The sequence below is a fragment of the Solanum dulcamara genome, chromosome 12 (assembly GCF_947179165.1).
Source record: "Solanum dulcamara chromosome 12, daSolDulc1.2, whole genome shotgun sequence".
NCBI classification, from domain to species: Eukaryota; Viridiplantae; Streptophyta; class Magnoliopsida; order Solanales; family Solanaceae; genus Solanum; species Solanum dulcamara.
The window spans coordinates 1,259,185-1,374,260 of NC_077248.1; the positions used below are offsets into that span (position 1 = coordinate 1,259,185).

General features: G+C 33.4%; 11 protein-coding genes, 1 long non-coding RNA gene and 2 pseudogenes across 20 annotated transcripts; 6 read left to right on the forward strand and 8 right to left on the reverse strand.

Annotated features, from left to right (window-relative positions):
• Positions 1–15,974: 15,974 nt before the first annotated feature.
• LOC129877683 (uncharacterized) lies at positions 15,975–16,850 on the reverse strand. The gene has a single exon (XM_055953209.1). It carries the CDS (start codon positions 16,748–16,750, stop codon positions 16,166–16,168), a length of 585 nt encoding a protein of 194 aa, XP_055809184.1. The 5' UTR covers positions 16,751–16,850; the 3' UTR covers positions 15,975–16,165.
• A 4,070-nt stretch (positions 16,851–20,920) lies between these two features.
• On the forward strand, positions 20,921–30,315 carry LOC129875543 (uncharacterized). Its single transcript, XM_055950853.1, has 8 exons — positions 20,921–21,525; positions 22,747–23,115; positions 23,190–23,449; positions 25,412–25,553; positions 26,063–26,434; positions 26,572–26,703; positions 27,545–27,673; positions 27,778–30,315. The coding sequence occupies exons 1-8, from the start codon at positions 21,388–21,390 to the stop codon at positions 30,007–30,009; spliced, it is 3,774 nt and encodes a 1,257-aa protein (XP_055806828.1). The 5' UTR covers positions 20,921–21,387; the 3' UTR covers positions 30,010–30,315.
• A 1,428-nt stretch (positions 30,316–31,743) lies between these two features.
• LOC129875500 (probable disease resistance protein At1g61300) lies at positions 31,744–36,716 on the forward strand (annotated as a pseudogene).
• Positions 36,717–36,993: 277 nt separating this feature from the next.
• Positions 36,994–38,702, reverse strand: LOC129877007 (ras-related protein RABA4d-like). Its single transcript, XM_055952483.1, has 2 exons — positions 38,470–38,702; positions 36,994–37,441 (listed from the first exon to the last, which is right to left on the reverse strand). Exons 1-2 carry the CDS (start codon positions 38,700–38,702, stop codon positions 36,994–36,996), a joined length of 681 nt encoding a protein of 226 aa, XP_055808458.1.
• A 3,680-nt stretch (positions 38,703–42,382) lies between these two features.
• Positions 42,383–46,793, forward strand: LOC129876578 (squalene synthase-like). Of its 4 annotated transcripts, XM_055952047.1 has the most exons (14): positions 42,383–42,666; positions 42,976–43,018; positions 43,243–43,332; positions 43,883–43,958; positions 44,097–44,166; positions 44,374–44,517; positions 44,609–44,713; positions 44,806–44,952; positions 45,128–45,203; positions 45,405–45,493; positions 45,780–45,874; positions 45,948–45,996; positions 46,197–46,260; positions 46,659–46,793. In XM_055952047.1, exons 1-13 carry the CDS (start codon positions 42,472–42,474, stop codon positions 46,248–46,250), a joined length of 1,233 nt encoding a protein of 410 aa, XP_055808022.1. In that variant the 5' UTR covers positions 42,383–42,471; the 3' UTR covers positions 46,251–46,260; positions 46,659–46,793. The 4 variants fall into 4 exon arrangements, with proteins under 4 accessions (XP_055808022.1, XP_055808021.1, XP_055808023.1 ...); XM_055952046.1 differs by having other exon boundaries at positions 46,197–46,793; XM_055952048.1 differs by lacking the exon at positions 45,948–45,996 and having other exon boundaries at positions 46,052–46,793.
• Positions 46,794–48,826: 2,033 nt separating this feature from the next.
• LOC129877590 (transcription factor bHLH130-like) lies at positions 48,827–52,206 on the reverse strand. The gene is made up of 6 exons (XM_055953114.1): positions 51,339–52,206; positions 49,879–50,225; positions 49,617–49,787; positions 49,364–49,429; positions 49,216–49,284; positions 48,827–49,125 (listed from the first exon to the last, which is right to left on the reverse strand). Exons 1-6 carry the CDS (start codon positions 51,775–51,777, stop codon positions 49,069–49,071), a joined length of 1,149 nt encoding a protein of 382 aa, XP_055809089.1. The 5' UTR covers positions 51,778–52,206; the 3' UTR covers positions 48,827–49,068.
• Positions 52,207–56,225: 4,019 nt separating this feature from the next.
• Positions 56,226–60,608, reverse strand: LOC129876883 (squalene synthase-like). Of its 3 annotated transcripts, XM_055952362.1 has the most exons (14): positions 60,326–60,605; positions 59,881–59,923; positions 59,684–59,773; positions 59,470–59,545; positions 59,259–59,328; positions 58,927–59,070; positions 58,732–58,836; positions 58,493–58,639; positions 58,243–58,318; positions 57,930–58,018; positions 57,363–57,454; positions 57,201–57,249; positions 56,940–57,003; positions 56,226–56,342 (listed from the first exon to the last, which is right to left on the reverse strand). In XM_055952362.1, exons 1-13 carry the CDS (start codon positions 60,527–60,529, stop codon positions 56,950–56,952), a joined length of 1,239 nt encoding a protein of 412 aa, XP_055808337.1. In that variant the 5' UTR covers positions 60,530–60,605; the 3' UTR covers positions 56,226–56,342; positions 56,940–56,949. The 3 variants fall into 3 exon arrangements, 1 of the variants encoding a protein (XP_055808337.1); XR_008763433.1 differs by having other exon boundaries at positions 57,201–57,454; positions 60,326–60,606; XR_008763434.1 differs by lacking the exons at positions 56,226–56,342; positions 56,940–57,003; positions 57,201–57,249 and having other exon boundaries at positions 57,362–57,454; positions 58,191–58,318; positions 60,326–60,608.
• Positions 60,609–72,894: 12,286 nt separating this feature from the next.
• Positions 72,895–74,029, reverse strand: LOC129876910 (uncharacterized). The gene is made up of 2 exons (XR_008763436.1): positions 73,868–74,029; positions 72,895–73,625 (listed from the first exon to the last, which is right to left on the reverse strand). It is a non-coding gene; the product is annotated as an uncharacterized LOC129876910 (long non-coding RNA).
• Positions 73,251–79,131, forward strand: LOC129876907 (transcription factor bHLH48-like). The gene is made up of 7 exons (XM_055952385.1): positions 73,251–73,739; positions 73,824–73,955; positions 74,036–74,101; positions 75,923–75,991; positions 77,432–77,503; positions 78,309–78,519; positions 78,706–79,131. The coding sequence occupies exons 1-7, from the start codon at positions 73,251–73,253 to the stop codon at positions 78,741–78,743; spliced, it is 1,077 nt and encodes a 358-aa protein (XP_055808360.1). The 3' UTR covers positions 78,744–79,131.
• Positions 79,132–79,768: 637 nt separating this feature from the next.
• Positions 79,769–82,188, reverse strand: LOC129876909 (zinc finger A20 and AN1 domain-containing stress-associated protein 8-like). 2 transcript variants are annotated; one of them, XM_055952386.1, is made up of 2 exons: positions 82,060–82,188; positions 79,769–80,531 (listed from the first exon to the last, which is right to left on the reverse strand). In XM_055952386.1, exon 2 carries the CDS (start codon positions 80,512–80,514, stop codon positions 79,996–79,998), a length of 519 nt encoding a protein of 172 aa, XP_055808361.1. In that variant the 5' UTR covers positions 80,515–80,531; positions 82,060–82,188; the 3' UTR covers positions 79,769–79,995. The 2 variants fall into 2 exon arrangements, with proteins under 2 accessions (XP_055808361.1, XP_055808362.1); XM_055952387.1 differs by lacking the exon at positions 82,060–82,188 and adding an exon at positions 81,873–82,015.
• A 1,312-nt stretch (positions 82,189–83,500) lies between these two features.
• On the forward strand, positions 83,501–87,601 carry LOC129877716 (chaperone protein dnaJ 6). The gene is made up of 8 exons (XM_055953243.1): positions 83,501–83,720; positions 84,983–85,081; positions 85,178–85,279; positions 86,389–86,448; positions 86,533–86,639; positions 86,727–86,809; positions 87,074–87,164; positions 87,251–87,601. Exons 1-8 carry the CDS (start codon positions 83,586–83,588, stop codon positions 87,444–87,446), a joined length of 873 nt encoding a protein of 290 aa, XP_055809218.1. The 5' UTR covers positions 83,501–83,585; the 3' UTR covers positions 87,447–87,601.
• An 816-nt stretch (positions 87,602–88,417) lies between these two features.
• On the forward strand, positions 88,418–91,260 carry LOC129877807 (beta-D-glucosyl crocetin beta-1,6-glucosyltransferase-like; annotated as a pseudogene). The gene has a single exon (XR_008763618.1). The product of XR_008763618.1 is annotated as a beta-D-glucosyl crocetin beta-1,6-glucosyltransferase-like (transcript).
• Positions 91,261–93,642: 2,382 nt separating this feature from the next.
• LOC129877411 (1-acyl-sn-glycerol-3-phosphate acyltransferase 2-like) lies at positions 93,643–98,388 on the reverse strand. The gene is made up of 11 exons (XM_055952910.1): positions 98,209–98,388; positions 97,632–97,754; positions 96,666–96,705; positions 96,483–96,556; positions 96,130–96,189; positions 95,579–95,656; positions 95,215–95,373; positions 94,830–94,955; positions 94,383–94,475; positions 94,122–94,208; positions 93,643–94,041 (listed from the first exon to the last, which is right to left on the reverse strand). Exons 1-11 carry the CDS (start codon positions 98,287–98,289, stop codon positions 93,841–93,843), a joined length of 1,122 nt encoding a protein of 373 aa, XP_055808885.1. The 5' UTR covers positions 98,290–98,388; the 3' UTR covers positions 93,643–93,840.
• A 5,949-nt stretch (positions 98,389–104,337) lies between these two features.
• On the reverse strand, positions 104,338–108,232 carry LOC129876214 (zinc finger CCCH domain-containing protein 30-like). 2 transcript variants are annotated; one of them, XM_055951578.1, is made up of 2 exons: positions 107,928–108,232; positions 104,338–106,803 (listed from the first exon to the last, which is right to left on the reverse strand). In XM_055951578.1, the coding sequence occupies exon 2, from the start codon at positions 106,783–106,785 to the stop codon at positions 104,674–104,676; it is 2,112 nt and encodes a 703-aa protein (XP_055807553.1). In that variant the 5' UTR covers positions 106,786–106,803; positions 107,928–108,232; the 3' UTR covers positions 104,338–104,673. The 2 variants fall into 2 exon arrangements, with proteins under 2 accessions (XP_055807553.1, XP_055807554.1); XM_055951579.1 differs by lacking the exon at positions 107,928–108,232 and adding an exon at positions 106,898–106,998.
• Between the last annotated feature and the right edge of the window lie 6,844 nt (positions 108,233–115,076).

Consider the following 115,076-nt stretch of genomic DNA (forward strand, 5'->3'; position numbering starts at 1 on the left):
GAAAAAACTTTAATATTATTAGTGCATAAAATTTTAACTCTTTCACCTATTTGTTCATGTTTGAGAATATAAAGAAATGTTTCTGTTAAAACCAAATATAGGATTCGAACAAAAATTATGCAACTATTAAAGTGAGATGACAACATTAATCACATATTAGCTGAAACACATGGCAAATATTAATTTCTTTAAACTGTTTTTTTTACCAAGTCATCTTATTTAAGACTTCATCAAATAATTCATTGAAAATCTTTAAAGCTTATAATTACAAATAATTTTTAATAATAAAATAAAAAATAAAGTCGTTAAAGATTAAGTAAAGCAGTCGAAATATCACTGTCATTAGATACAGAGAGGATTTGGTGCTCGTAAGCATTAAAATTTTATTAGATTTAAATCCGTAAATTAAATTGGACTATATTAAATTTAAGAAAATAATTCAAACAATGTGACAATTCAAATCAAATTAAATGAGCCACTAAAAGCACACCACGTGTCAAAGTTATGTGTCAATCCAAGTCAAATTATGAGCCACTAAAATTACACCAAGTGTCAAAGTTATATGGCAATCCAAGTCAAATTAAATGAATCATTAGAATCATGTCACGTGCCAAAATTATGTGGCAATTCAAGTCAAATTAAATAAGCCACTAAAATCATGTCACGTGTAGAAGTTATGTGGCAATCTAAGTCAAATTAAATAAGCCACTAAAATCATGTCACGTGTCGAAGTTGTGGCAATCTAAGTCAAATTAAATAAGCCACTAAACTAATGTTACGTGTATGTGTGACATGTTCTGACCAATCAAATTAAAGTTCTTCAACAAACGAATCTGATTGGTCAGTTCAAATCGACCAATCAAATCACACCAGCATACTACTCCCTACAACTATAAATAGAGGTCCTCATTATTCTCAGACGAGAAGGTTTTCAAGATCAAGAAGCAAGAAGAGAGCTTGTGGATCAGAAATCGCAAATTCTCTACAAAGCTACAAAGTTCAAGTAATCAAATTCAAGTTCAAGATCAAGAACGAAGGCAAATATCAAAAAATTTGAAATTAAGTTACTTGCATTTGTCATAATCGTACAAGTGTTCGTGACGAGTAATTCAAATCCAAATCTGAAAACGAAGATTCAAGATTAAGTTATCCAAGCCCTTGACTCTAAATCAAATTTAAGTTCAACATGCTTCAATGCTTTTGTTTCTTCATGTGGTAGGAAAAATTATGAGATTTCTTGCACTATTTAAACTACTTATTAAACATATTTACCCTCTTTAATTTAATTATTTTTTGAACGGAAGCCTTGGAGCTATGGTAAAATGGTCACAAGCTCGATCTGTGAAAGCAGCATTCAGTGCTCACTAGTCGGGATTATAAGTTGTCTACATCACATTCCTTGAAGTATAAGCCTTCTCTGAACCTTATGTGAATGCGGACTATTTTCTGCACCGATATATTCGACCTTTTTAATTTCAATCTTTAATTTTCAGTATTGCAGACTTACATGAACATCAACACATAGTGGTCCTAACAAGCAAATGAAGTACCTAGATCTCCTCTTTATGTGTTCATTTTCTCTTCTTTCTTTGACATTTTTGGATTCACTTCCTCCTCTTATAGAGTTCTTGGCTACTCCTTCCGACTCAATTTATATGACATTTTTTTTAATCAATTCCCAAAAAATGACATTTTTTTCATTTGACAAATATTTAATAACACTATCAATATTATACTCATATTGAGTCTCACTTATTTGGTAGTTTTGAAATTTTGCAAAATTTTTTTATATTTCTTAAATTTTATTTTCAATCAAATTACATCACATAAATTGAAATGGATAAAGTATTTTTCTTTTCCAATAAGGATATGCAAGTGACCCTGGATGGATTCATGATAATAAAATCCATTTTGGAGCTTCATTAAGATGGTGGCAAAAGAAAATAGATATTTAAAGCTAAAAATTATAAATGAAAACTACTTTTGTTTTGTTAAAAAACAAATGGATAATTGAATTGTCTTGAAATATTTTTCTATTTTAAGTGGGGCTCACTGCCCACTACTTGTCTTCACCTTTTGACTATAAATAAGCCACTATTTACCATGTAATAAGACGCACAAATACAAATTAATACACGACCTTCAGTTTTCTCTCTTTTCTGTTCTCCTTTCTTTTTTTTCTCTTCTTTATTTTCTTAAGTTAGTATATTTCATAGCACGTTATCAATACGAAATTCTAATTTTCTCCAGATATATTAACTCATATATCAGGTATATCTATGAATTTTTTTTTAATTTTATTTTAGTTGTCTTTATTATTTCTAAATCAACTTTTATCTCAGTTTTATCATATCAAATTTATCAAAACTTGAGTTTGTGGCACTTGACATTTCTATAAAAAATTATTTATCATTGATCTTTGATGCTGAAATTTATTTTGACGTTAAAGGTCTTGGTGACACTATTAAACAAGATAATAATGCATCAACCCAAGATAAAGCAAAAGCCATGATTTTTCTCCGTCATCATATTCATGAAGGATTAAAAACTGAATATTTAACTGTTAAAGAACCTCTTGAATTATGGACTAATTTGAAGGATCGGTATCACCACCTAAAACTTATGGTGTTACCGAAAGCCCGATATGACTGGATACACTTTCGATTTCAAGATTTTAAAACTGTGACAGAGTATAATTCTGCTATCCACAAGGTAAGTTTCATGTTAAAATTATGTGGAGATTCTATCACTGATGATGACTTACTTGAGAAAACTCTTTCCACTTTTCACGCTTCAAATGTGTTGCTACAACAACAATATCGTGAAAAAGGATTCAAGAAATATTCTGAATTAATTACATGCCTACTTGTGGCTGAGCAAAATAATACTTTGCTGATAAAAAACCATGAAGCCCGTCCCACTGAGTCTGTTCCATTCCATAAAGCGAATGTTGTAGCAGAGCATAATCATTTTGAATCGAGACAAAATAATTATCTCGGTCGCAACCATGGCCGTGGTCGTGGACGTGGCCGAGGATATGGTAGAGGACGAAATAATTATCATCATCATGATGGAAATAAAAATGAGAACAAAAAGTTCCTCAAAATAATCCTTCCAGAGGTAAATCCAATATTTGTCATCGATGTGGTATGAAGGGTCATTGGGCACGTGAATGTCGTACGCCGAATTATTTTATGAAACTTTATCAAGCCTCTCTCAAAAGAAGAGATAATAATGTGGAGGCACATTTGAATTTTTGAAATAATGATGAAGCAACCCCCTCAAATAAAGATGAAAATATTGAGGCAAATTTTGCTTATAAAGATGATGATTTTGGAGATCTACCAAATATTACTCATTTGGAAGCTGAAGACTTTATGAATATTGACTGAAGAATTGATCATCTAACTGGGGATAAATATTATAAAAAAATAGTTATTGTTTTCTTATTATGTTTGATATTATGTTGTACTTCGTAAAATGGTTCTTAAGGCAGTGCAATTTCTTAAAATTTTTATGTTGTTAGTTTTTCACGTTCTTACAATATATTCTTTATTTATGAAGAATATGGAAATTCCCCAATCATCAGTTGGATCCAAAATCAATTATAATGATATTTGTCTTATTGATAGTGCCACCACACACACTATTTTAAGAGATAAGAAATATATTCTTATTTGATTATGAAATAAGCTAATATTAATACAATATCTGGTAATACAAGATTAATTGAAGGATACTGAAAAGCTAAAGTTGTACTTACCGGAGGAACAAATTTAACAATTAATGAAGCTTTATATTGTAGTAAGTCTCAAAGAAATTTATTAAGTTTCAAAGACATTCGTCAAAATGGTTATCATATTGAGACTACAAATGATGAAAAAATAAATATCTTTACATTACTACAATGATATCGGGCAAAAAGTTTATGCTTGAAAAGTTACCCGCTCTTTCATCCGACTTATACTTCACAAGTATTAGCATGGTTGAAACACATGTCATAGTAAGCCAAAAGATTACTAACTCAAATGATTTTATTATGTGGCATGACCGGTTGGGCCATTCTGGTTCTAATATGATGCGCAAAATAATTGAGAGTTCACATGGACACTATTTGAAGAACTAAAAGATTCTTCAAATTAAAGAATTTTCTTGTGCTGCATGTTATAAAGGTAAATTGATTACTAGACCATAAGTAATCAAAGTGACATTGAATCCCCAATATTTCTGAAATGTATACAAGGTGATATATATGGGTCCATTCACCCATCATGTGGACCATTCAAATATTATATGGTTTTAATAGATTAATCTGCAAGATGGTCACATGTGTGCTTATTATCAACTCGTAATATGATATTTGTGAGATTACTTGCTCAAATGATCAAGTTAAGATCACAATTTCCAAATTATGCAATAAAGACAATTCGTCTTGATAATGCTAGTGAGTTCACATCTCAGGCATTTAATGATTATTGTTTATCCACTGAAATAACAGTTGAACATCCAATTGCTCATGTTCATACTCAAAATGGTCTAGCGGAATCATTGATTAAACGTCTTCAATTAATTGTTAGACCAATGTTTATGAGAAAAAAACTTTTTATTTCATTATGGGGTCATGCTATTTTACATGCAACAAGTGTTGTGCGGATCAGACCCACAAGTTATAATAAAGTCTCCCCATTACAATTGACTTTTGGTCAGAAGCCGAACATTTCTCATCTTAGAAAATTTGGGTGTGTAGTATATGTTCTGATTGCTCCACCATAATGCACAAAGATAGGACCCCAAAGAAGATTGAGGATATATATTGAGTATAAATCCCCTTCTATCATAAAATATTTGGAACTTATGACAGGAGATTTATTCACCGCAAGATTTTCTGATTGTCATTTTGATGAATCAGATTACCCAACATTAGGGGAGAAGATAAGAAGCTGAAAAGGGAAATAGATTGGAATACATTATCACTATCTCATTTAGATCCTCGTACAAATAAATGTGAACTAGAAGTTCAAAAGATAATTCCTTCGCAAAATATTGCAAATCAATTGCAACATGCATTCACTAACCTATCAAGAGTTACTAAATCTCATGTTCCAGCTGCTAATGCTCCAATTCGAGTTGATGTCCCGGTAGGACAATTAATTAATGCAAATAAGTCTAAACCACATTTAAAATGTGGTAGATCGATCGGTTCCAAAGATAAAAATTTTCAAAAAAGAAAAGAAACAAATAATCAAGATGGTCATGATATGAAAGAATCTGCTCAAGAAGAGCGATGAGACATAACAATTAATAAGACCTTGAAAAGGTTAAGGCGCCTGAAAATGATAAAGAAATTTCAATAAATTATATCTCATAAAGAAAAATATGGAACCAAAATAATGTAATTGTCGACAATAGTTTTGCTTATAATGTTGCTATGGAAATAGTGAACAAAATGAGGATCTTGAATCAAAATCTGTCAATAAATATTGACAGATAAATGATTGGCCAAAATGGAAAGATGCAATTCAAGTTGAATTATCTTCGCTTGAAAAACGCGAAATTTTCGGACCGATAGTCCGAACACCTGAAGGTATAAAATCAGTGGAGTATAAATGGGTCTTTGTACGAAAAAATGATAAAAATGAAGTCGTAAGATATAAAGCATGACTTGTGGCACAAGGATTTTCGCAAAGACCCAACATTGATTATATGAAAACATATTATCTTGTGTTGAATGCAATCACTTTCAGGTATGTTATAAATCTGGCAGTTCATGAAAAACTTGGCATGCATTTGATGAATGTCGTTACAGCCTATTTATATGGTTCTCTAGATAACGATATTTTTATGAAAATTTGTGAAGGATTTAAAATGCCTGAAATATATAAAGATTTCTCGGGAACTTGTTCAATAAAATTTCAAAAATCTTTATATGGGCTGAAACAATCAGAACGAATGTGGTACAATCGTCTTAGTGAATATTTGTTAAAAGAAGGATATAAAAATGATCGAATTTGTCCTTGTGTCTTTATGAAAATGTGTGGATCTGAATTTGTCATAATAGTTGTATATGTTGATGATTTGAATATTATAGGAACTCTTGAAGAAATTTCAAAGGCAATAAATGTCTTAAAAAATAATTTGAAATGAAAGACCTCGAAAAAATAAAATTTTGTCTTGATCTACAAATTGAACATTTTGCAAATGGGATATTTATCCATCAATCAACATATATAGAAAATATTTTAAGGAGATTTTACATGGATAAAGCACACCCACTGAGTACCCCAATATCTGTGAGATCTCTTGATATTAATAAAGATCAAATTTGACCTCATGAAAATGATGAACTTGTTGGTGCTGAAATACCATACCTTAGTACAATTGGTGCATTAATGTATCTTGCCAACAATTCTAGACAAGATATAGCTTTCTCAGTAAATTTGTTAGCAAGATTTAGTTCTTCCCCAACGCGAAGACACTGAAATGGAGTTAAGCATATATTCAGATACCTCTGAGGGACCACAAATATGGGATTGTTTTACTCAAATGAATCCACATCACAATTGATTGGTTATGCAGATGCGGGATATTTGTCTGATCCCCATAAAGGTCGATCGCAGACAGGTTATTTATTTACATGTGGTGGTACAGCTATATCATGACGTTCAACAAAGCAAACTATGGTTGCCATTTCCTCAAATCATGTAGAGATAATAACCATTCATGAAGTAAGTCGAGAATGTATCTGGTTAAGATTAATAATTCAACACATTCAAGAAACATGTGGCCTTTCTTTGACAAAAGAGTATCCAACAATATTGTATGAAGACAATGTTACATGTATAGCTCAATTAAATGAAGGATACATCAAACGAGACAGAACAAAACATATTTCACCAAAAATCTTCTTTACCTATGATTTTCAAAAGAAAGGTGAAATATATGTTCAACAAATCCGTTCAAGTGATAATTTAGCAGATATGTTTACCAAGGCATTGTCAACTTCAACCTTTGAGAAATTGAGATACAAGATTGGAATGCGTCGTTTTCGAGATATTAAATGATGTATTCATCAGGGGGAGTATAATACGCGTTGCACTCTTTTCTCCTTAGTTTAGGTTTTGTCCCATTGAGTTTTTCTAACAAGGTTTTTAATAATGCAGCAATCAAGGCGTATTACCAAATGTGTGTATTTTTTTTCTTCACTAGGCTTTTTTCCACTGAATTTTTCCTAATAAGATTTTAACGATGCATAACATCTATGAATGTTCAGGATAACTATGTATATTGTTTGCTTGTAGTAAAAATTTTTTTCCACGTGGACATTCAAGGGGGAGTGTTTAAAAACAAATGGATAAGTGTATTGTCCACTTGAAATATTTTTCTATTTTAAGTTGGGCCCACTGCCCACTACTTGTCTTCACCTTTTGGCTATAAATAAGTCACTATTTACCATGTAATAAGACGCACAAATATAAATTAATACACGGCTTTCGGCTTTCTCTCTTTTCTGTTCTCCTTTCTTTTCTTTCTCCACCTTATTTTCTTAAGTTAGTATATTTCATAACAAGTTTTGGTTAAAGCATTGTGCATACTTTTCTTCCTAAAAGGCAAGCAAAAGCCATTAAACTATAGCATATTTTTTTGGTGCTGTCTGTTTTAACTTTCTTTAACATGGCCAAAAATTAAATACCAGCCCTTAAGGAGGACACCAATTAAATTTCCTGTTAAAGTATTTAATTGGGCCATTAGTAATCCTATTTCTGGATCTTTTAAGCCTTTTAATGGGCCCATCAGTAGTCCTATTCCAGCCCACTTCTGACTATTACCTTTTCTTGAGAATGGACAAAAACTTATGTGCATCTGGTGTTTACAGTAATTCAATAAATACATAGGGCATACTCTCACATATATTGTTATCGTTAGACCATAGTTAGTTAATATACATTTTTACCTTAATTTATTACGTTTGAATGATTAAATATAAATACCAAGTGTTACGAGGGATCTTTAGAAACCACTTGGGACGTTGGATTCTGGGCTTCAATGAAATCATCCCCTACACTGACCCATAGGTGCTGAGCTCCATTCCATTAGAAGAGGCCTCTTTCTAGCTATTGAACATAAGCAAGAACCCCTAAAAATCAATATTGATTTGACCGAAGTTATTCGTATGATAACCATAACAACCTAATATATGACAACATTCTTGGTGAGTGCAGGTACTTAATGGCGAAGCTGGACATAAGAGAGTTGTCCCATCTGTTTAGGGAACAAAACAAGGTAGAAGATGCATTGGCCAAAGCAAGAATGAAGAAGGCCATTTTTTGTGAACCACCTCTTTTAAAGTGGAAGCAGACATTCTAAGAACTAGTTATGTTGGAAAAACAAATATTAATTTTAATATTTTTCAGGGCCGAAATGTGGCCCAAACTAATACTGTTGTGCTTCCCACATTGCTAGGTGCCCATTTTGTTATGCACTCTTAGTAATATAACACTAATAGCCTGTTTGGATGAATTTATTTTAAGCAATTTATAAGTTGAAAACTGCTTATAAGTTTTTTTAAAAAATATGTGCAACCCAACTTATTGTTTTTGACTTATAAGTTATTTTCAACTTATAAGCTGATTTAAATAAGTCCATCAAAACAAACCTAATTATTTATTGAGGCTTATGTTTAGCACAAAATGACTTTAAGTTAGTCAATCAAACACTCAAAAAAACTGAAAACTGCTTATAAGTAACTTATAAGCCAATCTAAACGGGTTCTAAATCCCTTTTGCACCAAATAAAAAATAAAAAATTATCAGGTCCGGATAAGATTTTACATGAGAATACCTACGACGCCAAGTTCAAGAGAGCATGAATTTTAATTTTTATAAGGTGAGAGCATGTATTATGTATTAACAGTAACAGTCTTTGAAGAAATTAGGCGGAATCATCTGTCACCCCCAAAAGTTGACACCAACTTTTACTTAGACACATCAATTAAACTTTATTCATTTTAAACACCACAAGTAAGGTCTCGATGTGTTGTTTTGACACTTTGTGCTGACTTGGCACATTGTGTGTTCTACACCCATTTTGAGCGCATAAAGAGCGTTTTTTTTAAATATATTTTTTTATTTTTTTCTTGTTCTTCTTCTCCATTTTCTAGCTACCATTTTTCATCCATAATGAAATAGATTTGACGATACAAAATATAAAGTGAATTGTATTAAATAGAATTTTGTTGTACTCCTCGTCATCATCCCCAACATCATTGCTACTACGAGCTCACTTTTGTTTTATAATAATAAATTATATATAATTTTTTTTATAGATCCGAGTGTTAAATAGAAATTATAAACAAAAAATACTTTTTATTTTAATAATAAATTATATTAACAGAAATGATGATGGCAGGGTGGTCCGATGATGGCAAGCAGTCCAATATGGTAGAAAAAGAAAGAAGTTGATTCATGAATCTTTTCTTTTACATTTGTAAACAATAAAAATAAATAAAATAGCAAAGAATCGGAAAAAAAAGAGAGAAGTACATAGAAATGAAGAAGATGACGACCTAGTGGTTGGGTTGCTTTTTCTTTTTCAATTAAGAAATTATTATTTTCAATAATAAATAAAAATTTAATTACATAGTGCCAAGTGTCAATAAAGAAAAAAAAGCTTTTCCCAAAAAAAAGAGTTTTCTACCACGTGTCTTCGTTTAATTCGCTACTTTGACACGTCATTGGCGAGTGCATTACACACATTTTAGATATTTGGGTGATTGTAAAAAAAGTGTCAAAACGACACATCGGGACCTTACTTGAGGGGTCTAAAATGAACAAAACTTAGTTGAGGGATCTAAGTGAAAGTTGATGTCAACTTTAGGAGGCCACCAATGAGTTCCGCCTATTATCTAATATTGTGCACATGTTATGTGACCCGTTGGTCACAAGGAAAAAGCTCAACTTTATGTTAGGGGGCACTAAAATGTAATGTTGATCCGATGCGGATATCAAATCTCGCGGCTGAGACTGAGATGTCCAACGCCGATTCCTGGGCCTTGATGAACACCCAAAGCACCTTTACCTTAGAAAAAGCGAAAGGCCTAAGATATAGTGGAATGGCCAAGCACCTTTTACTTTAGAAAAACAAAAGGCCTAAGATATAGCGGGATGAACCAGTGTGAATGAGTGTAAGCTTCGTAATACATTCAGCCTGGCCAAAGTCTACTCATCTTTCATGCTATCTGCTAATATACTATATGACCTTGGATCAGTTAAAAAGGGGTCCTTCCCTTTCTGCTCTCCTCTTTTTCTTTTCTCATCCGTCCGGCGAGCATGTGTACAAAGAAGCAAAAACAGACTACTCATGGCAACAATACTGACAAGAAGGGTACTTCTGGAGTGTTCTCCATGTGTATGACCCCAAAATCCTACTGTTGAAAAACTAGGGTAATGAATCAAGGTTCCCTATTACTGCATACTAAGTTTGGTTGAAGTAACGAGAGTTCAATGAGCTCCATATTATCTTGCCTTAAGCTTTATTCAAGAAAGGATACACGAGTTTATGGGATGAAGGTTTCCTACTACTGCATATGTAAGTGTGCCCCAAGTAAGAACAGTTCGATATACTAGTCAACTTCATCAAAAAAGCCTATAAAGATTTTCAGGTTTCCCCAGGGGAAAAAAAGAGAGGAGAAACACTACCAGATTCATCTAACAATCAATTTCTTTACACCAAGCTCCCAAAATCTAGCAGCTGATAGTTGAAAAATAAGAGTTCCTTTCAGGAAAAACCAAATTATGTCCAACTTTTGTCTGAATGATCTGCTGCTGAGTAACTGCTTTAACATTTACGTTGTTCGGATGTGCACTGCAGAGAGCTAGGATGAAGACTATTTACAATCTATAAAACCAGTTAGAATGTCAAGGATGTGTACCAAGTAAAAGGCCACTTGAATTTGTATATTCCTAGATACATGAGAATATCTTTAGCATCAAAGCTGCCAACTTTTCAACTGCAATACGCTGAATATCATGATGCAGGTAACTAGTGTGTCCAGAAAATTTCTTGAATGTCTGATCAAGCAAAATGTAAACTAGTGAAAGTCAAAGGGATCCACTATTGAAACAATACCACCACATTGATTCTTATATATGAACAGATAGAGGGGTCCTAGGAAAGGTTTGGGATACTGAAAGGCAGGTTGCCGTCGTTCATGCTTCATTGATATTATATCACAAGAAGCACAATGGACTATTAGTGCAAGTGAGAGAGTTCCCAAGCTATGTGCTCATAGACACATGAACACATTCGAGATCGAAGCGCAAAAGTGGTTGGTTCATTACTTGGGACCCATGAGGAAAGGGCTAAAAAAGCAGTCAATTATGTATGTTACACAAAGATGACAAAGAGGTCATAAGGGAAGAGAGTCAGGTTGAACATAAGAAACTCACCTCAGAGAGACTTGAGACTTGAATACACCACTGGAGATAGACAGTACAACAACAACAACAACAACGAACCCAGTGTGATCCCACCATGTGGGGTCTGGGGAGGGTAGAGTGTACGCAGACCTAACCCCCACCTTAAAAGGTAGGGCGGCTGTTTCCGAAAGACCCTCGGATTAAGAGAGAAGAAACAAGGGAGGAGAAACAAGGAAAAACAAGACATAGGTCAGTAAAGCCAGGCATATAACAGACAATATAAAGATATGAATAATGAGAGCGATAAAGCGATAAAGTCAGGGTAGGAAAGATCGGGGATAAAGGAGCATTAACTACTATAGATAAAATAGGATACCCAAAGTAGACTGGGCCAACTAATATAAGCAGTAATCCCATGCAAAATCATATGTTAAGACAAATGAGCGCGACTACGACAACTATGGAGAATCGATCGGCCACCTAGCCCACTATCTTAGTCTGAGTCCTCCATAACCTCCTATCTAAGGTCATGTCCTCGGAGAGCTGCAACTGTGCCATATCATGTCTAATGACCTCTTCCCAATATTTCTTCGGCCTCCCTTTGCCCCTCCTGAAACCGTCCATAGCCAACCTCTCGCACCTCCGCACTGGAGCATCTGTGTCTCTCCTCTTCACATGCCCAAACCATCTCAGTCTCGCTTCCCGCATCTTGTCCTCCACCGATGCCACTCCCACCTTGTCTCGGATATCTTCATTCCTAATTCTATCCATCCTAGTGTGCCCACACATCCACCGCAGCATTCGCATTTCCGCGACTCTCATCTTCTGGACATGAAGTTTCTTGATTGGCCAACACTCCACCTCGTACAATAGGGTCGGTCTAACCACCACTTTGTAGAACTTGCCTTTGAGTTTTGGTGGCACTTTTTTGTCACACATCACTCCGGAGGCGAGCCTCCATTTCATCCACCCTGCACTGATGCGGTGTGAAACATCGTCGTCGATATCCCCATCTTCCTGTATAATAGACCCAAGGTATTTGAAGCTTCTTTTCTTTTGAATGGCCTGGGTACCAAGCCTCACTTCCCCGTCAGCCTCACGCGGCAGGCCACTGAAACTGCACTCCAAGTATTATGTCTTGGTCCTACTCAATTTAAATCCTTTAGACTCCAACGTCTGTCTCCAGCCCTCCAGTTTGTCGTTAACTCCGCTGTGAGTCTCGTCAATCAGGACTATGTCATCCGCGAACAACATACACCAAGGCACCTCACCTTGTATTTGTCTAGTCAATTGATCCATCACCAGGGCGAATAGAAACGGGCTAAGAGTCGATCCCTGGTGCAACCCCATCGTAACAGGAAAGTGCTCCGAGTCCCCCCCTACCGTCCTTACCCTGGTCTTAGCTCCATCATACATGTCTTTAATCGCTCTAATGTATGCCACAGGTAAACATTTCGCCTCCAAGCATCTCCATAGGACCTCCCTTGGAACTTTGTCATAGGCCTTTTCTAGGTCAATAAATATCATGTGTAAGTCCCTTTTCCGCTCCCTATACTGCTCTACCAATCTCCTTAAGATATGAATGGCTTCTGTAGTCGAGCGCCCCGGCATAAATCCAAACTGGTTCTCTGAAATAGACACACTACTCCTCACTCTCATTTCTATCACCCTTTCCCACACTTTCATAGTGTGACTTAGCAGCTTGATACCTCTATAGTTGTTGCAGCTTTGAATGTCTCCCTTGTTCTTGTACACGGGAATGATTGTACTCCACCTTCATTCTTCCGGCATCTTCGATGTCCTAAAAATGACATTAAACAGCGCAGTCAGCCACTCCAATCCTACCCTACCTGCATTCTTCCAAAATTTCCTAGGGATCTCGTCAGGTCCGATCGTTTTTCCCCTGCTTATCCTACGAACAGCTCCCTTAACCTCCTCAACCTTTATTCTCCTACAATACCCAAAGTCGCGACGCCTATCCAAGTGCTCCAAGTCTCCCAACACAAAGTCTATGTCCCATCCTTCGTTCAAGAGTTCGTGAAAGTATGACTGCCATCTCTGTCTAATGCGGGATTCCTGTACCAGTACTTGACCATTCTCGTCCTTCATGTACTTCACTTGATCCAAGTCGCGTGACTTCCTCTCTCTCGCCTTGGCAAGCTTAAATAGCTTCTTATCCCCGCCTTTTTCCTCTAGTTCTGCATAAAGGCGTTCAAAGGCTGCCGTTTTGGCCGTCGAAACTGCCATCTTCGCCTCCTTATTCGCTAACTTATACTTTTTCCTGTTCGTTCGCTTCTCTTCATCATCCTTGCTATATACCAACTTTGCATATGCCTGCTTCTTTGCTTCTACCTTTTCCTGGACTTCTCCATTCCACCACCAATCCCCTCGGTGCCCGCCATGGCGGCCTCGTGAGACCCCCAGCACCTCTCTAGCTGTTTCCCTAATGCAGCTGGCCGTCCTATCCCACATACTGCTCGCCTCCCCCCTACTATCCCATGCCCCATAGCCATCAGCTTCTCCCCCATCTCTAGGGCACTAGACGGAGTCAAACGACCCCACCTAATCCTCGGTCGGTCATCCACGACCCTCTTCTTCTTCTTCCTTCTTATCTCCAAGTCCATGACCAATAGTTTATGTTGGGTCGTAAGGTACTCACTTGGTATGACCTTGCAGTCCTTACAGAGGCTTTTATCCTCTTTTATAAGGAGCTAGAAGTCTATTTGCGTCGCCGCCCTCGAGCTACGAAAGGTTACCAATTGTTCCTCCTTCTTTGGGAAACTCGAGTTGGCCACCCTTAAACCAAAAGCCTTTGCGAAATCCAAGAGTGAGGTTCCTCCACTATTCCTGCACCCGAAGCCAAATCCTCCATGCACCTCGTCATAGCCCGTCGAAACAGACTCAATGTGTCCATTGAAATCTCCTCCTATGAATAGCTTCTCAATAGGCGGCATACTGACCACCACTTCGTCCAAGTCCTCCCAAAAGCGCCTTTTTGTCTCCTCGTCCAACCCCACTTGCGGCGCATAGGCACTAATAATGTTCAGGGTGATCCCTTCAACGACTAACTTAATCGTCATCATCCTATCATTTGTCCTCTTAACCTCTACCACCTGATCTCTAAGCTCGCTATCTACTAAGATCCCTACTCCATTCTTAAACCTCGACTTGCCCGAGAACCAAAGTCTGAACCCATCCACCTCCTTAGCTTTAGGTCCTACCCATTTAGTCTCTTGGACGCAAGCTATATTAATCTTCCTCTTCTTAAGAATCTTAACTAACTCTATGGACTTTCCCGATAAGGTCCCAATATTCCAAGACCCTACTCTCAATCTAGAAGCTCCCTCCGCCCCCTTAGCCCTCCCAACCCTGGCCCTTGATCCCAACCGAGGACATGACCCTATTCTACCATCGCACACTAAAGCCAGAAAAGCAGAAATACGCTACTGAAAGGTTATTCTCAGATAAACGGACGATCAATAGTATAGCACAAGTTAGCAATTGTTTAAAAACAGTGAGACAGGTACTTAATTTGGCACTGCAATAAATATTTATAGGCTAAAATATCGGAAATGGACTATTGGAGGTACCAACTCCAAGTTAGTAAAACCTGATCACTGTCGAAACACTGTTCACTGCCGGAAAGTATTGTTCACTGCCGTAAAGTACTGTTCACCCGCCGGAGCACTGTTCACTCGCCGGAAAACAGGATACAAATATATGGTCAGCCAAGGAAGGCAAATTGATACTAATTCGTAATTATAACTAGTTGAACGCTTGGCTTTTATTCAATCAGGTAAAGCACCTGAAACTAGATAGATCACAGATTTCCAGATGGTAAATGAGTTCTCGATTCATCTATAGGGAATTTGGTTTTATGAAAATATATTTCAACCTAAAAGGCATAACCTATAAGAAAAATCCTAGGAATTGGAATGGTAAAGCCGTGAAGCAAGCCTAATCAGTCTGCCCATCTCAAACAGGAATCCAAAAGGTAAAATAAAATCCAAATTCCAGAAACCTGCTTAAGACAGAAAGAAAAACAGCCAGAGCTCTCAAATGAAGTACATTTCATACAAGTTATTCTATTCAAACTGAATTAACCAAACTTCGGATACAATTCCAATCAGAAAGACAAAAACGAAAAAGAAAAAAAATAGCTTCTTGTATGTGTATCCAGAAAGAAGCCTCATTAATTAGGAGGTTTGGCTTGTGAGGGGGAGGGGTTCATCAATACTAGATTGAGTTACTACTTACCATTTATCCTTCAAAAGTAAAGCACACAAACGAGTTCCATCATAGCAAAGATTAAGGCGATACTGGTGAGATCTACCCATCATCTATTAAGGATTCGATGAACGAAATCAACAACAACATCTCAATCCCAAACGAGTTGAGTTCAGCTATACGAATTCTCCTTATCCAATCCGTTCTATTCGGTCCGTTTCTCAAAGAGGATTCATCATATTACGACTATTTTCCCATTAACCATCAACCTCAAGTAACCCTTGGCATTAAAACAGCAGCAAAGCTCAATAAGTAGAAAAAGGAGTCAAAATATATAAGCAAAAGATCAAGTAAAATTAATTCTACAGAATTCAGTAACAACTCAAATTAATCAAAGTGGCTATTATCAATTCCAAATCTAGGAGTAGAAAAATCGATCAAGTTTAAAACTTTACGTAGAAAGAGATTATTACTCTAAACAATAACAAGAAAAAAAAAACAAATACCCAGTTCAGATGGATCTATCAATTGGTTTTTGGATCAGGCATTGGGAATAACCCAGCTCCAGCAGATCCACGAGGAGGCGAAAACCCTAAGAACTTCTGAAGATTCGTCCTGATACTAATCGAACAAAGGAAGTACAAAAACGCCATTGAACAATCCGTCATATCATCACCCGGTAACCCTCTATGACTCATCTTCTGAACAAGACGAAAGGGTACAAACGGCAATTTAGCAACAACTTTCCCTTCAAAAAGACTGTTGAGAAACCCGAAAACCATGAACAACACAACGGCGACGACGAATCCGGATTTGAATTTGAAAAGGGAGAGATCTCGGGTTGACTCCTTAAGGGATGTTTCGACCCGATCAATCTTCTTTGTCTTCGACTTCTTTGTGAGTACAGAAGGAACTGGTTCCTGGGTCTTCATAGTTTCTAGCTTTTTTGAAGCTTTATCGATTGTAGATTTGAGGGATTTGTATGAAGTAGTACGGTATATGAGGAGATATGAAATTGCTTCACATACTATAGCTGTGCAGATTGAAATTCCGACAAGTGTGAAGCTGTCGGAGTATTTGACATTGGAGAAAAATCCCGCCGCCGCCATCGTTGATAAACGAGAAGCTGATCTGTGGATAGTGATTTTCAGAGAAGAAAAAGGATCTCTCAAGTCTTAATGAGAAGAGAAAGCATTATGTTTTATTCTTTTATCTATTTCTTTTATTTCTGTCTAGTTTTATTTGTTTTAGTATTCCCTTCTCACTAAGGAACGATAAAAATATTTTATTAATTTAATATATTTGAGAATCAAAAACCAATAAATCAAATCAAAAATAAATAAATAAAACCAAATTAAATCAACCGATGCATACCCCTAATCGTTGTATTTTTCTAAAATTACATTGCATCATATGTTCTTCACATTTCGTCACGATGATAACACTATTTAGTGAAAGTATTTATAAGTCATTGTCCTGTGGAATGACAACATTGTCACCTCACTAAGCTCACCATAGTCCAACTTCGTTGCCTATTGGGATTTACTTACTACTTAGAAAGCATTTCTAATTTGAGTTCATGAATAAATCAACACTCCAAAGTATCAAATGATTTAAGTAATATACATTAACTAATAACCAAATGTTTCTATATTATCAATGATAGTTATTACTAAATAATAATAGGTTATTCATTATTTTATCAGGTTATTAATTAATATTTATTATGAAGCTTTATTTATACTGCATCGCACTATTGTTTTTGAGAAATTAAATGACAAAATAGTTGATAGACTTATCAGATTTGCATTTTCTATTTTTAAAAATAAATAAATAAATACTATCATCGAAACTTAAGTCTCACTATATTAAAAAGATAATAAAAATATTAGACGAATAAATAAACAAAATCCAACAACATTTTACTGGTACTTTCTCTCTTTTTTAAGACTCAAAAAATGTAAAACCAAAGATAATTACAATCGTGTTATTTAACAAATTTGGAAAATAAAATAAAATTAATTACAATTCTCTTCTTTTTAAGATTCCAATAAATTATTTCAAAAAAACATTGTTCGTTGCAATCAAATCGAAAAAAAAGAGAGGCTGAAATAGTCTCTTATCTTTGATTTTAGATTAAAAAACATTTTTTTTTTCTTTTAGATGGAGCATTGTTGATCCTTGATATCTAAAATATTGGTTTCACTTTTAATCCTTTTCCTGAAATTTGTTTAGTAATTAACGTTCATATTTTATAACTTGGAAGATATCATCTGTCATATGACCATATTTATACTCGTTTGGTCATCTCTTTATTAACCTTCCTTGTTTTTTGAAAAAAAAAAATAGTTTTGCTCTTGTTTAATAGATTTCTTTCTTTTTAAATTATTGACTAATGCATAGAAATCAGCCACATTTAAAAGTAATATTTACAAACAAAAAAAAAGAGGCCCATCATTTATCTTATTTGAGCAATTTTCTATTTTCTCAAATCATGATTATACGTTTCGTCTTTAATCCTGAAAGACATATTATTTTTTCTTTATATTTTTATGTTTTGTTTATGCTAAATCATATAAATTAAAGAGTATCTTTATAGAGCGTTGAATTAAGGGAGAAATATAGTCAGTGTTGTGGAAATTAGGTAACATATTTATGAATCTTCTAAAAATGATTTTGGTGAAATAAGGTGCTATTTGAATTACTAAATCTCAATTTAAAAATAATAAATAATGATAAAAGAACATAATAATAGATAAATAACACGAATAATAAGACATTGTGGATTTTAGAGGTGGGGGGGGGTTGCTTTTTATGTGAATTTCGAGACCTAACTGTTAAATAATTAGCAAAGATTAAGCAGGAAAAATGATTTTTTTTCTCTCATAATTATCATATGGTTGCAAGTACATGAAAAAGAATAATTATAAATAGAAATAGTGATTATTTTAACTTTCAAAAGAGTATAAGTATCTTTGTCCTTAGAGTCGAATAAATTTTATTTCAAAAACTTTTAGATATTTTTAATCACAAAATTTGTGATTTATAATTTTTTTTTATATAATTTTAAATACGTGTATTTTAATTTGATAAAATTTAAAATAAATAATCGATATAATAAGTAAATATTCTGACAAGCTTGATTATATTTAGTGGATCACAAAAGAATTGGTTATCGAAGCCTCAATAGATATTAACTTTTTTTTTCTCTCTTAATTTAATGCGAGGTAATTAGTTAAACTAAAAATCTAATAAATTAAAGAGAATTTACCAAATAATTTATTTACCATATCAAGTATTTTAATTTGTCATTTGTATGCTACATGACATTTATACTCTTACCATTAAAAATAATTTTATATTTATCCTTAAAGTAGACATTACTATAAAAGGTCATTCACTTAAGATAAAAACTTTTTTTAATTAAAAGCATAATAGAAGATATATACTCGGATTATTCTTGTTTAAAATTACTTGTTATTATATTTTATATTAGCACACCATTAGATATTAGGACAACCTAAAATTATTATTGAGTTAGCCATACACATAGCCAACCTCTTTTATGATCATTTATCAATTTATAATCGCTAATTAATTTCTTAATCGTTTATCAAATTCATTCTTGATGAAAAACTTATTTGTGTGAAGGGTAGTAGCAAGAACATCAACTTATGGTTGATAATCAATCTCCTTCTTGATCAACAAAGTCATACTTATGGTTGATAATCAATCTCCTTCTTGATCAACAAAGTCATTACCTTAATTTCAAAATTATAGACTCTAAAAGAAAAAAGAAAACGAAGATCTTTGGATTAATTAAAGATTTACAAAAAATGGCCTACATCAAATCTTCTCTTCAAACACAATCTAATATAAATGGACTCTTTAATTTTATTATTTTGAAATATTTAGATGCATATTCGGTATTTACCTAACCCATTATGGAGTTTCGTTAACATGGAAGATACAACAACAACAACAACAACAACTCAGTGAAATCCCACATCGTGGGGTCTGGGGAGGGTAAAGTGTACGCAGACCTGACTCCTACCAATGTAAGACGGCTGTTTCCGAAAGACCCTCGGCTCAATAAGAAGCATAGGAAGAAAGGTCAGGTCTGGAAGATAAATACATTAAATAAAAGTTAGACAAAATATTCATTAGGTCAAATTTCTTATCTAAAATAACTCAATTATCATCTATTACTCAAATAACCACTTGGTCACTTTTCCTTTCTAGCGAAGTGTAATCTTCTTCAATTTTTTTCATTTTTCTTCTTCTTCCGAACATTAAAGGCCCTCTCCTTCTTTTTCTTCTTCTTCGTTAGGTTTTCAGTTAAAAATTTTGTTGAAGCTTCGATTAATAATTTTTGTCAAATTTTTTGCTCGTTTTTATTAGTGTTTGATTCAACTTTGTATCTATTTTTGCAGATTTCCTTTTAAATTGGAAAAGCTTTGAAGATCTATGTCTAATTCTTCTCTTAAATTAATTTTAGACGTGTTCGTTTTTATTGTGCATTTTGGGAGCTCTAATGAACTTGAGCATTCTACTTATTCGAAACAACAGCTAGCGGAAGAGCATATCAACAACCATTGTTGGAGCTTTTAAGTCGAGTTTCATATCCTGAATTACTGCGAATGGGCTTAGGTTTGAGTCAGTGTTATTTCAAAAGATCGAGAATGTTGTGAGGAGATCATATCCCGAATTTGAAGAATTTTGAAGCAGATTTAAGGTGGGTTTTGGTTGATTCACAGCAACAACCATTTTATACATTTATGATACATCGTTATACATAGTTATACACAATATATATGCAATGTTAATACATTATATAACTGTTTTTACAATATCGACACATCACATATACATGCCGTCATTTTTATTGATTTTTTTCCAACACTTGTACACTTACATTAGAAACCCATATATTAACTGTCTTAAAAGCACTTAAAGGTGTGATCTAATGATCAATAAAGTGGGTTGAGCACTCTGAAATCTCAGATACAAAATCCAACCGAGAAACACACTATTTCTCCCCATCCATGGTGGAATCATGGCGGATTCCACCGACAGAAGTTGATCGAACACCATAATTATTAAAAAAATAAATATATATGTACATTAACTTCATTAATTAAAATATAATGGAAGATAAAATTAATTTTTTTTCTTCATATACATGAATAAAAATTTGTATGATGAGACATAATTTAATTTTGGACATTTTCCCATCAAACAATAAAAGCTTGGAAATTTGCAATGTTAACCCTTGCAAAAAAGCCAAGGTGTTGGTTTCTCCCTAAAATCTTCTCTCTGTGTGTAAATTTTGTACGTACATAAATACAGATACACATTGCACCAAATCTCATCAGCGAAAACCTCTATCCTCCATTTCGCCCCCCCCTTTTTCCCCTCTTTTTCTATCTAAATTCTCGATTTTCTTCGATCCTTCGTCTTCGATTGTCACTGTTAGATTCTCAGTAGACCTTTAATCCGATGTTTATACAGTTTTAATCGGATTCATATGATTAAAAATTGTATTTATTGGTAAGAACGTATCGAAATTTCGATCTATGATTATTGGGGAAGAAATCAATTGATTGTTTGGTTGTAATTTGGTGAATTGATTAATCGGATTTCGGTCAAAAATTTTCTGAATCGAATCGGACGGCGGAGATTTGAGGAGAGTGATGGGTAGATAGATAGGTGAAAGTTGAATCGTTTAAGAGATTGAGAAGCAAAAATGCCAGGGTTAGCGCAGAGAAATGATGAGCAAAATGACAATGAAACGACGGCGTTTAACGTTTCTAGAAAATCGATTTCGAGTAATGGGTTTTGGTCAAAGCATCGTGAGGATATATGCTACAATCAGCTTCAGAAGGTAGTAATTGAATTTGAATTGGTTTAATTTACCTTGTGAATATATTTGTTGTTTTTATTGTTTTTTTTTGCTGAGTTATGATTAGTGAATATTTTGAGAAATTAATTGTTTTCTGGAGTTACAAGTGATATGCAGATGTTTTTGTGATTGAGCGATGCAATTGTCAGTAAATGGGGTTGAACTGGTTTGGTATCTGCTTGTTTGTTAGTAGGTTTTACATGTTAATGAATTACTGTTTGTTGCGAATGGAGTTATGATGTTAATTTGATTTATATAGTGTATTGGGCGTAGTTGAAGAAAATATTATAGTAGTAGTAGTAGGTAAAAGGTTATTTTGGTAGATAAGAGATTACATTAGTGTGTAAATTTTGAATTGTTTAATGAAATGTGAAAGTTGTGTAAAAATGAAACAGCTTTGAACAGATTTCAAATGTACCGAAATTGAAAGAATTGTTACCGTTATATAAGTTGGACTCAACAAAAAGATAAGGGATTCTTCGAATTAATTACTTCCTATAGTTTTGGATAACATTAGTATATTACACTGATTCTGTATCAGATAGGCTTTCATGAAACTACTGTTAATTACATACCAATCTGCAATAGGTGTAGTTTTCACTTGAAATATTCTTTAACATTGATTAACTATGAGACGCCCTAATAACTTCTTGCGAACCTTCCTTGTTTCTCTTGTCCTTCTTACTTGATTCGTTCTGGTTGATACGTGCTCAAACATTCGTTATAATTCTAAGTGAGATTAGTCAGGATGCAACACTGACACATTTATAAGATGCCCATCTATGAATCAAGTGCTATGTAGTATTTTGTTGGGATAGGTTGGTTACCTTAAGCCCCTAGGATTTTGGTTTAGTGGTGAGGATGCAGCGTAAGATGTGTGGATTGAGCGCACATCATGAGTTTGAGCCTTTCTGTTGACACGAAGTTGGTATTTAAGTAGAGCAGAGTACAGGGGAGGGTCTATACTTCCCAGAGTTCAGAACATGTGAGAACAATTAGAGTTGGGTCAGTTAATTCATGACTCACAGGGGATTGATCGGTTATTAAAGGAAAACAACTTGGTTACCTTAAACTTCATCCTTTTCTTTTTGGGGCATATCTTGATTTTTATTTTACTTCGGTTTTAGTTGCTTTAATATCAAACGGGAATATTGTTTGGTTATAATAGCTGTAAATTTTAAAGGTCTCTTGGTTGTATTGTAGTTCTGGAGTGAGCTATCACCACAAGCTCGGCAGAAGCTTCTAAAGATTGATAAACAAACTCTCTTTGAGCAAGCTCGTAAGAACATGTACTGTTCTAGATGCAATGGATTACTGCTTGAAGGTTTTTTCCAAATTGTCATGTATGGAAAGTCTTTGCAGCATGAGGATGCAGGTGCTCACCGTCCTTGCAGCAGAGTTGGGACCTTGAAGGATCAATGCGATGGAGAGTTGCGTGCAACAACAGGGTCTGAGTATGATGTTCAAGATCCATCTGTCCATCCTTGGGGAGGTCTAACCACAACACGAGATGGGATGCTTACCTTGTTGGATTGTTATCTATATACCAAATCCCTGAAGGGACTTCAAAATGTAAATTTATTTTAGCTCATAAATATCTTTTCCTTCTTTTCGCCATTCGTTTTCTGACCTTCCCTTTGAATCAGGTATTTGACAGTTCACGTGCAAGGGAACGAGAGAGAGAACTGCTTTATCCTGATGCTTGTGGTGGAGGTGCTAGGGGTTGGATAAGCCAAGGGATGGCAACTTATGGCAGAGGTCATGGAACGAGAGAAACATGTGCTCTTCATACTACCAGACTTTCTGTAGACACATTGGTAGACTTCTGGACTGCCCTGGGGGAAGAGACACGACAGTCTCTTCTGAAAATGAAGGAAGAGGACTTTATCGAAAGGCTCATGTACCGGTGCGTATAAGGCCCTTTCTTCAGCTTGCTGTTCTTTAAAAACTTACTATTATCCTCTCTGTTCATCTTATCCATTAATATAAGTCAAACATTAGATGTGCCTGAATTGACAATTGTTATTAACTCTGGAATTGCAAGTTTGATTGAGTGGTTCAATTATTTTGAAGTCTCATCCTATGAAAAACAATGGTCTGTAGATCAGATGGCTTCCGGATTTGTACTGTTCAAAATCTGACTTTAGCACTTTTGTCTTCTTTAAGTTAAGACACCAGATGGGCTGACTGAAAGACCATATCCAAATTGAAATCAAGATATGGTGGAGTTTCACTTGAGTTGTAAGTTATCATAAAAGGTGAATGACTGGTATTAAACGTAGAGACAACAACATACCCAGTGGAAATCCTACAAATTGGAGGGGGGGGGGGGGTATTAAACGTAGAGAAGTTTATAAAAAAGATCAATTTCACTTGCTTGAAAGGGATAGATCTCGCACTTCAGTCATCAATAGCCCATCTTTTCTCCTGATAATGTGTACCAGATTAGAGAATTTCAGAGCTGAAATAAGGTAGCTCCAACAAAGTTCAGGTGGTGGGATTTTTTCTACAAAGGCTACCTGGGTTAAAGAATGCACCCATTTCGAGTATGTTCAGGGTGATATTTGCAGTTCTGCCGCCTTGAGTGTCTGAAATGTCAGGCTTCACCTTTTCTAATCATTTCTTTATCAAAGTGAATGATGTCTATGAAGATTTTGAATTTTGTACTGCTATTTTTGGAATAATAAATAAGAAAAATCAGTTATAGAGCTGTCTAACTTTAGGCTTATTAAGGACTTTCTTCTAGGCACAGGAAGCTCTTCTGGTGACTAACTTTAGTGATTGTTTGTTCCAATTACATATGGTGAAGGGTTTCTGGCACAATAATTAGCGTTCCATTGAGTTTCTTATATGCACTACATCTTGTCTTACTTGGAGCTTGGTTATTATCTGTCCAGAATTTGGGTACATAACCAGATAAAATAAAAAGATGACACCGGACCCCTCCCTTTTTATTATTGGGGCCTGGGAGTAAATACTAGTCTTTTATTAGCTTCCCAAGTTTGAGGATATATGCATTTGACAGCTAAATATGCTTTCATTTGCTTGATGCCTGTGGGTAAATGTCCCGAATGAGCCCACATATATTAATTTGCCATGGGTTCAATTTTAGTATAAAGTTCAATGGTACCAGATACCTTGCCTTCGCTCTGTCTATGTTATTGTGGTTTGGAGAAGTAATGACATCATACATTAGGTCATGGGAAGGTTCAGGTGTCTGCCAAGTAGTAAGTGTCGTGTCGTTGCCAGTTGATCTTTTTGTTACTGTAGGTGTTTGGTAGCGTGTGTTCTTTGCTATTGGGTTTCAGGAATGGATAAGATTAGTTTACGCGTGATAAAACTACTGACATCTTACTGGTGAGTGGTGACAATGAAGAGTGGTAGAAAAAGTTTGTAGATATAACGTGGTACAATTGATGGGAGAATAAGTTTCTTTGGACTTCATCGTCATGGTTCAAAAAGTTAGATTGGCATGGTCTAGAAGCCCGAAAGAGTAATGGTGTAATGTGCAAGAGCTAAACTGTTTCTGTTTCTGACCTGAAGCATCATCTAATCAATGTTTGCCTTTTTAATGATAGACAACGTATTTTTTAAGGGACTTAATATCAGCAATGCTATGAGCATTTGGTTCTACCTTTTACCATGCTGGAAGTTGAAGTTCAGGTTATGATGCGGTATTATGTTAGGAAAAATCTAGACAAGAAATCTTTATATTTGCCGGCTCTATGTTAGCAAAGTTAATATACAGTTTGCAGTTGTCTTTTGGTTTCCCTGCTTTATGAATGAAATCTGTTCTAATATCTCTAATGTAACCTCAAGGCAATTCCATCAGATGATTAACTTACTGTCAGTTTATTGCTTATCACAGGTTTGATAGCAAGAGGTTTTGTAGAGACTGTAGAAGGAATGTTATCCGTGAATTCAAGGAGCTGAAGGAGTTGAAACGCATGCGCAGAGAACCTCATTGCAGCATTTGGTTTTGTGTTGCTGATGCGGCATTCCAGTATGAGGTGTGATCAATTCTTCATGTTCATCTCTTTCATTGTTCATTTGGTATGCAAAGTATGAAGTGGAGGCAGGCTAAATTTGTGCCCAATTTCATTTTTCCATGGCTATTTTATAGGGGACTGATATTTGGCTTTTTTACCATTTTAATTTTTAGATTTAACTAAATTTAGCCTTTTCTTCTACCCTTCTAATTTTTGGTTTCATGGATTATTAGTAAATTGTTACCATTATGGTCAATAGTCTTTTCTGCATATCATATCACTGATGGTATTTCAGTTGTGAAAAGAGGACTTGAGAGTGAATCACTGGCCCCAACTTCCCCCTTCCACTACATCATCCCAGCTACCCACCAAATGTGGAATTAAAGGAGAGCAAACATGGAGGAACAGGGAGACAAGATATTAATGCTACAGATAAAAAAATGCTACCACTCCTGGAGCTTAGTGCAGATAAAGTGAAAGAGGCTGTTATTTGCACCAAGATTAATGCCATTTTACTCTCTTGTGTTCAGGTTTCTCACGACACAATTGTAGCTGACTGGCATCAGGCCTTCATTGATACCTTTGGGACATATCATCACTTTGAATGGGCAGTTGGAACTGGAGAGGGAAAATGTGATATATTGGACTATGAAAATGTTGGCTTGAGTGGGAGAGTGCAAGTCAGTGGTCTAGACTTGAGCGGTTTCAATGCCTGCTATATCACTCTACGGGCATGGAAACTGGATGGTAGATGTACTGAACTTTCTGTCAAAGCACATGCATTGAAGGGGCAACAGTGTGTACATTGCAGGCTTGTGGTTGGAGATGGTTTTGTTACAATAACAAGAGGGGAAAGCATTAGGAGGTTCTTTGAGCATGCTGAAGAGGCTGAAGAAGAAGAGGTAGTCAAGTTTGTTATGCTCATTAACTATGCCTCTGTCTCCACTATGATTGTCTATAATTGCTACCTTGGATGGTATGGTATTCTTTATGTCAGAAATTCTCACCTTATGGATGTTGCTTGATGTTTTCTTTTCAGGATGAGGATTCCATGGACAAGGATGGAAATGAACTGGATGGTGAATGCTCTCGTCCTCAAAAACATGCCAAGAGTCCTGAACTTGCTCGGGAATTTCTCCTAGATGCTGCAGCTGTAATTTTTAAGGAGCAGGCAAGTCTCTCCTTTGCTTCTGTTGTCAGTAATCAAGTGCCTTAGTCAACTGTCAAGCTGCTCTACTTTGATTTTTTTTACTCTTCAACTTATTTACTTGGTTATAATTATTAATAAAATATTGATTTTGCTTTGTTGAATTCTTCTTAAGCAATAGAGAGGTTTATAGTCTGCTTTGCTTGGAATTCTAGCTACTTCCTGACTGACAATCTTTTTTGCCAGTATGCTGCCTAGTTAAGTAATAGAAATAACTTTAATCATATACCTACATGACTCTTTAAGAAGAGGTTGGCTGGTACCTCTCCTGTGTGGTTTGCGAGCTATTGCACATGAGCGGGGTTTACCCTATGCGCACCCAAAAAGGGTAGCGGCTGCAGGTTCCCTTGTTATGAAAAAAGAGATTAGAGGTTGGCTGTTCTATGAAAACTCATGACTGGGCATTTTTTTAGATCTCTCTCCACAAAATCCACTTGCAGAGGGTTTGAGGACAGTGAGTGAGGGGTGCATTGTGTATAAGTTTATCTGGGATTTTAGATTTTACTCTTCTTAATTCAGTTATAACTTGGGAAAGCCGATCTTTGTTTTTGTGTGGTATTTCTAAAAATTGGGAGACCTAAAACAATGTAATGTAGTAGCTTTATCTTTTTAATGTCCTATGCTTAGTCTTTGCAAGTCTGGTTCTTCATTCCTTCTGTGATGGGGATATGCTCTACGATTAAATGAATCTGCCTTGGAAAGTTGAGATCTCTGTATCTTGGACAGAGACTTTCTTAGACAATTGAATTTCATCTTTTGGTCATTGTGTTGCTTGAAAGTGTTTTGACACTGAAGTTATTTGTAGGTTGAAAAAGCTTTTAGAGAAGGAACTGCACGGCAAAATGCACATAGCATATTTGTATGTCTTGCGTTGAAGTTGCTGGAGGAGCGCATTCATGTTGCCTGCAAGGAGATTATTACTTTAGAAAAGCAGGTATTGGTAGTTATAATTCTGGTGTAGGAAGTTCTACTTGTGAGATTATTTTGCCATTTTAAATTTTCAGAGGTATATTTCAAAATCTTTGATAATCTGTTCAGATGAAACTTCTCGAGGAAGAAGAGAAGGAAAAACGCGAAGAAGAAGAGCGCAGGGAGAGGAGGAGGATAAAAGAAAAGGAAAAGAAGCTGCGGAGGAAGGAGAGATTAAGAGAGAAAGAAAAGGATAGAGAGAAGAAAAGTTGCGACTCAAACCAAAGTAATTTTGCCCCTGATGATGTTTCAAAGGAGGAATTGTCACCTAATGTTGATGAGGAATCTAATCTGATGGGCTATACAGACTCGGTAAGTGAAACTGGTGAAGTTAATTTATCCAGCCCTTTATCACCGAATGGTGAAGATGATCTACTTTTGGATGGATATAATCACCCAAGTATGCAAATCCACTCCGATGATTATTTTGAGGAATTCAATATGAATGAGGGGAATGGCTCATTTGCAACTGACCATGTGAGACATTCTGGGAGGTTGAAATTTCGAAAAGAATTTGAACCAGATTCAAACCTGAAATGGTTCGATGGACGGCGGTTTGCTGTTTCAGGTAGTGGAGGTGCGGCAAGTAAGTATGAGCCAAGACATCGCTGTGATAACTTTGAAGCTTCAAGGAGTACCAACAGGTTAAATAAGCAATTAAGAAATGCTGCAAAATCCAGCATGAAAGATGGTGCCTCCAAGTTTGCTGAGAAGTTAAATTGTTCCAATATCAGGAAGTATGACCGATATGAATCCTCAGATTGCAGCTGTAACCAACACATTGACGACAGAGCTAAGTTGTACCCAAACATGGCCAGAGGAATCGGGAACAACAAACCTGTGAGTAAGTTAGGATGCGAATCAGATATCTCCAAGCCCTACTATGGAACCAAATATAATCAGGTTGAATATGTGCGTGAAAATTGTGCAAGACCCAAAAGCAAAATGGCTATACGTAATAATCTGTCCAGCAGAGATTCATCTGTTACTAAGAAGGTATGGGAACCAATGGAATTGCGAAAGAAATATCCAAGGAGCAGCTCTGACTCTGATGTTACCTTGAGATCTTCAACTTTCCAGATTGAGAGCACCAGAATTGATAAGCATCCTGAGCCTTCTATTTCTAATAATTTGGGAGTGTCCAGTTCTCTTCAGATAAGTGAAGAAAAGGGCATACAAGAATTCAGAAAGTCTAGTTCTGAAACAAAAAGCAATTGTGCAAGTGGTTTTCACTTAGAAGATAAATCACTTCGTTATGTGAAAGAAGTGGCTGAAGATGAAGTTGCTTCATGTCTGATGCCGAGGTCTTCCTCTCAGAGGACTTTGGGTTCATCACAAAGCAGCTCTTCTAATTCTGATAATTGCTCATCCTGCCTTAGTGAGGGAGACAGTGCTACGTCCTTTTCAAATCCACATAATTCAGAATCATCATCGACGTCAGATTCAGAAGATTGCAGCAAAAACTCTGAAGGTAGAGAAACTTCTGAAGTTATGCAGAATGGTTTTGCTGAATGCTACGAAGTTGCACAAGAAAAAAGAAATGCTACTGGTAGAGGTGAGGATGTCAGTTCCCTGACACCAAATTCTGCAGGAACAACTACTATGGGAAGTTTCCCTACCACAGCTGCTTCAACAAATGCGAATGTGAATGGGACTCTTGGCATGCGACCTCAATCCTTGCGTCCACCAGTCCACAATCAAGGCACACACTTCCCAAGGTTTCAAGTTCCTGCGATGGACTATTATTATCAAACTCCACCTTCTTGGGCGGCTGCTCCTGTAAATGGGTTCATGCCATTTCCTCATCCAAACCATTATGTATTTGCTAGTCCATTTTCCTATGGTTTAAACGCGAATACCCATTTCATGCAGCATGGTGCCCTGCAGCATCTGATCCCTCCACCCATTAACCCTGGTCACTTGCCTGTTTTTCAGTCAGTTGCTCCAACCAATGACAGATGCATCAAGGAAAATGCCAAGGTTTCAACAGTTGGTAGGTTAAAAGATCCCCATCAGGAAGCTAATGTGCAAAGGATGGCTCCAGTAGGACAGCACACAATGGAGAAATCAACGAGTGCTGGATCCGGTGAAAATGAGGAGTCTAGAAATTCAGGCTTCTCTCTTTTCTCATTCACGCCCGATCCTTTTTCTCTAAAAGAAGGGATGGTGAGGAACATATCTTCAAATTTGAAAACCAATCACATTGCAGGTGAAAGTGGCTGCAATAAGAAAGAGCCCATTGAAGAGTACAACCCATTTGCTAATCAAATCGAGTTTCCCTTTTCCGATATAGTTAGATAGAGAAGGTGGCTGCCTGCCTGAGATTTCAGTTTCTATCCTCTTCTGAGTGATGGAAGTTTGAGAACTTGTAATTTTGGTGCACAATAATCCACCTCAGGATTTTTTAAAATCATGTCATGACTTCCTTTATATGGTTTGATTTGCTTTGAGTTTTAAAATTGTTTCTTTTCCTGATGCAAGGAGAGTAAAAGTTGAGTTGAGAGGATGTCATTATATTTCAGGTTTTCTTGATGCTATGAGAATTTGTCTTTACAGACTATTGTGGTGCTTGGTTGGCAAGATATCCCTTATATTTAGAATCACAAAGCCATGGATGATGTTATTCAGTACTGATGAAAAGATTGCTTAGATTGGTTATTACTTGTTTGCTTGGAATTTGATCTTTCTTTCATTTGTTAAGGATTCAAGTTTGGTTATTGTCCAACTATCTCAGGGAAGTATCATGTATTCTGCAAATCATTGAGCAGTGGAAGTCTATAAAGAGATGTACTCTTTGAAGCACATCAAGTAGTTAAATAGCTACTACTCAACCCCAAGTTGTATCCCTTCCATTCTATTCAGGTCTATTTCATGCATATTATCAAGTAGTAGGGGTTTAGATATTGAGCGGTTGAAACTTTGAAAAAAAGAGTTTCTGTAGTTGAAAAATGTATGTTATGGACTGTGAACTGAAGACTAAAAGTGAAGTGTCTGTTTAAAATTCCTCTTGGATTTTTGTAGTCACCAGTTAGTTGCCTACAATTATTATTTGATTGTTCTTTATAGACCACCATATCTTCTTGTCCCAGTCAAGCCACATTCTAATTAGACTAGTTATAGATTCGTCTCATTTTCAAGAAACTAATCCATACTCATTGCTAATGGCATTGATTGGTACTTGCCAGTAATATACACTGATAATATAAAAATTGTTTACACTATGCCCAACAGACGTGAGATTCTATCATTTCCTTTAATTAGTGAAGCACGGTCTAAGGAACCTCTTTGTAATATGTCTCTCCTCCCTGTCGACTCTGATTTTATTAACTTTCATTAAGTACTCGATGAAATAGTCCAAGTTAGATCGAACATCATCTGATACTTATGTTCTTGATGGAGGTAACAAGCAAAGGTGGGTCTACATTATAACCCATGGGTTAGTTCACGTGAGTCCAACAACTTTTGCCCAAAGACTTTGCATCTGTATTAGTAGTTTCTAGAAAATCATTGATTGTGAACGCTGTTATTATTGTTGCATCCCTAATGTATTCGACTAAATGCAAGATATTGAGGTTCAGATTTTCATTTGTGTGAAACTGGGATGATTGCAGACTAACCATTAGTTTATCCCTTTTTCTTGTTTCTATGTCAGCCATTACCAGTGTGAGTAGAGAAAATTATGAGACTACTTGCACTACTTTAAGACTTGTTAATTACTTTAACTAGGCCTAGTCTGCAATCATTTTGGCACCACTCTCCTCCTTATACAACGAACGCTCCACCCCCGCTCCCAAAACCCCTTTTTCTTTTCAAATTCTCTTTACTTTTTTTCATCTCTACTGAAGAAAAAGTTATAATCTTTTGATTCAATATCTGAATTGGTAGTTGAGATCAAGTAGCTATAAGGACTTTTTGCCAAAAAAAAAGGTACTGATCATATATTTTCTCTTTATTGTCATCTTTTATGATGATATATTGCCAATCATATAATTATCTAAAGCAAGAGAGGTAGTGGACTAGTAGTTGAGAATATAAAATTTAGGAGTTTGGTAAACAGCAAACTTGTTTATGAGACTTTAAAATGCTATCATTTTGACCCCACACTTGTTATTCTCAAGCCTAAATGCACAGTTTATAAATCTCTGTGATTATATTACTTGGAACAAAACAACCAAATTCTCCCTTCATAAAGGCTTATTACTAAAGTATTCTAGCTACTGAACGAAGGAGATAGCTATGGATTTCGAATCTAAAATTGGGGAAAAATGCGCAGAATGGTTGATCAATAAGGTTGTACAAGAGATTGGGTATCTCATTCACTACAAGAGAAACATCAAATCTCTGGATAAAGAATCTGATAAGCTGGAGAATATCAGAAGTGGAGTGCAGCAAGGAGCGTATGCCGCCCAGAGAAACTTACAAGTCAGTGTTGAGGATTGGTTAACTAGTGTTGATGTCACTACTGCAGATGTGGCTACTATAATGCGACGTAGAGTTGAGGTTGAAAGAGGCTGTTTCTATGGTTGGTGTCCAAACTTGAAGTCGCGTTACTCGCTGAGCAAGACATGTAATGAAATTGTACTGGATGTGATTGGTCTTCAAACTGAAGGCGACAATTATGTGAATTTTTCCTATCCTGCACCACCTGCTCTTGAAAATGAAGTTTTACATAGTGAGGAGTTTGACTCCAGAAAACACAAGGAGGAAGAGGTCATGGAAGCTTTGAGAAATGAGGGGGTCACTATTATTGGGATATGTGGTATGCCTGGTGTTGGTAAGACAACACTGGCTGACAAAATCAGAAAAAAGGCGAAACAAGAAAGGTTGTTTGATGACGTTGTCATGGTAACTGTCAGTCAACAATCAGACTTGATAAAAATTCAGGGTGAGACAGCAGGAGCACTCGATCTGGAATTGCGAGGGGACAATTTCTGGAATCGTGGAGATCTGCTGCGTTCAAGGTTAATGGGCCAGGACAGTGTCCTTATAATCTTGGATGATGTTTGGAAGGCTCTTGAACTAGAGAAACTTGGAATTCCCAGTGGTACCAGCCACAGACATCATCGGTGCGAAGTGACATTCACAACGCGTTTCTGAGATGATTGTGAAGCAATGGAAGCTCATAAGATCATGGAAGTTGGAACCTTATCTGAAAAGGAAGCATGGATTCTTTTCAGGCAGAAAGCCGGTAATTCAGTTGACGATCCTTCTCTTCATGACATAGCAAAACTTGTTGCCAAAGAATGCAAGGAGCTGCCAATTGCAATTGTTACAGTTGCACGAGCGCTAAAGTGTAAAAGCAGGCGTTCATGGGAGGAAGCCCTTGTAGAATTGCAAAGATCAGCACCAATAAATATACCAGAAATGATTGAAAGTGTATATCAACCTCAGAAGGTATGCTATAATCACTTGGGAAGTGATGAAGCCAGGTACCCTTTTTTTTCTTTGTTGTTTGTTTGAGGAAGATAGTGATATCTTGCCTGAACAATTACTTAGATATGGAATGGGGCTTGGCATCTTTTCAGAAATTGAAAATTTAGAACGTGCTTGAAATAGGGTGTGTCTTCTGTTAGAAACATTGAAAGATCGTTTCTTGTTATCCCAAGCTTCAGAAAAAATTGTCAAAATGCATGATGTGGTCCGTGACGTGGCTATATATATTGCTTCTGAGGGAAAGCATATTTTTATGGTAAGTCATGATGTGAACTCAGAAGAGTTCCCAAAGAAGAGATTCTTACAAGCAATACAGTCACATGTCAATTGTTGCAAATAAATTTGATGAGTTTCCTAGACCAATATTTTGCCCAAAACTGAAGTTTCTAATGTTAAAACTCTGTTTTGAAAAGCCATTCAAATTACAGGATGATTTTTTCGATGGAATGAGTAAACTCAATATTTAGCCTTTTCCAGCATCCATTTAGATGTTTTCAAATATGCGGACACTATATCTGAGTAATTTAAGGTTGGATGACATATCCATTATTGGGAAACTTGTCACTTTAGACATTCTCAGCATCAGAGATTGAGATTTAGGTGAGCTGCCAGTGGAGATAGAAAAATTGACCAATCTAATTATGTTTTGAGTTTTGGAATTATTAGGAAGAACTTAAAAGGATTTCACCAGGTGTCTTATCAAGACTAGTTCAATTGGAGGAACTACATATGGTGGGAGTAAAACATTGTACTAACTCCACCTTGAAGGAGCTGGAATCCTTATTGACATTGACTGCACTGACATTAATTGAATGTTTCGGAGATATAATTTACAGTAACCTGGGCCTCCGCCTTTCCTCCAACTTGACACGGTACACTCTAAAAGTGGGTCAACAATCTTATATTAACCTCAATATGGTGTCATCATGGATAATTACAACAGGATTATGGAACTGCAGGTCACTGAGACCACCCCAATGGGTGATTGGATCCGCCACATGTTGAGGAAGAGTGCATCTGTACGTTCAAGAGGAAAGGGCTCCAAGAATGTGTTGACTGAGTTGCAGCGCGATGGATTTCAGAACGTGAAAGCTCTCCACCTGGCTGATTGTTATTCATTGAAACATTCATTAAATAACCACTGTCAGAATAATACTCCGTTCCCCAAACTCGAAAGACTGGAGGTAAGCAAGTGTCATCGTCTACAGTATTTGTTTTGTGTGTTCTTGGTTGCAGGGAGTTCGACAGTAGCTTTGCCTGATGATGATGATGATGAGGATGAGGAAGAGCAGATCTCTTGCCCTGAAGGGAACATGGCACAAGTGATCGAGTTCCCCAATTTAAGTTCCATACACCTTCAATATTTGGATTGCTTCACTCACTTTTGCAGTAACACTGTTGAGAGCATTGAGTTCCCTTGGTTACGGAAAATGCAATTCAGGGGCTTACCTGAGTTCCAAAGTTTCTGGCCTATAGCTAACAACTCCATCACTATCACTGACTCAAATCCTCTTTTTCATGAAAAGGTATGCTTCTACTGCTCTCTATGTGACTATCATGAAGAAGAATTTGACTTATTCTAAATTATAAATTAAGTTTATTTTATGTTAATGGTGAATCAAATTATTGTTGTATAGTAATTTGCTGCTTGTAAACTTCAAATTCTAAATCTGCCTCTATGTTAAAAGGCACGAAACCATGTGATAGAATATATGCGTCCACCACAAGAGTCAGGGGACCAGGTCCCTTGACACAGTCAGTTAACAGAATGCTCAAGGTAAGTGCAGAAGGTAAAATGACACACAATGTTTACGTGGAAAACCTCTTTGCTCAAGGGAGGAAAAAACCACGACCTGACCCTCAGGATTTAGCTGTCAATCTTCACTAAAGTGCAAGAGCAAAGTAAACTATTACAACCTACTCTACCTAGTTACTAACCCTCTTCACCCCTTTGCCCACTACACCACTGCCTCTCAATAATGTAGACTTTTCAAACACACTGCAAAACTAACTCTAGCAATGAAGTCACAGTAAAACGATACATCTGGAAATAATCAAGATTCCTTTATACATCAGGAACTCATTTTACAATATTACACATAAGATTCAAAACTACAACACAGCTACAAAGAAGTGTATCTTGAGCAGCTCTATCAGGTCCCGTGCAACTTTTGTTGAAGTTTTTCTTTTCTTGAGAGAGCACCAACACACGTTTTTGATTGTCAATTCTTAAAGAGAAAAACCAACCAACTTTGTTGTCCAAGGTTTGAGTATATACGTTGGAGATCCACAACCTAGGATTCATTTGATTGGCTTCAGGTCTGCTGTCTCTGCTGGTTCTACCAACCACAACAGAGGATGGCAGCTTTACAGCTGGCTAGTCTGCAACTTGACTTACTCATGGGACCAGGTCGACCAGGTCCGTGTATCAGGTCCTATAGTTTGTTGATCATCAAAACTAAATAACACCATGATATGTTATTGTCAGTAACATATCATGTTACCTTGATACATGTAAGATAAGGTATGATTCATATTTCGATTAATTTGTACTTGAAGCTATATTGAATTTGCATCCGCTATAGACGTACAAGGCTTTCAACATTTGCAGGTTTCTAGTCCCAGCCTGGAAGTGCTAAACATCTGGAGGGCTGACAGCATAACTGCTCTATGGTCTCACCAACTTCCAACTTCCAACTTCAGCAAACTTGAAGAATTGAGAGTATGGAGTTGTGGAAAATTGAGAAACTTGATGTCTCCATCGGTGGCCAGAGGTGCTTTGAATCTCCGAATACTAGAGATAAAACACTGCCTATCAATGGAAGAAGTGATCACAGAAGAGGAACAACAAGGAAAAGGAATCATGACCTTATTTCCCATGTTGGAAGGGCTGGAGATTTGCTATATGCCAAAGCTGGGGCATTTCTTTCTGACGAAGCGTACTCTTGAATTTCCATTTCTCAGATATGTGAAGATTTATCAGTGCCCTGAAATGAAGACGTTTGTCCAACAGGAAATATCTATGAGTACACCGAGTCTCGAAAGTGTGAACCCTGGATATGGTGTGAAAGTAGATGATCTGAATAAATGGACACAACAGAGGTTCAATTACAAGGTTTGTCTTATTCCTCTAGCTGTATAACTAATTGCTACATATTCTAAGGTTCCACTGCTCTCTTTAGGTTTTAGATAGCTATTTAAGTTCGTCAACTTTCTTTTTCTTAATAAGCTAGTCATCTCTCTCTTCTTTTCCATTCTTTGTTTCCTGAAGGAACAAAAAGCTAGTGATGGCAATGAAGCTGAACCTAGTCATGGCAGAAGTTAGGAATGTAGTAAGTACTCAATGAAATAATGCAAGTAAAACCTCGGACATCACCTGATACCTATGCTCGTGATGGGGGTAACAAGCAGAGGCGGATCTACATTATCGTAACCTATCGATGTACTCGAGCTCCCTATACCTTGACTCGAGCTCTCTTACGAGCTCTTTTTATCATTTTCGTTCACCATACTAGTGTGTTTGTAACTTTGACGGAGCTAGGATTTTGAGTTTATCAGTGTTGTATTCTAGAAAAGCAAGCATAGTAGATTTTGGATAAATTGTTTAATACGTATAAAGTGAATTTTTAAACACAAATGCATGACAGAACTCGTAGACAGGGTTGTAGCTCCTCCCCTGATGCCCAGTGGTCAACAACTTAATGAACTGTATACAAATAAAGCTAAACAAACTATCTAAATCAACTTCATCATCAACAACAATTCCCTATTCTACATAAAAACATAAAATCATTCCCAGTTATATTAAGATTTTGGATAAATAAAAAGACCTCCAGAACTCAATAAAAAATATCAGGACGACATGCAGCAGCCACCACTATTCCCACCAGAATCCGAATCCTGGCCAGGAACAATGATCCTGGTTCCCTTTAAAGGTTGTGACTTCCCATAATCAGCTCCCGGAGTTGCAGTAAGCGTATTCTTGCTAATGATTTTATAAATTTCTGTTAAAACTGTCATGAATGCACCCTCGACGTTTGTAGATTGAAGAGCTGATGTTTCCATAAAGAAAAGATTCTCCCTCTCTGCGAATTCTTGAGCATCTTCAACTGGTACAGCTCGAAGACTTCCTAGATCACATTTGTTCGCGATGAGCATTATAACTATGTTCTTGTCCGCGTGACCTCTTAGTTCTTCCAGCCATCTAGCCATGTGATCAAATGATTGGCGTTTTGTTAAGTCATAGACTAGCATCGCGCCAACTGCACCTCGATAATATGCACTTGTTACTGCTCTATACCTGATAGAGAAATGAGAGATTCATTGAGTTACAACAATTATCAAATTGGCTATATTGCTCTGCCCCTTCAAAAGCAGATCCTTTCGAGCATTTTGGAGGATCCAACACGGGTGCAACAATATTTTGACAGACAAAAATGGGATCTGGGGAGGGTAAGATATATGCAGACCTTTACTCCTACCTTTGCAGGATAGAGAGGTTGTTTTCGATGGACCCTCGATTCAAAAGAGATAATTGTAAGACAGGTACCTACCTTGTACAATGATAGAAAAAAAACTCAAAAAGAAACATACATATGGAAGTCTGAATCGCGATATAGACCACTCTTTAGGAATATTTATCACAAAAACAAGAACGTCTCAAATATCCCAAATTTGGTATCAGCTATATGAATCTTCATTGATAACCACGTCGTTCCATTTAGGCTCATCTTGGACCTATACTACACAAAATAAAATGTAAAAAGTACTAGGATTTCTCTATATTTTTGTGTACCTATGACAGAACTAGATTGAAACTTTTAGAGTCGAGTTTACGCTCTTTCCTCCTCTTTCAATAAGCTTTTCATAGCCGTAATCGTACTCAAGTACCCTTGCAGGGGAATCCACTTCTGAGATGGAGAGAATCCCGGGACTCCCAGAAAATATAGGACCTAAACTAAACATTTTAACTCCTAGAACGCCTCAACCCCAAGCAAGTTAGTGTTGTCTATCTGAATTCTCACTGACCATGTTGTTCCATTTAGGCTCATCTCAAACCAATATTACACAAAAATAAAAAGCACTAGGAGTTCTCTCTATTATCTTTTTATACGTCTCTGACAAAACTAACGACTTCTAGAAAACATAGAACCTAAAGTAAACGTACTAACATGCCTAACACATAATCCCAAACTAATCAATATCACCTACTCAATTTTTTTCGCAAAGTTTGCATGATTGCACGAAATAATGAAAAAGACAAACATCTATGCATAAAATTTCGAAAAAAGGAACCAAACATAAAAAAAATTGAAAAATTAAACTGACCTTTCTTGTCCCGCAGTGTCCCAAATTTGTGCCTTAACGGTTTTGTTATCAACAAGCAAAGTTTTTGTTTGAAACTCAACCCCAATTGTAGCCTTTGAATCTAAACTAAATTCATTTCTTGCAAATCTAGCCAATAATTGAGACTTACCAACCGCAGAATCTCCAATTAAAACAATCTTAAAAACATAATCAATCTTTTGATTATAATGATCTACATACAAATTCGACGACATTATAAACCGAAAAATTTCCCCTTCAACCCGAAATTTGTATCAATGTCTCTTCCAAATCTCAGTATTATAGCATATGATTGAGAATTAGAGTTGTGTTAATCGAAATTCGTATCGAAAAAGATACAAATAAATCAAGATCTCAGAAAATATGGAAATGACCTAGATCAATTTCTCATAAATTTGAAATTATGTGTGAAATTGTATGATAATTTGGAAGAAATATTCAGAATTTGCTTCATACATTCATGGGAAAGATGAGAAATTGGAGAGAAAAAATAAAATACCAACGGTTAGTGTGGGTCCCTTCAACTGTTTTCTGGAAAAGGAAAAAAATATAAGGAAAAAAGTTTTTCTTATATATTTTTTCTTTTTTGTTCTGGATTTTATGATACAAATAAATTGTCATGGACACTGTTAACATATTTAGAAAATGTTGAAAAAGTATATAAATTTAGTAAATCCTTTTTTTTTAATAATCAATACTGAAAATGTCCACTCCATTTAATTAACGGATATAAATAAATAAAGAGGAACGTATACTTGTATGTTTGTTTTTAAATAATATTTGTGGATGTGTGAACCCACTTACTCGTAGCACATATATATTGTCCGCTTTAATCTAATAGATTTTATTATACGGACTTATATTTAGGCCATGTCATCATCACATCTAAAAATTTGTGCAACCGTTTGAACTTACGTTATTTTTTTTATCAAATCACCTAAGATATTCGACACAAACTGAATGAGTTGCCTTTTATATTTTCCTCATAATGGCGAAGGAAGATAAATTTAAGTTAATTAGCTTCTTATTATTTATTGCTTTCATAATTAAAATAAAGAAACTATCGATTTTTACCTAAGTGAAAACATTTTTCTAGCACAGTAGATCCTAATTAATATTGCTCAAAAAATATTGTCGGATTAAAATGCCCAAATGATATTATCAAATTAATTAATGCTAATTATAATTGTTGATTAAGAGATGTCTACAATATTCTTGAAGCTGATCACTCGCTATTGAGTGTTATCACAAGCCTACTGAATTATTATTAATTAGATCATAATATATACACAAAATAGCACCTTTTGCCCCGCAAATGGACTGGTCGATCTTTAACTTTTGTCATCCAAATAGGTTGGTTTTTAATTTTTGTCCTTAAATAACAAAACTTATGCCAAGTGAAGCATAAATTCTTTAGAAACTAAACTCATGTTTGAACATAACTTACGGAATATCATATATATGATACAAAAATATAAATAAATTATGAGTATTTGATATCGCCATCATCCGAGGTACTTGCAAGTTGCAACATTTCCTTGAGCATTTGCTTACTCAGGGTGTTCACTCTTCTTTTTGAACCGACAATCTTTCTTGAAGTACCCTTTCTTGCCATAGTTGTAGCACTTGATATTCTTCTTACTTCTTGATTGAGATCTACCATGATTGTGACTCCCACTGGGGCCACGTTCCGTTGGTCTTCCTCTCACCATCATCAAAGCTTCAGCTTGCTGCGAACTTGCTTGTATGGCTTCCTTATTTTTGCGCCGATTTTCTTCTTCTAAGACGACAATTGCAATTTCATCGAAAACTAAAATGTCTGTATTGTTCGTTAGGTTGATGATGAGTTGATCATATAAGTCAGACAGACTTTGAAGTAGAAGCTCCACACGTCAGTCCCCTTTATTTTGCAACTCATTGTTGTAAGTTGCGAAAATAGAGTATTCAAAGTATTGATGTGTTCAGTAACTAACATGGACTCTGCCATTCGAAGAGTATATAATCTTTTTTTTAAGAAGATTTTATTATGCAAAGACTTGGTCTCGTACAATCCCGTAAGAGTATCCCATATCTCCTTTGCATTCCGTTTTTCAGCCACACTAGATAACACTTGATCAGCTAGTGCCAAGTGTAAATCAGCAACTGCATTGCTGTCTATGTCATTCCAATTGCTGATGAAGTCTGTGGACCTGCCTTCAATTGCAGCTAAGCAATTGTCTTTTCTCAATATCGTTTTTATTTTCATTTTCCACAATGAGAAATTAGTCTCATTGAATTTCTCAACGTCAAACTTTGTTGTATTCGACATTGTTCTTTGCTTCACACTTTTTTAGATCATTTTTGAATATTTTTGCAAACAATCGTGACAAAATGTACCGTCAACAAAATTTACTATTCACGTGAATACTACTTTTCACCGAATTTTACTATTCACGTGAATTGTACTTTTCACCGAATTTTACTATTCACAAAAAAATACTATTCACGGATAGTACTTTCGCATAAAATAGACAGAATAATCGAGGGCTCTGATTCCACTGTTGGGGGAGGAAGCACCACAACTAAAGCTTGATATGATAATAAATAATGAAAATAAATTGGACATGAGAATTTTACGTGAAAACCCCTCAAATAGATAGAGGGAAAAAACCACGGGGTAGAAGGATCTTACTATTATAATATGGGAGTACATTGCTCTCAAATACAAGGAGGAAACAATAATTAACACTTCTCTATTGTAAAAGGAACAACTACTAAAGAGGACACTCAAGACTACAATATTTATCTTGGTGTATAACTCGCTTTATATTCTTACTCTCTTTGTTTCTGAATGAAATAAATGAGGGGATGAGACCCTCTATTTATAGAAGGATGAAAATGCGTAGAAAATTTATGATTTTTTACGCGTTTTATCAAAGTTCTACACGTAATTTTTATCAACTTTTTCTTCTTGTCAACTTTTGCTTTTTCAAAAGTTATCTTTTTTTTCTTTTTGCTTTTTACTTTTTACTTTTTGACTTCTTGCGGTGGACACTAGCTTCGTGTAATGAGCCCACTCCATAAGGTGTATTTTGCAAATCTGGACACAATCTCACATATGATTAACTAATATACATTAATTGCATTTTTTATAATATGCCGGCAGCTATATTATTGATGACCATAAATATTAAAATTCAGCTCAATAATATGATGATGATGTAATAATATAACACATGAGTCACGTCTGTTTGAATTCAAAAAAGAGAATAAATCAAAGAGATTAAAAGTACTAAAAATTAGTGACCTTTTGTACTGGGGAATAGCAATATCTACCCATGTTGCATGAAACTACTGGTCATGCAAATTTTTTATGTTAAAAAACGTTAGATTCAGATGAACTTGATATCACAATATTGCATCTCTGACACCAAATACGTATAGAAAGGAATATTACTATATGGGGTCATTTTATTATTACTTTTCGATTATTTTATTCTTCCATTTTAGTACTATTTGTTATTTTCTTAATTTGCTTTGATTATTATATTATTTTATTGTTGTTATTATTCTTTTTTTCATTATTTCCGGCATAATTTCTTCAATTATGTTTGCTTAACATATACTTAATTTTTTTATACGTTTTACTTGATTCGAGAGTCTATCGGAAACAATCATTCTATCTTTACAAGACAAGGGTAAGGTTATACTATCTATATAAAAAATTGTACGAAAATATATAGGTCAAAAATTTATTTTCATACATATATATTAAAACTTGGACATCCTAGATGAAAATTTTGACTTCACCACTGCTGCGTACACCCCATCCTCAACTCCACCTGTAAAAGTACACGTGATATGTTGTTGTTCTAAAACATTTTACTCATCCTTTATATATATATACACTATCAATTGAAACTCTTGTTCTTCTGAAACGGTAATATCCATTGTCTAAGAGAGAAATTAATTAGTAGATAGTAAATAAATTTATAGGAAGAATTAATGGAGGAGATTATGAAGCATCCAGATGAATTATACCCATTGATGAAGCTCATGTTATCAGCTAAACGCGTCCAGAAGAAGACGTCAGGGTGGCTGTTGCGGCCACACTGGGCCTTCTGCTACGTTACTCTCCGCAAGGTGTCTCGTAGCTTTGCTCTTGTCATTCAACAGCTTCCTAGTGATCTTCGTGACGTGGTAAGTTACTCTCTGAGTTTCAATTTGTTTGTCTTAATTTTCTTTTCGGTCAGTTTCAAATAGAATGCCTCTTACTTTTTTTGGCTAACTCTTAATTTAATTTTAGTTTCCCACCTGACATTTTTACAACAAGAAGATTAACGTGCATTTTTGGTACATTCTATAACATTCAAAAGTCTTTATTTTCTTTAATTTTGTGTCAAGTAAAAATCAAACGAACAAATTGAAACGGACGAAGTAAATTTTTATTTTTTTTAACATTTTATATATCTCCTTTTATTGAAAAGTGAATTCCATCAAACTTTGCAGGTTTGTGTTTACTATTTGGTTCTTAGAGCACTTGACACTGTTGGTATGTTATCTCTTCTGTGGAATTTTATTAGGGATTTCCATTAATTAGCTTTTAATTTCTGTAATTAGCATTGGAATGCTTTTATTTTAAAAAAATTGAGGGTCGAAGAAGGGGAGGGGATTACAAGGTGAGGAATCAACCATCACCAATAAGGCGAAAGTTCAAGTAGCCATCCAACTAAGTTATGATCACTAATTTCTTATTTTTTTTCTTCAAATGGACAGAGGATGATACCAGCTTAGCAACTGAGATTAGAGTACCCATCTTAAAAGATTTTTATTGCCACTTACATGATCCTGAATGGCATTTTTCATGTGAGTTTTCTTTCTTCTCCAAGCTATCGAATTAATCTTAGTTTTGTTTTTCAATCCGATCGACTTGTTAATTTTTTCGACTTTGACAATCAAGCATATTTGGTTTGGGTTTAAGTTATATACATCGCTAGTGTTATTACGATAAATTTCTCTAGTCAACCTTGTTTCAAAAGATTCTCGCTTAACATCAAGCCTATTGAGATTTGATAGAAATGATAAGATGCAAAGCGAACACAGTGGGTCTCTGACTAGGACAAGGAACCAATTGATTTTGGATCTTGACATGTCGGTGGTTTTTTACTTCATTTTGTCAGGAGGTTGATGGGCTTATTAGGAATTAGGTTGGGGTGGTTGGTGGTTTCGGGATCCCCTAATTTTTTACACTATTAGGTCACAGAAGGATATAAGCCTCCTTAAAATACCGGATTTACAATCTTAAAAATAAGACAAGTTACCTGCTATAACAGGTAAAAGTTATCTTATGGTGTAAAAATCTCTTATTCATTTTTATTCTGGTCTAGTTGCCTTATACTATAATTTTTGTTATTAGGTGGTACAATGGCCTTCAAGGTTCTTATGGACCAATTCCATCATGTTTCCACTGCTTTCCTAGAACTTGATACAAAGTGAGTTCTTAGGAAAAATTGTTGATTTTTTGGTAGTAACGTATTGTTGCATATCGAAAATTGATTGCAAAAAATAGAATGATACTTAATTGTATATATATGAGTATTTGTGAATGAAACGTTCCGCGTATTTTGCAGTTATCAGGAGGTGATTAAGGATATTATCAAGAGGATGGGTGAAGGAATGGCGAAATTTCTATGCAAGGAGGTGATTCGCGGAATATTAACAAAATTGTGAATATTCATTGGATGTTTATTAGAATGGAAAGGTTTAAATGTATCCATACATAATAAGATCAAACTCATTCTGAAATCGTTGACTCTAAATAATCGTGAATTCACTTATGTTTTTATGATCACTAGCTACTGAATCCTCGAAAATTTCATGACTTAAAAGTCATATGGTTTCATGCAGGTAGAAACAATTGATAATTATAATGAATATTGTCACTATGCAGCTGGACTTTGTGGATTAGGTTTGTCAAAACTTTTTTATGCTTCTGGAAGAGAAGATTTAGCACCAGAATCCCTCTCGATTTCTATGGGTTTATTTCTTCAGGTATTGGCCCCTAACATGTTTACCGCACAGACTTAAAAAAAGCTCTGTATGCTGGCTACTGATTACAAGCATATTTGGCTATACATTTCAGAAAATAAGCATCATTAGAGATTATCTAGAGGACATAAATGAAGTACCAAAATGTCGCATATTTTGGCCCCGTCAAATTTGGAGTAAATATGTTAACAAACTCGAGGTTTGTTTTCATCATAACAAGTGCTATTTCTTGTTTGAAGTTCATACGTTGATTCGTTGCTCTGTAATTGCCATCTTGTTTATGGGCCTCAGGACTTTAAGTACGAGGAAAACTCGGTCAAAGCAGTACAATGTCTGAACGAAATGGTCACTAATGCTTTATTACATGTAGAAGATTGTCTGGTTTACATGTCTAATTTACGAGATCCTGCTATCTTTCAGTTCTGTGCAATTCCGCAGGTATAAATTTCCCTTGAACAGTTCAAAACGTTGTTTTTTCCAGTATGTCCTAATGGTCTGTATAAGAGAATGGAATGTGTTCTGTTCTGGAAAGTGTAAATACTTTAGTAATCACTCAATTTGCACTTATACTACTTGGAGAACTCACTGCCTTATGACTTTCTTGTACTTCTAGGTCATAAATATGGGGAATTTGACGATGTACTACAACAACGTTGAAATTTTCAAAGGTTCTGTAGAAATGAGACGAGGTAAAGATACATGACTTATCAATATGCATGTCTATTATTTCAACTAGACAAGGTAATATACATGATTCTGAGTGTGCTTGTCAATTCTTTCCTATCAACTGAACTGCTCGTGTTCTGGTTGGAAAATTAAGGTGTCTGATAATTTTGTGTGGATAACAACAATTTCTTGCTGTGTCTTGTTCTTTTGTTTCTTCTTTCTAGGCCTCTGTGCTAAGATTATTGATCAGACGAGGACGATGGCTGATGTCTATGGAGCTTTCTTTGACTTTTGTTGTATAATGGAATCTAAGGTATAACATGTAGTATTATCAGAACAACCTTTAACTCTGCAGTAAGTAGTGAAGCCATCCTTGTCCTGGCTTCACCTCTGCTTATGTATATTATATGTTGAATCTCATTGGATTCTTTGTGTGTATTGGTCTTAGTGAAAATCTTGACTCTGTCACTGTCTGATATAGAAGCCTTTGATGTTCAAATTTTAGCTGAAATTCTACTATGGTTCTGATCTTTATGTAAAATTTTGATTCTTTAATTTCATCGTGCTTGATAAAACAACTTATCAATTGATTCTTTCAGGTTGATCGTGATGATCCAAATGCAACAAGTACTTTGAAGAGGCTTGAAGCAATTTCGAAAACTTGCAAAGACTCTGGAACCTTGATCAATCGAAGGTTTGTTATATTTCCTTGTAATTCTTTATAGAAATTTTTGACATTATCAGTTGATGACTTTATTTACCACCAGGAAATCTTACACATTCAGCCATCAGTCTCATTATAATATTCCTGTTTTGGTGAGTTTTTTTGCCCATATTTATTTCGTGATTTACTTATACTTTACATGAGCAGAAGGTCTATCGGAAACAGTCTCTCTACCTACTTTTACAAAATAGGTGGGTAAAGTTGCATGCACACCACCCTCGGGATACACTGAGTATGTTATTGTTGTTTACATATACTTTAGTTTTCCTGCATTCAATCTTTTCTTTTGCAGATTATCTTCTTTTTCATCATGCTGGCTATGCTTTTATCAACAAAAATACCTTAAGAGACCATAGGTGAGCAATCAGATGACTATATGTGTTCTTACTTGAGTAAAATGCAAAGAAAGTTAAAATGACAATTTCAAAAAAAATGATTGGCTTCAGATTTTGTCAAGTCAATCATATTTAGACAATATTTTGTTTTCTAAATTGTGTAAAAGGGGAAAAAAAACTTGGTTGCTATATTCAGCATTTTGAATTATGTTGTTCGGACTCTTCAAAAATATTGTTGCTCCCATGTTGAATCCTTTGAACATGCACTATTTTTGGAGGATCAGACACACACACACATTGACATTATTGAAGAGTTCGAACAACTTAGATTCTTAGCGTCTACTTTTCTGTATTTACTGCTAACTTATCATATTGTGGAAATAGTACCCTATTTATTTTCCTTCATTCGATTTTTGCAGGTTTGATATAGAAGAAAAAGAGAAGCCTAGTCAAACAAGTTAAACCAAGTTTGTAAAAGAATTTAAAATGATTTCTGTATCCATAATATCCTTTAAATATTTTTAAAATATTATATACACTATCTCAATTCCAAATACGCTGGGATCAGTTATTTAAAATTCTCACTATTTATTTATGTCGTTTTATTTAAGCTCATTTCAGCCCATTCATGAGCGTTATTGAAAGTTGTTTCCATCTCATACTCATTTAACATTGTAATCTTGTGATCTTCACAAGAAAGAAAGAGAAATAAAAAGAAGGTGTGGTTTTGTGTTTTTTTTTTTTTTGGGAGGGGGGTGGAGGGGCGTAAAATGTCATCCATGTCCTTCCCCCCACCCCCATATAAGCAAAGTCGTTCTTGTTCAATGGATGGCAATTGATACAAATTTTTTCGTTGGAAATTTATATCGTACAAAGAAGTTATTGAATTATCGTGAGATTCGGAATCTTTAGGTGAAACATGGTAAATTAAGATGACTTAGAAATTATTTTAAGTAGTAAGTTTGACTATTTTTCCTTGGTTAGAATCTATTTTACTCAGACTATTCAAAAATAATGTATTTTTTGAAGAATTTAATATAAATGCAATGTTATTTTTTAAAAATTCGAACAACATAAGTTAAAATTTCACGTGTTAGTCTTTTATTATATTACAGCAGCTTACACAATAGTGAGTGCTGCGGGGCTGTCATGGGCCCAAAGCTGTGATGTATCTTTGCACTTTTGTTGTCACATTTCCACCCCAAATACTGATATGGTATGAGCATTCCCAAGGCAAACCAACTAACCAATTCAATGCAATGAATAATATCACAGCCCCTTTTTCTAATTGGACAACAAAAAAGGCATAGCAGTAAGCAGATATGCCTCTTAAAATTGTGTTCGTTCAAATAATTGAACAGGATCAATGTATCCAATGCGGTGACCTAGTAATTAATAAAGTGAATTGAGAATTATGAAGTTTTGAATTTTTAACTCCCATTTGATCATATATTTTAAAGTTAAAAAGATTAAATTTTAAGTTTTTTAAGTTGTGATTTTGAAACTTGAAGCTGTATTTAGACATGTATTTTACTTGAATTTTTTTTGAAGTTTTGTGAGTGGAAATAAAATTCATCTCAAAAACTAGTTCGAAAATATTTGAAGATTAAATTTTCACATGGCAAAAAGATATTTATATATAAATTTTCAAATTTTGATTTGAAAGCTATGACCAAATGCTAGCTAAATCTAATGGGAGGTGAAAAAATATTAGTGATTTTTTTCTATCTATCCAAGTTTTGATGGAGTCGTGGATATAGTTATCTGATACACAGGCTGATAGAAGATTGTGCTTGTTGAGAAATAGTCTTGATGGAGTCGTGGATATAGTTACCTGATACATAATCTGATAGAAAATTGTATTTGTTGAGAAATAATAGATATTCCGTAAAATTAATTAATTTGGATGCATATTAAACATAACACCACAATTATCAAATAATTTGTTTTAAAAAATAGAATAAGAATCAGATAAGGTTACCCTAAGAGAAGTAAGAGACACAAAAAGTCATATAGGCAGTTAAAGGTTTGAGTCATATAGCCTTTAATTAATTAATATTTAGATATGTTTGACTTCCACCAATAACAAACTCAGCCATCAGCATTACTGGTTGGTCTATAAATGGAAAGAAGGGATATAACAGCTCATATAGAGATCAAGTGGGCAAAAAGAAGCATTGACTTTTATGCTAATATACACTTAGACTTTATTAAGCAAAAGATAAAGAATTTATGTTATGTGAGCTTAGTGGGGGTGGTAAAAAGTTTACTTAAAAAAAATCTAAATATAAAGAAGTAAGAATACGAAGAAGCAAAAGGGTGCTTCCACGTCTACTAATAATTTTGACCTTCTATATACCGTATAAATTTTCAACAAAAGAGATTCAGATAAACTTCTTGCGCTCCCCCAGCTCCACCTCTGTCAGTGTGCTGACAGAGTAACGTAACTTTCAGTATCTAAACTGATTTGGTAAACTGAAAAAAGATTAAACTACCTGCTATAATGGGCTAAATTACGTCGATAGTGTAAAAATTCTTTATGCTATGAGTATATATAAAACTTAAAGAGAAAAGTGAATGCATAATCTTATTCAACTAATGTACAATTTCCAACTAATTATGTTTGTTTGAACTTTGAAACATTGTTAGTCTATAGCATCTACTAAAAGAACAGCCAAAGATCTGTTTTATTCTTCTTTGTAGTTATTCCTCATAACTTTTACTTGAAGTTTCCAGCCTCTACACTTTTGAAAATGAACTCCATTCAAGTACACTTCTTCACTTATACTCTCTCCATTGTACAGAAGAAGCAAATTCTTCTCTTTGGTTTCAATCTGGCTTCTGCATTGCTGAGCATTTGCAGTTCGCTCGACAATCAGTGAGTACCTATGACCATAACATAAATGTGTGAGAAGTTTTAAAGATCACAAAATTGATTAAAACAGAATATTGATTTATGCTCTTCCATAATAATACCTTGTACTGTTTTTGGAGGCCTTTAATGTACTCGACAGCCAAGTCTAGCATGTCCGCGGTGTTTGTTTGCTGTCAACATGAATTATGCACTTAGTAAAACTTAACTAAAAGAAAAAAGGAGAAAGTGCTGAAATTGAAAGTAATCTACCTTGTCCATATTGGGAACAAGCTCTTGTAGCTTTCTCATTCGTTCACTTATACGCGTTCTTCTCACCTGAAATTCCACCATATAGTTTTATCTCGTGAATTCTACTAACATACTTCTTGATTCATAATTGAACTTTAAACTTACACTGCCTTGTCGGGTTTCAGAGATTGTCATGACAAGATTTTGACAACAATGAGCACAAGAATTAGAAGATTGACTACACATATGTATAAATATGTTGTGTATGTCATACCCTTTCTGCAATACTCCTAGGATGTGTAGCACATCCACGTTTGGCGCGGATCTTACAAGGAATAGTGTCTTGAAAATGCAACAACTTCTCCATAGCTGCTATATCAGCTGGTGTCTTGGGTAAACTTAGGTGGTGTGACAAAATTGGAGGCCGATTTCCAAGTTCTTCAATCTGGTTATACACGAACATTTTCGATTCAAAATCCACATAGCCTATCAAAAATTGAAAGCCAAACTATACCCTACGTTCATTCTCATCATACCTGAACATTAGCAAATAGCCTATTCCCCTTGCTCTCTAACTCCCTTTTCTGGCCTGTGAGTGTCTGCTGAAACTGTGAAGAATCACTCCAAGAATTAAAAGGAAGTCCCATATTGTAAAGTTGAGCTTCTGAGTTTCCATTTACACGCTTCTCATCCTCATCGAGGGCAGTTGCTATGCTGCTCTCATTATCGACCTCTGAGATTCGAGACAACATTCCTAATGAAGAAGGTGTTCCTGATGAGAAACCAAAATGATCTTTCAAACTGCTTGAAGATGAACTTGAATCTCCATTGGCACCGTTTGCCATTCTATAACCTCCAGCACTGCCTTTCAACGTGGCATATCCTGTAAATTGTCATTCAACCAACACAATCAGGACCAGAGAACGAAGGTGATGAGAAGCAGAAAAAAACAATAAGGAAATGACTATCTCTCGTGGACATTTCTACCTTAAGACCCCTTGGTTCTGGCAAACGGAACAATTACAAATACCTCGAAGTATACCAATGGAACGAATGAAATAAGAATTTGCTATTCATGCTTTTTCTTTTTTTAATCTTGTACTAAATACATTAAACACTTGCCTATTCTTGAATCTTGAAAGTCTTGAGTTTCTAAGGAAACTAATAGAAGAGCCTCATTTCATACTGGTTTAAACTAATGAGTTTTAACAATTAGAAGGGTTTGGATGAAACCACGTTGAGTACAAGGACCGGGATGACAATCCGAAACAAACATTAGGTCTCCCAAGCCATTCCGCCAAAATAAAAACAAACAAGACTACCATCATCTACTCCAATTGGGAACAGATATATGAACAGGATCTAAATCAGGGCAAAGCCAGAACATCAACATGAATATAGATCTTTTGACATTTATGCATCCGCTAAATCATTTAACAACTACTAGAAACTCTAATGCCTTACCATTGCTATGAATATAGATCTTTTGACATTTATGCATCTGCTAAATCATTTAACAACTACTAGAAACTCTAACGCCACACCATTGCTATGTAAAAAAGAACTGAAAATACATATAACAGTACTTGAACTATTAATGAATGCACCCCTTTACCTACTATTACAACAACATACTTAGTGTATTCCCATCGAGTGGGGTCTGGAAGGATAGAGTGTACACAGACTAATTATCTCTAGCCCAGAGGTGAGGTAGAGATGTTGTTTCCGATAAACTTCGGCTCAAGATAAAAACAGACTAAAAAGGCAGTAAATGGAAGTACAAGAGATAATAGTTAGTAAACAAAACAACAGATAGTAGCAGAACATTACTACAACCAAATAATACTATCATGAACTACAAGCATAGCACTATGCTTATGACTACTAGTAAGGGCGTCAAGACAATGCAATCCTAAAAAAAACAAAAAACAAAAAAGATTGCCTACAAATCTATAGTACTTTCCTAAATAAGAACAAGAAGAATATCAAACAGTACCATTTAGAGAATTGAGTTGAGAGAATAAGCCAGCTGGAGAACTGTTTTGCCTCATAAGATTTGATGCCAATTTGTTTTGCCCTTGATGATGATTATTACTATTTCCCAATAATGAGCCCATCACCCTGTACCCACCACCTCCTTCCATAGACCCCACCATATGAGCAGTAGAATTTTGCCTTGGATATTGAGGTGGCAACTGTGAATTACTCATACTACTCAAATTTACAAACACTTTACTATCAAGAGAATTCTGAGAAACTAATTGGTTATTTAAACCATCAAGATTGAATTTTGAAGACAACCCTTTATTCTCAGTACCCATATTTCCATTATTCCCAACTCCATCAATGAAATTTTCAAGAAAAGAACTTGGGGCTGAACGAAACCTTAATAACCCAGAATTGTTCTGGTTTTTCTCAAACTCTGATGAATCCATTAAAGCCAAAAAAAAAATGACCCTTCTTTAAATTTGGGATTATTATTTTTTTTGTATAGAACAAGAATCAGAGAAAAACTAATACTTGGGAATATTCATACATTCCTTCAATCAACTCTTCTTGTAAAAAAGTTACAGTCTTTGTCTAAATAAACAGCTTGTTTGTTAAGCAGTATGGAGGTACTACAAATCTTCAAGAACAAGCAATAAAGAATAGTTCTTTAAGAATTTTTTGATCTTTGCATAGAAGAGGCTGTTAGTTTTAGATCTTTTTAGCTTCTTTTGGAGTGTTTTTTTTTTTTTTTTCATGAAAGAAGAGTGAGCCAATTATAGAAAAAGGTAATGGGAGAATTTTGGGACTTTTTTTTTTTTCTCTTGAGGCAAAGAAGTGGGGACTGCTGAGACAGAATGACCAAGAAGGGGGAGCCGCTAAGTATTTTTATTTTTTAACGGAGTGGCAAGTTTAACATGAGGTTTTGAGTTTAAATTATAAAATATTTTATTTAATATGAGATTTATTAGTATTTATTTAAATTTAATTAGATTTTAATATGACTATAGGATATCAACAAAAAAATAATCTACTTTTATACAATAATTTGTAAATCACACAAAAATACATAATAATAACAATAACGATCCAGTGAAATTCTATAATGTGGGATCTAGAAAAGGTAAAGTGTATGCAGATCTGACTCCTATACCAAGGTAGGACGGTTGTTTCCAAAAGACTCTCGACTCAGTAAAATAAAAAAAGAAGTCAGAGAAAAATAAGAAGTTCAAAGCGATATGAAATAAATACAAATGCAATAAATTCGATTAAAAAATATTGTCAGAAAGATTTAATTTTGACATACCACGTGATATCAATTCAGTCATTCTTACGGATAACCTCTTCAAAAATTGAGCTAAAAAATTCTCATTGCTCTTTTGAACGAAAGAAATCACTTTTATTAAAAAATACCAATAGGATTATTGAACATCGAGTTAAAAATAAGATGGAAAATAAAAAAGAATAAAAGGGAACAGAATGACCTCAAAATTTGAACCAGCTGATTCCCATTACTCTATTTTATAGTTTTTTTTTAATCTAGTGAATTTAAAACTCTTTTGAAAGGTTGACGTTTCATGACATCAACATAAAGCAAAAGATATTTCGATTTTTATAAAATTTTATAGTTGTAACAAAAATAGTTGCAGCTTTATTCAATTTTTTGGGTTAAACTGTGAAATGGTAAATTAGTTTGGAATATATATGCCAAAGAAATTAACTTTTACAAAGACAGAACCATAAATTTCAGACTAAATATATACCGTATGAAGGAAGTTTTGATTCTATAAAGTTATCTCTATATAATTTACGAATTATAAATTCTGAAATCATCTAATAATATTTATATCACAATAGATCATACACGTGCACCACATTGATTTACGTAGCTTAGTTTCAATTTTGAAAGTTTAATTTTGATTATAAACTCACGCATGAAATCTTTATATTTTTTAAATAAAATTTACATAATTGAAAAATATATAAAGATATTATAAGTTGAAATAATGAATAATTCAAGATATATTAAAAAATTATGACAAAAAAATGAATATGAATCTCAAAATTCGAAAGGTATCAAATAAATTAAAACACGGAAGGAGTAGATATTTTATTTGATTTAAAGGAAGTCATGTGTACTGAATTACCGAAGGAGTAGATATTTTATTTGATTAGGCCACCATTTACCACTAAAGGAAGTCATGTGTACTGAATTTTGGCACAAAAGACAATTTATATTCTTCTTTATTCCCCATTTAGTAAACAGAAGCCACTTTGTTTTTAGTGCTCATGTACAGACAATGACATGAAATTAGTAAAGCTTAATACTAATCTATTAGATCAAATCAATCATTAATTAATCATAAATCAAGATAATTAGTTTTAAGATTCTTAGTTCCATTAAAAAAAACACTAATTGTAGTACTTCAAAATTTTGACAGTTGTGACTTGTAATATTTCCTTTCATGTATGGACTACAAATGTCCACGTTAATTGATGGTTAAATTAGAAGCCAAAATTTCAATAAAAATCTTACATATATGAGTCTAAAATGAGTAAAATAATAAATAGGATCGTGGATGGGTGGATAAGTCAAATTAACCCTTGTTTATGTCTACGTTTTTAAAGAAGGGCACACAATATTTTAAACGAATCTCATATTATAATAAAAGAAGAAAATGAAGAGTTTTTTTAAAGTATAGTACAAGAATTCACATGATATAAAGTATATACATGTTTTTGAATTCAATGATGGAATAATCTATGGGACAAATCTGTGAGTTTAGTTGGGTCAAAGCAAACAATACGTGTCATGGGATTGAATCATGATAAATATGGTATTGGAGCCAAACACTCCCTCAGTACAGTGATGGGACAAACCTCAACAAGGATGCTGAATCACTAAAAGAGGTGTACGTTACACTCATGATGGAGTTTGGGTCACAAATAAAGACTAACAGGCTGACAAACTTCTAAAGAGGAAGAGATACACATATAAACATTAGGCGAATTATATTTGAAATGGGAGAGAAAAATAAAAATCTTTATAAGAGTAAATAATATAAGTTTACTCGATACACATGTTTTCGAGGCCCAATTATATTGTAGTCCATGAGATAAATCCATAAAAATAGTTGGTCAAAAAGGGATAATACATGGGGAATTTTCGCATATAACCACTCAAAAATACTTTAATTATGTTTCATAGTTATAGTTTGCTAATTACAATTCGTAGTTTGTTAATTCATTCACAACGTTTGTATAATTCGCTATACAATTTGTAATATTTTTATATTTCGCTATACATTTCGATTCGCACATAGCGCTCGTATAAATCACGTGAATTATACAAAACTCAACTGCATAATCGCGCGAATTATACAAAACTCAAACTGTAATTACATCTAAATGTTTGCCGCGAGCCATAATTAATTCAAACTATAGCTTTGCTAACCAATTAACTAGTATATATTTGCTTATCCGCATAATTTTTCCATAATACATACTATGAATTTAATCATGACAGTAAATAATTGACTTTCGTGGTCCCCAAATAAATAAAATTAAAAAAATATATATAGGAAAGAACAATGAATAAAATAATAAATTCATTGTTATGTGAAGAAAATAAAATAAAATATGAAAATGTTTTTAGGATAATGATTTTACCTTACCTACCGAACACACAAAAAAAAAAGTAAAAATATCCACTCATTTCCGTAAAATATCTTTTTGAAGAAGTATTTTGATGAAAAATATTTTCCTTCGTGCTGAACACACACAAAGACTAGCTTTTTTTTTTTAGTTAGCAATCAACAACAATAAATGCATCATGCTACAGTAGTAATCCTAAGTTATTCTTTACCATTTGGCCCAAAAACATATCATACTGGGCCCAAATCTCAATGGCCCACTTCAAAAAGTCTCAAACTTTCTTCTTCGTAATATTCACCAAATAGCCACTTTTCAGTCCCATAATTTAAAAAACGGAAAAGGGTCAAAATTACCCCTGAAGTTTGAAAAATAGTTTATTTATGCCCTTCGTTATACTTTAGGGTCAATTATACCCTTACCATTTTACTTTGGGCCAAATATGCCCTTGAGTATAATGGAGTGCCACGAGTCGGTCTTTCAGTGGCCAACTTATTTTCGTTTTTAAATCTTTTTTTTTATATGTTTTTAAAATCTTTTTTTTAAAAAAAAAATTTAATCTTTTTTTTTAAATCTGTTTTTTTAAAAAAAAAAATTATATGTTTTTTAAATCTATTTTGTTTAAAAATAGTAAATGTCCTAGAGTTTTAAATTTTACGAGTGAATTCCAAGATACAGTCAAGAAGTTTCAGTTATGAAAGTTGAAACTCCAACAGTAATTATGTTTTAAAGACAAGATCGAAAAATGTTGTGGTATCATATTCATCTGAATTTAATAAAGTTATGTGTTAAATTAATTAAAATTACAATAAATAATAAATTCAAATCATACTTTAAAATTCTAAATCTCCCTCAACTTGATATTAGATACTCTTCAACTCAATTCGAAAACTAGTTTATATAAATGTACCAAAAAAAATTATATTCTATTTGTATAATATAATTTCCAACAGAGGGATTTGTGTGTTAATTGACATTCTTTAGAAAAGGGCGATCCCATCACTAGGTAGAGTGTACGCAAACCTTATTATCACTACCTCGTGAAAATATAACGTGAGATGGAAACAACTTTCAATAATGCCTCATGCATCAGCTCATCAGCTCATCTTGGACGAACTGAAATGGGTTAAAATAAAGCGACATAAACAGTTAGAATTTCAAATAATTAATCCCCAACTTGCTTGAATTTAAAATAATCCTTCCTTTCTTTCATTTTCTGGAAGGCCAAGTGAAATTGGGATCCATGTATATAATATTTTTATACTGTTCAAAGGATATTATGTATACATAAATAATTTTTTAAAATGTTACAACATTGGTTTAACTTGTTTGACTAGGCCTCTGTTTTTCTTCTGCATCAAACCTGAAAAAAACAGAATATTGAAGGAAAATAAATGGGTTAGTATTTTCACAAAATGAAAAATTAGCAATATTAACTCCATGATTCTTGCTTGTGTTTTAAGCAAAAGTTACCATTGAATCAATGAAACTAGGAATTATTGTTCTTAAATACAGAAAAATAGACACAACTGTTTAGACAACATTTAGTTTACTTTTTCAAAATTTAACTCCGCCTGTATGAGCTTGCTCACATTACCAGTTCCAATTCTAGACAAAAAAAGAGGTTATGGTAGGCTAGCCACCAAGGTAAAACTTGCCAATTTATGATGAATCCCTCATAATACAGATATTGATATATAATGAGCTTAAAAGGAAGAAGTGAGATTCATATAGCCGACCACAACTTGTTTAATTCTGAGGCGTGTAGGTTTTATTTTTTTGTTTCACAATTTAGAAAAATGTTTTCTAAATATGATTTTGACTTGACAAAATGTGAGCACAATAATTTGGTTCTAATAGGATATTGTTATTGATCTGATTAAGTTGTTTTTTTTTAATTTACAATTTTAACTTTCTTTGCATTTTACTCAAGAAGTAAGAACACATATAGAATGCTCACCTATGGTCCCTTAAGGTGTTCTTGTTGATAAAAGAATAGCCAGCATGATGAAAAATAAGATAATCTGCAAAATAAATTGAGTCAATAAGAAAAGATCTATATGTAAACAACAACAACAACAACATACTTAGTGTATCCCAAGGGTGGCGTGTACGTAGCCTTACTCCTACCTTATGAAGATAGATAGATTGTTTCCGTAAACGCTCCACATATGTAAAGTATATGTAAAGCATGAACTAAACATGACCAAAGAAAACTCACCAAAACTGGAATATTATAATTAGGCTGATGGCTGAATGTGTAAGATTTCCTGGTGGTAAAATAAAGTCACAACTGATATTGTCAAGAATTTCCATAAAAGAACAACAACGTGTAATTCCACAAGTGCGTTCTGAGGAGGGTACAAGGAAACATAAAAAAAACCTTTGATTTAAGGTTCCCGAGTCTCTGCAAGTTTTCAAAATTGCTTCAAGCCTCTTCAAAGTACTCGTTGCATTTGGATCATCACGATCAACCTGAATGAACCGATTGATAAGTTGTTTTATCGAGCACGATGAAATTAAAGAATCAAAATTTGACATAAAAGAAGAATTAAACATAGTAGAATTTCAGCTAATATTTGAACATCAAAGGGCTTCAAATTCAAATGGACTAATTTAGAATTTTTACAGTCTAGCCCTTCATGGGACAACGACAGCAACTAGGCCGCAGTATCAAACAAATTGGAGTCAGTTATATGAATCTTCTCTGCTTCATTTAACCTCCACTCTAGAGGTACAACAAGATGAAAACCTCTAATGATGCAGATGTGAAAGGGAAACAGGAAAATTGAACAATTCTAAACTTAGCCAACAACCTTTAGAGTAAGTCACAATTGCAAACAGTGACGGAGTCAGAATTTTCACTAAGGGAAGTCAAAATATAAAAAAGTAAATGTCTCCGCTACTTACTGCAGAGTTAAGGTTGTTCTGAGAATAGTACATGTTATACCTTAGATTCCATTATACAACAAAAGTCAAAGAAAGCTCCGTAGACATCAGCCATCGTCCTCGTCTGATCAATAATCTTTGCACAGAGGCCTATCAACGAAAAAATCAAAAAAACAAGACATAGTGAGAAATTGTTGTTATTCACAAAAAATTATCACCCCTTAATATTCCACAATTGACGATTCTTAGGAGCCAGCTCAGTTTTCCAACTAGAACACGAGCAATTTAATTAGTATTCATACTGTGAATCAGTGTATATTACCTTGTGTAATCGAAATAACAGACATGGATATTGACATCTTGTGTATCTTTACCTCGTCTCATTTCAACAACACCTTTGAAAATTTCAACGTTGTTGTAGTACATCGTCAAATTCCCCATATTTATGATCTGGTAGTATAAGAAAGTCACAAGGCAATGAGTACTGCTCCAAGTATAGTATAAGTGCAAATTGAGTGATTTTGTTTACACTTTACAGAACAGATCATGTCACATTAGTTCTCATATACAGACCAATACGCGGTGGAGAAGCAACGTTTTGAACTGTTGAAGGGAAATTTATACCTGCGGAATTGCACAGAACTGAAAGATAGCAGGATCTCGTAAATTAGACATGCATGTCAGACAATCCTCTACATATAATAAAGCATTAGTGACCATTTCGTTGAGACATTGTACTGCCTTGACCGAGTTCTCCTCGTACTTAAAGTCCTGAGGAACATAAAGAAGATGGCAATTACAGAACAACGAATCAACGTATGAACTTCAAACAAGAAATAACACATGTTATGATGAAAACAAACCTCGAGTTTGTTAACATATTTACTCCAAATTTGACGAGGCCAAAACATACGACATTTTGGTACTTCATTTATGTCCTCTAGATAATCTCTAATGATGCTTATTTTCTGAAATGTATAGCCAAATATGCTTGTAATCACTAGCCAACATACAGAGCTTTTTTTAAGACTGAATGATAAACATGCTGGGGTCAATACCTGAAGAAATAAACCCACGGAAATCGAGATGGATTCTGGTGCTAAATCTTCTCTTCCAGAAATATAAAAAAAGTTTGACAATCCCAATCCACATAGTCCAGATGCATAATAACTATATTCATTATAATCATCCATTGTTTCTACCTGCACGAGATCAGATGACTTTTAAGTGAAATTTACGAGAATTATTCAAAGTCAGTGAGTTCAGAATGAGTTTGATCTTATTATGCTAAACATGTTTAAACTTGTTTGCATATGTATCCATAGTTCAAGTCGATAGTAATGAGAATTAGACATGGTTTTCACAATATTGTCAATATTTCTCGAATCACCTCCTTGCATAAAAACTTGGCCATTCCTTCACCCATCTTCTTGGTAATTTCCTTAATCACCACCTGATAACTGCAAAAATACGCGTAACGTTTCATTTACAAATACTCGTATATATATACAATTAAGTATCATTCTTTTTTTTGCAATCAAATTTCGATATGCAACAATACGTTAATACCAAAAAATCAACAATTTTTCCTAAGAACTCACTTTGTATCAAGTTCTAGGAAAGCAGTGGAAACATGATGGAATTGGTCCATGAGAACTTTGAAGGCCTTTGTACCACCTAAAAAAGGCAAACGAGTTTAAGTTATATACATTGTTAGTATAAATGAAATTTACACTATCAGATCATTTTTACTTGTTATAAGAATACCAAGTCGATCGCAGAATGAAGAACAAAACTAAGATAAAGAAAACTTACATGAAAAATGCCATTGAGGATCATAGAAGTTGCAATAAAAATTTCTCAAGATAGGTACTCTAACCTCAATGGCTAAGCTGGTATCATCCTCTGTTCATAATTAATTAATTAGAAGGGAAAATCAAAATAATTAGTGAGAGCAATATATATTCTAGTGTTAATCATGAAATTAAACTTATGGAATTGAACATACATACCAACAGTGTCAAGTGCTCTAAGAACCAAATAGTAAACACAAACCTGCAGAGTTGAAGATGAATTTTAAGGACAAAAAACGAGGAAATGAGATTTCTTGCTCTTACAATTTGAATAGAAGAACGTGGTTAATAATCAAATATCGGTTTCAAAACTGTTTTTTCTTTCTTAAACTTCATATTCAGTTAAACACAACTACATAAATTGAGACGAACATGTTATAACATGAATGCGGTATTTCCTTAGATTACTAATTTCACTTGTCATTTTATTAACTTGATGCTTAATGTTGAATTATAAGGTGAATTCTACTTAATATCAACAAAACACACAAAACAAATTGAAGAATGAGATAAACATAACCACACTTATAATATTAGAATAAGTTTCAATCTTATAAAAAGGATTTTAGTAAATATTTTTTTTATACTGTAAGTATATACTTACCACGTCACGAAGGTCGCTAGGAAGTTGTTGAATTACGAGGGCAAAGCTACGAGACACCTTCCGGAGAGTATCGTAGCAGAAGGCCCAGTGTGGCTGCAACAGCCACACAGACGTCTTCTTCTTGACACGTTTAGCCGATAACATGAGCTTCATCAATGGATATAATTCATCTGGATGCATCAAAATCTCCCCCATCATCCCCATTCTTATAAATTTGTTTTATTAAGGAGTGTCAATTTATAGTGTATATATGTACTATAAAGGATGAGAAAAATATAGACTTTATGAGTGGACAATATATATATATATATATATATATATATATATAATGAAGAATTGATTTGACATGTGAACAAATTCTTTAGTTTTTGTTTGTTTGTTTTTTACAAAATCGTGGGTTGGGATTCAAAAATAGGAAAGGGGATTAAATCGAACTCTTATTAACAAGAAGAAAACTTCGAATAATCAACTAATTAAGCTATGAAAATTCCTTATTTCTTGAGTTAGGCCTACCGGTTGACCGGATTATTATATATCATATTATTCTTTTCTTTTTGTTTGTTTCAAGAAATATATATACTTTTATTTTATTTTATTTTATTTTTAATAAAATTATTTATAATTACAAAAATAATTTAATTGCTTATTTTAGATCTATTTTTTATTTCTTAAATTAAGTGTTTAATCAAAATGCATCACAACTTAATCACAGAAAATAATACAAATATTATGGTGTTGGTTGGGTTGTTTCAACACGTTATTCTCGTGCGTAGGTAGTTGAATACCAAGTAAAAAATGCATTCCATCCGTTTCATTATAGGTATATGTAGAGTATTCCATATCCGTTTAGTGGCATCGTTGAAATTTCGAGATTAAAATTTTTCAAATTTTGATCATAATTCCGACAATTTTTTTTTAATATTTTTAAAATAAAATTTACATATTTGGAAATACGTTAAAAATACTATAAATCATTTTTACTTGGCCCAAACAACAAATACATACCCAATGAAATTTCAGGAGTGAAGTCTGGATAGGATAGAGTATAGACAAATCTTAACACTAACTCGTGAAAATAGAAAAATTATTTCAGAAAGACATTTCGCACTGGGCTCAAAAAGAACCTGTTTTCACTTGGCCCTTGGACTAAACCAATAATTTAGAAAGACCATGGGCTATCCATTTTCACTTGGCCCAAATAGAAAAAGGAAAAATTATCAAATTACACACTTTATATTTCTATATTTTCAATTATTCCCTATTATTTGTAAAAATTTCAAAAATCTCTCTTCTGATACATAGGAATGATGCTGATACATCGCGATTTGATACATAAGTCATTTTCATGATACATCGCTAGTTGATACAAATCAAACACAAAATGTATCAGTAAAACATAAGTTTTACTGATATTTTTGTTGTGTTCATGATATATTAGGTGTTATAAGCTGATTCATGAGTTTATTGATATTACAATGTTTGATTTGTATCAACTAGCGATGTATCATGAAAATGACTTATGTATCAAATAGCGATTTATCAGCGTCATTCGTATGAATCAGAAATCTGGGGAAAAAAAGAAATTCGGATAATTACCAAAAAAGTCAGAAAAAATTGTAATTAATTTTTTCACTATGAGATTTAAGTAAAATACCCATAGAAAAATGAACAATTATATGTCTATGCATAACCTTGACTTGGGCCTTTGGGCTATCTATTTTCACTTGGCCCAAATAGGAAATAAGACAAATGGAGCCCATGAATCCATTAATGAGACTACATAAGTGGGCCTCTTTTTCTGGCAAGTGTCTAATAGTGATCTTCAATAGAGAGACAAATCAGATATTTTACGTACAGCAACATCATTGGTTACCTTTCTCTGTGTGTACTATTTAAAACTTAGCATAATTAAGAATGGCCCATTTGGGCCCATGAGGAAGACAGTTTTGCCTCTTGCTGTTCTAGACATCGACTATGAAAACTAGTCATGGTCGTTGTAGAGTTTTAAATTTCACACGTAAAATCTTAAAATATTATCAAGAGTTTCGCAATATTTTGAACATGAATATTTTTAACTAGTCAAATACTTTGTACTATGGTATGAGGAAAAATGTTGGCCAGCTAAGAATGTTCGATCATGTTCGGAAAATGAATATAGCGTAGATGAGAATGCTTAGATGGATAAAGTTACAGGGGATAAGGTAAGAGATTTCTTTGTGGCGGATAAGATGAGGAAAGCGAGGCTGAAATAATTTGAACATGTATGCTAATGTATATTAATATATGTTGATACACTTGTTTTGTACATTGCTATGTTATTATCTTTCTTCTTTCCTAACCTTTTGTGTCGGTTACATTTCTTTTTAATCGAGAATCCATCATTAGTCTCTTTATTCCATAAAAAAAAAGGTAAAATTATGTATATTCTATTCTTTTTAAATCTTAATTATATGATCATACTAGATATATTATTATTGTAAGCACTTTCAACTCATACAAATTATCGTGAATGTTTGAAATTTCACAAATGAACTTCAAGGCACCGTCATGAAATTTTGGCAATAAAATATTAAGCTTGTGATAATTTTTCAATTATAAAACTGAAAAGTGACTATGGCGCATTATTACTATGTTCCCTTTTATTGGGCCCAATGTACACCTTTTTATTTAAAAAAATTCAATGAAGAGTACATTATTTCATAATTCATTGTCTCCATTAATTCATTTGGTCCGTGAAGAACAGCTGTATTGGGTTTAGTCATTTTCAAAGTCTGGCCTAAACTGAAGTTTGTTTTCTTGTTTCCTAGGTGGAGCCCAATATTACACTTCTAAAAGTCTTCTCAACTTTCTTTCTTCATAATATTCACAAAATAGCCACTTTTCAACTCAATAATTTGAAAAATAGTAATTATCGTGAAGTTTTTAATTTCTACTAGTGAATTCTAGGATATTGTCAAAATGTTTCAGTTGTAAAAATTGAAATTCTATATAAACAATAATGATATATTTAGTGTAATTTCACAGGTTAAATTTAGAGAAAATATAAATATATGTAAATCTTGTATTTATCTCATGAAGGTAGACAAGTCGTTTATGACACATTATTGACTTCAAGAAAAGCATTTGAAAATATTTTGGAAAGGACATTGCGGAAACAAAGATGATATGACAATCAAAAGAAAAAGTAGTACATAATATTCAGAGTAACAAGAATAAAGTAACGTGACAATCAAAGCACAACAAGCACTTATGGTAACAAAAATCGAAGACAATAAATTTACAAGAATAATGTTAATACTCCTGTAAGAAAATGAAAACATATACGATAGATATGACTTGCTCCAAATTATCATCAAATATATCTCATCGAAAAGCCAGAATACACTCATCAAGACATTGATTATTTTTCAAAGACAAAACCAAATAGTGCTATTTCTACTTAATTTATTTATTTCGATTTGTTATTTCCATGTATGTACGAAGAAAATATAGAATAAATTTGGATTCACACACATTAAAACAAGGAGTACTTTGTCAAAATAATACTAAGCGGGTGTAAACAGGGCCAGACATCTACGACCCAATGATCACTCTTACCTAAATGGTACAGGCCCACTTGCTATGTATTCGATTTTTCTTTTTTGAGGGAAGAAATAATAATAATAATAATAATAATAATAATAATAATAATAATAATAATAATAATAATAATAATAATAATAAATAAAAACTAAGTTCATGCCCCATGAAAGTAAAATAATTACAAATAAATACTTTTTTACAATGCATACCCCCATGAGACTCGCGATCAAGATACCATCGCAGTATTAATATACTTCATGGTATCATTGAAGATTGTTTCAGTCCTTAATGATACCACCTTAGTATATCTATATACTGTAATGGTATCATTGATGTCTGCTTCAACCATTCGGCGATATCTCCATGATACCATCATATACTGATATGGTATCATTAGGATTGTTTCATATAATCAATAACACTCCTCAAATCATGTATGATATCATCGCGGTATGTGAATATCAATTATGACATCACATAATATCATATATCATAGCATGGTATCATTGATCCTTCAGGTACGTATCATATACTGACATGATATCATCACAAATATTGAATGCTACCATCATATTATATAGGTCAAATCCATCAGTGACCCCTTAAAGTTGGCACCAAGTTTCACTTAGACACCTCGAGTGGGCGATGTTCACTTTAGACATCTCATGTAGGATCCCGCTGTATCATTTTTACACTTTCTGCTGATATGACAACACTCAATAATAGCGCATGAAAGGCTATATTTAGCCATTTTTTTCTCTTCTTCTTCTCCATTTCTCAAGCCACCACCTCCCGCCATTTTTTCAAGCTTAAACTCCTTTAATGGAGATCAAATTTTTTATTCAAATCCATTTTTAAGCCATTTTTTTTTCATTGTATTGCTTTTCTAAATCTACCATCACTTCCCTCCACTTTTTCGCCGGAAAAATTGATACCAACACCCATTTTTTTTCTCTCTTTATTTCTTCTTCTCACCATCGCCATTAATTTTATCACTATCGTAAGAATTTTTTAATTTAATTATTTTTTCAAATTTAAAAATCGCACCCACTATCATCATCTTCTCCATTCTTTCCTTTAGATCCAATAATTATAATTATGAAAAAAAAGTGGAAATCTAAATCTAATAAAAATCCTAAAATGAAAAAAAAATATACAGAGAAGAAATTGGGGGTTCAGGGAGGTGTTGGGAAAGTTTTGGAAGAAAGGAGGAAGTTGTGGTGGGTTTAGAAATATGTATTTTTTTATTATTATTTATGGCTGAAATTTATATTTTCTCAAGTGAAACTTGGTGTCAACTTTAAGGGACCACCGATGGGTTTGACCTAGTATATATATATTGTGATGGTATTATAACGATTTTCTTAAGTCGTTCGATATTACATAAATGATACTACTACAGTATATTCGTATATTATCATGATATTGAAAATCCTTAATGAGACACTTTTAAAATTTTCAATGATACCATAACAATATATTGCATATTATATGATATCATTAAGGAATCAAACATTTAGAAAAAAATTGTACAAATACTGAACGATACCATCATAGTATATATACTGTGATGGTATCATAAACACGAATTGGATCTAGACTAAAAGGGTACAAGGGGTAATTAGTTTGGGTCAAAGGGGTACAGAAAAGAATTATTTAAAGATGGATATGAGGTGGTAAATAGTTTATTTAAAAAGTCCATTTTGTGTATTTATCCCTAATAATAATAGTAATAATAATAAATAAATAAATAAATAAATAATAATAATAATACACATGTTATTATTGGTCTTAGTCTTAACAATTTCATCCCCAACAAGCTAGAAGTTAAATAAGTATGGTTAGCCCTTTTTATAATAGGACTTGAGAAGCTCTTCACTTATGCTCGATTTGTCTATTAAATCAACTCTTTTTTGTGTATAGATAAAAAGAAAAGTTTGTGCTAAATATATCAATTTTTTAGAATGATTTGATCCATCAATAATAACCAGACGAACTCTATCAATTTGATGGACAAACTCTCCTTTCAAAAGGCAACAGAAAAAATAAGGCTCCCACTATATTATTATTATTGTTATTTAAATAAATTCTAAGAAATTCTATTACATTTTGGACTTGGATTTTTCTAGAGTGATTGATGCAAAAAAAACAATTATTTTGAATCGTTGATATTCTAAAAATAATTAAATTTATTTACCAACAATTCCTTATAGACTATATAGTTATTATATTTTTGGCACAATTTATATGATGTATATTTTTTTAAAATTTGTTTCAGAAGAATTAATATCTTTTTATATTTTATAAAGAATTTAATATTAAAAATTTCATATTAACTTTAATAAAGTTTATTTATAATCTTATAAATATTTATTTATTTATTTATTTTAAATAATGATATTTATTTTTTATATCTAATTAAAATGCGCATAAATTAATATGGAAAATAAATAGTAGTTGTCAATTTTTGTACGATAAGACAATTCCACCTAAAGGGACCTACATTTTAAAGTTTGCAAACTGTCTTTGTCTAAAAGATCAATTTTTTTTATTTCGTATGAATTTGGCCCCTCTCTAATAAGTGGAACATTATTTATCGAAATAGAAGGCCGATTTCAACTCCTCTATAAAATTAGATTTAAATGTTTTTGAAGTAATGGGTGTTTATCACATACCCTTTAAAAAAATAATGCTACAAACATCAATTGAAATAGGAAGTTAAGCTTTAGTACTCGCATTTACATAATAAAACATGTGTTATGACAATAGATTGATATCACTTACATAAAAATAAGTTTGTTTCATCGAGTTTAACCCTATTCTCGATGGGTTTTGTAACAATAAATGTATATTAATTGTGATATATTGGGAATAATGCTTATATCAAAACATTCTTCCATCCCTTGTTTAATATGATTCTAAGACTGAATCAGTGAAAAGAATCATATCAATAAAATTGTATGTTGTCTTTCCATGTTAGTGGCCCCAATTGAACATTATTTTGTGCGCCTCTTAATTAGTTTGCTCTAAACGGATTTAATTTTGTAAGAAATAGGTACTCGTATTTGCCACGATGGCAAGACGATCTTTGGGTTTGAATTAAAACTTTTAACGTGAATAATATGTACTCTTTTTAAATGAGGTTAAAAGTTAAATAACGACTAATGTGTTAATTTCCAAATAAATATTGAACCTTAATGGGCCATGAGTGTAAATGGGCCCATCTTCACGTGAGAGCACGAGGTTAATGGGCCAGTGCTATGGTCGTTATGCTGTTTGATTATGAGCTTTTTGAAAATTATATTTTCCTAGAAAGATTTAATTCTGTGGTCCAGCCTCTGGAAATTAGAGATAAAAAATATTTTTTTAGAAAAAAATAATAATAATCTGATTTTCTTGGATACCTAATTAATTAGTAAGTGATTAAAAAATAAAATCAGATATCTTTATAATAATTATAATTATCATTCTCTGTAATAACAATTACAATAACTGTCAATTTTTTTTTTCTTAATTGATTTTCATATTATATATTTTCTATAACAGTATCTTCATTATAGTAATCAAAAAAGTATCTAAACAAACAATGTTGTTAGAGAAATTTGACCGTACATGTTTGATTATTTTTTATTTTTTAAAAAAAGTGGCTTTATAGTTAACTAATTTTTAGCTAGTTTAAAATTTGGAATTATTCATTATTCAGAAATTATAACTGCAACTCTCAACCATGTTTTGCTTCTAAAATACTCCTCAATTTTGTGTTAGAGCGAATATGTCCCTCGTTAAAAAAATGGTGCATATATGTACTTTCATCGTTTAACAAATGGTGCATACTTATCTTTATAGTTATCAGATTGATATTTACTAAATTAAAAAATAAATAAATCTAAAACTGATTGTTTTAGTTTCAAAAATATCATATGGCTTTATAAAATGACCTCACCCATTTTTTTGGAATTAAAAAAATAATTTGGTTGGGTATGAATTGAAGAGGGATTGATTATTTTTTTTAATTGGGTCGGGTTTGGAGAGCTTAAAAAAATGGGTAAGAAAATTATGACATTTTTGGAATTGAAAAAATAATTTTGGATTCTTTTTTAAATTTAGTCTGTTATTGAAAATAATATATATACACTATATGTTAGACAATGAGATTATATGTACACAATTTTTATAACGAGGGATATATCCACTTTAAATCGTAAAATTGAAAGATATATATTCTTAATTTAATTTTTTAACATTGGTTTTGGATAAATTTTTACTAATTACAATCACTAGCTACTGTTTGCAAAGACAAAAAGAGAGAATTTATTTATCAACAATTAAATAATACATTAATTTTTCCCTTTCTAGTATTAATTCTTTTATTTGTTTGGGACCATAACATTATGAGTAGCTTTTATTTGCAGTCTTAAATATATGTCTTCCAGTGGCAGGACTTAAAATCTTTAAATATTTTCAATCATCAATTATAGTAAACCTTCGTACTTTTTATATAATCTTAATTAAAAAATATCAAAAAAAAAAAACTTTCCTAGTTTTCATGCTCCTCTTACTTTGAATTTTGCCACATAACATTAATACAAGGACGAATATATTTATAAAGTTATGAGTTTGTCTAATTCTAATAGCTTTGATTCAAATTCTTTATTAAAATTGTTATTAAAGACTAAAAAAGGTCGTCTCTAAATATTTTTAATGGTGACTTTGCGGTCACTCTATATATTTTCGTTACTAAATGTTATCAATGGCGACATAAAAAGGTTTCAATTGAAGCAACATATATATTTGTGGCGACTACTCATCCCTTAAAAATGACGAACAAGATTCCTCAACCTGTGATTATTAGGAAGATCGCATATATATGTTCAAGAATATCACTATTAATTTTTTAGCAAATAACGTATAAAATTTAGATTTTGAATGTGTTTCTGAGCGATGTTAATATGAAAATAATATTTTTGGGCACCAAACAATTGACATGACATGTCGAGAAATCTTAAGATATTAGGATATTGTTGTCCCATCTCCCTATACATTTTACTCACTACTCAACAACTTGCACAAGATCTAGACATTTTATGACCTTTCTCTTTTTGAGGAATTTTTTGGTCATTTTCACGTAGATGTTCTTCGATTTTTATTTATTTTTTCCTTTTCATAAAATAGTTTCAAATGTAATAATGGATGTTAAGTTATAATAGTAAGTCCTAATTAATTTTTAATCCAGACAAATTAAGACATTGACTTTCTATGAATATGATAGACATCAAATATCAACCTACGTTATTTCTTTTGGAATTCTAATTTTGCAAGAAAGTACTACTCCACTCGTGTCAAAATAAGTGTCGTTTTTTCTTTCAGGTGCCAATTTGATTAACTGAGATTAATAAAACCGATCAGATGGTCGAAATCCTAATACTATAGATATAGTTGATTTTAAAGCTAAATACCACGGTTATGATAAAGTGGTATGTATATATTCATCTTTAATCAAATGTCTCGAGATAGAATCATTTTTGTTAAAGAGCACTAAATCCAAATAGAATCGTCTTTGTTAAGGAGCACTACACCCTAATATGGAACTTTTCAGTGCAATTTTTGAATTAACGTGTTTTGAAATATTGATCAAAATTTCAATATTTTGAATGTTGAGATACTAAAAACGACAAATAATTAATATGGGACCTAAGGAGTAATAACACACAATTTGTGTGGAAATAGAAAATCTAGAATTGATTCTTGGACCACTAGGATAATAATAATTCATGAAATTTTTTAAAAGTGTAGGAATTGCTATTAAATGTCTCTATTTTACACAAACTTTTATGAATATATATATATATATATATATATATAACTCTAATGCAATAAGTAGAATGAAACATTTGTACCCTGCCCAATTGGTAATAAGTCCAATAGATGGGGGAATTCACCGTTGGATGACATTTTTTAAATTTTCTTTCTATTAACCTCTTCGTAGCTTTTTTTACGCTTGCACTTTTCTAAAAAGTTATTTTTCTTGAGTCGAGGATTTGCGGAAAACAACCCTTTTATTTCTACAAAAATAAGATTAAAGTTTACGTATACTCCATTCTCCCTAGACCCCACTTATAAAATATATTGAACATTTTATTGATGTTGTTGAGCCTCTTCGTAGCAAAGATACTAAAACAAAAGTTGTAGTAGTAGAACAAGAGCTCATAATTCGTAAAAGATCTAATTATCGAGTAAAATTTACAAATAGCTACCTTTTCGTCTCTCGATATCCCAAAAGTTTTACTTATAAAATTTTAAATTTCACGATAAAAGAAAAGTGATAAGTAAACGTTACATAAATTACTCTGCGGTTAGGCTAAATGGGCTCTTATAGTCCAAATTAGAAGTTGGCCCATTATAGGCGCTGCTAACTAATCAGTTTTTAAGAATTGAAGTTTATTGCCAAATTTGCCTGGACAACCCTTTAGCTTTTATTCTGACAAAATCTCACCCTTCAATTTACGCTTGCGTGTAGAAGATTCCCAAATGCCCCAAAACTTTATTCCCTTTTCTTTCATTTTGGTCCAATTGCTAATTAACTCATATGCTATAAGAAGGTGCCATAATAACTTTAATAACTATTTTGCAGCAAAAGTTGAGTCTATATAAGGCAATACATGAACAAGAGACCTTTTCAGTATTCCACAAGTGACCTTCAGAGGAAGGAGAAGTCGTAACACGGTTTTCATAGGTGAATTTGTGGAAGAATCATTGTTGAAATTTGCAAAGCAGAATGACATGTGAACAAGTTTAAACATCGGGAAAGCCTCTGTGGCGCGAAAAGCGCCACGAAATACTAAATTGATACTCTACCTCTCGTGCCCACTTCGTGGTGTGCGTGCTTGCTTCTTTTAAAATAAAAGCGACTCTCGACAACAGATATCTCGGCTCTCGCATTGATGAAAAAAATAACGAAATTCAATACTTGATATATATTACAGAATCCGATGAGTCAATTGCAAATTGACCTTCTAATATGTTAGTTTCAACAACTCTCACTTGTACTTACACTTCTTCCTAGCCACTTCACATGTAATATGTATTTAGTTTACCACTTAACTATAAAAAGAGCATCTACAATGAATCATAAAATTAATATATGTATGAGTACTTATAAGAGATCAAGTAGCTCGTTTCGAATAAAGAACAACTCAAAAAGTACTTTGCATAACCATGTCATGGACATTACTCTTAAACATATTGAGCACATTTTATAAATAGAATAATCAAATATATCTTTCAAAATTCAACAAGTTCTTCTAATTTTATACCGGGAGGAGTCCTCTCATAGGTTTACGGCTTTCTAGTTATAATTAGCTTCTCTTTTGTATCGGGGATTAGTTAGCTGACCTTAATAGGTTAGCCGACTTATGAACCAACATAGGATCGAAGGTAAGGTTTATGTCCCCCTCCTTGTATTTTTATTTTGTTTATTTATGTTAAGGCTTGGGGGTGCTGCTCAACCCCTGAATGTGCAAGAGAGGTGGGAGCCTCGTGTAGGGTATGTTCCCTTAAAAAAAAAAAAAAAAAAAAAAACAAGTTCTTCTAATTATAAATCGAGAATAGATACCCGACGCGCAATAAATAGGGAGTAAGAGAAAAGAAAAAAAAGATACAGCCTTTGATAAAAATGCAAGATAAGGCTGCGTACAATAGACCCTTGTGATCGGATCCTTCCCCGAATCCTGCGCATAGCGGGAGCACCGGACTGCCCTTAAGAGAAAACAAAAAAAAAACAAAAAAAAACACATAAATGTAAAGAAAAAGACAGGTCATGGACTGTTATTAAAACATTGTCAGGTTGGGTAAGAATCCGATGAGCCCACAATAAAGCCCACCCGATTCATTACGCCTTTTTACTTACTTCAATTCTTTATATTTTATTTTTTAAAGAAAAAAAAGAATTTCTAGTACAAATATAGCTTATCGAGTTATCAAGTTGAACTATTTTTTTAAAATTTAATTATTTATTTACTCGAATTTTATAATCAGTGTGATGAATTATAAAATTATAGTTTGAATAATAAATGAATTTTTCGATTGTTATTGTAATTAAAAAATAACTAATACTTTTAAAGATGAAAATAACATATGGATGAAAATATTCTTAGTTAAAACACAAAATAATTCCAATAACAAAGATTTGATAAGTGAAACTATATTAATGTTCGAAATTTACTAGATATTTATACTCCATACGCTATTGATCGACATATGGGAGTTTAAACTTGCACAATTAAGTGTAAAAAATTGATAAAGTTTCATACCCAAAAAACGACTCATGGAGTTCAATTAGTTATATGTCGTGGGAAACGACAATAATTAATAATAAAAATAAATTTAAAATTAAATAATAAATTATTTTAAAATTTTTAAACTAACTAAATAAGAGTGAACATTTATTTTTACCCGCATAACTTTAATCGTTATCAAATGAACCCTTAGTAAGTTATTTTTACAATGGTACCTCAAATATCATTTAATATATTATTTATTATATTTCGATTATTACATTATTTTATTATTGTTTTCGATTCTTTTTCAATAGCAGACTTTGCACTTACCTTGTTACTTGTCATAGTCTCTTTATTATTATCTCCTCCTCCTGTATCTATGAATCTTATTGCACTTGAGTTAAAGTTTAACTTTTTGTAAGATAATAATAAAATTTGCATATATTTTACTTTTTATAAAAATTACTAATAGAATTTCACGAGATATATTACGGTGCGTTAGGTATGTATGTACCTCAAATATCACCTAGAGTTGGGTTTATAAATATTTTATATTTACTTGTGTCAAATGTACCTTAAGATTTTGGTAAGTGCACAAAAACCAAAGCAAACATTGCTTTAAGGCAGCGGCTACAGAGCAGAAAGGGCAAATCCTTTTTCCATAGAGTCAAAGATAAGAGAGACCACACAGAGTTGCAGAGAAGACCGCCATTGAAGCTCATAATAATAACTCCATATAGAAAGAAAAAAAAAACACTGCAAAAATTGCAACAAAAAGAAAAAAGAGAGAGGAAGAAGTGTATAGAAAGCTTCATTTTCACTCAAAAAGTGTTCTAATACCTCCATTTTATCTTGCATTTGTTAGTGTTCTGAAGCTCATTGACTCGAATTTGTGGGGTTACTGTGGAATAAATTTGTGGGGTTTGTTTAAAAGTTTGCAGTAATAACGAAATTGGAGGAACTGTACAAATTGACCATAGATTGAACTTGGGTGTTTCTTGTTTAGTCTCATTCTGGAATTGGGTTATCTGTGTTGTATCAAAGTTGGGTTTTGATTTTTGTGCGAAATGGATAATCTGATAGAGTCAATGGAAGCTAGATCCGAGAATTGCGGAGCTAAAATGGGAGAAATAGGAACTGGGTTTCATCAATTTGGTGAGGAAATCTTGTCTGTTACGTCGGAAGCTGGAAGTTCTTTCACTGCTTTACTTGGACTTCCGCCGAATCAAGCGGTGGAGCTTTTGGTTCAGTCACCGGAAACTGACAAAATGGCATCAGATAAGCTTGCTATCAGTGAACCTCCCTATCGTTATCCTCCTCCTCCTCCGATTTTTCCTTCAGATTTCGCTTTGATCGACAGAGCATCTAAGTTCTCCGTCTTCGCCGCTGCCGGAAATTCCCCGGAGTCCAATTCAACCCTTTCAAATTCCGGCTCAAAATCACTGTTCGTCAAGCAAGAACCCATAGATTCCGACTTCAACAACAATTCATCTCCGGCGACTTCCAATCCAATGGTTAATCAGAAATCAACCAAGAGAAAGGAACGCGAGAAAAAGGTATATATATATATATATATAAATAGTATAATTTTTCCTTAGATAGCAATTTCAGTTTGATGAATAATTTTCTGCGAAATTCAGGTAAAAGAAACTACAAAAAAGGGGAAAAAATCAGCAAACGATACCTCAGAAGACGGCGACGAGAAGCTACCATACGTTCATGTCCGAGCGCGTCGGGGCCAAGCCACTGATAGCCATAGTTTAGCAGAAAGAGTAAGATTAAGAGCTTCTAATGTTTTGCTAAACATGGTAATTACACATCTAATTAAGCTTTTAATTATATATATATGTAGGCAAGGAGAGAGAAGATTAATGCTAGGATGAAGTTACTACAAGAGCTGGTCCCAGGATGTAACAAGGTAGGCTGTCACTTTTATCAGTATTAATTAAATCATAATGATAGTTAAATAAGTTGTACTGATTGTTAATTAATAGTTGTAATTACGGATGGAGGAAAATATCTGTACTGTGATTGTTTTCATTGCATTATTGATTAGATTTTTCTGTGCAAAATCAGTCGTTTTCACCTTTTTCTTAATGAAAAAAGGTGATGGGTTTTGCACCAACAAAAGTGGGGGACAATTTTACTGTTGTTTCAGCTTTATTGCCTTGCATTTGATGGATGGGTAAAAACTTTTCAGTCAGCTATTAGCTCCGTTTTAATTTGTTTGTTTTGTTTTTATTTGGTATGAAATTAAAAAAAAAGTAAAATTTTGTGGTCTTAAATTAAAGATACGTAGAAGTATTAAAAATTCTTTAATCTTTATGGTAATAAACATGTCATTAGAAAATTAGATATAAAGAATAGTCAAAAAGGAAAAAGACGGTTCTTTTATTAAATTTAAATAAACAAAAAAAATAATTAAGACAAATAAATTAAAACGAATGGAGTACTTTTTTGGGTCAATCTTGTCATTTCACAAGGGTCTTTTCCTCTTTTTATAAAGAAAAATTGATACTTGAAAAGTTGTTTTTCTTAGAATGATTTTAGGGATAAGGAATGCTTTATTAGAACAAAGTTGCAGCCAGGGTGTGACCTAGTGGTTTATAAAATGAGTCGAAACCATGAGGTTTCATGTATAAATCTCATAGGAGGCTAAAATACTAGGTTATTTGTTCACGTCTATTCAAGTCTTGATGGACAGAGTTAACACCGGATACTTATGTTGGTGGAAGTTATCACATACGTCATGAAATTAGTCAAGGCTCATTGGTCCAGACACCACGATAATTAAAATTAATTAGGGGGTTGGTGTTATGTCTGTTTCAACTGTCACAAACTGTTATTTGGATATGTGTTGAGAAAACAGATATCTGACCTAATCCAAACCCAAAGCCGATTGCTAGTTCAATTTAGAAGTAGAATGAGAAAGGCCACAGTACACATACACTTTACCATAGCAAAAAGAAAAATTATCAACAAAAATAGAACCATAGCAAAATGAAAATGCAGTTATATGTTGAGAAAATGAACTTTGTGCCTACCTCAAAGGCTCAAACCCAAACTGTTGTTCAACTTAGGATTATTGGAGTATGTTTATGAGACTAGTAACCCAGCCACTTGTGACTTGGCCAATTTGATAACTATTAAACAATATATATACGAGTTTGATCCCTTGCTGTAGGTTGTTTTCGAATAGTTAGTTCCATCTTAAATTTTTTATTTATGTTTGTTATATTGGGGAACAATCATTTGAATAAGAAACCAGTGGTTTGGAGCATTTTACGTGGTGATTATATGAAAAAAAGGATTTTGGTTTAAGGCGAAAGATTAATAGAACGAAAAAAATATGATTTTGCTTATTATGACTCACTTCTTCCTGTGGAGTTAGTTTGCTGTTTATTTCTTTTCTTTGCTGTGAGGGCGCTCACCTGGTGGTTCATAATCTATACCTCTATGATAAGATTGCCTATTTCTGCCCGTAATGTTACTTATTCTAAGTGCTTTAAAAAAATTATCGACTCTGAAGGAACTTTTATCATCTTTAACTGTCAGTGTAATGTATTCAAGACTTAAAAGGATGTGTATTTCTGTTCTGTTTTAACTTCTTGTGCTGTGGCTCAACATACATTGGCTATTTTGAGGCCAAGCAGAAATATATGGTGATTAATTAGTGGCTAATTAGCAGACATCTGAAGATCTTTCAATCAGCACATTCTAAAGCTTGGACTATTTGCAGATCTCAGGTACTGCAATGGTGTTGGATGAGATCATCAACCATGTACAGTCCCTACAGCGTCAAGTGGAGGTCAGTTCTCGGAAATCCTTGCATCTGATTTATTAGTGCTGAAATCTGCAGATGACTATATTGATTATGATATTTTAGCCTTTAGGTGTAAATGCAAATGCGACACGTCCAGATCTCACTCCACTACAGTATTATATTTTATCCCTCTAGATAGTCATTTCTCCAAAACTTAGAGCCCCCTATGCAGGTACAGCGCCTTAACCCGATACTCCTCAATTCTTGCAATAGTTTGCTTAAGTTATTAACAAGAGAGAAGAAAACTTGTATTATCAGCTACCGGAGGTAAGGGGCATGGAGAACTATAGCAGTTCTTTGATTTCTCATCAGCTCTCTTCAGGGGCAGACCCACATGGAGCTCTCCGGGTGCTAGAGCACCCAGTAGCCTCGTATCAAACTGTGTATATTTATATAGAAATTAAGTAAAAATGTATAAATATTATTAGCAAGCACCCATGGACTAAATGGTTTAATTGGCGTGGTGGTTGAATATGGGTGCTCAAGGTCATTGATTGCTTTTTGTGTCACAGTTCGATTCCATCTCAAGACATTATTTTTAGTTTACAAATTAATTCTTCTCTTACTTATTTATTCTAATTAGACTTTCTTTTATTTTTTGTCTTCCAATGCAGATTGCTGTTTTTTTCTTAACTTTTCCTAAATAAAAATTTTATAAAGAAAAATTTCATTTTTTCTTATCCAAGATAATTTTTATTGTAATTTTTTTATTGATGTTTTTTTTTACACTATCGTGCTTAAATATAATTGTCTTTTTTATTACAAGTGTTAAAATTTTTGCACTTATATTTATGATTGGTAGCTAAGCAATGGCGAAGGCACATATACTTGAGGGGTGTCGACTCATTCATCGGAAAATTATACTGTGTAGTTAGGTATATATATATATATATATATTATATTGACACTTCTTGGCTTCTACGCGATTTTACTTCTTTATATTTTAACCTCATTTAGTCAAAATTCTGAATCCACCACTGTAGCTAAGGGAGCACCCACGACCTTAAAATTCTGGATCCGCCACTGGCTCTCTTGTTAGCATACAGTCATAAGGAAAAGGAGAACCGATGAACTCATACCTGAGGAGCAACTCTGCCTTTTTGAGGAAACACAATCATAGTCTGAGTTTTGTCAGGGTGAACTTAAACATCTATAGGAAGTCAATAAAAATTTCAGCAATCTTGCTTAATATTCAAAAATGAAATTGGGATGTGGGAGCCTGCATGTACTGCCTTAGCATGTTCAGGCCTTGTACAGACGAATGCATTTGCACCTCCTGCATCTTTTGACATAATGTGGGAATCCCACACATGAACCTTCATGACCTTCGAGAAAGTAACTTTTTCCTCTCATTGCTTGGTGTAATATAGATGCTTTATTTGGTTTCATTGATCTTTTTCCTGATGGAGAGCTGTTTGGTTGTAGTTCTTATCAATGAGACTTGCTGCGGTTAACCCGAGAGTTGATTTTAACCTCGACAGTCTCTTTGCAGCAGAAGTAAGTTCCATTGCTTGTCAACTTTATTACTATTGTGAGATTACTCTAATGATGCTCTGTTTTATGACTTTATGTCATCCTATTTACTCAATTTGTTAAATAAAGCGTCATATGGTAATTTTGTTAGTTTTGTTTCTTCTATGATGACATCCCATCTGTTTACACTTCACTATCAGCTTATAAGACCACCTAAAAGAAGAGATTTCACAATATAACTGTTCTATAGTTACTCGCTGTAATTTTTCTTGATCCCCGCGTAAAATTTTGAAAAATGTGCTTCTTGACCAACCAAAATGCTAGAGCAGGGTCAATTATGGACCACCATTATTGTCTGCCTTACTATGCAGATTTACACTTTCAACTGTCCTTTCTGATATGTGGTCACCTGAAAGGTTGCCTTGTGACCATACCACAATGTTGTTACCCTCTGGAGTTACCTCTCTGAGTGGGTCCTCTATTTAATACACATCAGGATAGGAGACTTGGCCATGTTATACTGTCAACATTTCTGCAAGTTTAAACTTCTCATGTCATGACATCTAGAACGCTGGAAACGACAAATTTTGTACATTATCATGTTTCACTGCAATTTAATTACAAAGAATGCCAGCTTGTATGTTTGATTATGATAGTTCAAATATCTCAAGGCAACACCTTTCGGTCTTTGTTTCTAGTTATTATATGACTAGTTTTAGAGTGAGTGATTAATTGCTTACAATGTCAAACATTTATGAGATATTCTTCATGATGTTCTAAACTTCTGATCATTCCCTTAAAGAGTTTCAATTTACTTTTTGAAAATTAGCGGAGTGGTTCCCATGTGGAGAGTAACTTACAAGACATGGTTGTGCCACCTATCTGGGCCGAGGGACAAACCAACGGGAACAGAAACCAATATCAACATCTATGGCATTTTGAAGGGTTCCATCAGCCTGTCTGGGGAAGGTTAGAAGACAATTCTAGCTTTGTTACTCCAGAGAACTCACTGTTGACATATGATTCCTCAGCAAATTCAGGTAAATCCCAACTTAATGGCCTGTGTTGCTAATTTCTCCAAGTTCATTTCCTCTTGGCACCAACCAAGCTGCAAAAAGTTTAGGACTTGGCATCCAACATATATATTATGAACTTAAAACCGATATGGAATGCAGCACAAATCAAAGGAGCTTCATAGCTAGTCATCATATTTCTGATTTTTGCAGCATCTTTACACCCAAATCAGCTGAAAATGGAGCTATGAAAGAAGAAGCAAGTCTTTTACTAGTGATTAGCTGTATATATTATATCGGACATATTAGTTGATAGCAGCAAGTGCCGGAGAAGAGAGTTATCAAGAATTCAGATTTTGGGTTTCACCTTCCTCTAATCAAACAGCAAGGAGAAACTCCAGATTGATCTGTGCTAGAGAGGGAGAAAATTGCTTGTATCCCTTATTTCTATTTATATAACATATATATATATATGTATATATATATATATATATTGTATGCAGAAAGATTTGTCTATACGAACGCAGGGTCCTTCAATCTGATACTTGGTACGCGAGATGATTGATTGATTCGTAGTTGTAAAACAAGAACAGACTAGTAGTGACTACTACATTGTTATGCAGATGAGATTTCGCGTTATTTAACCCTTCTGCTGAGAGACAGCTTCGAAATTCTATGGATAGATAATCTGTCCTTTATCCTTCTCTACTTAAATATCAAGGTTTTGTTTATCGCAAGGTTTGAACTTGTAATGAGTTGTGGTATTACCCGCATATTGATGTGAGTAAAGCCATAACAACAGTACTACAGTAGTATTTGGATCATTCGGGGTAACTCATGAAACAAAAATCGCGCATAATTCACACATCACAGGCTACACTCTTACAACTAAACCAAAGGCTACACTCTTACAACTAAACCAAAACAAAGCCTGAGGGCTTGCCGCACTCGTGTTAGATTCACTAAAAGGCTGGTCTTATCACACCCCTGCAACATTTTCAAAAAACTCGGAACGATATCCCTATCACTAATTAATGCCTCCAAATCATAGCATCTCCAACAAAATAGACATCACCTTCAGAATTGAGAAAGTGACAAACATCAAACAAATGATTTTGAGTAGAATGAATTGATAATAACATATATCAGATAACACAAGCAAATTGACAAAGGATGAAAAAACATGAAACCACTGAACATGACACTTTGTTTTTCCTTTTTTCCCCTTATCAAAGGATAGTCGTTCTGCACTGTACGTCAAACTGAAAAAGAAAGATTGAGAAAGAACAAGGACTATGAGTCCAAAGATGATATCCACCAAGCCAGCATAAATAACAACTTACAAACTGGAGATAGAATGAATGTGCCCAGTTTCATCACTTATACCATTGGAAATCTAAGGGACACCTTATACGACAAAAGGCCAACTTATAGGAAGACCCAACAGATTTTAAAGCAAGAACATCGTACTTCAGTTCATATAAAACATTCGATAGATGCTTCCTAGATCTTGTTTAGCTTTTCTGCTACAACGACAGGATTTGCTTTAGCAATAGCATCCCGACCAGCATTCTTATAATCAAATGGGCAGTCGTGCTTTTCAGAGTAACGATGAGCAGCACAGAAAAGATTTCCACACTTGCAATTGAATCCTGTCAAACCCACACGCTTGCGGCAAGTAGTGCACCTACTTGGGCCCTCTTTTGGCTTCACCTCTGAACTTGGACCTGAGGATAGATCTGAAGATGCTTCTGTAGAGATAACCTTTAAGTCTGCTGATCCTGGTTGCACATTGATTGCACCAGTGACAATAGGCTCTTTGTCATTACTGCCTGAGTTTCCATTAACAATGTTTTCAATTGATGTTGCTGCAAATTTAGCTTGTTCCTGCTTCAGTATCATGTCCTTGTGACATTTGGAACACATATTCATGGTGGCAGCACTACCAAAGAACCCGCAGTTGTTGATGCAAAGGATGGGACCTTCTGGAGCTTGGCAGCCTGTCTCTTTGGAAGACTCCATTTTGTGCAGCAGTTAACCTGCCACTTGCCACACCACAATTTCATTATGCACATATCCATCATCATAACAAAGAAACACGGAGGTTCCTCAACTATTGAACACCGAAATGATCAAACATGGTTGCTGTCATGACAACACAAGCAAGTGGTAAATATCGACAGGAAGACATCACTGTAACCTTGTGGTAAGCAAACAGTTGCACTTCAGTCATTGTCATCATATCACTTATCATAAATTTAACATGGAATTCAGCAATCCAAGGTAGCCATTAAAAGGACCATTACTAATAAACTTGATTATCTACACAAATACAACACAGTCTAAAGAATATTTTTCTTTTGCTTATCACTTATTGTATACAGCATGAACTCGCTCAATTCGTTTCTTTTCAGAACTGAATGCACAGGTATAATTCAGAGATGCCGAGACAACTATGTTTGAATGAATAGTTATCCAGGATTAAGGCACTCCTTTATGTCGCTACTTAATCCTTCTCAACGTGGAAAACTATAACCTGGCTCAACAAGCGATCATCTCGACGTGAATGGTATTTATGTAACATCACCAATCATCGCCCTCACAAACCCAAAAAATCAAGTTTATCCAACTAGACCTCCTGTTAAGAAACTGAAAATTTATTAAAGTACAATTGAGTAAATCACACAACAACAACAACAACAACAACAGAAAAATACCACTGGTGGGGTCTAAAGAGGGTAGAAGTAGTCACTTTTAACAACCACCACCACAACATTCCAAATAACTAAAAAACACATATTGATGTCTCTGTATTCCTGCTCCATCATTTAATTAAGATGATGAACAGAAAAAAGGCAGAGGATTGCATTGGGTTTGATGATCAGGGTAGAAATAGTCTTACTATAGGTAGAAAATGACAAATCCTGTAACGACTACGGACGATTCGTATAGCTGAAGCCAACTAGTTTGGGAATTGGGATTGAGGCATTGTTGATCATTTCATGAACCAAAAGAGCCAAAAAAAATCAACAACACATAAAACCACAACTCAGCACAGAACTCAACTTCTTATTCATAGTTTGTTCAGATGATTCAGATAGCATCAATACTTAACCATCAACAAATATACAGTAAGTTCTCATCTAATAAACACAAATTCAGCAATTTCCTACTTGGGTTGTAAAGCAATATCCCTAAAAATCAAAACTTTATACAAAACACCCCATAACATATAAAATTAAGCACCATAATAATCCAAATCTAGCAAAGCACCCCCCAAAACCCCCTTTTTAATACATAAACACATGAATACATGTTCAATTTTCCCTTTTTTTAGAAAATTGAAGAAAACCCTAAAACAATAAATCAAAATAACTCACCCCCACCAATCAAATCGAAAACTTTCCCCGATCTTTAGTCTCAAATTCGAAACCCAGAAAAAAAAGTCCTAGAATCCCCAGATTAACAAAAAAAATAATCAAAAATTATGCAAAAAAAAAGAAAAAAAACACAAAATTAACATCAAATAAACGACATAAACAAAAAAAGGGCAAAAATCTCTGATACCTGAATCGAAGAATAGAGAGGCGAAGAAAAGAGGACGAAATTGAGAAAAATTAGAGAGAGACCTGAAAAGAGAGAAGAAAGAGAAAAGGAGAGAAGGATTGAATTGTAAAAAATGAAGAAAATTAATTTTTTTCCTTTATTTATATTTAATTTAATTATTAACTTTCTTTTTTTAAGAATTCTTTTATTTAATAATTGTAATTTTAGGAATACTAATTACTTTCAAATCAAACAAACGCTTTTAGGAGTTTGCACGCCTTCTATTCTTCACCTACCCTTACCGAACTTCTAATTTACCGTTTTGCCATTTCTTTTTCCTTACGAAATCTTCCTATTAAATTTAATCTCAATATTAAGTAATAATTTATTGCCATAATTAATATGTTTTGTGTATTATTTTTTCCTTCTTTTAAGGCTCGTAACTTCTTCGCCGGGTAATCAAGTATGTTTAAATAAAATAAAATATATGTCACTAGCATGTCAATTTCATATGATGATATTTATAGGGGTCCAAAGATAGGTTGAATTAAATTTAAATAAGTAAAACTAGTAAACAGATTGAGTTATGGCCTCTTCAAAAAATGGGGTTGGGAGGGATGGTCAATTTTGTGGCGGATAAAAATAAGGTAAACGATATTGAGATGATTTAGATATATAAAAAGAAGATGCATAAATATTTTTGTTAAGAGGCGTGAGAGGTTGATTGTGATAGGATATATAAGGGAAAAGATATGCCAAAGAAGTAATATTGTAAAGAGATGATTAATGGGATATTTACTTTTTTTTCAACTAACTAAAACATGATTATAGATATGCGAAAATGAAAATTGAGAATTATGGTAAAAAAATTAAAAGATAGTTGAGCGTGTTTAGTTTCTCATTTCAGTATTCATAGTAGTAGTCTTTTATAATAACGCTTCCCTATTCTTTAATTAGCGTTGCCTCTGTATCATTCTCTTATTATTTTATTTTTTGATTTTTTTTTTATTAGCATATGTTATTTCTTTTGATTTTGATTATTGTATTATTTGTTGCTGATATTGTTATGCTCTTCATTTTTTTTCAAGTTTATTTTAAATTACTTTAATTAAATCGTGTATCTTACAAAATAACCGTTCAACCTTCGTAAGATAAAAATAAATTGATTGCACACGTATTATCCTCCTCAAATTAATATTCTACCTTATGGACATATATTAAATATGTTATTATTTTGTGTATGGTTTGGACTAATTTTTAGAAAAGGTGTCAAAAGTATCGTGAACTTGTCTCGAAATGTATTTCACACTCAAATTAATCGGGCGGTTGTATGTTCTCCTCTACCTTACGTGGCCAAGATCTTAACCGTCGATAAATCTCTAGTGTCGCCTGGCGGGAACTCGGTGAGTTGAGGGTCAATGTGGCGGGAATCCTGCCCCTTTATAAATGTCTGATTAGTTAAAGTCAATTCAAAATTTCCTTTTGCATTCCGAATCATCGATCGCTTTTGCGTGCTCAAGTAGTGTAAGCATCTTCAGATTTGCCGTATGGGAAAGGGAAAGAAGACGGCTAGGGTTCCGGTGGAGAATTTTGAAGAAGACGCCAACTCCGACGACGTAGAAATGAATGAAAACGAAGAGAGGTTGAAAGGATCTTCCTCGCGCGAGAAGAGCCTTTATGAGGTACTAGTAATTTTTCTTTCTACGGTTACCTGATTTCAAGCATTTTTTTGAAACCTTGTGTAGGTGGATCTAGCATTTTTGAGTGGCGGAAACTACATATCACTGTTTGTATGTGCTTGAAGTAGATATGAAATTTGCCTTAATGTTTAAGTTTTTGTATTTGTGTATGATTTTTGTTTATTTCTGTATTTTGAATTTTATGCTTGATTTATCTAGTATGTTATTGGGGGTTTGCAAGTTAATTATAGTGTTTTGAGTTAATAAAACTCAATGTTGAAGATTTGTACCAATTTTCCCTCTTTATTTGGCCCGGAAGATCATTGAGTTTGTAGTTGTATTGAATGAGATTTGATCAATATGTTTTTGGCGTGAAAAAGCTTCAAATTTCTTATGGGAGTGTATTCAGTGATGGAGCTAAGTGTGTTGAAAGGGGGTTTAATTGAATCCCCTTCCTGTACAAATAGCGTAAAAACAAATCTTTGCACAGTTTTTTTTTTTTTAAAAAAATTGATCCCGTTATTAGGATTTCTTGCTCTGCTACTGAGCATAGTAATTGTTATTGAAATATATTAGGCAAGAAGTGCATTATCAGTTTCAAAAAAAAAAGAAAAAAACTATACAAGAAGAAATATCTATCATACGAATTAGACTGGAAAGTTGTAGGATAAACTCCCTTTGTAGATATGTATATTCATGCATTTGTTGTATGTGCACGTATCCTGCCAAGTTGATTTCTTTGTAGCTATACAAAGAATGTTGAACTGTCTGAATTATGTGAAGCACTAACTAATGAAGTCTTAGTGCTGCATTTTGCCTTAAAGATCATTGAGTTTATAGTTGTAATGATTGAGCATCTCTGCACCGGCTAGTGACTCCTTATGTGTTTTTTTGTGCAAACTGCAAATTTTGGATATCTTGTTGGATATAGGGGGTATTAATTGCTATTGCTTTACGGTATGCATAAAGAAATAAATATGCTACAGATTTGATTTGAGAAAACTAAGATAAATTCTCTCTGTGAATATGTAAATACCGGCATGTATTGCTGTAGAAATAGTGCTAAATTGTCTTAGGCATGTGATATGCCTACTAATGAAGCCATATAAATAATTTTTTATGAGCAGAACCTATGGAATAATGGTTTGGGAGATGTTTCCACAAACTAAGCACACTCTTTTCTTTTTGGTGTTGAGTTACTGCTATTTTTGGTTTACTTTGTTCAAAGGAAGAGATGCAATACTAACAAGGCATCTACTTTGTAGATTCTTGGGGTCGAAACAACAGCATCACAGCAAGAAATAAAGAAGGCATATTACAAGTTGGCTCTGCGACTTCACCCTGATAAGAATCCTGATGATGAGGTAAATGGCTGCATGATTGAGTATGGTTTGCCCCAGTTTGTTGTATATATAAGCTAATTTGAAGATGGATTATCTGAAATTTACATTTTGCAATAGGAAGCGAAAGAGAAATTTCAGCAGTTGCAAAAAGTGATATCAATTCTTGGTGATGAGGAGAAGCGAGCACTTTATGATCAGACAGGCTGTGTTGATGATGCTGTGAGTCATATTGCTGTTGTTCTTTTTTTTTTCTTTTTCTGTGATCCTTGCAAACTCTTGACATTTTACTTGTGGCTTTTGCATATGTGGTGCGGTGTTGTAAAATGATTGTTTCATTGTTATGACAGTGAACCAAAATCTTATTACTATCATGTAATAAATTCTGAAGGTGACTGTGTGCTGGGTTTGGGGGTGATCAGCTCTATTTTAAGAGTAAAGCTGAAATCTAACCTTCATACAGTTTTCTTTAGAAACTAACATTCGAGCCAAAATGTTGGAACTTTTTACTTGTGGTTTTTGCATATGATGGTGCGGTGTAGTAAAATGATTGTTTCATTGTTATGACAGTGAGCCAAAATCTTATTACTATCATGTAATAAATTCTGAAGGTGACTGTGAGCTGGGTTTGGGGGTGATCAGCTCTTTTTTAAGTGTAAAGCTGAAATTTAACCTTCATACAGTTTTCTTTAGAAACTAACATTCAAGCCAATTCTTTGTCTAAACCTACTTTGGTTAAGGTGAAAAGAGGGGGTAAGTGAAGGTGAATAAAAGGAGGTAGTGCTGTGCTATTTGACTTGTTTTTCCTAGGTTGTGAAAGAATGGGGAAGTGGAGAGGTATCTGGCCTCCATGTTAGGGAAGGGAAGGAGTAAGGAGATCTGTTTAACTTCCTTTATAGGTAATACTGACCAAAGGGTTAGGATGACCAATCTTCCCTTGGGGAAGCAAATCAACTTCCTCTCCCCTTCCCTCAACCAAACATAATGTTTGGTTGTGCGTGTGATGCATATTTCTTTTTTGTCTTTTCTTATATAGGGTCAATCCTGCACATTGTGCACAACAAAGTTAATGTCACAGTAGACATGCATGTATGGTGTCTTTTATGTTGATCTAGCTTATTGTTTTGGTTCTTGTAGACAAGTCTAATTGATATCTAACTCTTTGTAATATCACTCTTATATATTGAGATTCTCAAAATGGTAGCGATTGTAAACATTCTTTTCAATCTGAATTTGAGAATAGATAATAGAATGGTCTTTTTGGCTGAAATGCTAATGGGGCACACCTCACTGACACCTATCTTTAAAATATAATCATCTCCTATTAACAGGACCTGGCAGGAGATGTTGTTGAAAACTTGAAGGAGTTTTTCCGAGCTATGCATCCAAAGGTAACAGTAACATAATTACTCTGCTTTATTAATTGAGTAGTAGACACTCTTAACATTGGAGGAACCAACGCATGTCTTTTTCAGATTACCGAGGCTGATATTGACAAGTTTGAAGCTAATTATAGAGGATCTGAGTCGGAGAGGACAGACTTGATTGATCTATACAAGAAGTATAAGGGTAAAATGAAGAGGTATGAGCCGAAAGCTAGATGCTATATGCTCTTTCCTCTCTAATGCTTTGATTTCTATGTCGCCACCTAATATGCAATCTTCTGTAGGCTCTTTTGCTCCATGATTTGCTCTGATGTCAAATTAGATTCACACCGCTTCAAAGATATTCTGGATGAGGCTATAGCAGCAGGTAGAGTTTAGCTTCCATCATATTAAATATCCGTATACATCACAATTCGTCCTCTATGATGCCCTTACAATTATGGAACAGATGTGTCGTTTGATCTAATGGTTTGACTGTCAACACTGTTTAGCCATCTGTTTTCTGCATCAACATTCCTATTGTTTTTTTTCGTTTGGCAAAGTTATTGAGGTTGCACAAAGCCTCCCCTCAAAAATGTTTCTTTCTTTCTTCACTGGAATGTGATCGGTACTTATATTTTTACTTTGACAGGGGAGATAAAGTCAACCAAAGCCTATGAGAAATGGGCAAAGGAAGTGTCTGAAACAAAACCACCTACAAGCCCATTGAAACGTAGACAAAAGTGAGTCAATCTTTTATCTTATTATGTATCATTAACTGAAACTCTGACAGTGCTATATTCTAACTGGAGAACATGAAATGTTGCAGATCAAAAAAAGAACCAGACGATTTGTTTGCTATTATTTCTCAGCGACAAAATGAACGGAGGGGCAAAATGAATTCTATGTTCTCATCTTTGGTTTGCAAATATGGTGGGGATCCATCTGTGTCAGAGCCAAGCGAGGAAGAATTTGAAGCTGCCCGAAGAAAACTGGAGAGCAGGAAGCAATCTAAGCGAAAGTAATGCAACTGCAAAAAGTTGTTTATGCTGTTTTCTTGTGCTTGGCCATGTTATATTAGGTTGTGCTTCTTTGCTGCAAGGATTCGAAGGCTTAATCATTTCTTGGTGTATATTGTGTGTTGTAGTGATATTAAGTCTGCATCCTTTGTTTATTTTAACTCCTACCTTCTTGATTTGTTTGAGGAACATTTTATGAGCAAAGGGGCATCTTCTGGGGATAGTTTTTCTTGACTATGATTGTTTCAAATATTTTTCAGTCCTTGTAAGTCTCAAATTATAGTTAAACGTCTTAAGATAAAACATCATACGACCTGAGATTCAGAGTTTCAGACTACGTTGTCAATTTAGTTGATAGATGAACTAATTTATTGACAAAGACCAACAAAAGAATAGACTAATTGATTTTATCAGTAAGGAGTACAAATTCTAGAACAAGTATATCATGATGAAGAAGTAACTTTTTTGGAAACTAGTTTATTGGGTCGGCTAATTCATTTTTTTGGTGTAATGGCTGGCAAGAGTAAAGAAAAAAAGAAGACGTGAGGATCATAAGATTTCTTTTCATTTAATCAAAAATCTTGAATCTTAGTCAGGAAACTTTTCCTCTTTAGACTACTCTCATGATGCAAATCTAAATTAATTCTTGACTAGGTCTCGAGTTCTAATCTTAGAAAATAAAAAAAAATATAAATTAGTCGAATTCTAAAAATGTTTATTAAAGTTGTACTATGATAAATATGTCTTATTCATTTTTAACTACAGATCTCGAATTTTATAACATTATATTCTAATAAAAAATCTTTTTCTTTTTAATGTTTTTTACACTATACAAATCTAAATCCATTATTGAACATAGAGTGAAAAGAAAAAAGATTCATCTGAATCAGCCATATCAAAGAATTAATGTGAACAAATAATTGCACGCAATAATAATAATACTCCATAAATAATGATAAGGTATAATGAACTTTACAGCTTTCACATTCCCCAGCTGTTTAATATCTTTTCGTTGGTAAACTACACTTATCAATATTCTGTCGCCAGCTGTCTCCTTAACCCCCACTATAAATTCACAATTCTTCACTTCAATTCCCCACACACATCTGAACCTTAATTTTCTTCATTTCTATACACTCATTTGCCGATCAATCTCCGGTCACTTTTTTTCTGCTAAATTTGTGCATCAAATGGCTCGATCTAGCATTCTCAACACATTCTTCATTGTATTCATCGTTGTTTTTTTCTATGCTGTGACTGAAACGTCGGCTCAGGAGTTGGGATTAGCTCCGGCGCCGGCACCTGACGCAGGTGCGGCTTTCGCTTTGCCGTCTTCCGGTGTTTTAGTTGGAACTTCTCTCCTTCTATGTGTTGCTGCTATCTTCAGGAACTAGAATTTTGATTTAATGGTGATTGTATGTGTTTTCAGTTCTGAATGATGGATTTAGGAGCTTTCAGTATGTATTGAGATTTATCTTTTGGCAGTATATATTTCTGATTATAAAATTTTATTGACTACAAAAAGTTGCATTTTTTTATACCCAATTTTTATTTTATTCTCTATTGTCTGCTCCAGAAGTGATAATTCTCCTAACTTGAAGGTGATTATACCTGAAAATTCATTTATAATCTGGAAATTAACAACCTGATAGGCGAAAACTAAAGAAAAACAAGGCTTTGAGCTGATTTTTTTGGGGTAATTTGAGTAAAACTCATTTCCTTTTGAAACATGAAGGATTAAATAAAGATCAAATTTCCATGTAATTGGTTGCACATGGAACAGAGGAAAAGAATGAGATGAAGTATGTAAAGAAGGTATCCAGATTAGTCGAGCTCGCTCCAAAGTGGGTACTAAACGCCAAGTGGGAAACCCAAAGGAAGTTCTTATTCATAGATTCATCATATGTAAGATTGTCATTGGAGTCCTGTAACTAGAACCTATAATTTATCTTGCAGTTTAAAGGAAATAGCAACTTCTGTTCTTGAGGAGTAAGAAGATTAGAAACTTTAAAACTGTGTATATAATATAACATTAGAGACAAGTTCACAGTGGAAATAGGACAAAAGAACACAACTATGTAAGTTGCATTTCTTTGTTCATGTCCCTTTTTGATGCACAAAGCAATGCCTATAGAGAAAATGACTTACAAAGCATTGAGAACTCAGCCTTCTATCCCCTATTTGTTGTCATATTCCCTGAGAGGGGCTCAGACGGACTGCAATTCGTATGAGCTTAATCTTCTCAAACTATCTGCCCCTGCACGAATACACAAACATGTGTACAAAATCTACCAAATGGAAGCCTTTATTGTTTCCATGGCTGGCGTATGGTCACATCTCTCCATTTCTCGAGCTAGCCAAAAAGCTTGCGGATAGAGGTTTCTTGGTTTGAATGTTCTTCACCTATTAACCTAAGTTTCATCAGAACAAGAATCCCAGAAAGCTATTGTTCCTCAATTCATCTTGTGGAACTCCAATTACCATACTTGCAAGAGCTTCCTCCTCACCATCATACAACCAATGGCCTCCCACTCCATCTCCATTCCACCCTTCAAAAAGCCCTCAAAATGGCTAAACCAAATATGCTCAACATCTTAAGAACTCGAAAACCCGACTTGTTAATACATGATGTTTAGCAATAATGGGGGGCTGCTGAGGTAGCTTCTTCCCTTGACATCCCGGCTGTTAGATTCTTCACTTCTTGTGCAGCCATGTGTTCCTATTTCAGCCACTTGTTTGTGAAACCAAATGTTGAATTCCCCTTTCAAGCTCTTCGATTACGCCCTTATGAGCTAACAAGGGCTCATAACTTAGTTAAAGAACATCGTGAAGACGATGATCCTGAAGTGAGAGCTCCTGAAGAATTTACAGACGTGATGCTAATAGGCACGTCGAGAGAGATGGAGGGAAAATACATCGATTATATGTCCAAAATAATCAAATTCAAGGTCTTGCCAATTGGTACACTAGTTCAAGATCCTATAGCTAGTGTAGATGGAAACATGGAGATCATGGAATGGTTAGGGAAAAAAGATAAGTTCTCAACTATATTAGTCTCTTTTGGGAGTGGCTATTTCTTGACAAAACAAGAATTGGAAGAAGTGCCATTTGGTTTAGAGCTTAGCCTTGTGAATTTCATATGGGTAGTTAGGTTTCCCAAAGGGAAAATCTAAGTCTTGAAGAGGCATTACCACAAGGATTTTTTGAGAGAGTTGGTGATAGAGGGATGGTTATGGGAGGATGGGCTCCACAAGCAAAAATTCCAACTCATTCGAGTATCGGTGGATTCGTGAGTCATTGTTAGAAAGTATAGACTACGGAATTCCAGTTATTGCTATGCCTGTGGATCTTGATCAACCTATGAATGCTAAATTGCTAGTGGAAATTGGAGTAGCTTTGGAGGTTTGCGCGATGAAAATGGAGCACTTCATAGAGAAGACATAGCAAGAGTTATCAAAGATGTAATATGTACAAAATCAGGGGAGAATTTGAGATTTAATGTGAGAAATTTGGGTGAGAAGTTCAGATTTAAAAATGTGGAAGATATAGATGCAGTGTTATGGAGCTAAAACAACTTTGTCATGAGAAGAATCATAGATTTTGGATTTGAGCCATGTATGTAGTCGTCCTTGATAGGGAGCGCTTTACCCCAAAATTCACTACATAGGTGGTCAATCCAGATTAATTAGGCTCTAAAATGGGTACGGAATACCGAGTGGGAAAAAAAAGCATTGTAACTTTCTAAGCTAGTTCATTCAACTAATGCAAGAAGCATAAGAAAAAGGAAAAATTTCTATCATAATGTGCATTATTTTATTACCATCACAAAATATGACCTTCAGAAGCTATTTTAGGATTTGAATTTGATGGGTTCAATCTTGGTAATTTTTGAACTTAGGGATTTTAAATCCATAAGTTTGAAGTGTGTGTTATTCTAGTACTCTTTTACCTATATATTTGTAGTTTATGTCGAAATACATTGCATTAAGTTGAATCTAGAGTAACAACTAACTCGTCATAATAAGAAAATGACAAATATATCCCTTTATGTTTGACATTGATTCAAAATGATTTGCTTAAATATACCCTGAACAATCAAGTTTATCAAAATTAAATACTTTAATCTCATATTCCTCGTCAATTTCCTAAAAGTTTCAACTTTTTCAAATATTTTTCTCAAATTAAAACAAAAAAAGAGAAGCTTTTTTTCCAAATATTTTCCAATGTTCCAAAATCATTTTCCATTTTCGATTATCTTTTACTATCAACATTGTATGAGAGATATCCAATAGACAATGTGTCTTGTCGTGCAGCACATGATTTCCTATTGCTTTCCACCTTTACAATTAGAACCAAAATGAAACTATAATCATAATTCTAGTAATTAACATCATGACACCAACTAATTCAAGTTGCAATCTTTTGGCAACATTTTATGAAATGGTCCTACGTTATTGAATATCTATATCTAAATTTTAATTCTAAAATGTTAAAATCTAATTCAATTTAACTTCAATTCTGTTTCGCTATAACAATAAGTTGATCAATTACGATCAGCGCGGTTTCAAGCCGAGCCCTTCTTAAAAAGCACTCACTGATTTTTAACCCACGGAGCGGTAGCTTGCTTACTTAGCGCTTGCGCTAAGGATCTAATCAGAGTCAAATCTGAATTTGAAAAATAAAACTATCAGAATGAAGAGCTTACTCTACCTTCAGTCTCGTCTTGCTACTTCGGAACTGTTCAGCGCAAAACAACTTCTCGCTATGTTGTGCCTAGTAGTACCCGAAGCATTGACATTGAAAGAAACAAATATTCCAACAAATGACATTTTTACTAAGAATATGAATTTTTTCATTGTATAACTTCTGCATCATAAATAATTGACATAATACATAAATAGATACGTAAATTTTACTTTAACTGGCAAGAAAACACTCTAATTTCACGAATGCACATTTAAACACCTTAATTCGTTTTTATTGTGTCTCATGAATACCCTACAACGACATGATACATAAATTTTGAAGATGCCGAGTGGATCATTTTGTAAGTTAGAGTATTCAACTAACACAGTAATTCAATAAAAAATCGTTAAGATGTCTAAATATGCATTACCAAAACTGAAGTATTTACTTTTGAGCCGAAGCCAAATCTAAATGCGCCTAGAAAATAGTAAGTGAATCAAACAACTCAATGACATTATTCACCATAACACCAACATAAGTTATGGTGCAGTGATGAGACTGCTTCAACCTTAACCAGAAGTCTTGAATTCGAGCCATGAGTATGGAGAAGAGCATGTTGGGAGGATCACCCGAATTGAGCCCTGTAGGGCGCATCCAAATTTAGTAGAAGCTCCATATTTCGAACATTGGCTGGAAGAAAAAAAACTCATTATTCACCATAAACATGAATAGGCCAACAACCATGTGGGAAACAGAACCAAATCGGCCACCGCCCTCGATCTCTTCCAATCATTAGCACCACAGTCCGCCGCCGTCCAACACAGGTCCGGGGCCCATAACAACCCGATTTGAGTTGGACTCTTTCAACGACGTGTCCACTTCTCAGCCTCCTTTTCCCCTAATTCACTACCTATAAATACCCTTCACCTTTCAATAAATCTCAAACACCAATAAAATTTCTTCTCCGATTCAACTCGATTTAGTAAATTTTGTTAGATTAATCCAAAATGGCACAAGTTAGCATCTTCAAGGCTTTTGTGCTCGCTTTGATTTTCGCCGCCGTAGCTGCCTCCGCACAGGTGCCTAAAATGTCGCCGGCTCCGTCGCCGGATGCCGGAGCTGGATTCTCTTTGCCAGTCTCTAGTGCTGTTATTGGAATGTCTTTGCTAATCTCTTTTGTCGCTTTGTTGAAGCACTGAATTTGAAGACAATTATAAAATTCTTTCATGCTTGAATTAATTATTTGTTGTATTTGATTCTATAATTTTTCATTTTTGGTCAATGTATACAATATTCAAATTGAAATAAAACTTATTTATTAAACATGTGTTTTAAATTTGAAATATATTTGTACCAATAGTGATATATACTCATTCCTTTTTTGCAGTCCAAAGGTTAGAATGTTCGCAGACGTTCTTATCCCTATTTTGTAGAGGTATGGAGACTGTTTTTTCGAAAGATTTTTAGTTCAAGTATAGCAAATATACGCAGTCATGGAAAAAAGAAACAGCACATAGAAGAGAACATGTCTATTAATAAGGAAATTCAGAAGAAAAAATAGTAACAATAACAAAATAATGTGATAATAGAAACTAGAACCAAGGCCGATCCTGTCGAAAAGCGATATTAAATGGACATGCAACCATAATCTTTAAGACTAAAGACTATTACTTTGAAGGTGTAATCTGTGTGCATGCTAGTGTTGTCCATTTCCCTAATGATGATTAACAATATTTGGCTTGGCTGGTGTTGAGCGTTCTGACTGAGAAAATCTGATCAAGATTTGCATAAGAAGTGTAACAACAGCTAATAGAGCAACTGAAATTGCAATACCCTTCCATGAAGACAGTAATGCTGTAGATTGTAAGAATTTTATAGCACCAAATAAGACGACACATGCCCACGATGCAATAACCTGTTATTTAGAAAAAAAATCAAATTAGTTTGCTAGTAGGATTACATTGAGTATGTTGTTGTAGCCCGCATGTTTCTTACCACAAAGGATTTCGCTGGGCGGCCAACATTCTGCAGCTGTTGTTCTCCGAAGGTGTCTTCAGCGATATGTTTGTCCAGTAGCTTGTCCTGGCGACAAGATTAAAACCAGAAACAGGGTAAAGTAGACTCATTTAGTGAGATGGAGAATTCTTCAGAGCTCACAAACAAGAGATAGAGATAGTTATAATGTCCATAAAAACACTAGATTCTCGAGATACTGTAGATGTTTCCTATGGAGATTCAACAAGAAAGAAAGGAAACCTTGGCCAGAAAGATATCTCTACACCATTGAGCAATGGCTTCATCATTTTTTGGTAGATCCTTCATCTCATGGCGCTTGATGTGCACATGAACCTACAGCATAACAAATAAACATTGAAAACTAAACATAAAGCCTTTCTTCTTGCTATCTTAATGGGCCAATACTAACTTCCTAATCGTTCCCCAACTAATAAACATGAAACTAATCGACAAGACATCGATTAATTAAAAATGAGTGAACTGACTTATTCAGATTAACAGTGTGCCAATAAGGACACAACACAGGAACTCTTAACGTGCGTGAAATAACGATACATGAACATTTTTTTTTTTTTTGAATTTATCCAAGGATTAAGACAGTTATAAATTGTTATACTGAAGCAATAAATGACTTGCGGATATTTTGAGACAATACCAGAATTCCAAGTTATTGAAAGTTTTGCTTACCACAGAAGATTGACCCTTGAAGATTCGCAACATTGTTGGGGCTGGCGAATTTTTAGGGATGGCTAATGTCACATCATAAATAGCTGGAACAAATGGGCGCATATGACTTACTGCTGCGACAAAGCCCTGAAATCATCAAATAAATAAACATTTGGTTTTGTCAAGACAATCCCATAATAGATAGCAAGGTAAAATGTGACAACATTACCAACTTTAGGATACATTACAAACTTAAAGAGAATCTCTTGCCACACCCCAATTAGTTTGTCTGCATGATTTTTATAATAACTTGAATTTGAAAGCATCGGCCTACTTATGATACAATATACAAACTCTACTTCAAATATGATTTAGTTGGGGAAAGCAGGTAACGTTTGGTGCTCACCTTGGTACGAGGAATTAACACATTCTTCGGAACAGGTAGCCCTGCTGAGGCTGCATATTCTTGAGCAGCCAAAAGCTTTGCCTGTGTAAAACGAGTGCCTTCAACGAAAAGTGCCAGCCAGAAAGGTTGAGGGTAATCCCATAGCCGTTGAAGACCTGACTGCAAATTGGACCCCATAAGTATCAAATTACAAATAGCTGTAAATCAACATAAAACAGATCCCGGGCACTCATCAATAAGACAAAAGATAGAGAAATGCAAATCTAGATATGCATTTTGTAGTATTGAAAGTATTTGGATACAAAGATGCTCAAGTATATTTAAATGTGCAATGAATGATTAAATCGACCGGGCTTAACTATACCTTTAACGTGCTTTCATCCTTGGCCCAGCTTCTTTCAAGGAATAGGTACTCGGAAAACCACATTGACCAACCAAGTACCTGCATAATGCATGAGATTACCGAGTAGAGAGATTGAGTAAAAGAAAGATAAACTGGGAGAGTCCAATATATATCATAGAAACTTCAAGGAAAAATTGATAAGAAGTGTTTAGGAGCGGTCACTAACAAAAGCAAGAACAAAATGCTAAGATCATGTTTCCTTCCTGTTAACAACATACCACCATATTCGAATAAATGCAGATAGCCACATACGCCCAAGGTAGGGGTAAGGTCTGTATACACCTTACCCTCCCGAGACCCCACTTTGAGGGATTACACGGGGTATTTTGTTATTGTTGTAAGCGATTTTCTTCTTGAGGTTAGAATTTACTCCAATGGGGACCATACATCTAAAATATTATTGCTTTCTTACTCCATTTTATGCACAATGAACTTGGTAGGAAATCCTTATAACATTCACTGCAAACAATAAATTGATCAAAAGAAAGAAAAAGTTCACTCAAAGAACTTACAGGAAGGAATTTTGAAGATTTCTTCATAACAGCTAATGCACTACCAAGGCAACCGGATCGCTGCAATTGAAGGATCCAAGAATCAACAAACAGAAGGCAATTGAAAATGATTACGGTATTAGTTATCGCCTGAAAGACCACATCTCCATCATGTAGAAAAAGTAAAATTCCTGTAAATTACTAGTTAATTAGAGGTTAAAAATCCATATACAAAAACTTATATAGGCGACGAACATAGACATGTATGGAGTTCGACATATAAGGATCACAGAGATACATTTGCATATGGAAAATTGTTTGCTTAAAGGTTTCGGCATAATAGGTCTCTGAACAGTAATGATTATCGTGCAAACCTGAGCTAAGACCCATCCAACAAGCCAATCAATGTCACTTCTGTGATTCGCTATCAGCAAGGCATGTTCTTTACCTGGAAAGATCAACCAGCACAGCAATAATAAGCATTACTTTAAGAAACCTGATAAAATATAAGTTATGAACATCAGTAGAGTAGAAATGAAAAATGGAATCCAACTTACCCATTAATCTAAAAGTTTCTGGGTCCATGTACAATTTAATCTGCAACCAAATGACCACATCAATGAAAAAAGTAGTGGCATGTGGCAAACATAAGAAGAAACAGACAGAAAGCAATCAAAATTATATAATATTCCCCATCTTATCTCAAATCAGTTGAACCTTCGCCATTTTCCCAGGAGATCAACCCACAGTTTAGGTAAAACTAAGCAAAAAGTGTGACACAAAAGCAACGAGAACCTCAAAAAATATTCAGAACAGGAAAACAGGCACAGTGAAAGGAACATGATGAATCTAACGAGAGTGCATACAAATATATCAATGAAGTTAAATTATGGATTTATTATACATAATTACCCCCATATTGGTAGCATTCACAACACTGTCATGCTTGCTTAGTTTCAATTTCAAAATCTTTTGATGGTCTCCTACACTTTTTTGGGATCGCGAATTATTGAGACAATAATCATCATAGCAGATGGAACAGAAAAAAGAAACTATCTAAGCTAATCCTTATCCATAATTCAAGTCCTCATTCCCACCTACTAAAAGTTCTTGATTTGCAATATCAAATTTCTTTACACCTTTCATACGAGATGCAAAACAATGAGTACAAATCCTAGAAGGACATGCCAATTATGTAAAAGAAAAAAGCTTCTTGTTCCTCGTATTCATTCTCTCTTTCTTTCCTTTTTATTTGGGCAATTGATTTATAAGCCAAGACTGTAACATTTTACATTTAAATTCTTGGCATAAATTTTACATTTACATTCGGAAACAGTACCCCACAAAGATCCATACATCCTATCCTCCCCATACCCCACTTGTGGAATCACAGGATGTATGTCATTGTTGTTATTCTTGCCTTCTTGGCATATTAACAAATGAACTCATATCCCATTTCAAAATCATTATAGAACTATAAACTTATCGAAATAACATAAACATATATATCCGAAAGGAATTACCTCTACACCAGCCCACCAATCAACTAACCAAACAAGCTCCAGCCATAAAAGTTCTGCGAAAATTCTATTAATTCTTCTGTATATGTTCTTCGAAAATGGCCTTATAAAGACAAAGCAAGCAGCCTGGAATTCAACACCTTATCAAAATCCAATTCACCAATTTCATTTAACAAAATAGCAAAACAAAATACAATCAGAGCTTATTATGTACTGCATTTGCCATCAAACTTAACAAATCAAAGATATATAAACAAAAGACTTCATTTTTACTTGAAATTGAGAAACCCCCGATTAAAAATGCAGCAAAACTTCCAAAATTCACACCAAAAAAGAAGGAAAACAAGAAAAGAGGAAAACCAGAGCTAACGGCAAAACCTCCAAACTTATCAGAGCTAATTGTGTACTGCATTTGCCATTAAACTTAACAAATCAAAGATAGATAAAAAAAAAGACTCCATTTTTACTTGAAATTGAGAAACCCCAGATGAAAATTCCAGCAAAACTTCCAAGAATTCACACAAAAAAAGAAGGAAAACAAGAAAAGGGGAAAACCCAAGTCAGGGTTTTTAAGGAATACCTGTATGAGATTGATGAAGAGGCCAGAGATGAAGAATACAATGCCCATAGGGACGATAACACCTGCTGCTGCAATAGCCATAATGAGAGCTGAAAGAAGGGATACTGAAAATGGTGAAATGAGGATACTATTCTTTAGTAAGGTATACTATTGTATCGTTTTTGGTTTTATCATAATGCTGCATATTAATAATCTGAAGTATAACCCCATAAAAAAAATAGAATATGAGTGAAAGTTGTTGTACAAGGTAAGGAAAAAAATAAAATAAAATAATTAAATACTATGTAAAAAATAACATACGAAAAGAAGGTAATAATGTGATAATAATAAATCACTCGTTATATAAAATGAGACTTTATATTGTTATCTAACAATGAAATTAATAATTTAATATAATAAAATTTAAATAATAATAATTATTCAAATTAAATGAGAAGAATAAAAAAGATAATAATGCAATTACATCAAAATAAATCGTTATATATAAATCTTTTTATCATTATTTAATGATAAGATTAATAATTTAATATAATAAAATTTAAATAATAATAAAAAGTTATGTTGGAATACGATAGAAAACAGTCATCTAAACAAGTTGTACAAGGAAATCAGAATGCTGCCTCTATTGAAATTGATGTGTCATTTCTTTTCTTGCTTCCCTAGGAAAAAATTACATTTTTTAATATTTAATAATAATAACCTAAATGTTTAATCTTTAATGCGATATTTATAAATATCAATGACTTACTTATTTGACCTTTAATGCATATTTATAGCCACATGAGTAATATATATATTTCAGACGTATTACTTTCTCCGTCCATTTTATTTATTTGTGTTTGATTTAACATATTTTTTAAGTACTTATAAATAAGGTGATAGTTTTATTACATTATCTTAACTATTATTAGTCATTTTAAGTATTAGTAAATGAATTAGAAATAACTAACACTTCATAATAAATGGTAAAATATGTATAAATGACTTTATCTCTTGAGTTTTTAATTTAAACAAGTAAAAGTGAATATCAATTATTAATATAATGGACAAATAAATATAAATGGAGGAATATTATATTCACAATCTGACAAATACAGGCGGTGGAGTTGTTGGGGTTAGCAAATGTTAGTTACAGATATCATGAAAATTTATTATGCATATTTATGGATGTGGTTGAGGAGAAAAGATGGCTGGTCCATAATTAATAGATTTAATTAAAAAGAATTTTTTTAAAAAAAAACTTGAAATGGATTTAATTTCCTTTTTCACCCAACAAATGGATTTAACTTCTATTTGGAGAAAATATGATTAAAAAAAATTGTATCAAGTAATAAGTAAAAGAATTCTAAGAAAATGAACTTCTATTTTAGTGGTAATTTTTTTAATATAAAATATTCAACAATCTAAGATAACAAAAGAAAACATAATCAAGGGTAGGAAAGGGTAGGAGAATAGTTGGCACGCACAAGATCTAATAGGAAAAAGGGCTCGAACGACTTCTATACTATTTCATTTCCTGCTTTAACTAATTGTCCGTCTTTTTCAAGTGTGATTTTTAAAGTCGACGCATATATTATCTTCTTCATGATTATTTTGAATACTGGAGAATCGGAACGAGTACTTTGTTCTCTTTTGCTACTTTCAACCAATTTGTGGGACTTTTAAGAAGTTGAATATCTGAATAATCGCTCAATTTATAGTAAGTTGTTTAACAACAACGATTATAAATTTACTATGGACCCTATTTAATAATGTGACACACTAACACTTGATAGCCAATTACTATAAGTTGAATGGCCATTCAGACATTTAACTCAACTTTTGCGCTATTAGATTGTATTAATAAGACAAAAATTCACTCACAAGTTACATTTCTATTTACAGATTTTGGAGTGGGGTTGGTATTGGTTAAGGCCAAGTAAATGTAAGGAAAATGGTGAAAATAGAGGATGACTAGACCATTTAAATGGAAAATACACAAATATATGTATGATGAAATACACCAATATATGTATGATACACCTCAATTTCTTTAAGGAAAGAGATCTCATTCCAACTTTTGTTCATTATAATGAAGTAATTTGTTGAAATTTCACCTCTATATCATCCGTGAGGAAGTAGCAAAAAAGAAACAAACAAGTAAATGATTAAGTTTCCCTTAAATATGTGTTTGGGTGTGGCTTAGCGGTAAATAAAGTGACAGTAGAATCATGAGGTCTTATGCTTAAATTCCAGTAGAGGCAAACATATTAGGTGATTTCTTTTTATTTGTTTCATCTTGGTAGGCAAAGTTGCCTAGTAACTATACTTGTAGAAGATAGTCGATATCACGTGGAATAATCAAAGATACACGTAAGTTTGCTCGGACAACATGAATTATGCATTACATTCCATGTGTTTGGCAGTGGAATCAATTAAGGTGTTTGGCAAAAGAAATTATCATATATCCGATTAGATTTTTGATGGTGAAAGGTGATTACACTATCTAATATAATGAAATTGTTCAAAGCACGTGTAATGGTTGGGATGCTGACTGATTTCCACTAATATTTTAGAAGAAAATGTTATTCCTCCTATATTAAGGTTAGTAAACCAGAAATTATAAAGATGAAAATAAAAAAAAATATCCGGGTCCACAAAATTTACTGTGCGTCCTTAAGAAATTTAATCCATTCACTGTACCCGAGGTTATGGATTATTTCCTACCAAGATAAAACAGATAAACTATTAAAGAAATAGCGGTACCTCAAACTTCAATAATTTCAGCGAACTCAAAAGGCAGCAACAAAATCACACAAAGACTCAACTTTGTTTGTCAGAGAATATATGAAGAAGAGGAGAAATTTAATGTTTAAAAATGAGAGAAAAATCCTCTATTTATAGACAACAAAGGGTAGTGTGAACAAGTGCTTATTGTGGCTTATCAGAAAAATCACAATCCTTCACAAAAGTCACAACCTTTCAGAAAAGTCGCAACTTTTTAAAAAAAGTCACAACCTTTCGGAATGGTCACAACACTTTAAAAGGTCACAACCTTTCGAAAAGTCACAATCTTTCGGAGCGGTCACAACCCTTTAAAAAAGGCACAATCTTTCATAAATGTCACAACCTTTCATTTCTCATTCACACCTTTAAAACCCAACAGAAAATACCTAACTTATTCTTGAATGCTTTGGTTTCACCTCTAAATAGAAACAATTTGAATCATTTTCCCTTTGTTGAAGATAATTGGTTTTAGTTGAAGTGACTAAGAAAGGATGTGCCAACAATTAAATTAGATGGTTCGACTAATCTAGATTCGTGCCTCGAAGGGTCTATTAAAGGGGGGAAGTGTTGTCTCTCAAAATTTTTCAAACACGACTAGACTTCTAAGTAAGGACAGAGGAATTTCATTCATTTCTCTACAACTAGATGATTTTTTCGAACACGACTAGACTTCTAAGTAAGGACTGAGGAATCTCATTCATTTCAGTACAACTGGATGGTGAGTTGAATGTCCAAATTTCTTTCATAAAGTTCAGTATAGTCATAAAAGCATTTAAAAGTGTTATCATATGAGTCCTCTTTCATAAAAGAAGGTAATAAACCTCTAGCAATAAAACAGCACCAAAATTTACCCTTTTGTTCTTGATTTCCTTTTGACCATTCAAAGTACATATATAGCATTAATGTGCTGGAAACATTAGCCCAAATTCATGAAACTTTTGTTTTGCCAAAAGATGTATATAAGTTAATAAAACAAGACTTCTAGAGTCATAGACCTAAAGGCTAAAGGTAGCCTGGTAGTGCAAGGAGTAATCAGTATTTTTTTTAAGAACTCGACTAATTTAGATTCGTAGATGTTAATAATATTCAAATTTGTGAATGCTAAATTAGGAGACTTATGGATTTCTCATTAGCAGACTCGAATTCGCAACAACTGTGATTTGTATCCGATGGCAGAGCCATCTTGTGGTTAGAGATTCATCTGAACCCCCTTCACCAGAAAATTATATTATTTATACATGATTAAAATAACTTTTTATATATATATAATAGATGTCGATCCCTTTTCGACTAATTCGTATGTCTGTTCTTCAAATTTTGAATCTCCCCTAATCAAAATTCTAACTACTCAGTGGGAATCGTCACAAAGGATGGGTTCCCTTTGTCTACAGTATAAAGATCATTATAATGAATGCAACAAATAAATAATAATTCTAGCCGTTTCTAGATTATTTGTTTTCATTATAATGATGTATTGTTGTATTACTCCTCTACCTGTATAACCAGGAAAAAAAATGTAGAAAAAAACAATAAGGAATGTCATAAAGTTCCTCTCAAATTCAACCTTCATATACAAACAAATAAACAAGCAAACATAAAATTAATAAATAGAGATATGTCCATTTTATTTATAATAAAAAATTGAAGAAACTGGAATCATGTCAATTTCAAATCAACATTTGACTTCAGAAACCTAGTTGAATTGAATATGATGGTTGTTTTCTTTTTTCTAACATTACTTTAATCAAATCATATCATAGTAGTTGCTGCTTCCACATAATTAATACAACTAAATTTCTCCATAACGAGGTTATTTGTTTGAATAATTTTTTAAAATGTTATTATAAAAAACATATAACATAATATGTAATATCGATTTTCAGACACACAAAAAAATGATTCTTATTAAAAAATGATAATTATAGAAAAATCTGGCAACATAATAATCTCATATCCTTAAGGTACAATTTGATATCATAATTAAATTAGTACTAAGTAACCCCTCTTAAGGCATCACAAATTTAATTATAAAGGGTCAATATTTTAAAAATGTTTTTTTTTCCTATCTGTTTCTCTATTTGCCTTTTCCTAGTACTCAAGAGACTCATAATTTAGAAAATTTTAGTTTTTAGTTTATGGTTATACATTTTTAAAAAAAGGTTATTTTCAACTACTGAATTTTCAGTCTTTATCATTTACAAATTCTAAGATATGATGCCATTTGGTTAATTCAAGACCAAAGGTATAACTTTCAAAAATAAAAGAACATAAAGAAAAAGATAAATCCACCCATCTAAAAAGACATCTTTCTTTTTTTTCCTTTATTATAAATGGTCATCAATTAATCATAATTAAATAATATATATATATATCACTATAATTTTTATTATAAGCTTTTTCTTCACATATTATCCTTGTACAGAATCATGTTAATCTTCTATGTATCGTTAACACTTTATAATGTCCCAAAAGGGGCTTACTTAAGCCAATATTCTTTATACATCAGCTTTTGGAATCTTATTATTTAGCCAAAAGGAACTTGAAACATATTAGATGTTTTAGAAATTCTTTATACCAATTGGGAATTCCGCATGCACATAAAAGTTCACAGCATCTAAAGAATTACTATTATATATTTCCATGAAGCTCCACTATCATAATTATCTCTTAAAATACAAGAATTCATTATTCCTAATCTAATATAAAAAAATCTACCACAACATCAAATCCAACTTTTGGGGAATTGGAATCCACTACAAGTCCACAACTAAGAGATTTCCATGTATTGTAAGTAAGAATCTATTCAATCTCCGAATTAAATGTGTCACATTTAAGAGCGTGATCAAGTGGTCAATGAAGTAAGTGCAAACCTTGAATACCAGCGATGAAGAAGCTCAGAAGAAAAGGGATTCAATTGAATCTCATTCGCTTAAAAGTTGTACTATGCAAATAGGATAAAAACTAAAATAGCTTTCAATATATACAAACAGTTGAATCCCCCTTGAACATAAAGTGATTTCTTTTTATCTGTCTATACCTTAATAGACGCAGGTATTGATGGGAAGTGTCTATACCTTAATAGACACAAGTATTGGTGGAAGGTAGCAAATTTCATGAAAGATAGTTGAAGTGCGCGCAAGCTGACCTGCGCAATGCCACTATGACTATAGAAAAGGACCGAGTAAATGTATCAGCCAAAGGAACATGGAATTCTGATTCCAAATTTACATCAACAACTAATCAGAAAGCTTTCTTATCAACCTTTACACCAGCACCCTTCTAGAACTAACATTATGCTAAACAACAAACATCAGAATTCAGAAATACTCATCTGGACCAAAAAAATCAACACATCTAACAATATTCAGATGAAATAATTTCATGTTAATACATAATTGTCACAAAAATGACAACTGCTTTCAGTACACTGATCCAAATAAACAAGGGTAAAATTTTCTTATGAGTAAAGAGTCTACATACTGTAAGATTAGAGAAAACTCGCGTAAACAGGTTTTTCTCTTATACCTGCTATAAATCAAATTAGAAAAATAATTTCCTTCAGAATCTTGGACCTTCTGCTGCTGCTGGCTTGCTTCCAAGCCAACATGAAGTGAATACCAAGAATCGAAACCAGTGAACATTTCCAAAGCCTTATGCTTTGATAAGGTCAAGGATCGGTAAAATGAAAATAAGGATGTTTTACTGAGATATTAGCTGATCAAGCTTCATTTGCTCCATCCATGCACCAAGTTGATCATATTGTTCAATCTGGGAACCAGATGTTGAACCTTCGCTGAAGTCTGCACCAGAACCTGTAAGGCCTGATACTCGAGATGCAGATTTGTTCTTAGTTTCCTGTGGTGATTCTTTGACAAGAGACTGGACCCAAGATAGATCAGGCTCTTCTCCATTGTTGGCAATCTCAAATGATGATGATCTCCTTAGCCTACCAAACTCCTCGCTATTGACAGCCCAGTCTGGCTTTCCCGGACTTATACCCCAGTTCGACCAAGTATCTGATGGAGAGCCAACAATAGCAGAAGCAGCACTGGCGCCAAGATCACGAGAACTGAGACTCCTAAATTGATGTTGCTTGTCACCTTGAGCAAGTATTGAGACACGGGAACTCATTGGTGAGATTGGTTCCATTCCTCGGGGAGACATATTCCGCGATGATGGAACTCCAAAAGAGCCCTGCAATAGAGGATTGTCGACATTTCTTGGTGAAAAATTTGTATTATTTGGAGATAACATGCTCTTCTGCTGCTGCTGGAATTGGTTGAAAACTGCTGACTTGTGGGTAGGGGAAAAAACAGCTTGAGATAATGCTTGATCAGAATATCTAGGAGACGAGCCCTCAGCAGAAAATAAATCCTCGAGATTCGAAGGAGTTAAGGTCTTAGGACGAACTGAACGGTTAAAAGAATTAGCACACATGCTGGACTGGGATAGGCAAGACAGTCCATTTAGTAGCTGCTGTTGCTGCAGATCAAAATCAGACAACATAGTCAGGTCTTTAGCAGGGATGTCTCTTGCATTTAGTGATGAACGCAAGCGACTGGACTGAAGATTGCTGCCAGGAAGATGCAAGGCTGGGACATTTTGTGGTGGCCAACCCATGTTTGAAACACCATTAGCCGAGGGAGACAATGGAGGAGTGAACGGTGACGGGGACATGACAGAGACTGAGGATGGAGAACCTGGTATTAGGCCCATTGCAGCAGCAAAATCCATTGCATTGGCAGCCGAAGAATTTGATCGAGGTGACAGAACAGCAGAACCAGTAGAGACATACAATGGCCTGAGTTCCTCTTGCATGTGGGCAAAGAAACAAACTCTTCTATCGCAATTTGTACCATCTTTGCAAAGCCGAGTTCGATATTGTGCAGGATGTAACCAGCACTCAAAAACCCCATGAGCATATTCACACATGTCCCCTCGTCTGCAAGGTCCCTTGCGGAACTCAGGGCAAGGTACACAGCTGTAGTGGTACTTTCTTGGATCTCTTCTTCGAGCATTTTCACCTGGATGGACAAATGGACATTCAGTCCAATCATGGGAGTATGCACGAGAGCAAGGCTTGATCTTAAATGAGAACATCCTGAATTCATCTGTGGAGTAGATGCTGTTTTTTATGTCAGGCAAGGAAGGATCAATCGGATATTCTTTCTTCTCTGGAGGAGAGGGCACAGGGAGGTCACTAGATTTTGCACTCCTCGGAGAAGAAGCTGTTTCCGAAGCAGAAGATGGTGATCTATTTCCAAGAGAAGGCGAAAGTGGTGGAGAATTTGTGTTTGAACTGGCCATGGACACCCTCAGGTTGCAATCTCCCATATCATCAGTTTTGAGCAGATTTTCTAGGCAAGATCTCATGGTGTGAACCTTCGGAGAAGTAACTAAAACCTCAAGAGGGCGATGACCATTGGCATCTTTAAAGTTTGGGTCAGCACCAGCTTCTAAAAGCAATTTGACAGCATCAACAGCATTCAAAGATCCACCTGAGGCAGCACAATGAAGGGCACTGCTATTATCACGGCCACAGGAACGATTCACATCAACTCCAGGTAGAGAAAGAATCAGTTTTAAAACATCAATACTACCATACATAGCAGCAACCATCAAAGGGGTTCTATGCTCAAGAACCATTTGCTTTGAGCCCTTTTGGCGCCCATACCACAACCCAACCTCATGAATACTGGATAGATCACGCTCACTCCATCTTTTAAAAGCATCTATATCGTTGTTGGCTGCAAATTCAAGCAAGCTAGCAAGAGTATCTTCAGTTTCAACAGTCAGATGATTCATGTTCATGTTTTCAATATATACCAACTGAAAGAGAGGAAAATCAAGAATTAGTATCACAACACAACAAATCAAGCAAAATATATTACTATAAATCTAGAGCAGCCAAGAAAAAGCCAACCTTCAGTGCCAACTGATAAAAACTTAAATTCAATGGCACGTTCCCAGGTTCAGGAAGCAGTTGCTTTATTGACAGAATTTAACTTACTGTACAAATTAGAATATTTGCACAACTAAGAATTATCTTTATCACAATAAAAAAAAACCAACTCACCATGCTGAGATGACACGAAAAAGGACACTTATCTTCTGATTCTCAAAGAAAAAGGTAAGGCATATATCAGAGACACTGATGGGAACAAATACTTATATTCTCAACAGAAAGGCAAAATAGAAAAAGGAACATAGAAAAGACTCTGTCTTGATCAACCTACGAATAAATTCACTTACTACGCTATCGTTAGGCCATACATTTTGGGAGTAGATTTTGAAAATTTATCTTCATGTATCAGTTTGGCCGTGAATTTTGGGACTTTCACTCACAAAAGTTCAATTTTTTTTCCAAGTAAAATATTTGTCCAAACACAAGATCAAAAACTCAACTTTCAAGTTTCAAATTCAAAATTTAGGGTGAAACAAAACAACTTTTGTAGATTGAAATTCTCATTGTTCTTGAAAACAAAAAGGACAGATTCTACCATCTCAGAATTAAAAAAAAAATCTTTTTAACTTTGGTTTTATTTCTAGGGAATATAAAATGACCTTTCAAACCTTAGAACAAGATACTTCAAACTTTCAGTTCACAGTTCAATAAATAAAAAATCCTCAAAATCTTTCCAACTACAACTACATATTAAAAAAAAGGGGTAAAGCATTTGCAGGTTATCAACCAAAATCATTGTCCATAAAATAATTACTCAAAAAAGAAGAAACCCCTCAACAACATTAACAAATTTAGTATAATCCTACGAGTGGGGGGTCTACCATTTTCGGTATAGAGTGACTGTTTTCTCGATAAACCCTCTAACTCAAATCAAGAATTAAAAAACATTTAACATAAATATACACATAAATTAAGGACAATCAAGATTGAAAAGCAGCAAGCAAGAACATAATAAACACATGGGAAGTTAAATAAAAGCAATTCTCACCAAAAAAAAAAGAGCTAATTTGATCAAAAAGGAACAATCTTTTGAGATCAGCAGCAGCTCCCTAGTACCATTTCATGTCTTATCAGTACATATATATAGATATAGATATAGATATAGAGAAAGAAAGTGGGCAAGACTTGATTTTTATAGATCTAGAGAGATAAAAGAAGAGTTGGGGAGAAAAAGAAGGAATTTTTACAGATCTAGATAGAGAAAAAAAATGGGCAAGATTTGATTCTTCCTATTTTCTCTTCCATTTCCTATGTTTTCTCTCCCTCTCTTTTCTCTTTCTTGATTTCTCTTTTATTTATTTCACTCATTATTCATCTCTCTCAATTTACTTTATATATAAAAAATTTAAAATAATTTTTTTTACTAAATACATTTAATTATAAATAGAATTATTATACCATCATTTGACTTATTTCCTTTGTAGTCTATTTGAAAAATATTTATTTTTCCCTATTTAATAACTCTTTCATTCTAACTTTTCATATTTAAAATTGTAAAATTAAAAATATATATATTTTTTGTTACCTTATACCGTACGTATATTTAATATAAGCTTACAAGATTCAAAAAATATTATTTAACTTCCTAAATTTCGCATCAAGTCAAAACAGAACAATCAAATTGAAATCGAGGGAGTAATATATTTAATAACATTTTGACTAAATCTTAATGAATTCCGCATCAAGTCAAAACAGAACAATCAAATTGAAATCGAGGGAGAAATATATTTAATAACATTTTGACTAAATCTTAATGAATTCCGCGTCAAGTCAAAACAGAATAATCAAATTGAAATCGAGGGAGAAATATATTTAATAACATTTTGACTAAATCTTAATGAATTCCGCATCAAGTCAAAACAAAATAATCAAATTGAAATCGAGGGAGAAATATATTTAATAACATTTTGACTAAATCTTAATGAATTCCGCATCAAGTCAAAACAGAATAATCAAATTGAAATCGAGGGAGAAATATATTTAATAACATTTTGACTAAATTTTAATGAATTCCGCATCAAGTCAAAACAGAATAATCAAAATGAAATCGAGGGAGTAATATATTTAATAACATTTTGACTAAATCTTATTATTACGATTCTTTTTTTCATTATTTCTTATTTAACTTTTTTTATTAATATGTTTTTAATATATTTTACTTGAGTTAAAGGTCTGTCAGAAACAAATTTCTTACCTTTACAAAGTTGAAATAAAGTTGCATACTCATTACCTTTTTTTCTAGGCGTTACTTGTAAAATTACCCTAAATATATCATTGTCATTGTATCTTATATTAATAACACATTCTCATTTGCCACAGAGAATAAATCATATGGTAAAAATAATAAAATTACAATGGTGAAATCGAACTCACAAATAAAATAAAAATTTAAATAGTCAATTAACTAGCTAAACACGAGTTTACTTTTTATCATCGCTTTTTTGTTACAATAGGTATTATATGTTATATTAATAAACACATTCTCATTTTCCATCTCTCTTACAATAGGATTTTTTTTTGTTGTTGTTATCATAAACTCTTTTTAAAAAAAATATTAAAATAGTCTCAACACTCTTGAATATAGTAATATCCCAGAGTACTTGCTAATTCTTAAAATGCCAAGTTGCAAATACTTATTTAGATGTGTTTTCATTCCGTGTTTGATATTTATATTGAAGTTTGATTAATTTAAATTCGTATTACAGGTAGCTTAGTAGTTTTTGTTTGTCAATTTATTTCCAAAAAAATTAATCCATACTTGTGGTTGTGCACTATTTTTCAAAAAATAATAATTTTATCATGGACATTGTTTGGTTTGTAACGTGAAAAACGAAGATTGTCAATATTTATTTAATTCAATTACCCCTTTTTTTTTATCAGATTAGTTTATAGTTTTAATTGATTGTCTTATTTAACTTTGGAGTTTGTCCAAAGACCGTAACGTCCAATAACTTGAAAAGATGATGACACAAGGTATTGTTTCCACTGGATAAAACCTTTCAGTTACAATTTCTGATAAACTTATTAAAAAAAAAACTAAAAACGTTTTTTATGAAAAAAGTTTTTCATTATCAAAGCTGGAACCAAGACTTTTGATTCTAAACCATAACTATCTTATCATAACCTTATATTGATCATTTGTATTAATTAACCAAAAACATTTTATGAAGGCGTTTGATATAAATTTTGAGTTAAAAATGAAACTACAAAACATGCAACTAATTTTTCAAATAAATTTTATGACCCAATGATGGTTAAATCTCACACTAATACCTACAAAAATACTAAAATCTAAAACCAGCAAAGTGTATTTGGAAAATTTATAAAACCAGTACGAAATAGAGCTAAAACAAGAACGATAATAACTAATAAGTATAATACCTTTTTGATGTGAGTTGCAAGATTATATCGAAATGAATTCTAATACTTAGATATCATAATAACATGATCAAATATAGTGAAATAACATAAAAAGAATTTATCGTCGTGAGAGAAACAACACGATTATGATTATGGGCCCCAATTGGATACGTGGGTTGATGGACTTTTGATTCGATGGATGGTCCACTAAATTCAATATCTTTTAACTAAGGAAAAATTAGTGAACTAGTTAAAATTCTCAACTTATTTAGTGAAAAGGACTTTTACTTAATTTTTTTTTATCAATAATAGCTATATTATAGTTCTATAGTAAATTAATAGTATTCCAATTTAGTTCCTAATTTTTCTCAACTTGGTATGCACACGTTTTAGAGAAATTAAAAAAAATTAATTGTAAAGTGACTCACATTCTTAATGGTCACGTTTCTGCCCCCCATTTCCTATTCTCTCTCTAATTTTTTTTAATCCCTATTTATCTCTCTTCCTTCTTCTCTATTTTTTTTCAATTCCTACTTATCTCTCTTTCTTCTTCTCTATTTTTTAAAAAAAAAATTCAAAATCTCTCCCCAATAGAATTCCACTGATTTAGGTAACACAATATTTATCAGATATCATGGTAGATTTTTATTGACTTATATTATCTATCATTTCTCATTATTTGCATCCTACTAATTCTCTTTTTATATTTAGTATTTTCTGAATAATATTTGTGTTCATTACTATTATCATTATATCTGTAAATTTTAGGATTATTGTATCCTTTAACAAACAATATTCATTCCAATATATAGGCTTATTATAGTTGTATTCATATTAGTATGTATTCAATCCAGATGTATACCACTTATATTTGGAATTTTATCTACATTATTAGAATGTATTCAACCCCAATGTATGTTATTTAATTAGTTATAGTAATTTGATGTCTTTTAAATTTGTATTTTTTGTTAAGATTAATTGTATACTTTAATTATATTTATAGTTTAAACGAAAATGATATCCTTTATCTGCCATTTATTTTGTATTTATCATTTATCATTGTATATTTTTCATGCAAATTGTATTTCATTGAATTTTTGTATCCTTTATGAATATTTATAGGCAAGTAGATCTGTATTTCATTATACATGATTTGTATTTCATTGCATTTTTTGTATCGTTTCTAAATATTTATAGGCTAGTAGATATGTATTCCATTCAACATGCTTTGTATTTCATTTTATTTTTGTATATTTTCTAAACTATGGTCCAATTTTTTATTATCAAACCATCTTTTTATTTTATTTTTTATTTCTCAAGTTATATTCATTTTCTATAAGCATGTTTGTTGGGTTTTTCAAATCGATCTTATTTTTGTAGCCATAAAATTTAACAAACGAATTGAATTTACACAAAATTGAAGATCGTTAATAGAGGATGAGGAAGAAGATTGAAGCTCCTTAATGGAGGAAAAGAGAAAAATTGATAATTGAATTCACCTATTTGGATTTCCTAATAAGTAATGTAATCAACATTTATCATATTTGAAAGATACTTTCCCATAATTTTCTCCAATCTGTTTTTAATTATTTGTATTCTATTAAGTAAAAAAAATATAAAAAGTGTCTAAATAGCAAATTAAATTATTATTATTTTCAATAAATGTTAAAATATAGCTAAAGAATGCTATTAAATACTAAAATATTTTAAAAATTTCCTCTTTAACTAATTCAACAAAACATTTAAATAAAAGCCCATTTGTGATTGAAGCCACTAAAATTACCAATGGTTGCCATGTGTGTGATCAATAATTAAAGTCCCACTTTAATCTTTCACTTTTTAAAAAGAAAATATTTTATTGTCATCTTCCACAAAATAAATTTGGGTGTTTTGGTTGCTTCCTCACACCTTTTTCCCCCCCCTGTACTTCCACTGTTCCACACTATGAATGTGTGTTAAGTATTAACGTTGTCCTATGTTGTAGAATTATAAAAAATAAAAATAAAAAAACTCTTTTATATGGTTTATGGTCCACAAAAATTTCTCTTTCCATTTCAATTTAAATACCTTAATTTTATAAATATTACTTAATTAGCCAATCACTCAAATCTCACTTAAAAGATGACGTTGAATATGTTATTTTGTGGCATAAAAATATAATTTTTAAGCTAAAATGACTTTTAGGTCAAAAAGAAACAAGTAGGAGGGGGCTAACTTTAAATTTTTTTTTACTTCTTTTTGTAAATTTTAACTTATTTTAAACATTATTTTGATTATCCAAACACTTTTAAAAGTTTAAAAATAACTTTACAATGGATTTATCAACTTTTAAGTCAATCCATACAAGTTTTTAGTCAACTCAAATAATAAAACAAAGTTCCATTTAGTTATGAGATATCCAAAATGAAAACAATCCAATTTTATGTAATGGACTACTAAATTGTTGGGCCAATTAAACCACTAAATGTATGGTCTGGACAAAATAATTTGAACTTTTAGCCATGCTTAACAGAACTTGTTAAAAATCAAAATCTCTTGAGGTTAGACTACGTCAAGCTATTTAAATAAAAACATATATAAATAAATAAAAAATTGGTACATGCAGGAATTAAATAAATCACAAAGCAATTAAATAAGATCTAACTATCATATTTCATACAAATAAATTGTTTTATACTTTATAGTTCTTTTTTGTACTTCATACTTCATAGTCTATGCTACTTCAGTATACTTCAAAATGCTCTATTGTTGTGTAGATATCAACTAAGAGGAAAAAAAAACAAGAAATCTCTCCTCAATTTCAAACTTACTGAGGTGGCGGGACTATGTCAATCTTGTATATTCAATCAACGATTAAACAACAACAGTAGTAAATACTAATAATAGTAAGGAGAATTTTCGCATATAGCCACTCAAAAATACCTTAATTATGCTTCATAACTATAGTTTGCTAATTACAATTCGTAGCTATTGTTATAGTAGCATTTGTATAGTTTGCGCAGCATTTGTATACGTTTGTATAATTCGCTATACAATTTGCAGTTTTTGTATAACGTTTGTATATTTCACCATACAATTCATGCTCAACGTTTGTATAATTCGCTATACAAATTTGTAGTGTTTGTATATTTCTCTATACAATTCGATTCGCGCACAACGTTTATATAAATCACGTGAATTATACAAAATTTAACTGTATAATCGCGCGAATTATACAAAACTCAAACTGTAATTACTGCTAGATGTATACTGCAAACCATAATTAATTTAAACTATAACTATGTTAGCTAATTAACTAGTATATGTTTGCTTATCCGCATAATTTTTCCTAATAATAATAATAATAAATCTTTGATTTTTCTTGCTACTTAATTCAACAACAATATGATTGTTTTGTCCAATTTTTTTATTAAAAGAATTTCGACTAAAAGAGAACACAAAAATAATCAAAAGAGGATAATCGATTGTCAATTGTTGATTACGTATAATTCACATGTAATTTGTAAAATAATAACTAAAAAACAAGACACAAGAACGAAGATAATGAATACAAAAAGACGACTTGAATTGAAATCAAAATAAAAATAAAACATAGAAGTAGAAAAGGCTAAAATCTTGGTATATGAAACTTTTCCATCAACCTCACATCTTATGTGAGTGTTTTTTCTTATTTAATTAAGATAATAATTTACTTGAATTAAAATTTAATTCCATAATTACCTTTTATGGAAACTTCGGTGTTGAAGTAAACTCCAATTCCCAATTGGAATCCATTTATAAGTTTCCTCACTTATCAAATAACTAGTGAATATACCCAAGCGAAAAGAATTTACAAAAATATCAGATTGTTGATTATTTATTTAAATATCAAAATTTAAATATACTATATTTCTATATAAGATAAAAACTTTAATTGATTTACAAGTATTAAATATTATAATTATTTATCTAGATTAAATAAGAATTTCAAAGTTTTAAATATTAGAATAATAATTATTTGAGTAAAATATTAAATGACAATTATAAATATAGATAAATAGGTATATGTGACAAGTGACAATCTAATTAAGTTCCAAATCCTACTTATTCCTAATTTTTATTGGAATAGGTTTTACCGTTACTTTCCGCTCTATAAGTAGTATCAACTAAATAACAAATTTCATTCAAAGTTCTCTTACAATCAATTTTTTTTTTGGTTCACCCATAGTGTTTGAATTATGGGGATCATTAATAATGCAACAAACAACCATCATTTTCCAAATCCAGTATTGGGAATTAAATTTCGTTATCTAATTAAATTTGTTTCTTCAAATCATTACTTTTGCAATGATATTCAATTCGAGGATCTTTATGGTGCTAAGAAGCCATGGGAGTTATTAGAAAGCTTATCAGATGTAAAATATTACTTTACTTAATTGAAGAAGAAAAAATCGAATCATAAAAATTTTAATCGGATGTTGATTGGAGGAGGAACGTGGAAAGGAGAGGGCAAAGGAAAATGGGTAGTAGCAAAGTTAGTTGGGATCAAAAAAAACTTATCGATATGAAGAAGAGAATGACTGTAAGGATAAAGTTCATAACATTTCTTAGATTATGAAAGAGTATAGTCTTGACGAGAAGGTAATAAAATCGTTAAGAAAACGAGGTTTACTCAAGCATGATAATGTTGTTTTGTGATACATTAAGCAATTAAGAAATCATATGTCTACGAGAATTGGTAATTATGTAAACGATGATGATGATTTTATTGATGCCACACTTTCGACAACTCAACAAC

Excerpts from the sequence above, each read along its gene's own strand:
- LOC129877683 (XM_055953209.1), bottom strand. The coding sequence starts at position 16,750 with ATGGCGGCGGCGGGATTTTTCTCCAATGTCAAATACTCCGACAGCTTC.
- LOC129875543 (XM_055950853.1), top strand. The coding sequence starts at position 21,388 with ATGCCAGGGTTAGCGCAGAGAAATGATGAGCAAAATGACAATGAAACG. Across the intron at positions 25,554-26,062 it reads ATGCGGCATTCCAGTATGAG|GTTTCTCACGACACAATTGT; the intron begins GTGTGATCAATT and ends TCTTGTGTTCAG. Across the intron at positions 26,704-27,544 it reads CTGTAATTTTTAAGGAGCAG|GTTGAAAAAGCTTTTAGAGA; the intron begins GCAAGTCTCTCC and ends AGTTATTTGTAG.
- LOC129877007 (XM_055952483.1), bottom strand. The coding sequence starts at position 38,702 with ATGTCGTCGAATTTGTATGTAGATCATTATAATCAAAAGATTGATTAT. Across the intron at positions 37,442-38,469 it reads GACACTGCGGGACAAGAAAG|GTATAGAGCAGTAACAAGTG; the intron begins GTCAGTTTAATT and ends TTTCTCTATCAG.
- LOC129876578 (XM_055952046.1), top strand. The coding sequence starts at position 42,472 with ATGGAGGAGATTATGAAGCATCCAGATGAATTATACCCATTGATGAAG. Across the intron at positions 42,667-42,975 it reads CTAGTGATCTTCGTGACGTG|GTTTGTGTTTACTATTTGGT; the intron begins GTAAGTTACTCT and ends CAAACTTTGCAG. Across the intron at positions 45,997-46,196 it reads ATTATAATATTCCTGTTTTG|ATTATCTTCTTTTTCATCAT; the intron begins GTGAGTTTTTTT and ends TTTCTTTTGCAG.
- LOC129877590 (XM_055953114.1), bottom strand. The coding sequence starts at position 51,777 with ATGGATTCATCAGAGTTTGAGAAAAACCAGAACAATTCTGGGTTATTA. Across the intron at positions 50,226-51,338 it reads TCAACTCAATTCTCTAAATG|GATATGCCACGTTGAAAGGC; the intron begins GTACTGTTTGAT and ends GACAATTTACAG. Across the intron at positions 49,126-49,215 it reads GCCTCCAAAAACAGTACAAG|GTACTCACTGATTGTCGAGC; the intron begins GTATTATTATGG and ends TTATGGTCATAG.
- LOC129876883 (XM_055952362.1), bottom strand. The coding sequence starts at position 60,529 with ATGGGGATGATGGGGGAGATTTTGATGCATCCAGATGAATTATATCCA. Across the intron at positions 59,924-60,325 it reads CTAGCGACCTTCGTGACGTG|GTTTGTGTTTACTATTTGGT; the intron begins GTAAGTATATAC and ends TCAACTCTGCAG. Across the intron at positions 57,250-57,362 it reads TCGGGAACCTTAAATCAAAG|GAAATCTTACACATTCAGCC; the intron begins GTTTTTTTTATG and ends TTTTACCACCAG.
- LOC129876907 (XM_055952385.1), top strand. The coding sequence starts at position 73,251 with ATGGATAATCTGATAGAGTCAATGGAAGCTAGATCCGAGAATTGCGGA. Across the intron at positions 75,992-77,431 it reads CCCTACAGCGTCAAGTGGAG|TTCTTATCAATGAGACTTGC; the intron begins GTCAGTTCTCGG and ends GTTTGGTTGTAG. Across the intron at positions 77,504-78,308 it reads ACAGTCTCTTTGCAGCAGAA|CGGAGTGGTTCCCATGTGGA; the intron begins GTAAGTTCCATT and ends TTTGAAAATTAG.
- LOC129876909 (XM_055952386.1), bottom strand. The coding sequence starts at position 80,514 with ATGGAGTCTTCCAAAGAGACAGGCTGCCAAGCTCCAGAAGGTCCCATC.
- LOC129877716 (XM_055953243.1), top strand. The coding sequence starts at position 83,586 with ATGGGAAAGGGAAAGAAGACGGCTAGGGTTCCGGTGGAGAATTTTGAA. Across the intron at positions 85,082-85,177 it reads ATAAGAATCCTGATGATGAG|GAAGCGAAAGAGAAATTTCA; the intron begins GTAAATGGCTGC and ends ATTTTGCAATAG. Across the intron at positions 86,449-86,532 it reads TCCGAGCTATGCATCCAAAG|ATTACCGAGGCTGATATTGA; the intron begins GTAACAGTAACA and ends TGTCTTTTTCAG.
- LOC129877411 (XM_055952910.1), bottom strand. The coding sequence starts at position 98,289 with ATGGCTATTGCAGCAGCAGGTGTTATCGTCCCTATGGGCATTGTATTC. Across the intron at positions 96,190-96,482 it reads TTGGATGGGTCTTAGCTCAG|CGATCCGGTTGCCTTGGTAG; the intron begins GTTTGCACGATA and ends CTTCAATTGCAG. Across the intron at positions 94,209-94,382 it reads GAGATATCTTTCTGGCCAAG|GACAAGCTACTGGACAAACA; the intron begins GTTTCCTTTCTT and ends TCTTGTCGCCAG.
- LOC129876214 (XM_055951578.1), bottom strand. The coding sequence starts at position 106,785 with ATGAACATGAATCATCTGACTGTTGAAACTGAAGATACTCTTGCTAGC.